We start from the raw sequence: 144,179 nt of genomic DNA, 5'->3' as shown, positions 1-144,179 counted from the left end.
ACAAGCATCTTACACCTTCATGTTGTTGGAGATGTCATGAAAGCAAACAGCCCATGCATCATTTCTTACTGCTTTATTCTGCATACACTTTCAGCTCCTAATAACCTTCATGGGGCTCATTAAAACTATCTATAGCTTAATGAATAGATGTAAAGTTGCAAACTAAAACAAAACAACTCATCACCATAAGCAAGAAATGATAGACATATGACCAGCTCATGCAAAGGGGTGTCTGTGTGTCTGTGCCTGCATAATAAAATCGTCATAAGTTAAAGGATACACTAGCCCTGTCTTGATTCACTTTGTTTTTACTGGAGATTCATCCACGTTCAGATCTGCACTATTAAAATAAGTGGGAGCACTATTTGGTATATTATTCTGTTAAAGTGGGATCAGCTCTTACAGCCTACTACTTTTACAGCAGTCTAAATTTCCTAACTTCATTTCTATCCTTTTCAACTTTACATGATAAAAATCAGTAACTTCAATACAAAATTGTATAGGTACTATCCTATAGTTCCTACAGAAACACCCATATTAATTGAAGCATGACAAAGAATATGCAAAAAAACCTTGCTTCTCCTAATTCTAGACCTATGATAATAATAGGCTGAAAATATTGATTATAATATAATGCACTGAAGTGCCTAAGAATTTTATGTTATTTGCTATGAAACATGGACTGCATGCATGTCATATGAAAAGAATTCTCCCTTTCTAAATAAATGCTCTAGTTGTTAAGCAGGGAAAACACAAAGTCCATATGTGATTTTATTCAACTTAAATTGAAAATGTACTATAGACTTTAATAAAATTTGTAAGCTGCAATTGTGAAGATGAATATGCAAAGTAATGACAAAACAGTCATTCCAGGCTAAGCAGAAGATATTAAACATGTGCTGTCAAATTATAACTGGCAAGATGTTGACTTTTGCAACTTTTGCTGTTTTCCAGTAATTCAGAAGATACCAGAAATCCTTAATTAAAAGGTCCAATATCGTATTTTTTACAATCAGTATCTGAATCTTCTGGAGATTAAATTGCAGAAGACACCCCCAGAAGCACAAGATTTTGTTATACATACATTTTAAAGCTGTAAGATATTATAAAAAGATGTAATGTTAGCCTGTTAGTCTTGTGTTCAACCCTGTGTCTGTCCATGTGCTGAAGACATAAAGTTGAAGGATATGCTTAGAGACTTAAAATATAGCAATAAAAGAATATACTTGAGCAGTGAAAAAGAAATGAAAATGTGAAGACAAATAAAAAAAAAAGAAAAAATGGAAGTATTCTGAATCATAAGAAGTCAAATACTTTTTCTCTCAATTTGGATATCTGCGATGTCTGAGTATACCCTTGCCATACTAGTTGTTTTTTTTTACAGTCAGAGAAGAGAAATAAGCATTTTAAGGTGTGATTCATTTGACCTGTTAGACACCTTCTTTAAGATGAAATGAATTGTGCCTTAAGATTCCATTAATTTGATCTCCAGTGATTTCTGAGACTACTGGAGGAGTCCAGGGCAATCAGCTTAGATACATATGTCTACACTGTAGGCACACTAAAATTAAAACTACTCAAGGGGACTATGAACTAGCCATTCAGCCCTAATCTAACACAACAGTGAGAAAGACAAACAAAATAATAGGATATTTTGGGCAGAAGCTGTACCAGCCAAGTCAAAGAACACAGTGCTAGTATACAAGACACAAGGGAGATCTTGGCTAGAACGGTGTATCCAGCTGAAGCAGCGTTCAAGAAAGCTGAAATCTGTCTGAAACAGGCACAAAAGAAGGTTCCTCACTACGTGTGGGGGGCTGCTATTGGGATAGCAGAAGGGATGCTGTCACTAACAGAGGTTAAGAGAAAGGAGGTCTAAAATCATATGCAAATATTTTTCCTTAGAGAGAGGTAAGAATCAAAGAGAGGTAATGTAGGAAATGTCCTTTATTGCAAGAGTAAGTGGGTAGAATCAATGGGTACAAGCAAATGTTCAGCATTTTTCCCTATATTTAAACATACTTAAATATCAACAAATATACATCAAAGGCAGTAAAGACACAAACTGTGTTCTTATAGCTTATGAGTATTTTAAATGTTCGGCTTGCTGCGCTATAGCAATTTTTTTTCCAATGGTTCTCTACACATTTTAATCACCTTAATTGTAATACTTCACTAAACTATACACAGACTAAATTGGGATATCAAATGGTGTCTTATTTTAATACATGGTACAGCTCTATTTTGCTCTGAGAATTATATTCAATAAAATCTCTCATCTGAATTCTGTGCATTTTTTCCACAACAAAATATTTCTCTACTTGGATGCTAGTATATACCACAAAAGCAGAATTGCCTTTTCATAGTGCTTTGTACAATAATTGTGCTTTTTGGTCAAAACAGCCACAAAACTCTATCAAATTGTTTGTAATTTCAGATGTAACTGCTAGAAACTGGTATATAGATCTAGAAGCATTCCTACATTTTTATATATTATATATAAAAAACAGGTATATACATATATAAACCCATAAGCAAAAGGAACGAGAGACAGTTACTTGCCAAGAACTAGTAAAGGAACTGGGTAACTACCTCCTGTGACTTTCAGGGTAGCTAACCTAATGCAACTTGGGTACCTATTTCTTAAGGTTCTTTCTTTAATTAATGTAGCTGGGGGCTATTTTGAAACGGACAGTACTAAACACTTTGGAAAACATTTTACGGTGGCCTGACAGATGAAAGAGTTAGTGGAAAATTCATAAAGCAATAGGAAATGGCTACCTCCTTCAGGATCTCTTGTGATACCTTGCATACCATCAGGACAGAGCACAGGAATGCAAACAGTTACTTTCAATAGAAATAAGAGACATTGTCAAATATTGTACAGATAAATGTCACTGTAAATCCAGATGGTTTTTAATTGTGCCCATAATCATGCATTGTTCTCATTTGTTCTGTGCAGGCATTGGTATGAATGGGATCCCTATGAAGCAGCGTGGGGGCTGGTTGCCATTCAAACTGCAAACGAGCTGTAAGTACAGGAGCATCTCCATTACCTATGGGCATGTTTCAAACACTGGGGACATGAGGTAGAGGTCAGGGAGCCCAGAAAAGACTGAATGCTTGGCTATTCCTGTTTGGTCTTTACATTAGAATGGAGCTCTTGTGAAAACAGGCAGTCTTTACAACAGACTTGCTTCCAGCTGAAAATAACTGCGCATATATATATATATATACACACAAGATATTTGGAAATGTCAGCTGATTATTTGTAAATTTTTTATAACAATCCTGGTCCTGACTAAAAGGGGAAGAAAAATGAATAAAATTTAAAATTACTGGATCTTTAATTTTTTTGAAAATTAATCTCAGTAAAGATGGGGTTAAATATCAAGCCCTCTTTATCTTGACAAATATACTATCGTTATTAAATTTTGTTTCCAGAGGTTGTCAGATCAACTTACGTTGTGATGATAGCCTTTATTTAAATGCAATTCCAGCATTCTGTGTGCAGAGAACAGCTAAACAAATAATAGGTATTTTTTCTCTGAAATGCCATAATGTTTTGGGCAGAACATCAGGTGCAAAGAACGCCTTAAGAAACCTGTCACCTTAGAAAAATTTAAGTGTTCAGGTCCAAAACTGCTATCCAGAAAACCTGCTGATTTTTGTGATATGTTTATGTTCTTTAGGTATCTCCTTGTTTGGTTTAGAAAGGCTGCTTTCTAGGAACATCCAGAACAGCTTTGGTTTCTAGTCCAGTAGGTAGGCACCTGCCTAAGCCTACATCCCTGGAAATCTAACTCCTACATGAAAGACATGCTCATAGCACATCCAGCAGACACTGACAAGACTGGGGCACTTCCATTATCCTAACACTCTCACTGTAGGATATTTATAGGGAAAAGTGACCTTCTTTCACTCCTAAAACAGAATATAGCAAAGATCACAAGATTTATGAACTCCAAGGTGCTTGGCCTTTCTACCTATTTCACCTACTACTCTAATAGGAAGGAGACTCCTGGGCTGTAATTCCTCCTCCTAGATTACTACCAACCCAGAAGAACACTCTTCTCACTACAGTCATCAGAGGTGCTAATTCAGCACCAAAAAAAAGAATGCAGGTACCCGCCTTTTTTTTTTTTTTTTTTTTTTCACTGAGGACAGAGGTTTTAAAGTACTTTGGTCTTCCATTAGACTTAATGCAACGGCCAAAGAGAAAAGCTATTGCTACTGTAAAACAGACATTTCTTCAAAATATCAGAAAGATGTCAGAGAAGAAAAAAATTACAGAACTGGGCAAAAGTCTTGGCAACAAAGTGAACCCTCTGTCTTCCAGGAGGAAGCAGAACAGTGCCAGATCTTATTAATGGCACTGGCATTTGATTCTACTGAAGTTCCAGACCTTTTCGATTCAAAAGAACAGGAAGTCAGCATTCATGTCTTATACTCGTTCAGGAGCGTTACGAGAGAAGCTGTGTGGGAATTTATCCCTTCCATTACCCAGAAGGTCGAATTAGCCTAACATTGTGCCCCCTTTATTTTCTGAAAATGCATTACAGAGAAAGAGCTCCACCGTGTCAGACAAGTTTAGAAATCCTTTGACGGTCGTCTCAACTAAGCCATCTGTGCCCACAGAAAGATGGGCTTTCAAAAATGTCCTGCCATTTACTCTGGGTCCACCATGTTGTTTTGTCCCAGCTTTTGTTGATCATGGCCAATGGATCAGCTGGTGAGATGATTCAATATGGATCACTTGGAGAGCGGTCAGTAATGATGCTATAAGTACAGTGCGCTGCTGGACAAGGCTTTTATTTTGCTGTTGCTCCAATAATCATGTATAAGCAATTGAAAGTCAATAAATTACTGAAGTAGACACCAAGTTCTGCAAAGTGTTCTCCTAGCCAGTGCCCTTAAAAACAACATGGCAGTTTGTATGCTAGTACTAAAAAAAAAATAAATCAACCACAAAACAAAAACACGTTCACAGCTGTAGCCTTTTTTTCTACATCTATCATACTATGCTGCAATACAAAAATATCTTTCCATTAAACACTTCTCAATGAGAACAAATAACTATCAAGTATTAAAGCAAGATCTTAAAAGGAGTACAGTAGCTTTTAGTGCAAATCTTCACACTGTATCTTTTTTCTCTACCTTATACATTTCCTTGTCCCTCTGAAAAATCCTAAATAATTAAAAATAAATAAATCAGGAGGACACCTAATCTCTCCTTACAGTAAAGGCAGAAACAACTCTAAACTATTCATAATTTACATATTTGTACAAATGTAAATTGTACATTCACTACATTTGTGCAACAACTTCTTTGAACCTGAAATGGTGGAGATTCTTAAAATCTCCAGTCATTATTCAATGGCTGAAAAGTTTACTATCTAACCTCATTTCTTTTTATTAAGTTCCTTAAAAAGTCTATTAATTCTTGCCCTGTTCTTTTTCATTTTTCTAGGAGCTTTTTAAAACCTCCTAACTCTCAAACCTAAAGCTTACTCCTGGTGAACTTTAAATCACCAAAAAACACACAGAGCTTTACAAAAAATTAAAACCAATTACTTGGATTTGAATCCATAGAGCTTGACAGAAATAATAAAAACAATTATTTGCATTTGAACCCGTATCATTTTACTTATATAAAAAGATGTTGTTTTCTTCCAATCCATGCCACTGTGGAAAATATACACACTGACAAAATAAGATAATTATTTGTGTAATTTTATTTCTAACTTTAAACAGAATGCATTTGCAAAACAGTAATGCCACTGATGATAAAATCACCTTTCATTTACTGTAAACCACAAAGACCATAGGCCTTTTTAATCGTCACTATATGAATACGTAAAACCTCTTTCTTCAAGGGTAAGCTACAGAAAAGTACGCCACTTTCTCAGTGTTAAAAATCAGCCAGATCCAGCAGCAGAAACTGAAGCCTATGGTTATAACAGCGAAACAGAACAAGTAGGAAAATTTAAAGCAGAGGATGAAAACAAAATCTACAAACAGGAAGGCAAAAAGACTTCTCTGAAAAACCATGCTGTAAGAAATGGATGTGAAAGAGCTAGTATGAATGTTTAAAGTGTTAAAGCGGGGGTTTTGGATTTGGGGTTTTTGGGGGGGGTGGTTGTTTGTTGTTTTGTGAGGTTTTTTCTTTTTTTTTTTCTTTTTACTGCTTTACCTTAAAAATACATTTGAGTCTTTTTAAATTCCTATGTTCTATCACAAAAGCCACTTCCTCTTCAAAAATTAATGCTTCAAAAAAGCATTTGTGACTTACAGCAGATATAAATTTTAAAATATAAAATGCTAATAAAATTAATAATGCTAATAATTAATAATAAAATTATTGATGCTAATAAAATATTTACTGAAATACAGTCTTCAATCTCTGCTCTTTTTATGATAAAAATGGCCATCCAAGCATTATTAACTATGGTAAATATCCTTGAGTTGAGCTTTTAACCAAAAGAAAGTTATCGAGATGATCATAAAAATGTATTCCAGACCATTTTCTAGTAGAATAATTCATGGTTAGTAACATTAATGAAATGGTATAAGAGAGATTAGAGATCACATCATTCTATTTTATAAAATGACTGATATTATATGAACGATAAAAACCCGAAAATTCCATTACGCTCTTCAGCTATATAATTTTTACTCGCAGTCAACAAAAAGTCCTACATAGATTAATGGAAATAAATTATTTACCATAGAAGCTGAACAACACTCCAACAAAAATGATTCTAAATTGGAATTTCATATGAGGATTCTTTAGATTGCAATTTTTGATTAGCCTTTAAATAAAGCCACACTAAGTGATCTTTTAGTGATCCTCAGCACTTTTCCCAAGAAACATCTGGCCACAGATGCCTCTCCAGCTCTGAGCCACCACCCTTCTGTGCCTTTCACTTACATCCCAAAAGGCTGTTTCCACTTTGCTGACCCCTTTTTTTGAATGACACATTCCTACTACTACTACTTTCATCTTTGTTTACAATTTCCCCTTTGTCCTCTTATCCCCATTTCTCCATCAAGCTCCCCTGTCCTAAATGACATTGATCTTGGTGAGGCCAGAGGCATGCCTGATCTCGCTGAGCACTTGGAGCATGTAGGAATAGTAGCTTTCTTCTGTTTATATCAATCATATTCAGGTGAATTGCTGGTTGAGAAAAATGATAAAGAGTTCCTGAAAAAATAGGCAGGACAAATCCATTTAACTTTGTTGACTAAAGGTCCTTAAACACTTGTAATTAGTAGGAATAAGTGGATTCAAATTCAAAGAAACAAAGCTGCATAGAGACATCAGGACATGGCTCTGTTGTTTTCGGAAGTCTGGCAAATACTTTTGCTTTAGCACTGTTCAGCCACTTTTACTTGCAGGATCGAAGAAGCTGGGTCAATAGGCCCTTTGTATGTCTGAAACAAATCTACAGATATTGCCTCAAACCACCCGCTGTTTTCACTGACTAAATGTTCCACTCTTTAATTGAGTTTTCCTTAAAAAAAAACCCAACAAAACCAAACAAACCAACTATGCTGGAATGAGTGATTACTTATGCAAAAGAGCCTTAAGCTACTAAAAGAAGCATGAAGTTTAACACTGCGATTTTTTATGCCTACATTTTTCATACATTTTTTTGCAAGTAGAGAAAATTGAATACTGGGATTCAAAGCCCAGTGAAACCAGGTAGCTAGAAAGCCAACTGCTAGATGTATATTTTTTATGCCCAGCAAACCAAAACACAAGGACTGGAAAACATATACAGAAAAATCTCACAAATCTACAGTTTTACATGGGCACTTTAAAAAAAACAACCATTGACTCCAGTTCAGGTCCTGATTAAATCACATAATAAATACTGAAATTAACTACATTTTAAAATTCTTATTTATAAATCAATTATAATCTACTTAAACTCAGGCATAATCAAATCACATTTTTCCATGAAAAGTGTAGCAGGTGCTACACTTATAACTCTTATTAAAATGCCTGGTATTATAAAACCGTTTTCCAACACGCTGCAATTACAAGAGACATGCCCCAAAATGAAGGTATTGTTTAATTCATTAATTGTATGCTTTTGCTTAGTTGTCTATACCTAGTTCAAATGCTTTCTGAATTTCAAGTTTGAAGAAATGTTTTCATTGTTTTCTTCTTTATTCCTTATTAACAGTGTGTCATCTAAATTTTAATTATTTCTGCAAGGTAAATCAGTACTTTTGTCTGCATGTTCTCTGTATTCCATCCTTGAGGTAAATAAGCACCAGTAGAGTTGAACCAACTTCATTTCAATTACAAGCTTTCATTTACAAGCTTTCAATTACAAGCTTCATTCTTCCTGACTTAGAGTTTAAGATTGGCAGTTTTCAACGTTTGCAATTTTATCATAAAAAGCACACTGTTTGGTACTACACAAACATTTCACATTCTAGAGCCACATTATCTTTGAAAAAAAAAAATATGTATTTTGTAACAGTTTTCTAAAAGACTAGATGACCCGGCTATAAAAACGAGACTTGAAAATGTGAAACTACTAAAGGCAAAATCAGAAGGTGTCCTCGTTTCAGCTGGGACAGTTAATTTTCTTTCTAGCTGTTGCTGTGTTTTAGGTTTGGTATGAAAGGAATGTCAATAATGCATATTGGTTTAGCTGTTGCCAGGTGATGTTTATATTTTTCAAGTACCTTTTTTCAGCTTCCCATAGAAGCTGAGAATGAGCCTGGACAGAACCATGGAATGGCCAACAGAATGTCCCATACCATAGATGTCACCCTCAGTATATAAATGGGGGTTGGCCGGGGGTGGGAATCCAAGATCACTGCTCGGGACAATGCCAATTCATGAGGCAGTGAGAGTGACTTGTGTCATTATTATTGTTGAATTACTATTATTATTTTCCTTTTCTGCTATTGTTTCTATTAAAATATCTCTATCTCAACCCACAAGATTTTTTTCCCCTTTCCCTTTCCCCTCCTTTTCTCCCGCTGGGGGACAGGGGAGAACTGCACAAGCAGCTGTGTGGTCCTGGCTGCCAGCTGGGGTTAAACCACGACAGAAGGCAAAAAGAATCCATATTTTTGTTACCTTAGCTACACATTGATTGCTTGGGGGTGGGCAGTGGGGAAGATTATGAAGCTTGAAAATCTGAAAATCTGAAACACAAAGTTTCACAGAGCCCAGCATATTTGTAAAGTCACAATAATGGATCAAAAGGGGATTGCCACTTGTTATTATCAGGCCCTTATAAAATTAAGCACAGTTTTTGTTTTGCTACTTGACAAAGAAATTCACCAGGATGCTCTATGGTATGTTTCAAGAACTAGCTCTTCTAGAATCGCAGACTAATACCACCCTCGGTTACAACAGATATATTCTAAATTTAATGAGGTAAACAGTATATCATCTCTTGAAAGATGAAAAGACCTTTTGTAAAAAGACAGCAAAGCACTAGTTTTAGGTGTCCCAACTTAATCTTCAAATCTTGTGTTTTTTATCAGTACAGGTACAGTGCAGCAACAAATATAATCAATGTCTCTTCTCATCAACGTCCTAAGACAACATTTTCTTGTAATTAATATTTTATAAATCGTGAAAATACATTTTTAAAAAAGACCTTTGATTCAGGTCCTCTTCTGGGCATCTGTGAAACAGATTTTCAACAGTGTTTTTCTTTCCTGAAGAAATGTACTTTATCTTAGAAAGAGGTGTCTTTCTCTGTTTTCAGGACTGTACTTTGATATTGTCATATGTCTTGTCATGTCAGCTCAGTCATATTCCACTGACTTGCACTTTATAATGTAAAATGAATCTATACTTCCTTTAGGATTACAAAAGGAAGATAATACAATACAGTTGCAATGCTATTGCCTGCAATGAGAGCATTTGGAACCCCGGAGATAACATTACCTGCTAGGGACATGTAACCTCCCCTCATTTCTGTATTGATAATACAGGACTTCTATTAGCCTTTCTATATGTTTCATACGGAGTTTGCAGTGACAGCTTCCTAAATTCCATGGGAACTAATGGCAAAAGCTCATTTATAACCACTGACAATCTGGACAACTGCCTCAAAACCAAAAAGGGAAAAAGGTTATTCGTAAGATCACAGAAGGGACAAATGTAACACCAGGGTGTTAACCTGCTCAGTAACTTAGATTGTTATACACTATTCCAAGGAGTAAAGGATAACAAACACAGCTAGAATATTAATATAAGAAGGAACTGCATGTTCAGGAAGAACAGGTAAGGGATGTAGTTCAACAAGAACAGATGAAAAATCCTGTATTTTAAAGGAATGATCAAGTGCACAGATATTGTATGAGTGTCTAAATTGGCAGTAGTATAGAAAAGCAATGGAGAAAAAGATCTGGATGTTGGTGTGTATCTCATGATAAATATATTTCAACAGTGTCATGATGGTGAGGAAAAAAGAGTAACACAAAAGGAGGCCCTGAAAAGAGTACTGCCTCTGAGATACATGAAACCATTATTTCGATTTCTACAGCACAGCACTCAGATGTGGTGCAGTACCCAATCTGGCATTTCAAACAAGACGGGTACCAATTAGAAGGATTCCAGACCAAAATGACGAACAGGATCTGAGAGTAGAAAATTCAAAGGAAAGGGGATTATTTAGTTTAGCAGGCAGGAAAGCAAGGACACATATGGCAGCCATCTTCAAACACAGAAGGACAGCTAAAAGGAACTTCCTCACATCCATTAGAAACAGATAAAGGGGAGTAACAGATTAGGTGATACAAAGGCTGATTTCGGTTAGACAAAAAGCAAAAAATAAGACTATTTAAGCTCTGCAATAGAACACTTGGGGAAGCTGTGAAATCACAGGAACTGCACAGGTATCGCTGATTCTGCTATACCTGCTCAAAGATCTTTCTTGCCGTGTTTCTGTGATTTCTATGATTCTGATGCTCTGCCTGTAACTCCCTCAGGTATGGGAATGAAATGTGACATATCTCTGTCCTTACATGTAACAGCAGGCAAAAATGACTAGTAATACATGTATAAGAGTAAAAGATAGAAACCAACACAAAAAAATACAGTAATTGATATAATCAATCTCTCCAAACATTGGAATATACATCCATGTTTTTCCCCCCACCAATACCTCTAGCTTATAATTTAACATCAGTCTCGATCTTTTGATTGAATATCAGTGCAATCCTGTATATTCCTTGAGCAGACACTATATAAAGGAAGACAGATCAGCCTTTTAAATTGAATTTAAACCATGTTTTATGTTAATAAGATTAATGAAGTGTTTCGATTCATTTATTTTTCCTATCCATAACAAAATAAATCTCAAAAAAATAAGATACTCCAAATAGTCTCCTTCAGCCCTTTCAATTTCTAGTAGCCTTAAAGGGCCCACCATGGAAGAAATAAAGGGAATACCTGTGATGCAGTTACAGATTTTAATACTATAATAAAATATTGCAACCACTTCATCTTATCTAACACAAATGAAATTTCCGCCTACTGTAGTACTAGAGGTACCAGAATCCTTTGCACTGTCTCCCACTGATTTACTTTTCCATCAATGAGAAAAACTCCATCTTGGTTTCAGTTAGACTTTTTTAATTTTAGTCATGCCTTTTACGGTGATTATTTCCAGACCACAATTCTGCAACATTAGTAGGTAGGTAGGCAGATTTGGGCACTCAAGAATCAGAGAGGCAAAAGAATTGTAATAATCACCTACAGCCACATCCCTTCCCTTTTTTCCCTAAATGAGACCAATATTTATCACATATATGACACGTATGTAAGACGAATGTATCTAAAGGCATGACACAGATTCTAGTTTATTTTGTCAAACTTCAAATGAGAAATTCACTATGTTATTAAGATTTTAAAATACAAAAATATCCACAGAAAAATCATAACTTTTACTAAGTCACCCTGACATTTGGCCTCAGAAAAAAGGAATCTACAAACTTTATTTTTTAGTTTAAATTAAGGTTGTGTGCTTTAAAGTTTTTTTGTTCCAGGAATTTAAAAAGAATGGTTCTTCCATTCCTTGCTGAAACTTCTTATCCATCTCATTATATATCAAGAATATGCTTCATATTCAAATTATAGCACAAATAAAAGTGATGCCTAGAACATTTGCCATTTATCTTTTTGTCTTAATACATTTTAGAGTTAAGTATACTCATTCTTAATAAAATTTTTGATTGTATTACTTAAAAGAAAATTATTTAGCTTCAAAATGGCATTATTCTTTTTAACATCTTGCAAGCACTATGATCCTCATAACGGTCACAGAAGATAAGAAGGTACTATTATCCTAGTTTTATCCAGAGGTAAAACTTGGGTAAAGTTGTTTAAACACTTGCCCAGTGTCACACCTTGTGTCACTCAGGCCTGAAATTAGACCATGATTCAGTACCTCTGGCATACCATTTGATTTTAAAAGTCTTTGCAGGATTTAGGCATCCGTCTCCAAGTAACTGTCTCACCATTTCTTGAGGAGATTATGTTATATCAGAAAGTGCTAGACCTGTGCTACCTGGAAGCCTACATATGACTACATATTTGCCTTTAAAACATTTCATAACACAGAGAAAGAGAAAAACCAAAAAAAGTCAGTAGATACTTAATAAATCATCACATCCAAAACAAGTACCTAACAAACTGTCAGGTGCAGATTTACAGTGACACAAGAAAAATTGAAGTTGTCTTGAACATTTTTGACAGTGCAGCATCTTTGCTCAACCAGTCCTATGATAGACAGTGTTAAAAGTACCCCAGAGAAATATAAAATTGTGTTGGCACAGCTGATTTTGAAGGGCTTTCTCTGTCTCTTGTCTTTCTACTCCCATTCCCTCACTTCCTGTACATCTGTCATGGTCAAAATAAATGTAAGACATACCTTAATTGTACTAGTGTGTGCACCAGGATATTCTTTTTCCTCCAGTGTTGACCAACGTTGTATAAATTTTGACACCAGAGGATCATCATAGTCAACTATCTGAAATCCTGAGACGTTAGCTCCTCCAAACTGAATTTTTGACAAATCTCCATCAGTAAATCCCTGGGCACAGAAAACATTATGTCTGTTATTCCAACAGTCTTGGCAGATATCTCAATGGTATATAAAAATAGTTACCGTACGATTTCCGCTGCAGAATTGTAAACCAACTCAGACAGGATCCAAGTTTAAACCCTGGGCTGCCAGGATTAAGTCCTCAGCTCCGCCGGCAAGCAACGCCTCTTGTTGCTCACTAGACATACATCTTTAGAGACTGGATCTGTCCTTGCCAGGCCTACTTTCCTGAACATTCCTGTTAATTTCAATGGGACTGCTCAAATGAGAAAGGGAACACTGACATGAATAACAGTTAGGCGAGGAAGTTTTAGCCCGGAATACTTACAGCCACAGTTGTGTCCTCTTTTTGCCAGGAACACAAAAGCATGTGAAAGGACTTACCATCTCCCCTGCCTCGTCCCTTCAGTACAAAGGACTACTTCTCATTCTTACAGATGGTTTGTTTTCCAAGTTCTGTGTTTCAACTTGCCCCAAATAACCATACAAATGAATTTACGTGATACTGATTTCAGACATTACAGTTTAAATGAATGCACTGAGTGAATGTAAAAAGTAGCAGCAACTTCAGACCACACTATCAGAAGTTGCTACAATTGCCAGACTAGGTGCTCTTTAATTACTGCATATTAATGATACTCATCAATGATGATGTGTTTCTGCATGCTAATGCACACTTCTACACGGATCATGAAACTTTAGTCAGTATTATTATGAGCTTGACTTTCGAACAGGAACATTCATTGTATACTCTTCTCCATCTATCAGCATGTTTTAGTCTTAGATCAATTTCTTGACTGACTGATCAGACTGGAGGATAACATTATTACAGTCAAGAAAAGAAGAAAGAAGGCGGATCAAGTGAAGATGATGAGATATGATCAAGTACTAGGTAAGTTTTCTTTCTGACAGGGAAAAACACACTTTTAAAATCATTAGCATATCTATTTTATATGATGTTATACAAAAGAACTATAATATTTGCATTTAAACTGTATAAACATGTAGGAAGAAAATATGATATTAAACAGCTTGAAAATACAAGATTCAGTAAGTTTTAGATCTTATGGGCTTACTGTTACAAACTTAAAGTAATGGCTCAAATAGCAATCAGTTAACATAATGAAATACACTAGGTAATTTTTCTAAAATGTTTACTTCCCTTAAGACTCAAAATACTATTTATACAACATTTGCAATGCAAAATACGAATGCCTAACAGTTAGGGAAATTTTCAAATGTCTTAAGACTTTTATGCTTGCTTTGTGAATACCAGTACCTTACCTTCTTTATCCTAAAAATTAGTTAATAAATATACAAATGAAACCCCACTGTTCTGCTTTTAAAGAGGCCTTTAGAGTATAAGGCTTCTTCACACGTGGCTAGCGATATACATGATTCTTCACAATACTGCCTGCCTGGAGGGGAGAAGTCTTTTGATCAAAGGTTGGGCGGAGACAGGGGTTATGTCTGAAGTGTGACAGACACACTATGGTCATTCTGTTTCCTCGGTCCCCTCAAAGGACTATGGAAGACTCTCTGGGCCTTGCTGAAATTTATATAAAATGCTATCACACTCCAAGAATAAATGATGGAAAAAAAATGATTTAGAGGCACTCACACCATGCAACCCCCAAAACTCTTTTCTGGAACAGAGTAACTGCGATTCAAGCCTGCAGAATTTGCTTAGTCTGTTACAAAAAAACCATTGGATTAGCTTTCCTGGCTGCAGTAAGTAGGCGTTGTTGACTTTAATGTCAGTAAAATGGCACTTCACCTTTACACACAATTTTAAAGAAAAAATACTTTGACAGAACTGAGTTTCCTGAACTTTCCCCTTAGGAACGCTATCAGCTATACTGCCTGATCACCTGTGTTCAAGAACAGATTCATTGAAACTGATTACCAAGCCAATCTGAGGAATGAAGATGGGTAAAGCTGATATTCACTAGTCTAGCAGAATGAAAACTAAGAACAGTAATTTTAAAGTACTTTAAAGGTGAGAGAAGAAACATCAGTTTGCGGAATGAATGTATCAGCCTGTAACGCAGAAAGTTATTTTTTTGATTTCCGTACTCTACTTCTGTAAAGTATGTAGAAAAAGGGATGAAGTGCTACTGAAGGTGGCGAGCAACCTTCATTCCCACTGATGGGAATATCACAGAAGGCATCTAAAAGCTGAAAAGACTCAGCCAATAAAGCAAATACCATCTCAACACATGCATTCATTTAGGAAGGATAAAGTCATTTAGCTTTTTTCTGTTTTTTAAAATGCATTTAAAACAAAATACTAGTTGATGTTCTTCCACAAACAGCAAAATAAGTAATACAGGTATTTTAAATATTAAAAATGCTTACCAGATTTGCAATGATATAATGGTATCCTTTAACATGTTTACCAATTGTGATAACCTGTAAAAAAGAAGAAATACCCCCATAATGGACAATGTTCGCCTGAAACTTAAAAAATACAAAATGCAGTATGATGTTAAAACTAGTTATGAGCTTTATGGTATGCAATACTGAGTTTGTTCAGTGCTTTACTCTTCATTTTACCTAAAGCACCATTGAACATACTCTCTGCTGGTGGAAATTAGTCATTTTGAAGTCCAAGTCCCAAGATCTGTAAACAGAGGAGTTGAATGCTAATTACTATGCTGTGTATTAAAGGAACAACCTGGACAGGAGAGAGCGGGCATCATGCAGTAGAAGCACTGTGTCTCAGAGACTCCTGCTTATATTCTGCTCCCTTTGTAGCAGAATTGTAACGTTCCTTGAACTAGTAAGAGTTTAGAAGCCCACTGACACTAATGGAAGCATCTACATTATGAGGAAGTCTTTTAAAATTAAAATTGTTTTTTAATGCCCTAAGGCTTCCTCCTAATCTTCCTCAAAGACAGCTGGGGGTTTCTCAGTCTCCACTGGCAGGCATGTAGCATGGATTCTTCTCCCAAATAAGCCTAATTAAGGCTATGTCTGCGTGGAGAAGTTTGCGTTTTGAAACAAAACACTTCTGCAGAAAAAGGATGTGGGAGATAAGAGGACTCTAGAGGTTTCTTCCATCTCTTGAACAATGAAAAGAACTTAAATCAAGAGAGGATGATTCATTTATTTCCTCATTTAACAAATGACTAAAATATTCAGAATAGGTATCCTGTAACTTGTATCAGTCTAGTAGTGAACAACATTCCACATACTTGCTTCAGTTACAGAAATATAATGTAACTGAAGGCAGTGTTTAACACTAAGTTTTATGTTACTAGAGTCTGAAACAGAGAGGGATCACGTTACATAGGCCACAGAAGTTATTCAATTATTCCGCTTTCGAGCTCAATATATACATGATATATGAAATTAATTATTCTAAAATAGTTACTTGGTTCAGACTACTTAAAACTCATTACTTATTGCAAGGTTTAAGAACTACGTTCAGATGTATTCCTTCTGCAGCTGCTGCTTCCAAAGAAGTTTCAGTTAGATCAAACATATTAGCTCTCCTGCATAAAATGTTTCTTTGTCATTGGTATCTGAGAAAACGGCCAGTAACTGCAAGTCTTTGCATCAGTGATTAGTAACGCTGCTCTAACTGCTTCTGGGTACTATTTCATTAATCTAGCTTTCTAAATCATTGCACTTTGCCACTCATCGATATGAACACTAAGGATGCTACCAGTTAAAACTCTGAGAAGACTGAGTGGTGGCTCCAAAAGCCATGATGAAAGAGCTTGGACACAAAAGGTATTTACCAGTGTCCCTAGTTTAGACTAGCATCTCAAGCAGGGATAGAGAAGTGGCAGTAATTGCACAGCTGCCCAAAGGGTGTTATCAGGGGGGAATGAGATTCTGCAAAGGAAGCTGGCTGAGAAGACACAGAGGCTACATAATGAAGAGCACGGTAACACCTACCTGCCAAATCAGAAGAAAGGAATATAAACTAGTTTGAGGACAGCTGGGGAAGTGAAATACTTTTCAACTTCAACTTACATAAATCATTGAAATCTGCAAGAGAAACTATAACATGAGACAAAAACCAAGAAGGATGAAGCAACTTTGCAAGCACGTTATGTGTCTATACAAAGATCCAAGGACTACAGACTGTACTTGGTGAACCTGAGGTTGCCACCACAGCTTAATATGTTAGTGGGATAAATCAAAGCACTACAATACAAGGTTTGTTTAAGAATATAAAGGAAGGAAGAAAGTAAAGAGGTTGCTGCTCTTTGTATCAAGAATCCAAATAATACATCAGTATCTGGTCAACAGAAAACCTGTTATATGGCTCTCAGTAAAAAAAACACAGGAAAAGAAAAGGGATACTGATACACAGCGTCCCTCATGAAATGAAGGAAACTGCTGAGTGGTTTTCTTTTTTCTGGGCAGGAATTAAAAGGACTTTTTAAAGAATAGATCTGATAGCAAAGCAAGACTTGAAGTACATATTTTGCTTTTAGAAAAGAAAATCACAACACCACACTCAAAGGATACTCACAGGCCAAGAAATCCATTGCTCAGAACAGACCTTCATTTTAAGAAATGGAGAAAATTAATAGAGAAACAGTTATTTTAGATTTTATTTTAGGCTACTCAAGAAATTTAAAGTGGGTTTACTTTTTTATGTAAGGAAGGGAAGGTACAGAAACAGACTGTAAGGATAACGGACATAGAAACAAGACCAAACTCCAGAAACTGCTAGGGTATCTTGTAAAGAGAATTTCAAGGCTAAATCCATATGAGACAGCTGACACCAGCTAAAGAGACCATGTTCTAGGTCATAGCAGTAAACTATTTTGAGGAGAACAACTAATTGGAATGATATTAACTGACCTACGTGGCTGATCCAGTTATCTAGAATTCTTCAGTGACATACAAATCAAAACAGCAGAAACAAAAGTTTATCCATCTGTATGCTTAATGAGTAGCACAAGTCTGTGGGGATAAGCCGAGAAAATCTAAGACTCAAAAGAAGGCAGAATCTATCAAAGTGCAATTAGGGTAAGAAAAATATCCCAGAGATGCAACCAAAAGAAGAAGCAGCCAAAGAAAAAAATAGGTCTGTTACTAATCAAATAGATAGTAAAAATGAGTGGTAACTAAATGATAAAGAGGGGTTTTGTCTTTAAAAAGTAGTAAAAGGAGAAACTGAAGAAACTTGCAATCAGTCAAACTTTCACATCAGGGAAAAGATTATAATGAATATTACATACTTAATTTTAAGAGAATCTATAGGACAATAACATGATAAACAGTCAATATAGTCTTGTCAAGATCAAAATATGTCAAAACAATTTATTTCCTTTCTCTGACATGATAGCTAGCCTAATAGACAATGAAGAAACAGCAGATGTGACATATCCTGAGCCTAAAAAGGCTTTTGTCCTTTATGACATCATTACAAGCTTTTAAAGGAACACAGACAAGACACTGTGAGGTAAGTGAACAACCGTTTGAAAAGTCACAGAGAACCAGCTGAATAGGACCTATAAGTACTATTTTTCTCAAGCACTGCTCTACTCAGTACGTTTCCTGACATGGATAACACATCAGAAAATATGATTTTAAAAAACTGCAGATGATAGGAGGGCTGCAAATGCTCTGGAGAACAGGATTAAATTCAAATTGAAACAGTTTGTGGATATGAATTCCAAATAAAACAGAAAAATACAATCCATTCCATTTAGGATAATGCTCATTGCCTGAGCCTCTCTAAAATGTAAGGACCTTCATAATAGACACCAAAATAACAAGCCCTTCAATAAAGTTAAAAACCGATATATCTAAACTCTGATGATATATCACTACAGATGCTGCACAGTCTCACATGGTCAAGCTCAAGCCAGCAGGGAGCTATTACAATTTTCCATTGTGCTCTGCATGCATGAAAAGAGGAAGATACAGAGACAGTAAGACCTTCACAGACACTAGGATTGAAGAGGTGGAAATGAAGGTAATGCAATAATTTGAATCACAGCAGTGAGATGCTGTTGTGAAAAAAAAAAAGTAAAAAACATATCATCATTTTGGCAAATAATGTATGTGTGAGTGGAGAGAAGACATTAATTTTCTGTTCTATTTAAAGCTCAGGAGGCCTTAGCTGTGGGAAACCGCATCCAATTTTGGTTAACATACTTTAAGGATGAAACAAATTGAAGAGAGACCCAAGGACAGTAGGAATGACGAAGAGTTTAGAAATATGAACTACGAAGGGAGTTAAATGGAAAAGAGAAGCTGTTGATACAGCCTTCCCAAGATGTAAAAAGTTCTTGGAAAAAGCATTAGAAGTAGAAAATACTTTCCAGGTGTAAGGAAAACTAATCCCTAGACATGATGGGGCTTTGAGCAACCCGCTGTAGTGGGAGGTGTCCCTGCCCATGGCAGGGGGGTTGGAACTCAATGACCTTTAAGGTCCCTTCCAACTCTAACCATTCTATGATTCTATGATTTATAACACACCATATATAGTAGTATCAACTACCTATAATATAGTATACTGCTTAGGTCGTGAAATAGCCTTAATGAGATTTTTTTTTTAATTAAATAATCAGGATATAAAACCATATGGAATCATCCAGATAGAATTATCTTGCTTTTGAGCAAAGGGAGGGATTATAGGATTTGTATGTTCGCTTTCTGCCTGATATATACGTCGTCCTCAATACAAGCCTGCCACTTCCAAATGATGCATAATAATCACAAAAATAGGATCAAGAGAAATGAACTCATTATGTTTACTTATAGAATACAGCTAACTGCTGTCACTGAAGAACGGAGAATAGCAAACCTGATCAACAATGTCGTTGACTTTATCGCGCTCACAGTCCAAAATCACTCGCCTTTCCTTTTTTACCTCTAGATCTTGAAACAGTGATCGGTAGGTTTCATCTTTTCTGTCATTGTTAATATTTCCTACATTGATAGCAGTCACTTGCCATTTCTTTTCAGCAGCAGAATCCAGCACAGCTTGCAATGTTGATAAGCCTAGTGAAGCACAGGAGAAAACAGAAGATATGACTGATAAAGCTTTAGGAATAACAACCTTCTAGAATGTCATTTATGAGATTACTTATTTAAGATTTCCCTGTAAGTTGTTTGACCTGTCACACATTGTTAGGACTCAGAAATGAAGATATGTGCGGCCCAAATCAGTTCTTACTGCATGAAATGTCTAGTTAGAACGCTGCAAGGAATCACAGTACAGCCCTGTAAGGACAACCTTTTGGTTTTGCTTCAACCTTCTTGAGAATGGGATTTTGCCAGTATCACTGATTTACTGCTGGAAATCCACATGCTGGGAAAGAGGTCTTCAAGGAGAAAAGTGATCCAATTATGGCAAGAGGATCAGCTGCTTATTACGAAATGCTATTGAACCAATTTTGTTCTCAGTGCTTAAGCAGTGCTGTATTTAAACCCAGACCTCACTGAGGTCTATGGCAAAATTCCCATGTTCTGCAGTGGTGGTAATGGAGTTATTATTTCTGGTGCTTACAGTCATATCCCTGATTCTGAAAGAAGATGTGGCGAGATGTATTTTTCCATGTAGATAATTAGGCTCAATGTTAACACCTACAAGCTGTCTACAGAGTTTGCTTCCATTTTATCCTTTTGGCGTATTCCTGCCAGGAAGCTGTAATGTCTGTACAGCTGAAGTTGCCTACAATATATTGTAAAATCATAAAGATTTTACTTGACTGGTTTTCCTTTTCAAGGATTAAATAACAGAGTATAGAAACACGAAAATTACTCCTGGAAATGAATTTTTGCTTTACAACAGATACCATTTTAACAATTTCCAGCAGCACAGAAATTAGACTTGTTGTGTTTAAATTCCTTCCAGAAAATTCTACATAATTCTACAGAGCAATTTTGAGGATAGCAGGCAGTATTATAGAAAAAAAGAAAATTAGACTTTCTCACAAGCCAACTGACAGTTTTCCATATTCATCTCCCCTGAAAGCCCAGAACACCAGGAGTGATTTTTTTGAGACAAATTTCTGACCTGGCATGTAAAGGAAGTTTCAGGTATAACTCTCATGAGAAATAGTATTGGTTATGCCCATAAACGTAGAAAGAAAGCACTAAGAATAATTTGTCTTATAGTTTGTAAATACATCATTAAATTAAGATTGGTCAGTCTTTAGCAATTCAGCTTTATCAGTGAAAATGGTAAAGACATACAGCACTATACAAGCCTGGTCATCAGCAAAGGTAGAAAGTGGCAGGCTTCCAAAAGCATAAATTCAGTTATAATCTCAAATAGTTCTGTTTTTCTATGTCATCTTTAAAGAAGACTGATATTAAATTTTGTATGTCATGCAATGAATATTTATTTTAAAATAATAGAAAACTACAGTCCAAGAGTACACATAACATGTTAAAGACAAATGTGGAGAACTCATGCTAAAAGGTAAAGATAATTAACGTAAGCACACTAAAAGATGTAGAAAATATCTTGAAACAATAAAAAGCATTAAAATAAGTCTATACCTCAAAATAATATTTTAAAAGGTAACTTAAAATAATTTTAAAAAAACCCAAACCAAACCACAAAAAACCTCACCCAAGCTTAAACAGATATAATCCAGATCATTGTTTCAGATGTCATTTAGTAGATTTCACGTCCTCCAATCTGTCTATATATTTCCTCTGAGTTAAACTGAATCTCAGTTAGGCTTAAATTAATAAGGGCTATCAATGTTAATACTATCCATTATGAAGGGTTTCCATATTTTACTCCTCTGATCTTCCATTTTTCCTAGGGACTCCCTTTCTTTGGGGTGCTCTCTGCAGAGATGTCAAATGGCTGCCTGGGTTTCTTACTTTTTATAGGTGGCAGGTTTGTCATCCTCATACAGTTTAGTTTATTCTGAGAGCAATAACGCATTGCAAAATAACAGAAAACAAACCAACAAAGACATTCAGAGCAATACTTCTGTGAACATGGAAACACCTGGAGAGTGATATGGAAGTGGAACTCTGCTGAGACGAAAACTCCCACAACTTCAGTTGCTTTTTTTAAACTGCAGGAATACTTCTGTTTGGGAACCTCATGAGCCTGAACATCTTTTGGTTATAATGAGACAAACTCTTAATTCAGTGAGCTCTGAAAAGGATGACTGAACAGAGGCTGAGTAAATTAGCAGTTCTGTTACAGATAGAATCCTCCAATAATGTCACTACTTTTTCCAAAACCCACTGTTTAGTACTGGCAACACCGAGGAGGAAAGGAGGGTAAAGGACACTAATCCACAGTATATGAGAGCAACGCCATATTAAGCCAGTAATAGCCTGAATAGCCTCACTTCTTATAGACAAGAAGGAGATATGAAATTGCCCTGCACTTCAACCAGTCAGCCTCACACCACAGAGGAGCTGTAGAAGTAGAAATAAATGATTCCTTTGGAATAAGTCATCAAATGAATTCCAATTGGCTTTCACAGCTTCCATGAAGGGTAAGTCTCTTTGGTTTTTTTATCTCACTCCTGAAGGTGGAAACATTTTAAATTATATATAACGCCTTAAATATACATCACTGTCATTACATTAACACTTATGCAAAAGCATTTAGAGGAATTGTGGAGCCAGTGTATTCAGGGTTTGATGTCAGTGTTGCTGACTACATACTGCTGGACTCTGCAGGTTAACCTTGTGCAATCAGTGGGAGCACTGAGGAGCAACGATTTACTCAACATAAAGGTAGGAGCTTCATGCCTTGGAGCTTGTTATCACTGGGGTGCCTTGCCACAATTAACACAAACAAATACGAAAAAAAGGTATAACCAAAGGGTAACTACAAAAACAATTTCATGCTGTTATTCCTGGCCAGATTCAGTCAGTGCAGCTCACAAGAAGAACTAGGGGTTTTTTCAGTATTTTCTAAACATAAATCACACACAGACCATATAATGAGAACTGCTAGATGATTGACAGAGTATTGGCTAAGCAAGTAGTTTTACATCTGTCCTTTCTAAAAAGGCAGTGAATGTTTCTGATTCTAATGTGAATTTGAAAAGGACCTGCCAGGGAAATGGACTTAGAGTTCACCATCCACATGACGTTACCATCGGAAGCTACATACCAGTATTAGATTTTGTAACTTTAGTGCTTACAACAGTGATAAAGAACTGTCTTGAGGAGGTCCCTTCAGCTTCCGAACAATATAATGTATAAAATGGCATCAGAATGAAAGAATCTAATGTCACCCCATTATTCAACAAACCTTGGTGTGGTATAATTATCCTTTAAATCTAGTGGCATCTTACCATTTAATGTGCACTTAATATTCAACTCTGACAACAAACATGCAGGTGAGCCACAAAATAGCCTTTTTTAAGTGAACAGGAAAAGCTAAGAGTAGAAAAAAGTTAACCAAGGACTAGGTGAGGAGAACCTGAAAACAGAATGGCAATAATGCAATCCCAAAAAGGGCAGTCAAAAAAACCCCACTTCTATATAATGTTGCTTCTTCTCAGAAAAATAATTGATATCCCAGAATTTGCAAGTTATTTTCCCATTTCATACGCTGCTATATTACCATTACTACAGCCATAAAAGGACATAGGACTTGAGAAGGCTATACCGCGAAGTAAATTGCTCACAAGCAGTGGATTTGTGTTTATCAACAACAAAAAAAATCTTAAGCTCAACAGAGGAGAGGAACTCAAGTATTTAACAAAAGCAGCCTCCAAAGAAGCAGAGACTGCATCCAAGATTGCTTGGTGCCCAGCTATTGATTTTGCATGTGTGGAGTGAATCTGTGGTAGCAGACTGCCCTTCAATCTCAGATGGGGTTTTTTTCTCCTTAGATGATTCTTTAAAAAAAAGAAAAAACCTTTCCACAGGAACTGCTTTACAACATGATATTAATCTCATATTGCTTATCAGCTCGCTTGCAATTCTTTTAATACATACTGTAAGAATTTTATTCTCATTTAAATAATTTTGTTTCCATCCCAAAAGCTCATTTCTAAATTTAAGCTTATACTTACACTTGCTGCAGGTAAATATGCCTTTCCTCATTTACTTTTCTAATACTAATTCAGCATTTCAGTGAGATACGGCCACCAAACAGCAAGCAGATAAAAAGTACCACATCCTACCTCTGTCGCTGTCATACAAGTATGCAAACTTGGTCCACTGGTAGTATTCAATCAAGCTAAGAAGAGCCCCCTTGAGATCAGGTCTCATCTGAATGACGAAGGGATGTGTTCCATCTGTTGGGAAGCTGGGAGTTATGAAGGAGACATGAAGAGTCCCACAGAAAGATGTTATGGTATTTACAGACTTCTTGTCATAGAATCCAAAAATAGCAAAGACTCCTCTTGAAAACTGGGAGCAGACTAGGAGGGAGAAAGAAAAAGCAATTAGGTGGGAGAACTTTTTTAAAAAAATATTGAAAACTCTATCATGCGTATATTTATGAGAAATAATTTAAATGTCTGATCACATAAATGCCAGGAAGAAAACAGTAATACTCTGCTATGGAGATTACGTGTTAGTATTATTATCAGTAATATAAAGCTTCCACTAGAAAAAAAAAACAAAAAAACAAAAAATAAAAAATCAGAGATGTGGTTCACATTCCTAGACAAGTAATTTAGAAATAAAACTCATCACGTTATTCTCAAATTCAATTTATATTGTAAAACATAGTGATGAAAACATCAATGGCAGCTGTAATTTATAAAATGCGTCATTATGACCATAGTATTATGGAAATAGATAATTTTTTGTCATGTTAAAAATAGGTGGGCTCTGAGGTCTAGACTCACTGAGGTTTTTGCAAAAGACCTTAAATAACTTTCAATCTGGGGAAATACAAAGCCAAAACTGGAAACAAATCTATTAACAGCAGAAAAGTAAGAAGCTGATTTGCTTTAAAACCCTTCCATTTCAAGGCGTTATTTTAATTCCTGCTTTGAAGGACTCAGCAAAAGCTAGTCCTTTTGGATGACACTTACGGTCATGCTGCAGAAAGAATAACCTCATAGGTTTAAATAACATGATGATTATTCACTTTTTATCACTGGAGACAATTCAAGCCAATTGATGAATGTTACCGACCATCGCAGCCTGTGTAAAAGAGCTAGCTCTTCTGGGTTATTCTCTTCTTTGACACTGCAGTCTATAGTAGTGCCTAAGTTCTAAAACCAGGGTACAGTAAGGAAATGTTCACCTCTGTTTAATTATCATTTATCACCTATGCATTCTTTGGTTTGCATATAGTCACCTCGAACAAGAGACACCCTTCTAGAGAAAATATCTACTCAGCCTCATTGCAGTCTCTGCTACACCTCATCTGCTTATAGATAGAAGCCACAGTGTAATTGTAGCCAATTTTGCCCATCCATGTAGTGCACTAATCCTTGAATATAATTCACCTAAGGGCAAAAATAAGTTGACTTATTTTTAAAGTGTCTCAGATTTGAATATTTTCTCTTTTAAAGATATTGCATCTTTATTTTTTCTAAATTATCATCCCTTTATGCCTGTTATTATTTATTGCAATTCTATTTTCCTGGCTTTGCCTATCTATCTTTGCTACCTCAGTCATCTCCCATACCCTAATTATTTCTATACTCCAATTAAAAGCACCTAAACAGTATGGGTGAAATTCTGAGTCTGCCAGTTTCAACAGTTATCACCCACTAACTTTAATTAGGTCAGAATTTCACCTCAGGTGAGAGAATACAAGTGATGAAAAAACTTGATGAGTAATACCCCTTTATAGGATGCTGCAGGTTTTCCAGGGCTAGGGTACAAGATAGTCAGACCTCTTAAGGGTATAACACTGCTCATGTTGAACAAAGGTTTCTGAAAAAGGCTGTGAATTTTCTGAATATCTTTTCTGTTTAAGTTAGTGGAACTCCAGTAGTGATTCCAAATCACTATGCTCTCGCTGAGACAAAACCAGCTCGCTACTTCCCCACATGCTCACGAACAATTGTTTCCCATCTGCAGCAAAGGCTAAATACTTTCTGAGCTTGCTACAATAAAGGCATTAATGTTTCATAATCCACCTTCAGAAATGAATATGAAAATAAAGCACCAGTTTTGATTTGGATGCCTGGGTGAGAATTCTGCAGAAGACTGTTACTGGCACACTACTGTGATCTTCTCTATTAAACCATTTTAATGCTGTATATAAGGTGACAGAGACAACAATAGGGTCATCCCAGAATCACCGGGTTCAGCATTGCTGACTCCTAGAATGCTATCACATCTCCTGTCACACTTACTGCTTTTCTTCAATCACCAATCAACGATTTTAGGCACAGATGAAATAACACTGCCTACGTCAGCCAAAAACCAGGGCCAGCTGCCTGCACCACAAAATTGGAGAACTATAGATGGTCCCTTCTCAGAAGCACCACTGCCACCCCTAACAGAGAAAAGCCTGGGTCTTTGCAGCACTGGACTCCAGTCTCTGTCTCTGTTCCTCCCCCATCCTTCCCTCCCCTTCCTGACACTGGAGAGATCGGGACCTGTCAAGCCTACGCTAAACTTCTTTGGGGGACTGAAGTTCAATCTGCCCGTGCTGTTAGTTTTAGTTAAGGCTCTGTCCTGGATCCTGAACTCGTGTAACTAAACAGATCTCAACTTCCATTTAAAAAAAACACCACACTTGGAAAAACAAAAAAAATCCCCCCAAAATCATCACAATTATTTGTGATGGCAAATAAGAAGAGCCCAGATTACTTATTCTAGGCTTCAAACATGAACCGGGATTACTTAAAGGGGGTTGTGTAGTCTTTGCGGCTGGGATGCCGTTCACTTTCCACGTAGCAGCCCATATGGTGCTGTGTTTTGGATTTGTGGCGAAAACAGCATTGCTAACACGCCAGTGTTTTAGCTGTTGCTGAGCAGTGCTTGCACAGCATCAAGGCTTTCTCTTTTTCCCTCTGCTCATCCCAGTGAGTAGGGTGGTGGTGGGCAAGAAGTTAGGAGGGGACACAGGCAGATATTCCGTGCCACGTAACATCATAAGCAGCCATAAAACTGTGGTAGAGGAGGAAGAGGGTGTGGGGCTCTGAGTTACAAGATGGCTGTTTCTTGGAGACTCACCGGGCATTGGTTTGCTTGTGGGAAGGGGTGAGTGATTGCCTTTGCATCACTTGTCTTTTCACTTCTTAGACCCGCAAGTTTTCTCACTTCTGCTCTTCCTATTCTCCCCTTTGTCCACTGGGGGCAGGGGGGAGTGCCCAGTGGCTGTGTGGGAACTTGGCGGCTGGCTGAGGTCAACCCATGACAGGGTAAAAGGTGTTATTCTGCCTTCCATCCACAGGACATACCTGTTAATACCTCTGGCCCGTGCACGGACAGGTGAAGGAGTTCTGTACCCCTTCAGTGACACAAACATGCACCCAGTCCACTCTCTTCAGATGACAGCTGCTGTTCTTTCAAACTGAACATCCTCCCTGGCACAGCACGAACTCGTACCACCGCTCTTCACTAGTTACTTACTGCCTATTGATCAAACACAGTTCTCTTGGATTAACACAGTGAACAACTCTCCATTTAGTAATCTTTACACCTGGCAAGTCATCAGTCCTTACATCTATGTGTGGTCTTCTGAGGAAGGTGGGTAAAACAGGAATTTCGATCTCCTCTCCTGCACAGTGAGAGACAAGTAAGAAGCCCCACCTCCAGCTGGGTACGTCAAGTCACTGCCATTCTAGCTACTTACAGAACCTGCAGCTTAAACACTGAACTCCACACACATCTACACAATCCCGACAAACAATATGATACAAGCAAAAACATTTTATATATTTGAAATTATTATGAAACCTGCCACAGAGATACAAACTTTTATTTAATTCAAACAGGGCCCCTTGGATGTGAGATAAAAACTCTTTCTAACACAAATCTTGAAAGTAAGGACATAACACACATTCAGCAAATATTAAGCTCTGTGGGTCAGCTAGAAAATCAGGATCAATTTTAATCCATGTAAAAATACATTTTCACCAGTAGTGATCAGGGTCACAGTTGTACACTGAAGAACCTTGGTGCTGTGCTTTTGTGTGTGAAATTCCTTTAAAGATAAGTGGGAAGGCACCTATGCTATGTAATAAAAAACAAGCTAAAAATGAGCATTTAGACTGTCTCTAGACAAATGCTTGCAATTGTTCTAGGGCATTTGGTCTCTCAGGAGCAGGAGTGAAAAGAAGAGATGGTATTTCCAAATATATAATGGTGATCCAGTGGATAATGCAGAAAGTCTAATTGTTTTTGGCAGGATTCCCACCTTAGATCAAATCTACAGTTATGTTGTTATTGCTGGGAGACATTGGTTTTACAGTGGTGAATCACAAGCTGTCACAGTTATTAGATTAAAAAAATCATGATGATTAGGACTCAAGCCATTGAAACATGAAAGATATATTTTATTAAAGACATCAGAAGCAACTGCCATGATTCATTTCTTTTAAGCTCTTCTATATGAATTGTTTTTCTTTGGGTTTATGTTGTCCTTTCTAGAAACAGTCAACGGCCTACTTAGCAACAAAAAGGCAAGGACACAGTAAACTCCTTTTGTGATCACTTTTCTAGAGACTCACCTGGAACAGCAAATAACTGGGAATTCCAAGAAAGAAAGTAGATAATTAAAGGTACCTGAGAAACAACAATTCTCAGAAGGTTTTGTAATAGTTAAGAATGAAGTATTTCATATTTGACTTCTCCTTGTTGTTCTACTAACATAGACAGGCAAAATCCTAGTTTGCCATTGTTTTCCAGAACACTGAAAATGTGTCCTAGTCTTTTCTTCCAAAAGCTGGGGCCCAGACTTGTTCAACAACAAAATTAAGCTTAAGCCTGTCATGAGAAATAGATGCCTTGTCAAAGGAGGGCCAAAACTATTTTCTCAGTTATTAACTCCTCCATTATGTAATGAACCTAGTCCTTGTTTACATTCGGGGACAATTAAATTGGAAAAAGAGAATTAGCAAAATGCTCATTTAACTTACTGAAAAAAATGTCTAATAGTACCTGCATATACGCAACTTTCAAAAAGTTTTATTAGGACTGTTAACATTCTTCTAACTTTTTCTAGTATTTCTGTATTTTTATTTATATGAGAGTTTTGACACTTGGTTTCTGTCCAAAGATGAAAATCTAAAATGACTGAAAAAGTATTTGCCATAGATTTGTTAGTGCTATCTAGCATTAATGCCACTTTATATGTTATCATATTAACTTGGTTTACTGTAATGCTAACAAAAGTGCTTCAATATTAACATAGGGAAATAAGTCTTCAGTGCATATTACTTAATCATACCCAATAATCATTCCCTTACTTCTAGGAGAAGGAAAGTACAGCAGAAGTGTAAAGAAAGAGCCAAGCACTGCCTCTGCAGCAGAGGACCAAAACACAAAGGAAACACTCATTGGTCTGAAAAGTTGATAGATGAGTCGGAAGTAGCCAGGAACAAGACACAGAAACCAAACGCCCAGTTGGTAATTTCAGCTTCTGAAAGGCAACATTGAGAACAAGCAGACAGTAGAAAGGAACCAGAAACAATAGACGGAACAAAAGTAGCAAAAAATAAGCAAGAACCACAGCTGCTAAATGAATTCACATATGATTGAAAATGCACCAGAAAATCATTATGAAAATAAAAAACAATATGGATTGCTTCCAAAGCCCAAAGCCATTAAGAAAATTGCAGCATAGCAGAAAGCATATTGTATACACTTTTATAGACTAAAAAATTTTTTCTAGTAGTAATGTTATATACAATCTGCATAGTCTGTTTTAGCCATTCAGATTATACTATTCTAGATGTGAGGGGTAAACTTCTCTTCATGAATAGTGAATAATGCATAGGGAATCACACAAGTCCATCCAAAGTGTTATTTAGAACCACGAAGGAGTATGTTTTTAAACTGTAGAACTTGAGATGGAGTTACTTTTTCTAGGGCCACGGTAGGCTAACTAAAATTGGGAAAAAACAGTTCCTCAAGGCTCAAAGAAGAGCATAACAACCAAAAGATAAGACAATGGACCAAAGCCTCATACCAGGATTCAATAAAGCACGGACACAGAAACCAAATAAAAGCTGGCATTTTAAAATCCCAAGATACCCTTTACCAAAGCCGAGAGGCAAATCAATGCCAATTAAAACATCAATGGCAATCAGAACTAAAAATATGCTGTACTTCTGAACAACAAAACACTGAACTACATGAAAAAGACCTTCCTTTTTGTCTCGTTTTGAATTTTTTAATTCCAATCAAATGTGGATTTTTATCTTATTTTGAGCATTTAAAAGGATCAGCATGCCACAACTTATAGCCATTCAATACTCATCTAAATTGTGTATTTTCCTCTTTGCAGATTGTGCGTATATATCATGGTAAAAAAAAATAATAAAATCCCTCACTGGGAAAGAAAAGCATCGAATATCAAGCTCACATACAAAAACAAAGAATGAAGTGGACCTCAGAAATACTTGAGCAATGAGTTCCTCACCTGCACATTCAGCGTTAAAGCACAAAACACAACTCGGAGCAACAGGCAGGCAGTCAGCAAACAAACCCGCCTGGACACGTTCCTGTGCAACCTGCTCTAGGTGAACCTGCTCTGGCAGGGGGGTTGGACTAGATGATCTCCAGAGGCCCCTTCCAACCCCATATCATTCTGTGATTCTGTGAAACAGTCTGTAACAGAAAGGGGACTGTCGATCTAGTCGTCTCTGTTTGCACAGAGATTACTAGAGAAATTGTCACAGCTGCAGAGAGAGAAGAACGCAAAATTTAAATCCTGAGGCTAGAATGTCTGTAGAGGACAATTATGATGGAGCAGGTACAAAGGATGTTTTTCCACCTTTTCTGGAAGAAATGTGGTCTTCAGTTATTTCTCTGACCTGAATTGTTTGTTCAGAGATTGGAACCAAACGGAACTTTCCACACCATGTTATTGACAAAAGTGGCTTTGATCATTGTGCAAAATTAGAGTCAAAACCTGAGTTGCTGCAGTACGAAGCAAGCTCAAAGACCAGAGGAGAGGCAGATTAATCTGTTTCAACCAGTCAATCATACTTCATGCTGAGGAAAGAAAACTTTGTGCCAATATGGGATATATTAAACAAGTACAAAAAAGCCTTCAAGAAGTTAGTGGCCATCTGTTAGGAAAGTACATGATGATATGGCACAGCTTCTCTATATGCTAATGCTGCAATAATGAAGGTGGTAAATAAACATCATGTTCAGATTGAAACAACAGGTCAGAAAAACAGTCTGTTTCAATGACAGTTGCATTCAATTACATATTGCTTGGTTGTGTACTGTAAGCATTTGAAAATCTTTTTCATTGCTAGGACAATCGCCATGATGCAAAAAATCAATGCAAACACCACTGAAAGAATCATGTTCAAACAACTGTGCTTTTATGAATAAAATATGATTCCTGTAATAAAATTTAAATGCAATGCAAGTCTTCTCATAAAAAAAATTGCCCATATTCCACACAATTTGTACACAGCTCTTCCCAGAACACATAGGATCCTAGTGTATTTGTCTAAATCCCCATTAGTGTCAGCTGAAGGAGATACAATGCTTCCTGAACCCTGAATCTAGTGACCTGACAACTGTTAAATAATAGAAACCTAACTTTATCTTGTATCCAAAAAACTGTTGTCTCATGACATTCTTCAGGAAGCTTCTCTCCCCTGCCTCCTTTCTTTCCCTCCTCCCAACCCCCCAAATAAAAACCATGCCATTTCCATTTAATTACATATAATTTTTTACTTAAAATTTATTTCCTTCAAATCTAAGAATTCACCTTGCAAATCTGCTGTCTGGCTTTCTAACTGTGTTTGTATCTTTCCCAACAATTACAACCTTGCAGTAACACAAAATTTTGAGTGTCCGACAAATTATTACCTCCTAAGTGTAGAAATAGATAATCGAATCTAAGAAGGGACTACTGGCTTTTCAGAGCCATGCTGCAAGTCACAGAGGAGTCAGCTCTTTCAGGGCCAGGCTCTTAGTTTCTACAATCAGCATAATTCTAGTGAATTTAACAGAGCAAATATAAGTCATCCCAATTAAAAACGTGGTTCTCAATTTTTAGCATGACCCTTATCACAAACTTTTCAAACCAGAAATGTTATATACAACAGAATGCTCATCATCTCCTGCTCCCCTTAATCAGCATAAATGAAACATAAAAGAAGGGATGTTTCCAGCAAACTAATCATCTCCCAGTTCCCAAGAAAAAGTCATTGTGTAAAACTGTGTATTTGAAAACTTGTAAAAGGATTTGGAAAGAGATAAAATTAACTTGGCAGGTACAACTACTTTTGTTAAAATGTTGGCAGATTGGGATTCAATTTATGAAACTTGTTTCTATTTTCTTGAGCTAGAAGGGCCAACAATCACTCCCAAACAGCATTGCCTGACAACACCTTACACGGTCTAAAAGGAAACATGGTTTCAGGACCGAGTTTCTAATAGAAGGTTAAAGACAGCTATGAGAAAATGCTGACTCGTAAAAATACTAAAAAAAAATGGAATAAATCTTAAGGAAACTGCTTAAGAAATAAAGAGGATTTCCTGAGGCAGAGAAGGTATAGCACAAAATATGTAAGTGATCTGTTACTCTCAAAAGACTTCATACTACATTTTTAAAGGCACAAACTGTTATTTTCCAACTAGTCGTTTGTGACCTGCCATACACATTATTCTGAGAAAGTCAGATATTCAGTCCTAGACATTTATTGCTTACATATCTCTCTCTGAAATGATGCAACTGGGAGTCTACTTCATCCACCCAACACAGTCACATCCACCCTACACCTTGTCACTCCAGCCCAGCTAGCACTGTAGCACACAGCAGGACTGCCACGACCTGCCATGCCTACCCCAAGGTCTCCGTCACGGCAGATGCCTGAAACTGATTTTAAAATAAATCATCTAACTAAAAATTCTGGCATAATCATACCTCTGCAGAGAGGAATCTCTCACACAAATTAATGATTAAATGTAAAAATAAGCAAGACAAGAGACCTCAATTGCCTACTACTGTCTTGGGTCTGACAGCTTCTACCCCTCATAGGAAAAATGATGGGCCTCTTCCACCTGTAACAACTTCCACCCAGCATTGTTCCAAACTAAAACACTGACCCACAGCAAAGGGTGGCTTATACTTACATGTGAATTTTTTGGTGGCTTTTTAGGCTGCACTTCCAGACATAGTCTAATTTCCTGTAACGTCCTAGAAATTTATGACATTCATTGGGATAATCAGCTGTTAACCTAATTGTTAGGCTTTATTTGTATTTACAAATGGTCTAATAGTCACATCACACACCTTCCTATCTGCATACCCCACTTTTTCTGTAGAAATAACAGGAACATTATTTATTTGTGAAGTATTCAAATACCATTCAATAAACACTATTAGTAATACAAACCAGAAACGCAGTAAAATCCTCTTAATTAGGACACCCTAGTGAACAGCTTACCATCCTGATGATATGGCTTTTTTAATTAAAAGAAGTTGTTATTCAAAAATAAAACAGCATGGTGAGCTTTAAAATGATAAAGTAAAACGAGCACTCACTGCAAGCACAGGAAGAAAACTGGTATTCCTTGCCTCTCCTTTGTTAGCTCCTTTAATCTTTAACAACTTGATGCATTTCAAAATGCATTAAAAGTTTTTCACTTTTTAGCTCCTGTTTAGGAAAATTCAGTTTAGCACTGGTGGAATAAATTCTCGTTAACCAAAACTTACAAAGATGTGCTAAAGCACATAATTACCAGTTACTTTAACAAAGCAATGATTCATCCTTCAAAGTGGAAAATATTACAATATGTCATTCACCATGACTGAAATCACCGTTCCAGATTTTTTCCTCCTGTGTTCAGATCTCACAGGAGCCAGGCTAATTAGCTTAGGTGAAGTTTTACACAGTTTAACCTCCAAGTTTTGCCTGTATTACCTGACCTAATCTGAGCACCTACATTGTACTGTATGCTATGTATAGACATGTACATAGAATCATAAATCATAGAATGGTCAGAGTTGGAAGGGACCTTAAAGATCATTAAGTTCCAACCCCCCTGCCATGGGCAGGGACACCTCCACTAGAGCAGGTTGCTCAAAGCCCCATCCAGCCCGGCCTTAAACACTTGCAGGGATGGGGCATCCACAACTTCCCCAGGCAACCTGTTCCAGTGTCTCACCACCCTCACAGTAAAGAATTTCTTCCTAATATCTAATCTAAATCTCCCCTCTTCCAATTTAAAACCTTTACCCCTTGTCCTGTCACTACATCTCCTGACAAAGAGTCCCTCTCTGGCTCTCCTGTAGGCTCCCTTCAGATATTGGAAGGCTGCTATGAGGTCTCCCTGGAGCCTTCTCTTCTCCAGGCTGAACAACCCCAGCTCTCAGCCTGTCTTCCTAGGAGAGGTACTCCATCCCTCTGATCATCTTCATGGCCCTCCACTGGACCCGTTCCAACAGGTCCATGTCCTTTCTATGTTGAGGACTCCAGAGCTGACACAGTACTCCAGGTGGGGTCTCATGAACGCAGAGTAGAGGGGTAGAATCACCTCCCGCGACCTGCTGACCACAGTTCTTTTGATGTGGCCCAGGATGCAGTTGGCTTTCTGGGCTGCCAGTGTGCAGTGTCGGCTCATGTTGAGCTTCTCATTCGCCAACACCCCCAAGTCCTTCTTCTTAGGGCTGCTCTCCAGCCATTCTCTGCCCAACCTGTATTTGTGCCTGGGATTGCCACGTCCCAGGTGCAGGACCCTGCACTTGGCCTGGTTGAACTTCATGCGATTTGCACGAGCCCACCTCTCAAGCCTGTGCAGGTCCCTCTGGATGGCATGCCTTCCCTCCAGCCTGTCGACCGCGCCACTGACCTTGGTGTCATTGGCAAACTTGCTGAGGGTGCACTCTATCCCACTGTCCATGTCTCCAACAAAGATGTTGAACAGCACTGGTCCCAGTACTGACCCCTGAGGAACACCACTCGTCACTGGCCACCAATTGGACATTGAACCATTGACCACAACCCTTTGAGTACGGCCAGACAGCCAGTTCCTTATCCACCAAGTGGTCCATCCATTGAATCCATGAGTTTCCAATTTTGAGACCAGGATGTCATGTGGGACAGTGTCAAATGCTTTGCATAAGTCCAGGTAGATGACGTCTGTTGCTCTGCCCTTGTCCACCAAGTCTGCGGCAGTATCGTAAAAGGCCACCAAATTTGTCAGGCACGATTTGCCCTTGGTGAAGCCATGTTGGCTCTCTCCAATCACCTCCTTATTTTCCATGTGACTTAGCAGAGATTCCAGGAGGATCTGCTCCATGATCTTGCCAGGCACAGAGGTGAGACTGGCCTATAGTTCCCTCGGTCTTCTTTTTTTTCCTTTTTTGAATATTGGGGTTATGTTCCCCTTTTTCCAGTCAGCAGGACCTTCACCAGATTGCCACGATTTCTCAAATATGATGGAAAGCGGCTTAGCACATACATACACTACATCAAACCAAAAATAAAATCATTTATAGAGGAAACCTGTCCAATGTCTAAAACACTGTGAAAACATGTTCTCACTCAGCATTGCGATAGTGTTTGAGGGTCACAGTTTCTAGGTCTTTAAGTTCTCTACAGCAAACCTCTTGTTATATTATGTATGCTGTCACACTGTATAAAAGTTTTGCAGAGGCTCACCAGATTACTCCACTGGGCTTTATAAAAATATGCCATTCACCCACCCTAACTGCTGTTTCTGTGGTGAGCCCAAGTCATCACAGGAGAAAAAAAAAAAAAAAAAAAAAAAAGGAAAGACACTGTATGGCCTTACAGTTTCAAACCTCACCTCTTTAGCTGAACAAAGTAGATCTCAGTGTCAGGCAACTGTCTGCTGTGCATATAAGATCAGCAACTCATTTTTTGAAAATGACCTTTTTCACCATAAGGATTTGGTTTTATGCTTTAAAACTTTAACATAATTTAACTGAGATAAACGAGCATTAAAATATTTACCAACACTATTTAGTAAATACTATTTAGTAAATGTGCTTTGGTAAAGCAAATAAAGCTTTGCAATTTCTCTTGCAAACAGTCACCTGAAATTGACCCTGTTTATTAAGAGCTTCTAGGCACAGATTTAGTGAAAACAATGGTCTTTTCCAGGCACATTTACATCACCGAAATGAAAAATCACTTCTCTGCAACAAGTATCAGAAAAAAGTGTTTAGTATAGTGTCCTTTGAGAAAACTGCAGGTTCAGGGAGACGCATCAACTTAAAGTAGTTGATGATAAGCCCCCTAGAAATAAATTACTGCCATTAGAAAAAAACTTACCACCTGCACTGCACATCAAAAGGCCAGGCTAAGGACCTAGTCTGAGTGTCTCAGCCACTTGGAGACCTATTCATAGCATATACTGTGCTCTGGTCATTCATACTGTGCCATTAACTCTGTGCATGTAAGCAAGCAGTCCACTGCCCTAGGAGCCCATCTGTAGAATGGAAAGTTGGTATTAAAGATCGAATATGTGGGTTTCAGGGGTTTTACTTTGAGCTAACTTTAGGTCATCCCCATGGACTAAATGGCCGATAGCCGTTTTGTATGTGCATTGGTGGAACTCCAGAAACACATTCTCCAGTTGAGTTGAATTAAAAAAAAAAAAAAAAGGCATTTCTTGTGCTCCTAAGCCACTCCATGAGAAGCAAGCAGCAGAGTCAGGATCGATTAGGAAGTTTTCTTCAAAAAACCCCCATTCTTAATCCCAACTAAATCACTCGGAGGGCGGGGGGGGGAGGCACCCATGTATTTTCAGCAGGTTTGAAAGACATATTTCCATTTTGAGAGAAGTAAAATTTTATATGATGGCATTCCACTAGAACTGATTATCTTGGGCTGCATAAATTTAGTGTCAATTGAGTGGTTTTGGCTCTTTCACTAACAATGTTCTAAAAAGGAGTTTTACTCCAAAACAGAAGTATTAAGTTTCAAGTCTTTTTTATCTCCCTGTTCTTAACACGCAATTGATTTTTCACACCAATACATGAACAGGTTACACCAGCTCCTACCAAAAAAAACCCAACAAAACCAACAGAGAAGATATTCTGTTTACCCATGTTGACATCTTCCACAGTCCTACCATTAGTGTCTGGTTTGGTGCTTTGCCTGAAGTCCTAATTGATGGAAATAATCCTAAATGGTCACCTTCCAAGGAAACATTACCTCTCTTCTCTCCTGTTGTTTTTAAAAACTCATGACTTTCAAAGAAGCGTCATGATTTGGGTGTCTGTTTCATGAAGTGAACACCAGACACTGGCAAAATACAGTAAAACATTGTGGACTGATCTGTTGTACTTACAAGTGGCTATTTAAAATTTCTAGCACAAGCCAGCTAGAGTGGTTGCTGTGCATTGCAGAGAGAGTTAGTCCGGTCTTGAATAATTAGACTTCAGAGCTATAAAACACAACTGAGCTTCTACAGTTAAAAAAATAAAAATCACTGTGCTTCAGCTCTACTAACATCCTCTGTTACTTCTACTTATTTGTAGATTGAAAATATTTCTTGCTGCCTCATAGAAATATCAGAATGATATAGTTTTGAATGACAGAGGCATTATTCTTTTACTGGTGAAAACCACAAACTTCATAGCTAAGAAACAACAGCTTGATCAACTGCTGAAGTTCAAGTTAAACAGCTAAGACCTTTTGCTCTATCCTAATATTGAAGGGAAGGGAAGAATATGCTTTCTAGCGTTTCCCCTGCTTGAAATTCAGTAGCTATTTCAAATTTTGGATAATGGGGGGTGGGGGATTCTGTATGCTTGCTTGTTTTGGTATTTTTCCATCATTAAATCAGGAAACACCATTTAGATTATTCTAAAATATGATTATTAAAAATATTATTTATCTCTGCAAGCCACACTTACTGTATTTAACTGGAATGCTACCTATATTATGATAACTTTGTTCAGGGTAATCTAGTGTCTCACACTGTTTGCCTGGAGTAATCAGTTTTTGCACATACAGCATTCTAACGCATACAGCATCAGGCTTTTAAATTAGCTTCTATAAATACACCGTATCAGCATGCAATGCAACAAAATACAGCATTTTGTAGCATATGGCATGCAAAGCAGTGAAGTGAAGGGCATGCCTACATCTCAGCTGTGGCATGCCACCAAGTTTGTTCCATAACATTTATTTAACCATATGGCTCACCCTGGGTGGCAAGCCACCACTAAAGCACAGGTGTGTATTCTCTCACTTGAATTCATGACCCATGTGACAAAGCTGAAATCAGCTCTTTTAAGCACATTTTCAATGTCAGTTCCGTTGTATAAATTTACTTAGGGTTTACTACAAGAAACAAACAGAAATTCTGCATAACACCTGCATACGACAAAATACTTAATTACACTGTGTACTGTTTAAAAACATTTCTCTTTGGAGAAGGAGGCCTGATCTAAAGCTCATTGACAGTGATAGAAACCACAGAACAACAATGATGCATTTATAACGACAAATTTGCAATGTCTGACCAACAGCAAACAGATTCTCTAGCTTCCTCTGAAACAAAGTCATCATTATGGAATCAAAATCTCATTTATTTTGGATCACTTGTCAGTGAGGCAAACCGGAAAATTTCAGCTCACTGGTTTTCCCCAGTCTTGGTTTTTCCAAGGTTCTTATTTCAGAACTGTTCTGCCTGTGAACTAGATCCTCACCATTAATGCAGTCTTTCTCCCTTGTTTCCACCTTGCTAGAAGCAATCTGCTTCAAGAAGTTCCCTGATCTTACTGGGCTTCGTCCTGTAGAGGACCACAAATCGACAGAAAGGCTTCTGTATTCCAGACAACCACTGCCAATTTGCTACAGTATCACAGGTACCCTCTAATGCTTTATAAATCAGAAAAGGCTCAAACACATAAACTTTTTTGTTGCTCTCTACATTAAGGCATGCTAAAAATGTTGTAGAACACCTAGTTGAATCTATTACATAAACCAGTATTGGGACGTTTTTTCCCCCCAGCACTTTCATGTTTTCATCAAGCATCCTTTTTTGGAGATCCTGTGAAATGCCTTGCCCTGAAAACTCTAAGTGCACCACTTCATCCTCTATGAAACAAAGAAAACAGATAAAGCCAATTTCAGAGTTGTCCTGAGCAGAGCTGGCATTTCAGAACCTGAAATTACCTTTGGAAATATTTGCAAGAACCACCATTTTATTATGGAAACATATGAAATACAGTAACAGCTTAATCTTATTCTCATTGGAGTCATTGGAAGTTTTGCTATTTACTGAAACAGGAAGCAGATCAAACACAAGAAGCTTAATAATCCAAGCTCACTCACCGTTGTGCAAATAGCACTCGACTGATTCAAGGTACCATTGTAACATACAGAATGGCTCTGTGCAGGAAAAAGTGAAGCCTCACTCTTCACAGGGATAGAAAACTTTTCTAGCACAGAAACCCTGGGAGCAATCCATCACGCCTCGGTGTGCCAGTGCTGGGCAAAGAGCTACAGGATAAGGCTCTGTGCCCAACACACACCCTCAGCTGTTGGAGATCCTTGCAGACACCCAAGTTAAATCCCACTGAAAATGTCATCCTCCAGTCAGCTCACTGAAAAGCAATGATTCTATGCAGCTACGAGTTTACAGCATCAGGCAGAGCAATTCCGTGCATAGATATATTTGTTTTTAATGAATCCAGAACAAAGTTGCATTTTTATAGTCTTTGGCTTTACTACGATATTTTATGTAACAGTAAGAATAAATTTGTGTAGACTACGATAAATAACAGAGGAGATAATATACATTTTGCTGCTATCTTCTGTCAAATAAATGCTAGTCAAATACCTCATCAACTCTCACTATGGAAACAGACTGCCAGAATGGTACAGAAGTTTTGAACCTTTTTAAGACACTTAAACCATATGTCTTGATCAATTTATATGCAGATCCTTTCCCCCAGCAGAACTTTTCTGCACCAACTGTTAGCCCATATTGTTGAACTAAATCCAGTGCAACAGGAGAGAATATAGGAACTGTTCCCTTTCAATCTGAATGGTGATAAAAAAGCAAATAAAATAAAAGTATTTTTATAGAAGCATATATTTATATGCTTCTATATGCAGGTTTTATATGTCGCTCACAAATCATAAAAAGAGGCATATTTACAGGGTTTTTTAAAAAATTGGGAAGAGTTACAGACAAAAAAATATAGTTAAAGAAACTGATTGTAAATGTAAATATAAATCATATAGTATCTTGAAAGCTGACATGAAAAAGCACAAGGAGAAGGAAGAAAAAAGAAAGAAAAGCAAAGGCTGCTGGAAGTCAGAAATAAGGCACAACCACTCCTCCTTTTCTGCTTAATATAGTATCCTGAGGCTTGAAGTCACTACCTTAGGTATCTTAAAAGTCATGTAAGTAGAAAACTGTGCCAAGAACAATTGTGGAAAATTATGCTATCCTAACACAAAAATCAGGTTTGTTTTCATGACTATGAAATCTGTATGCAACGCATAAGATATATGCATGCTTGTTATATTCAAAAGACAATTTTAAAATATTTTCAAAGTAAAGGGACTACTTTTATTTGTTTTGAATTACTTAGGTAAATAGGGTGTGCATTAAAATACTGCAGATACATCATTCATTGTATAGTCACTAATTTCAAAGGAGGCATGCATTTTTTTGTGCTTAAAAATACAAAATATTTTATATTGCTTTTGTTACTGGTTTAAAAACGTAGAATGTGCTGCACAATATGCTAGTTAGGGACTTAACCTAAAATTAATGAATTATTTGCTGTAAGTAGGCCCGATTACACGAGCCTTCAGAGAAAACCAGTATTGCATTCCACACAACAATGCCAAAATAGATTAATAACCCTCAGTGAAAAATAGACGTTCAGAACAATATGGAGCAGGGACACAACATAACAGGTTAAGCAGCACTGTTGAATGCAAAAAGTTTAACCTGCTTCACACAAATATGGGAGATAAATTACTTTGTTTATGCAAATGTAACTAGTCACAGCTTTCCTTGACAAATTCAAATGACAACCATGGAAGTCAAATTTTGAGCAAGCTAAGTACCTTAGGCAAAGGATATCTCAAATACAATTTATCTTTTATGTTAAAATGCTACTTGGCCTGTGTTTATCACACGTACTCCATTAAAAAGCTTACCCTGTCTTGGATTCCTTTCGGGGGATACCAACTCAGGCTGTGAAACTGCATTAAAATGACAATTTAAAGAATGATTTATTCAAAGAATGGTGTAATGGTTAATTTCTTTTACTGTCAACTTCTTTGTCTGCCCTTTTAAATTTTTTCAGTCCTTTCCTATTATTACTGTGGTAGCGCTGCAGTAAGTGTTGATTTCTAAGCTGTTCATATGGCCAACTTTTTTATTGGATTCAAAAAACTTCCTATCAGTTTTATACAAAATCAGAGGAGATGACTAAGACTGCAAAAAAATCTCATCTAAGTCACTCTCCTTCCAGGGCAGGACCGTGTCTTTGACCCACTGGCGTTTCCTACTAGACACTTCCACCAATCACGAAGGAGTCTCACATCCACTACAGGAGCTAAGCACTGAAAGCTGTAACATCAAATTACATATAGTACATGAAAATTCTCTTTAGGCACTAGCATACAGAACTGAAGGGGGTTTAGTTCACCCAGACCATGCCCTTGTTGGGAGGTTTTAAAATGCACTTTATGACTTTAGCTAAGCCATCTTAATTTTTTGGGTATATGGCTGCATAGACAATCTCAGAGTTTGAATCACTGCAAAAGGAAAGTCTTTTAACCTACATGTTATTATTAATGGCTGCTAAGCTGCAGTTACTGCACAGTGTCAGCAACACCTTTTACAAGGTGGGGTTTTATGTTTAAGCCCTTGGTAACATTTTTTAGAGAAGTAATTGGAAAAAAAAAAAAATCCTCTTTCCAGTACCTTAAGTTTCAGGTATCTTTTAAAAAAAAAAAATCAAAGAACTTTGAGTTATTACCAACACAAAATGTACCAGAATTACTGACACTTTTCTCATTGACAGTATAACTCTCCTGTGGACTCTCTTATTCTGGAATATTCCTTAAGAAATAAAGCCTTCAAGATAAGTAAAAAAAAAATTTACCTGAAATATTAGACTTGCTTGCAAAGGCTGTAATAAAGGCTAGACATAATGTTAATTAGTGGACTAAAAGCTCACTCAATACAGCATAGTGTAGAACAAAGATGACTTGCGCCCTAATGCTCTCACAGAAGGCTGTACAAACTTCTATGTTTTTAATTTTTTCAGTACCATTAGATGTACCTTATATTTACTTATACTTACCTCATTGCACAATGTGAGAATGTTTATGACAAGAGTGACTGAGCTAATACAATTTTCTATAAGTAAAGATGGAGAAGTCAGAAAAGAAAGGCAAAACTGTTAATTACAAATGGAAAGAGGGAGGCAGATGGAACAAAAAAAAAAAAAAAAAGATAAAAAAAAGAATAATTTCTGTGAAAGGTAAAGGCAAAGCCAAGAAAAAACTACTGCAAAATAACCATTGGAAATGTGTAATTTGTCCAGTTATAGGATTCCATTGAAGATTCCTTGCTGTTTTCTCATGCCAAAGAGCTTAACCATTGAAGGTGTCCCTTTTCTCTTTCTGTACTATAGCTAGAAAGAATGCTGTATCATTGCTGACAAGCTGCTGTTCTCAGAGGTTTTCTTCAACTGAAAGTCCTACAAACACTGCTTTTCTGTCTCCCTTTAACGTGGCATGACCTCAACCACTTCCAGTTTCAGCATCAAAAGTTGCCCAGCCCTACAGTTCTTTGCCCCTTGAATGGTTAAAGTATTTGTAATTATCTGAAACTGTGCAGAACTTGAACTGTTTGATAATGATACCGAGCACAAGGAAAGTAGCATCTTTGCTTTACAACACAGGAAAAGACTAGTCTGTGCCATGATGCCAGCATCATCTCAATGAGTCACACTAGCAGATTAAGTAGGGCACCCACATCAGAGAGTGGGGCTATGACAGTACCAGATGAGCAGAATGTTTTTCTAGATTTTTAAGCAGCAATAAAACCAACAGTGGGACTAAGCCCTTAGAGACCATTCAAATTAGCAGAAGTCCTTCTAGGAGTTACTCTTGCAACAGAAGAAATTAAGGAAAGACTTCCCTTTGCGTTCAAAGGCCTGGACTATCTGTCATTGGAAAATCAGTTCTATTTACAAAAGTAACGACAGCAGCGAGCCGCCACCACTATAATTAACCATACAATCTTTAGTGGAGAACCATGTTCTACGTATGGGACATTTCAGTGTCCTTTTAATAAAAATGGAGGTATTGTTGAGTGGTTTAGCTGAGTGGTTTCAGTGAAATTAAAATCTACTGTGAATAGAATTAAGATCCAAAAGACCAAGTATTTCAGGAAAGCCTATCTACCTATGATTGGATCCCTTGCAGCAAGTTCACATAAGGTACTAAATGCTCAATCCAAATACTGGCAGGTCAGTCAGAGGAGAAAAGCAATCATTTTTTAATGGTCCTTTGGGAAGACAGGGCTTGCAGTGAATTTGTCACTTTCTGGTATGTGGCCTACACTCAAAAAAACCCCCAACTATTAAATACCTAAAGGACCTACAGAAGATGAAGTCATTGTGAATGACAGTCTCAGAAAGGAACCCATCAAAGCTCTTTAAATCCCAACTTGCAAATTGTGAGTTAGCAGTGTATGCCAGCTTTTACCAAATCACAGCAAATTACAGATCACTTTGGAGCCAGCTAATGAAAATAGAGTCCATTAGGTCAGATGCAAGCAGTGTGAAAGAAGAAAGCAGTGAGGAGCATCAACCCTATTAAGTAGCATAAGAAATGCTAAACTCCCTGTCAATATTTTTATTGACATTAGCAGAAATTCGCAATGAGACTATGAAAACTAGCAAGTAGGGAAAAGGGAAAGAGTAGCAATGACTAGTGTTCAACAGCGTTCTCAATGGGGTTTTCCAAAATGTAAACCCTGTATCTCCCTTTAATCCAAAGTAAAATATTAGAATGACAGGAAGAAAAGAGTATCAAATGCTACCTCACAAGAAGGACCAGCATACTTATAGATAGAAACTCTGGTGATACATACACTGAGAAAACTAACACCAATGCAGCAGCATTATACTCAGATCAAACAACAGAAATATCCATTGCTTCGTTGTCCTACATTCCATTAGCATGCACATGGCAGCACTGCAACATTTCTACTGATCATCTTCTTGGCAAACCACTAGATTTTTGAGAGCCAAGACTTTAGTACATGATCTTAGAGATACAAATGTATGACCTTAAAGTGAAATATATTCTGGAGAGAAATTTCCTGTCTGAGATGTTCAGTCACTCCATTTTCTAGACAGACCAAATAAAAAGAGAAGCAAGCTATGGAGATGTGTACTTGCTAGTACAAAATACCTGCTGGCATCTGAAAATAAACTAGCAGAAAAACAGAATAAATGAGACTTGAGGCAAGCAACCCTTTGAAGAGAATAATGAAGTGATAAATAAAAACAACACATTTCTGGGCTAACGAGGCACTTCAGATGTAAGAAAAGGACTGAGCTAAGGCTGAACTAATGGGGAAAAGATGAAGAGAACCTCAAGGAAAATCTGTCCAAATATTGTGGAAGATATGGGCAACTGATCTGTTTAAACCTAGAGGAAATCAGTGTCCATTGATTTAGATAGCTGATTAAAGTAACTTAACAGGTGCACCTTCTGCTCCTCTTTTACATGTCACCATCCCAGGGTAAATTCTAACCATTGGGTCAAGATTATTTGGAATATATTCTTAGCTTTAGGAGAGAAGTTTAGCAATTAAAGCAGCTATTACTCGTGTGATAGCCAGGAACACAGATTTGATACGTTTAATTCAAGCTCAATTACAAATAGTAATACTAAGAGGATAGAATTGATCTTTTTCATATCTCTCTTCTGTTTTACTGCCTGCTCTATCTTTAGTGATCCTTGTGAAACTTTTTAATTAGCTTCCATTTAGAAAGAGGACGTAAAAATTCATTTCCCCAAGACAGAATTATTATTGGTGGAGGTTTAACATTGGGTTTAAGTCTAAAAATGGAACTTGAATTAACAGGAAAAGACAGTTTGAATATGTATTCTCCCATCTTACCCCATCATTTCTTTAGAGATTGCAAAGTATTTATTTTCCTTTGTCTTTCTATACACAGGAAGCTACTATCCTTTGCATCACCATCACATCTGAATAAATTCAATTTCATTTTGATCTAATCATTAGATACATATCACATCAGGATCATCCTAGAAACATGAATCTCACATGAACCTTGACTCATTATACTCCTCTTTACGCAACCAGTCATTCTCTTGAAGTAATATCTCAAAGTACTGCTGATCAAATGAGTCCCATTTTTGTGTAATAAATGTCATGTGATCATTACAGCATCAAACTAGTTTTCAAGATGTTATTCATATGCAGAAGATGCAAAACTTTGTTTTAATAAGTATGCTGTAATCTTAACTATACATGTTCTAGTGCATATCGAAAGCAAATATTTAAGACAAAATATTGCTTTCCCCCCCCCTTGGAATCAGAGAGACTACAGTAGAACTTCTGACATTTAGTCTTAAACTGATTATACCACCAGAGATTTGGTCTGAACTAACATTACAGAAAAATGACAACAGATGCTTGCAAAAATCAGTGCCTTTGAACAATTACATGTCTACAATGGCAACAGAAACAGAATTTTTGGTTCCTGAAAATTATGTTCAGATACTGGAAGCAGGGCAACTGGTACAACTGGATATGATTAAGACATCCCTCTAAACAATGTCTTTATCTTGTTTAATCAATGCTCTCCATTTACAAATAAACTTAAAGTATAATTACATTTGAAATTCAATGTCATAAATTCATACATTACATTATTTAATGATTTTTATTTTTAGGATTTCTTCTATTTTTCATTAAGTAACCATTAATTTTATTAATAGAATTGGAATTCATGGCTTACTACAGAATTTCCTCTGCCAGATGTCTCAGATAAGTTAGTTGATTTCTGATCTTCAGGGAGATAGAAACAATAAGGAAGTAATAGGTTGGTCAATCAGTCAAGGACAAAAGGGAATAGTAGTTCCCATCCACAAATGGCAATGAAAAAGAGAGGCAAAGCAGCTTGGGTAGAAAGCCTGGCTCTCTAACACTCACCATTTTCAATATGCACATCATTGCATAACACTGGATTCACACCAGTTCCTCATTGATCAAGATGTATTTTAGCTTTCCTTCTGCTTACCTTCTAACAGTTACTGTATTTTTAAGTTTCTGGTCATTTAAGGTCACCTCAGTTTGATAAAAGCCTACACGCTACTGACCAAAGAATATTCTGTGTCTCCCAAGACTAGGTGCATGTAATTTAATCAAACTTTCTTCAATAAACACCAGTAATAAAAAATAGTAACAAATAGCAGGACAAATCAGTGTGCCATGAAGTAAAAAACTTGAGAACCTAAATTTTCTTTTACTACTGAGAAGTTGCTGATGCAGGAACCAGATAAACTAACTTTCTCCTTCACATTCATTAGTAAGGTTAGTACACTGTCAGTTACACTGTCTAGCTTTCTTCTGGGTCAATCAAAGACTACTGCTAACCTAATAAGAGGTTTATGGAAGAAGACTATGAAAATACCAAAAATAATCTGAGTTCTTCCTAGACAACGAGAAATGGAACCAGAACTACCAATCTGGTTACTTGCAACATCCCCCCCCGACTGATTCCCTCATATTCATAACTTATTTACAGCCACCAGTACAACCACAAAAATATGAAAGCTATTTGTCAACAAGGATGATAGAGTACTATTCCCATTCATCATAAAATAGGCAGTAAGTCTATCATTAAAATGTGAGTCATTATTAAAATGACTCACAATCCAGTTACACATAAACACCTGTGATTGAAACAGAACTTATTCAAAACAAAAACCATATTGGTTAGCAGAAGAAAACAGTTTTGAGCTCCTAGAACTAGAAGGTTGTCTTTCATTTCATTCATGGGGGTTGGACTAGACGATCTTTGAATAGATCTTATACTGTAGCTCCCACCTTGGAAGACCTGTATTCCATGGCCAGGAAAGGTCTATATTTAAGAACTATTTCTGCAATATTCTTGATTTTACTTTTGTCTTAATTACTACTATGAGTTCATGGTGGTTACCAGTAATTAACTCAAAGCCCTTTTTATGTCATCACCTGGAAACTTGGTATCACATGGAATTCAGAAATATTCTTCTTAAAAGAAAATATTGAAATTTACGCCCACCCTAAAACATAAATGCTAGAAAAAATAGGTTGTTCAATTTTTTCTGTGTCTTAGTGTGACTATTCTTCAAAAGAAAGGACATATAAGAGATAATCTGTTATTCTGCACCTATGTACCTTCTGGAACACAATGATTCTTGATCAAAAGCAGTGTAATACAGAATGTAATACAGTGTAATTAAGAGAAATAAGACAACCTAAGATTCTGGAGAGGGATTTAAAAATAGGGTTGGTCAGAAACATTTTGGTAAGACATTCATTTTCTGTCAACTGGAACTTTTTGTTAAAATCGATCTTTTCTCCACTTCCTTCTTCCCTCTCATCTCAAAAGAGAATTTCTCATGTCAAGAATAGAGTTTTTGGTCACAAACATAAAGAAAAAGGACAGGGGCAAGGGCAAGTGTTGTCTAATTGGCACTTATTTAAAACAAAGCAGTTCAAGTACCTGAATCATGAAGAGGAGAAAGTGACTTTGATTTTTCCCTTTTCATACAAATGCTCTGACATACTTTCTCTCCCTTCCACCTCTCTCCCTCCCTTCTGCCTACTATTTTCTTTTCCTATGTCTTTCACCCTCTCTTTAACTCCCTCTGTCTTTTTTCCTTACCCATAAGAAATTTCTGATGGATTGTTTTCCCTCACTTATTAGAAAGGATGTTAATGTCAAAACAATGAATTTTTCCTTTTCTGTCAAACAGAATTCTTGCTTTCTCACCAGCCCTTAGGAAATCTAGACTCATTTACAGCTCTCATTCACAGCTCAGAATGTAGACATTCGTTATGACCTTGAGTAAATAATTTAATCTCCCTCCACCCCTCTTTCACGCTGCATGTGAAAAGAGGGAAGAAAGTTCTTCTGTCTCCTTTGTGTACTTCAGTTCTGAGGTTTTTGGGCCAAGGACTGGCGCTTACTATATAGCTGTGCAATGTCCAATTTAATAAACCTGCAATAGCTCCAGGGACATCCAGACATGAATGTAATGCAAACAAATGCAGACGCTGCTCTGCAGTACAAACTAGTTCTTATTTACAGTTTTTGAAGGGTTCTACCATGAAACTGTTTGCACAGTTACTAAATGTACAGCAATCACTCTTAATACTTGCTTATAAATACAGTAGTATTTACAGGCTTTTGGAACACTAAACCAAGTCATCTCAAATTAGGAATCCCATATATTACAGCAGTCTGATGCAAAAAGTAATTGCTAAAAAGGCTATGTAGTTCAAATCCCTCAAAACTGCTGCCAGATGCAGACCAGCCTAAATGTAGCATCCCAAGTGCTCTTAGCGGCTTCTCATCATCTTCAACACTCCCCTTGCCACTAGTGTATGATCCCCTTGAGAAAATGGAAATAATCTGAAATGAATACCAGGACTTCAGAAAAAGCACTGATTCACAATCAGATTGCAAGTCTTATTATGTACGCTGACTTATAATGGTGTGAGTTGTAACGATGTGATTTATGAGATGATTATACATACGATTTATATTTGGCTGGTAACAGTGTACATTCAAAATCAGGATCTTCACCTTTGTAATCTATTTCATGCTATGCTGCAAATTGACTGGCAGAAGCATTACCCTTTCCATTGCTTTTCCCTAAAGATTAGTACTTAGACCATACGCTTTATTCCAGAGCATATATACTTTGTTCAACTTGAGATAAGGTGAACTGAGTCTTTCAGGTAATAATTTTACAGGAAAAAAATCCACGAAAACGTACCTCAAAAACCACCCACATACAAAAAAACCTAACCCAAAAAAATCTCCACACACACGCCCTAGAATCACTGAGGATTGAAGACAAGTCCACCTCAAAAATCAGTTCATTTTTAAAGGCTTATGGAACACTAGCCTATAGATTGAAAAAAGGGTCTGTCTTCAGAGAATTGCAAGGCCTTGAAACCTACCAAACATTACTGTAAATAAAGGACTGGCCAATACTGGCAAGCCCTCCAACTGCAGCTTGTGGCTCAAAAAGCCACTCTTCAATCTAATTTACGTTTCTTCTAAACAGAGAAGAAATATCAAATCTCAGACTAGAATTACACACCACTGACAGTTAAAACAGAACTCCAGAATAAAGCAAACACTGCTGTTCATATTCAGGACTAAATTAGACCCAGTAAAACAATCAATTTCTTATATCAAACATTTCACTTCTGTTAATGCTACATGAGATAAAACACAACAAAGCGAACAACAGAGGAGTGCTCTTAAAATAGCAATGTATTTTTCTCCCAGAAAAAGGTATCATGTCTATAACTTACACATGGATTGAACGTGGCAGCATGAGCATCTGAAACAGGCTCTGGGGTTTGTAATGCCACTGTAATGCATTGCCAGAAGTTAATAAGAATTCCAGAAAAGCACAGGAAAAACTGCACCCAGTTTCTCTGAAGGATACATCACAGTACATTCAGAATCTTTTGAAAGGAAAGTGTATGGAGTTTTCTTGATAGCACAACAACTTTTTCTTTTTCCTTAATTTTAACAAATTTATTTAGAAATTAACAAAACTAGGAATTAATGCAACGTGAAACCACAGAATATTGCAATCAGAAAAAAGATTAATAAGTTACTAGGAAATTAACGTTATGCTTTTCTTTGGAGATTTCTTTCTATTAAGCTAAATGTAAAGGTAAGAAAAATTTGCTTTCTCTTTTGTAAGTATCTTCTTTTGCACAAGAAGAGTCATCGTTTTCATTAATGAAAAACATGCATGTAAGAGCATATTGGTTCCTATTATCAAATATTCCAGAGCAAAGTCCAAGTAATACAAGGAGAATGGTAAAGGAGACATTTCTGACATCTCTCTGTGTTCATAATTCCTGGAGTGGATGGCAGGAAATCTGTAATATTGGTGTGAACTCAAGTTTGTCCTTAATTGTGTTATGCTGACGAGGCTTGCCCCTCTCACTCTGCTATGCAAAGAGTTCCGAAGTGATGCACTCCTGATATACACCCCGGTTCAGTCCTGTCTACAATGTACTTCTGACAGAACATCTATTCTAGAAGAGGGATATGCAAAATCACAGGAGGAAGAGATAAAGCAGGAAGGATGATTTGAAGTCATCTACAATATGCCAAGCAAATCCCTGATGTCCCAAAATAGTGAATACAATGGTGATACAGCAAACAAGATGAGCCCCTGCACATCCTCCATCCCCACTGCCGCTGCCTGGGCAACTCACATGCGAACAGCTAATCAATCTTCACTTAAAAAAGATGAGCAACTCCAGATTGCCTGCTGCCAACAGGTCCTGCCCTGTACTTTCCCTAAACCACACCTGGACGCTGGCTGCAGCTAACTGGCACAGATCAAACCTGCAGTGCTGGTACAGCTAGAGTAACTAAGGCAATAAGCCCAGTAGATGATAGCACATTACAAAGCATTGCCAGCAGTCAGAGAAGCCTACCTTCAAGTTGCAAAATATGTAGTTAGAAAGTTTATTTAAAGGTTAAATCACTCATCCTTATCAGACAATCCTAAATGATTACTCATGAAAACTTTATACCACATCCAGTCACTATGAATTGCTTAATCACCATCACGTATTGTTTTATAACACACTCTTTTATATGCCATTGAAAAAATGACTTCACAAATATTTCTAAGTTTAATTGTTTGTCTTATTCTTACACTTTTAAAAACAACTGCTATTTTGGAGGACTCCAAACACACAAGAATTATACTAAATCTCCTCAATCCCTCCACACTGTACATGCATGGTTTTTAATTTTTTTTTAAACTGACAAGTGTCCTTAATTCTAACACCCAACCACTCACAACCTTTGCCTACTAGAAGCACATCTAAGGGTACGCTAAGGAGGGAAAAAGCTCTCTTCTTTAATGTTCCCATTTAGTTTTTATTCTTTCAGTTACAAAACAACAAATGGGAGGTTAAGCTTGTGCTAAATGAGCATAATCTTCCAAGTTTCCAAGTTTTAGAACATGAAATTAGAAACCAAAGAAAAGACAATCCACTACATCATGAGCTTCGATTGTCATTGAAAGAAAAATATAAAATCCTTCCTGTACACATTTTCTAGACTATGCACAAAGGGTGAACAAATAACCATTCTGTGTACTGTATGTCGCCTGAATCTTAAAAGTGGTAGATTATCACCACAAGATGGTACACATGAATATTTTCTAAAGAGAGACGCTTTGGTTTGTTTCATTTGTTGTCAAAGAGTTTGTGAAAAGAAGTTAAAATATTGAAAGAAATACCATCAAGGTGTTACATTTTTAGAGGAACCAATAACTGCTGCCTGCCATATTACCAGAAAACTCAACCACAATGCTGATGATTTCATTGAAACTATCCTTTTTTTAAAAAAAATATAACTACAGCTTATAATGAATTACAACTAGATGTGATTAAAAGTAACCACTTCTCAAAAAAGAAAACTTCCATGACATTCACTATGAGAGGAGATGTATGGCTAAAGATCCAAACATAATGAATCTGAGAAAGAATAATTTCAAAGACAGAAAGAAGTGCATAGGCAGATCGTCACTGCAGCCTGTTCCATTCAACAAGATTTCTCTTGATTAAGTCATGTTCTCAAACAATCTCCAGAAGAATATTTGCGTTGAAGAACAAGCAATGGTTCAAAGGAATTTCCATCTTGACCATTGCCAGAGTTCCTAGACTTTTTTTTTTTTTTAACTAATTATAGTTTATTTAGGCCAGTCAATTACTGTATTCCAAGTTAATCACTAAGAGCTAGCACTATTGCTACCTAAGCAAATGGCTTTATTTTAATAAGGACTGTGTGTTCTGCTCAACTGTGACTACCTGTCGACAGCAGACGCAGGAGTCCTATGAAGCACCTCTGCTCTGGATGAGAGTTCTTGCTGACATTTGCGGAGGTGACAGAGCACTGACTGTTTTTGACTGTTCAAAACCACCCTTCTGTGTGGGAAGGAAATACAGTCACACAAAACCAGAAAGAATGGTAGCGTGCACTGGTACCCAGCCAGTATCACAACAGGATTAGAATTACAGCCTCTACCTGTCATCAGTCATAGTAATTTAGTAATGCAAAACACACCATGTAATTCAGCCATGTGTGAACTCTCTGTAATGTTTATTCTTAATTTAAAACTCCAAACATTTTCTGTATTTTTTTTTTTTCATAATCATGTGGGTGAGCTAAAATGGGATGAACTGTAGTCAAATCATGGGGAAAGCTGTCACAAATCCTGTGAATCGTATCCCTCCTCACCTTTGGTAATTCCTGATAACTTGCTGGCATGCTAAGCACCCCGAACCTTTCAGGATTTGGTCCCACAGTAGCTGTCGCAGTGAGTTACATCAACTGAACAGAGATTTTGAAGGAAAATCTAGTAAACCTATTCCTGAGGGCTGTATAAGATTTTGTGATCGCTATTATTTCATTGCCTATAAAAAAGGTACAGACACACCAGCACAAGGCTGTTCTGTTCATTTTTCTCTTGATGCACACATTTGCTATTCAACAACACATCACTGCAGTTATTCCTGCTATCATTCCGACTTCCAGGTTTAAATTGTTCACTTTTTGTGCTGTGTATGAATAATCCAGATCTTGACAAGACTGTTTATTTGTTTCTAAGCTTGCTTTTCCTTGAAAAGGAAATTGAAAAGGAAATTTCCTTGAAATTTTGCTTCCTGTTTCTACACAGGAAATATGCATATAGCATATGTTATATGCCTCTAAAGGGTGATAGGAACATATTTCCCTTACGCACTTTACCCTAAATGGAACTTCCATTCTTTGTGCCCAGTAATTCAAAAAAAAGGGTGGAAAAACAAAACCTGAGTGCTTTATTGCCATCTCCTACTTTTCCCTTCATAGAAATGGAGCTTGATATGAATTAATCATTCCCTAAATGAAGATTATACAGAAATAAACAAGCTAATCTTATTTTTTCTGATGACCAAAAGGGAAACATCATTCCTAAAAATAATTCCTCTTCTCATTTTCCAATCAGGTCCTTCAGCAAATACTTTGGATGAAACAGATTGTTTGACAGATCATGAAAAACACTCTAAGAAAGTTGAGCATCCTCCAAGAGAACATCCTGTCAATAGCATCCTAATCTTTAAACCTAGTGCCTATTAGCTTAAGTGCCCATGAACGTAGCTGCCATTACAGCTAAACAAGAAGAAATCTCTATCCACAGAACTCTACAGATTAAAATCCCTACCCTGAACTTTATCTAGAAACAATGAAGCAACTATACCCATGGGAAGAGCAAGTACCATGTTGCTCATGACCAGCGCAGCTTAAATACAAACAGCACTAACTTTTACCACCTAAAATATATGGTATAGAATATGAACTGAAACTTCAGGATAGTAATGAACTCATCCAAAAAACACACTGCAATGCCTCCTAAGGAGGCCAGAGGACGTATTTTCTGTTACAATACCAGGTTCAAAAATACAGGTCTACCAGTACAAGATAAGATGAAGAATTTCAATCTAATGAGAAACCTTGAAGTTAGTACAGCCCAGAGAAAAAGAGACCTGATTGTATAACTGCTTCTCTTTTCATGTGTAAAAAAATATCCTTCTCACCCTGGTCCCAACTGTTGCATAAAGAAGGAAAAAAGTCAGCTCCTCTTTTCTACCGTCCTCTGAGCTCTGAGACTCTCTCACTTCTTTCTACACCATTGGGCTATTCCACCCAAAATGTGGAAGATCTGCACAGTGTCCAGAGCACCATACAACTAGAGCGTTTAAACCCATTATTAGCTGAGAAAGTAGCTTCTGGCCATTAATCTTAATTCCTTTGCCTCAGAGCTGTGGTCAGTCACCCAAGAAGGGAGAGGAACAGTTTTAGTTTGACAGTTTCAGTTACAAGCTTCTAAAGAGCAGCTTTCTGTTCCTTAGGCTGACTTGATATCTTTTCCATTAGGTGCGTGCTAACTGTTGCCAATTTCATTGTCAAGCATTTAATTCTCACTCCTAAATTTGGGTAATACAGATGCCTCCAGCCTTGTTCCCTTCCTGGACTCAGTTCCAAGTTCCCAGTTTGTACAAATGACAGTGTTACGCACCATAGTTTCCAAATCACTTTGGGGACTGGCTTGAATGGGCCTGCTTCATGGAACAGAATTGGAGATGTCACCACAGCTAGGAAGGACTCACAGCAAGTATACAAAGCCTTCACGGATTACAGAACAAGGAATTTCCAGAAATATCAAAAGCAACGTAAACTGCAATATGCACATCTAGGCTGTGGGTTAAAAGTGTGGAGGATGCGTAGGACAGATCTGCACTGCATGAGACCTTTTTTTTCCCCTCTCCTACAGCACAGTCACAGTGAGGTACACCTCTTGCTGGCTTGTCAAGTTACACAGTCTCTCCTTTGGTCTGTCATGAGCATTTAGGAAGCTGCTTTGGAACGAGATGAGATCTCTTGAGTTCTAATACAGAAAGCATTCAGAAAAACAAACAAGCAAGCAAATAGAAAAACCCCACTTTACATTCATCACTGTAGTCACTATTGCCAAACGGATCTTTACCCTGAACAGAATCAGTCAGTGAGTAAGGTCTTCTGAACAAACTTGAACCTGGAAAGCAGAAGAAAATTCTAATGAGGCGGACTAGGGTTCCTGAAATGGATACTTTTGGTATACTTAAGTGGTTGGCAGAGATTAAAGGAGGAAAAGGAAGCCTACAGAAGAAAAGAAGGGGTTTTCTTCAAGAGGAAAAAAATCAGACCAAAAGCAAAGACAATTAAATTGCAGTGCACAAAACTAAGCTCACAGTTGGTAAGCAATCTGCAGTGGTATGACTACGTTTAACCATGTTCCTGAAAACACTGCTAGCTTCCTCAGGAAGTTTCAAATGACATTTAGTAAATAAGAAACCTAATTTTAAATTCATAAATTTATTTCTACAGAAACATCAATGTGTCAAAATTAAATAATTAGCACAATTACTTTCACAGTCTTTTTAAAAACCCTGTACTAGCAACACTTGTTTTGGAGAACTGTTTTAAGTGCTATGAGAACAGAACAAGGAAAGAAAAAAAAAAAAGAAACTTCAAAATTAGATCTACATTGTTGAAACCTACATGGAGAGAGGAAGCACAGCAAGTGAACTTTTTTTCTAATACATCTGGTTTTTAAGGCAGTTGATAATTAGTTTGGAAAATGGCTTCTAAAAGCTGCAACATGTACATCTCAAGATTTCATGTAACAATGAAATACTGCGAAAATTGAACACTGCAATTTCCTGGAGAGCAAGATAAAGCCAGAAACACAGGCACAGGAAATCACGATTCTGCGTACCAAAAAATGGAAAGTAATGCTAGAAGCCGCAACACTGACTGAACCACTGTATTGACGGATCCAAAAAGAAGCCAGAAACATTTCCATACAGAAAGGAAAACAAAAATACTAAAATGAAGTGAACCACTCTTTGCATTTCCAAAATGACAAAACTAACAGGAAAAGCAGATACGTATCTGGTGGGTTGACCCCAGCTGGATGCCAGATGCCCACCAAGGCCACTCTATCACTCCCCTCCTCAGCTGGACAAAAGAAAATATAACAAAAAGCTCGTGGGTCAAGAAGGGCAGGGAGATCACTCAACAATAACTGTCATGGGCAAAACAGACTCAACCTGGGGAAATTAATTTACTGCCAATTGGAAGTCAGAGAAGGTCAACTCACACTCTTCTTCTGCTCCAGTGTGGGGTCCCTCGCACAGGAGACAGTCCTCCATGAACTTCTCCAAAGTGGGTCCTTCCCATGGACTGCAGTTCTTCACAAACTGCTCCAGCATGGGTCCCTTCCACAGGGTGCAGTCCTTCTGGAACAGACTGCTCCAGCATGGGTCCCCAATGGGGTTACAAGTCCTTCCAGCAAACCTCTCTCCATGGGGCCACAGGTCCTGGCAGGAGCCCGCTCCAGAGCAGGCTCTCCATGGGGTCACAGCCTCCTTCGTGCATCCACCTGGTCCGACGTGGGTTCCTCCTTGGGATGCAGGGGAATCTCTGCTCCTGCACCTGAAGCACCCCCTCCCCCTCATTCTTCACTGATCTTGGTGTCTGCAGAGTTGTTTCTCTCACTCCTCTTTCCTGGTTGGTCTCTGGCAGTTCCCCCCGCACCTTTTTAAATATATTCCCACTGAGGCACCACCATCATCACTGATGGGCACAGCCTTGACCAGTGGTGGGCCCATCTTGAAGCCAGCTGACATTGGCTCTATCAGACATGGGGGAAGCTTCTAGCAGCTTCTCACAGAAGCCACTCCTGTAGCCCCAAAAACCTTGCCACGCAAACCCGATACTCTTCAACATGTTGGAACAGGCTTACAGTATCCTTGAAAATACATATTTATTTGGAATGACTAATTCATGACTTAATATGATCCATGCCTTCTACTACAAACACGAACTAATTGCAACCGTATTTAACAGCCTACAAAAATGTCAGAGTTCCTAAAAGTTGTTTGGGTCTTTACAGACATACTCTTTTCTCACGAAACTCAGGAAATTATTCAGGTTACTAAGTACATGTACCAAGTGCTATTTTAGACGCTGGATATCTGAGGCATCCCCACAGGCTGCCAGATGTGCAGGACTTACAGGACACACAGATTTTCTGGAGCTGCACCTCGAAGTCACACAGGGTAGTGCGAGTATCACAAGCTAGGTCTTCAGTTGTATTAACTGCAAGTGAATTTAAGGTACCTCCAGAAATGGAGATATTGAAGAATATATTCTCTTTTTATCATATTGAAATAGAAGTGAATAGATAAGCTCAAAGAAACATTAAGTGCTCCACTTGCTAAAAATTCAATATTCACAGCTCACAGATGCTTACTTGTATAGCAGAAGTTCACTTCTGAGTTCTATAAAGTCAAGTCAAAATGCATTTTCCTACAAGTGAAAAAGGAGTTAAGAAAAAATGAAAACTTCAAATTTATGCAAAGATTTTTCCAAAGAATAACATCCACGATCAAACGCAAAGGAGGGGAGCAAGCATTGTTTTTCCTTTTCACCTACAGAAGCATGGACCAAACCTTTCCTTTTTTAGCTAAGCTAACAGATCTATTCACGTATTTATACTGAAGTGAAATGGTCTAATAATTTCTCTAAAGTTTCCATACTGAATCCTGACAAAGTACTTAAGAAATGTGTGCTTAAAAAAAGCACAACAGGGTCATATACGAGCATGTACTATAAAGTTTGATAAAAATATTCTGTAGGTCAAATAGATGCTCAAACATTTTAGCACTTTTTAGGAATTGTTTAATCCCTACCTCTTTCCATATACAAAATAATCAGTCTTCCACACCCACACCAAAGAAGAAATAATATGAATTTTTGATCTGGTTTTGTTCCTACTACCATTAGTAGAAGCTTGACCATTTATTTGAGTGAGCAAAAATAGTCTGGCCTTATTACTCTGGAATCCCAGACTATGGAATCAGGTTGCTGAATACATGAACTAATCCGATTAGTCAGTAAAAGGACTGAATGACTTTCCAGTCATGACTTTTCAGAATTTCAGCATGATCCACTCTCACCAAGTGAAAGCACCTTATAATGGGGCAGACGTAAGGCTGTGAGTGAAATCAAAACTACACATACTGCAATTTCTAATGTATAGTGACTCATATTTTCATCTATTTTCTGATCCCCCGAATCCATCTAGTCTTTAAATATAATAAAATGATATGTTTATGTTTCCAGGTGTTCATTTAAAATTACTTCAAAAGTTTAAAGCTATGCATAAATCTGGTCAATTAATATTTGTTGATTGAGCAATTATTTAAATTAATATAAATGAATTTTCCTAACATTGTATTTTTATTTTCCTCTATGATTTATCATAATAACAAAAAGGGCAAAAAATTGTCTTCATGCTTCCAAAACCTAAAAGTTACTTTTCCCCCTTCCAGCATCAGGACAAAAGTAAGATTACTGAGATTTTTTTCACCAAAAATTAATCAAGGCAGGAAAAATGAAGAAGAGTGACAGACAGAGAGGGAGACTGATGTCAAAACAAAAATGGCCCAGCACTAAGGGCATTCCACTGGGAAGTGAAAGACAAAGGGTTAAATTCAGGTCCTCTGCCTGACATGGACAAGATATCAAATAACTGGGTTAAATCCTGGATGACTCTCCTAACCACTCACTGTAATCCCAGTGTGGATCAATCCTGCTTCTCCTATAAGTAACAATGCTGTATCTTATGTAAGTATGAGCTTGGCATGCACTAGCCATGCAAATTATTACCCTGCTTTCCAAATATCACACCTGGAATAAGCTCCCTGATATCAGTACATCTCCACAGGGCACAATCATGTAGGAAAGATGTGCAGGATCCCACATTTGTACCAAGAACTCCCCCTGAGACTGTGCTATTAAAGTGTCCCCCAGATTCATATGAAGGAAAAAGAAAAAAAAAAAATTAGCATTTTGGCTTGGAAGACATTTTGTCAAAAACAACTCATAACTACTATCAGGGAGGAACATTTTGAGCCAGCTAATCCTCGACATCCTCAGTTTCAAAGATTTGTGAGATTATTCAACAAATTACTCGGACTTGCTCAGAGCTGCACAGTCTATTTCATTAGCATACATTTGCAGACATTCTGAGATAGCTTACACATACCAGGGGACGCAACACATTGAAATATTTTAGATCCATGTTACGTGGGATGGTAAACCACATTAGCCTTTCCATTTTATGGATATAGACTGGGGTCCTACAACTATCAAATACATTCATAAAAAGCAGAAAACCAAAGAAAATAAAACAAATCCTTTCTCCAGGCTGCAAACCAGTTGCAGAACCATTCTGCTGAGTTCTCCAGCCCTGTTGTTGACATGACTTCTGAAAGCAGTCTTCTCCATATAGATGATGAGAAAATCTCCACATTACCTAACAGATTGCTGTTTAAATTATCTATCATATTGCATATTTAGAAAGAATCTGTTTCTTGTAATTTTCAAAGCATGTGAAAGAAAATCAGTTCACGCCATCTGCATGCAATAAGCGGAGGCATCTTTTCCACCCCAAGTCATGTTTTTAAACTTTTAAACACATTTATACTGGCCATAAATGACAGTGGTATGACAATTTTAACCACAGTAGCCTGAAAAATTGCAGCATCAAAACCATGTAATATTAACTACTTGAAATTGAGATTAAACTGAATAGGTGGAATAGCATGGCAAGCATGTGTTCATATATCTATTTTGAACATTTCATATAATTAGCTACTGGCCGTTATTGAGCTCTGAAATTCTCTTACCAGGTGTGTGAGTGTGCATTTATGAGTCAGAGCCAATATGAACATTTTACAGAATTTTGTCCTACTCTTGTCCATTGGAAAAATCATTTGAAAAAAATATGTCTATTTTAAAAAACAAATAGCAGAGTACTCTTTCTTTTCAGCAGTGAAATGCAAGCACATTTACCTTCTGTAGTTAAGTAACAAAGATACCATTTTCATGTGCAATAAAGCTCGGTAAGTCATTCACGGACTAGCTGAAGTGATTGGTAATTCAGTTACAGACCCAGCACCCCAAGCATACAAAGCAATCACAGGCTGGTTTAAGTGAATGAATACAGACCTGAATATCCTTCCTCTGATATCAAATAAAATAGTTGATTAGAGCTGAAATAAGACATTTCTTGTGCTTGATTCCATCACCTTTAGTTGAACTGCATCTAACATTTCAGCCCTCAAAAAAATCCTATTAATTTCTCCGAGTCGGGTTTGGGAGCAGGTGGTGGGAGACAGCAGTAGCTGCAGCTGAACCACACCTCGTTGCAGAATCATAATAATTATCTTTTTCTTGTAAACGTTTTTTACACTCTCATAAACTGACTAGCCATAGGTAAATGCATTAAGTATCTGTATATTAAATCAGACTCAAGACAGAAATGTTAACTCTCTATAGTAATTTCCCAAATGGCAATTTTAAGGGGAAAAAAGTAATCTCCCCATAAACTGCCTGATTTGAGAACCTTTCTTAAAACAATAAAAAATAAAAAAAAATTAAAAAAAATAATCAAAGATTAAACAAGGGGGCACAGCAGTGTTGCATTTAAAAATAAAAAATGTTCTATGGCAGGCCTATATACAGATAGATAAAGTAAAGAGTATTTCAAAAGACAACTATACCACTCTGTAACTGCATGCAAATAAATACAATAGCAGTATTTTAAGCACAGTTATTGATTTTAGAAGGTAGAATATGAATTTGTTCAACGTGATTATTTAAAAACTGCTTCTACTCCTTACTGTTGATCTGTTTTACAATGTGCATTCACTGATTGATGCTTTTATTCACTCCTTATTGTTTATCCATAAATAATTCATTATTGGAAGGACTTATCCATTTAAATCAAAGCCCTTTCTCAGTTTTAACAAGGTTACATGTAATATGTACTTGTAGTCAATGCAGACTTTTTTAATGAACTTATTAAAGGAACACATTACACTTTCAAGTCAAAATAATAATGATGCTCCACAAACCTACATATTTTGTATAAAAACATGCAGGCTTTCTCCCTATACCTTTTCAGAAATCTAGATGGCAAAAGGAACTTAACCCTGTACACAGTTTTCTAAATGTAGATATTACCACATTCATGTTCTGATAAATGCAATGATCAGTTACAACATCATGGAAAAATCTTGTTCATTTCAGAAATGAAAGTTCCAGCTAATTGTCATATAAGAAGCCCACTCACATATACATATGGAGAGAGTTTGATATATACAACTAAATTTTTTACCTATTCAGATATCTTTTCAGTGTCATTTTCAGTCTGACCTGACATTCCTTGTCTTCAGTTGCAGTGACGTTGGTTCCAGAATATGGGCATGAACCTTCGATATAAAAAAATCAGTAATTCATGCACTCAATTCACAGGGGTGAGAACACTGACTTAAAAGTGATAAATTATCTTACTACTAACAGCTCTGAGATAATCCTCTTCAGAAAATGAATTGTAGGGTTTAACCAATGTCCTGGTTTTTATTTATGTGACATTTAAAATAAACTGTTGTGCACCAAGTATGTATGTATGTAGATTTAAATCACATACATACATATATATACACCTTTACATTTACTGCAGGTTATTTCTTCCTCTTACTTTCCTGAGAATTAGTCCTACCAGAACATATTAGAGAATCATTAATTTAAATTTTTATTTTCCTTGAGCAAGTATTTTTTTTACAATTTAATCATGTTTTCACAGAAGATGTCTGATAAATTTATTATGCTGATTATCTTAATTTTCTACATAATGGTAATAGAATAGTCTTTACCTGTTTAATGCATTTTCAAACTAATAACATATTCTCAGTTATTATATACTTCCCTGGTAATTATCAACTGCTCAAAAAATAATTATTTAGCTGTTAAACATCCCTTAATTCTCAAAAATATTTTAATCATGAGAAGCTTGATAAAAGAACTAAAGAAATCGGCAGTAATGGTATCACTTAATGCAGTGGTCCTTGGTTTAGGGTCTGTAACACACACTGGATAGTACAGTAAGTCTTATGTATGCAAGGAGTTAAGTACATCCCCAGCTACGTGCAGTCAATAATCCTATCAAAGTCGGTGTAAACGAAAGCTTTCGTTACCATAAAAAGAAAAAAGGTACTACATTTTCATATCTTAAATATAAATAAAAGCATATATAAACATATGAATATATTGAAGAGACTGACTGATAATATTGCTTGATTTAAGAGCTCGATCGGTACGTTTAAGCCTTGATTGATATGCTACTCATAAACTGCTATTAAATATAACTCACTTTAAGCTTTATCAGAGTAAAATATATATTCATACTATATTTAAAACTGCATGGTAAATTTTTATTTCAGATATATGGACAAAATTAATGCAATGATCAGATAATAAAATCTGAAACGTAGCCAAGCCAAAACTGTCGTATTTGTATCTGCCCACACTCTGGATCACAGCTCTGTGAAAAAGCTCTGTGAGCCAGGAGCAAAGATGCACAGCAGGGACAGCACTTTCACACAATAAATACCCCAGGTTTCTTTACAAATAACTCTCAGAACAGATGAACATTTAAAGTTTGCTACAGAGCTTGATTTTGAGGGGAGAAATGTTTCGAGAGCAGGAAAAGCACCAGAGTTCCTATTGTAGGCTACATCTTGGTTTTATTATATCTTTTTTCTACAGAAACCCATCTGATCTTGTCCATTTAATTACAAAGGGGTACAGAACCTATTTCACATCTGCTCACCAAGCCTGAGAAATGTTTTATACTGAAAAGGAAAAGAGAAGGTCCAGGAATACGAATGAACCAAAACATAAACATTTCACAAATTTCTCCTTCCCTTCAAAATCAGTTCTAATAATTTATTGTGAAATATATTTGGGTTTGGTCCACAGTAATTTTAATTCAAATAAACGCATCTAAATTTCTTCTGTCTTTACCAGTACAGGACATCTTTTTTTTTGTTTATTCTTTAATCATTTTGCCAGCAGTATGCTGAATGCTATTTCTTTAAGAATGCAATCTATAGCATTATATTCCCAAATGGCTGGGAAAACCTTTGCCATGACTCCCAAGTTGCAACATGCTAGATATTCATAGGTTTACAAAGCTGCTGGTTGAAGATCTAATGAAAGGATCTAAGGTTTATGCATGAATCAGCATCCCCTTGCCCTAATGTCATGGTGCAGTGATCCCTGCAGAGCTGTAAGACTTGATTTAAAACAGAAAAGCTCAACACTGGCTCTTGAGCCAGCAGGACTAAGCATCCAAGATTGTGCATATATTACCTCTGTGCTGAAACTACTATATGAAAAACTTGTTACCGTTATGGAGGTTTTATAGTACTCCATAGGAAACCTCTCTTTAGATGACTCCAACATCCTTCCAGTGAAAAAAGACGTGAGTACATAATACAACTATACCTGTTTGGGTTGGTGGATTTAAGGGGAAAGGACTTTGTCTTCACCAGTTTCCTCTTTTCTTGTTTTGAAGGAAAAATCTGATGTTGCTGATGGCCAGCACTTCTCCAATTAGATGAGACTCAATTACACTGTGCTGAAGGACAATAAAGTCCAGCGGTTTGGATACCTTCCAATTCCGCCCTATGAATTACCTGCAGTGCTGTACCTCTGCCCCAGCTGTTAAAAGCCAAAAAGGTTCTGTTAGAGTGAACCAATTTGTAACTAGCCTTTACCAGCTAGGCTGGAATCTTCTGAATCACAAAGAATTCTCAAAGAGGGCTAAGTCTAGCCCACTTCTCTTGAGGGATGTAACAGTAGTCACGGCATCAAACATTTCTCTTAATCGTGCCATCAGTCTGAAGAAAGACTCCACATCTCTCAATCAAAACCATTAAGCCTCCTAGTGACACCAACTTTCGAGGTGTCAAACTGCAATTAGATTCCAACAGCTACTCCTGATGACCTGTCAACACAGCTTTGCACAAGACCTGAAACAGACCAACAACCTACAATAACTATTTGTTGTGGATATATTACATGAGTTAAGGCTCTCTACTCACTGAGACTCCATTCCTCCTCCGCTACATACATCTTCAGGTCACCTTTAAATGACTGAGTATTCTTATGCTGTTTCAAACACCTCTCAGTGGTATATGACCACTGTCTCCTCTTTTCTGGAAGTTCAGGAACCTAATTTAAAAGTAGTACCAGCAACGAGTACAGCTCGTTCATCTAAAACCTGTTTGCTCCATCAAGGAACTCGGAGCAAATGCTGATGCTAAGTTCGAAGATTCCTTTAGATAGTTTAACAGTGGGGTTTTTATTTGTCTGTTTTTAAAGCGGATGGAATTGTATGCCCCGGTTTCCCTCTGGTGCCTGCGTAGTGTAAGGGAGGCAGGCACAACCCAGCTGGGCTGCTGGGGTGCATGGCCGCACAACACACCTCCTGCACCATTACCCAGAGCTCCTGCAGCCTTCTTTGGGGGATTTTAAATTGGGTTTGGGGATTTTAAATTGAAAGCTGTAATATTCCAGTTGCTGATTTTAGAAAATTTATTATTTTTAGGGCAGAAAAAGGTCATTACTTCTATTACGGTATAAGCCTGCCACTACATTTCCGTGAAGTCAAATCACCTTGCTGGAGTAAAGTATCTGGGTGAATACTGAACCATTTTCCGTTTCATATTATCCTACTTTTCTGTGACCTTCTTTTATACCTGCATTGTTAACTGTTGATAATGCTGGCTTCGGACATGGGTTCTTTGTACTTTACTCTGGGAAAAAAAAAAAAAAAAAAAACAAAAAACCACCCCAACCTGCAGATTTTTCAGTATTTCGAACAAGAACAAGCATAAAGAAGGAAAAAAAAAAAATGGATCCTCTTTAACCATTTGTGTTTGCAGTGCTCTGCAATCAACTACTAAATTCTACTTCTTATATGGCAAATACCTGTCTTCAGAACTCCTTGTTCCCCAATCAAACCCTCTTCGAAAGGTAATCAAGGAAATACTATATACGTATTTTTAGCATATGCTTCACTAGTCAATTAAACCCAATTGACAAGATAACTTGACTAAATCATCAGTGGTGATTGAGGTGATGAAAAAGCAAGTACATGTTGACATCTTAATTTGGTGCTCTTCAAACTGCTTGAAAATGGAAGCCTTGGACAAGGTTCAGACAAAAGGAAACCCGAAACGTGGATAGTATCTCCCCTCTGCTGGAAGTCTCAAAGTGTATCATTGCAGTCTACAGCCAACAGATGTCATCTGAGTATTCTAAGAGTTCTCCAAGGAAGACAGCTAAGCTCAAGAACAAGACAGATGCATGACAGAAATACTGATAAAAAACTTGATGGGGATGGAGAAAAATCTGTACCAATTACTTTCTCAAAGAACAGGTGGCTATACTTGTCTCTAGTACTAGTAGGAAAACAAATATTCTGGCGTTTTACGCAAATTATTTTCAGGATTTTGTTCATTTTGCAGAACTGAGAAACACAGAAAGACCAATCACACTTTTGCAGAATGCCATCCAGACCACTACACAATCCCTTACTTCACCGACAGTCCCAGTAACAGTACTGCAGCTACTGTACAGTATTCTCAGTACCGCAAATACCAACTACATGCAGTTCCGGTTGCTGGAAACCCTCATTACCTAAGAAAGGAAGAACTCCCCAAGCAGCTTGCAAAGGTTGGCAAAGTAGCCTTACTGTGGCTGGTTATGTGCTCTGACCTTTTCTGACTTCAGCTACGTGCGCTGTACCCTCCTATCCTCACACATGCCACTGAGAGCACCGCGGGCTGCGCTCCTGCACCACCCATCCCAGCCTCTGTGCCGAGACGCCCCTCTTCAGCATCACCGCACCTACCACAGCGCAGCTAAAAAAGAGGTCCCCAATGGAGGGAAACTGCTCTCGCTGACAGCTGATCTCCAGATGCAGTGTCCCTCACGCCTTGCCCCGGGGAGGGAGGGACGGGGAAACGCCTCGGGGGAGCGGGGCACCGGGCGGCCGATGAGCCGCAGCTCGCCGGGAGCGGGCACCAGAGCGGGCTGGGCTATCGCCCGCAACGGGGCACCTCAGGCGGGGCAGCGGGGCGGCCGAACCGTCCCTCCTCGCTGCGGGAACGGCAGCCTCCCGCTCACCGCTCCCACCACAGCATAACCCTGGTGGCAGCCGCCCCTTCATCACACCCCCGGGCCGCCCAACCGCCGGCTCCGCGGGGTCAACCTGCACCGGGGGCGCAGCGGCGGAGCGGCTGGCAGAGGCGGACATCACCGCCGGACACACCCCACCCCCCCGCCGCCTCTGCCCGCCCAAGGGCTCCCGGCTTCGACTTCCCCATCGCCTCCCCGAGCGACGCCATGTGCTCCGCGGCCCGCGTGGGGCCGGGCCCGGCCTCGCCGGAGGAGGAGCCAGGGCAGACACCCGCCGGCCGCCCACGCATCCCGCCGACGGGCGACGGCTGGGCGCCAAAGGCGCGGGGGCGGCAGGAACCTGCCGCCCCCGCGCCTTTGGCGCCCAGCCGTCGCCCGTCGGCGGGCGGCCGGTCGGCTCCCGGCGAGGCCGAGAGGGGGAGGCGAGGGGACAGGCCCCGGGGACCCCCAGGAGCCGACCGGGGAGATGGGAGCCCGCAACGCCGCGCGGCGTAAAATGGCTGATGGCCCCCCGCAGCCGCCCGCTCCGCGGCCCCCTCGACTGCCCCCGCTTAACGGCGAAGGCTCCGCAGCCGCCTCATGCGAAGCGCGGGGCAGGAACCTCGGCGGGGGAGGGAAAGGGAGACCCCGCGCCCCGTTTCCCCAGGGCCGGGGCCGGGCGTTCCCACGGCTTAGCGCCCCCCCGCCCCGCACCGCGCACACACCGCCTCCCACCGCCGCGGCGTGCGCAGGCGCCCGTTACTCACAGGCGTTGGTGACGGCGAAGCTGTTGGCCACCTCCAGGTTGTCGATGTGGGGCGTCAGCCTGAACTCCGAGGTGGAGAACTGAACCATCCCTACCCGAAACGCGCTGTACTCCTGATCGGCGCCCCTCGGGAACAGCCCCCCTGCAGGGAAACACACACACACACACACACACACACACACACGTATCAGGCGGGCAGGGTAGCGCCCGGACCGTCTCCCTTCCCGCCGCCGGGGCTAAGCTGGGCGGGGGTGCCGGTGGGGCTGCCGGTGCGAGTCCCGTCCCGTACCCGTGCCCGTCCGGTGCGGCTGGGGGTGAGGTGGGGGGGCGGCAAGGGGACGAGGGAGGCGCTGGCCGCGGTTGCCGGAGGGGAGCGCCGGGCGGGTACCGCGGCGGGCTGGCCTCCCCGGCGACATGAGGGGAAATGCCGGAGGGGACGAGGGGCGGCAGAGCCGTCGGGAAGAGCGCGATGCCCCCCGGCAGGCGGACACCTACCGATCTGTATGCTGTTAGAAGCGACCCCCCAGATCAGTCCCCACAACGCGGGAGCCAGGAAGACAGAAATATGCATAATCTTTTGCATTTCCAGGAAAAGTAGAGCATCCACAAAGCCACGGAAACAGCCCTTTCCTCCTCCTTCCTTCTCCTCCTCCTCCGCCGCGGCCGAGCGCGCTCGTCAGCAAATTAGATCCTTGACTGGCCGGCGGGGGCAACCCAACCACGGCAGGGAAGAAACGAAAACGGCCCCTCAGCGGGCGGCAGGCGCGGGAGGAGCCGCTGCTGCTGCGAGCTGCCGCCGCTCCGCTCCGCGTCCCGGCTCCGGAAATGAAGGGGAGGTGGGGGGGGGGGAAGACAGGGGACGACGAACGACGACGGGGACGACGACGACGGCGCCGCTGTGCTCCCGCCGCCTGAGCGCGCCCGCCGCCCGGCCCTGCCCTCACACGCGCTCGCCCGCGCTCCCTCGCGCTCAACGGGCGGGCGGCGCAGCCGGCGAGGCGGCGGCGGCGGCGCGCCTGCGCGAGCGGCGCGGCCGGCGGGAGCGCGCCCCTCCCGCCCCCTTCGCCGCCGCGCCCCGCCCCTTCGCGGACCTGCAGCCTTCAGCACCGCGGACAGCGGGCGCGGGAGACGGCGGGAGGGGAGGGGGAGCCGCCGTGTCCGGTCCCGACCCCGCTGCCCCCCGGTGGGGGGTTATTCCCCCCTCTCGCCCCTCTCCGTCCCGCTCGGCCCCCCCATAAGAGCGTCCGTGAAGCGGGGTACCCCGGCCCGAAGGTCGCTTCCCTCCCGGAGGGACGCGCCGGTCCGCGCACACCGGCGTCGGCGTGCGAAAAACGTCCAGTTTGGGCTGCTCGAAACGGATTAAAAAATCAGAGAAACGAATCAGTCACACGCCGGTTTCTTCTCTGTGACAGCGGGAGATGATAGTTTGCATGGAAAGCAGAAATGAAAAAAAGAACCCAAACCACCACCACACCACCCCCCCCAAAAAAGCATATTTTTTTAAGATTTTTTTTTAATTTTATTTTTTTTTTATTTCGTTAGTCTTCATTAGGTCGACATTTGGATGTAGCCACCTTCCAGGTATACCTGAAAAGCATATTTTTAACTGCCGTAACAAAGACAGAAGAGCTAATATGCAGGAAGGCTTAAACCTACCCAGATATTTCATTTTTATGTATAATGGCGAATTTTTTTTTTTTTTTTCAAGATGGATTCCAGCTATATTATTTACCGCAAGCTAAATTTAACATTTTTCAGTTTGGCACAAAGTCTGTTGCTATGCACCACACACACGCGCACACTTGGGAGCACACACACACACACATGCACACATATCTTATAGAAGAAGAAGCAATGTAGCAATGTTTTGGTTGTGACAGTGAATTTGCTACTAAATTATCATTTGCAGGTACATATTCTTGTTGTTGTTGTTAATAAGGATGAGGAATACCCATGTAGGAAAGGATACTTATCTTGCATTTCCTTTTTTTTTTTTTTTTCAGTATTAAATTGTCTTAATTCTCCTTTCCAGAGACAAAGAAAGGTCTTGAAGCTGCAGATACTCAGATGTCAATACAAATAGATACCCTGAACAGTAGGCAGTTTGAGGCCCTTTACCCATCACTGATTCCTGACAAGTTTCATTTCATTTGAGTCATTTCACCAGGAAATTCTGTGCTGGCTTCTGTCTGTACTTGTGTCACCGTCTCTCTCTCACCACAAGATGAGACGAGCCTGAAAAAGAAAAAGAGAGCGAGCTTTAACGTTCTGAGCTTATGGACCCTATGGCGTTGTTTGGGTGGAATGGCAGCGCGACTGCAGCCCTTCCTCGCTCTCTACCCCAGCCTGGTCCCTCCCAGCAGTCAGGTTTTGCGCTCCACGGTAAAACCCACTGCTGAATTCTGTGAAAGGAGCAAACAGCGTCACTGTCACAGTCAATAGATTAAGACATCAGAGGAAAGCTTGCATTCAGGTAGTCCTCACTGCGCCCTGGGCAAAGAGATGTACCGGCACTCACTTTTAATAAATACTTTAGTACAATATTGCCAATCTTTAACAGGAGCACAGGTAAGTCATAAAAATACATTTTTTCCACCCAGGTCTGAAAAATCCCCTTATGTATATCAAATGAGGTTAAAATGCGGCAAAGATCTCAGTTTGAAGAGCGTATGTCAATACTTCATAATAAAATAAAAAATCCTGTTTGCCCTGTTTACTGCTGTACAATGAACTAAAATATAAAAAAGATCAAGAAGATGCAAAATACAAAAATGAAATCTAGAAAAATCCCACTTTTTGAACTAATTGTCTTTACTGTTATGGAAAAGACTTAAATCTCTAAGCTGTTTTAATTGTTTGGTTTGTTTGGATGGGTTTTTTTTGTGTGTCATACAGAACAGTGCTATTCCACATGTACATCAAGACCTTTGTCAGATACAGTAAGAATAATTCATTGTGACGCCTGCTTCATCTGGTTAGATAGTAAAATGCTATTTTATTGTTTATACTAAACCATGGATAAATGCTAAACTAAGTTTGGATCCCACCGTAGTGGGCAGTACACAACGAGCGACTTTACCTGAGTCAAACAGTTTATAGATGAAGGTCCTGAACCCATTTTCTGTCATGAGAGTGTCATGCTTGCCACTTCTTCCAAGTCAAAGACCTACAGAACACAGCACAGCAGGTAGGTAAAATAAAAGTGACCCAAGTAAGAAGTTAATGACCAATTACAACTGGGGTGTTTGTACAGACTATTTGTGGTGAGTTAATAACAACTGCCATGGCAATTACAACTGATACCACCCTGGCTGTTGATTTTCTAATGCATATTTTATGCATTAGAAATGCATATTCTGCATTACAGAATTGTGAGTATGTCTATGTACACATCATGTACAATGTGTGTTTGTGTGTATGTATGTGCACGTAACATTCCAGATTTGCGTCATCATGTCAGAACACGTAGAAAAAATGTCAAATTATGTGGGCATATTCTACTGTTGGTGTGCCAGAGAAAAATAAAAGATTTCAACTGAGATGAGTAAGTACAAAAGGACAGTATGGGCTAGTGAATCAGCAAGAAAACAGTTTAATCAGAATTTAATAACAGGGGGAAAAGGCTGATAATAATATAAGGCCCTCTTCAGCTCTCTATTTTTCATAACAGTCCTATGCTAATCGAAAAGATGCAAGCAGGCAAAGGAGAAAAAAGAAATTTATAGGTGAAAGTAATTTATGACCATGTACTAAGAATAGACATACTCATTAACACTGTGCGTAAAAAAATCAGACTACATTACTGGGAATCACATTCAATACTTTTTGCCCAAGAAAAGGAAAAGAATCTAGCAAGAGGTAATCTTAAAACCAGAAGATTATATCCTTATATGCATTCTTCTAAATCCATGATAAAAGCTCATATAAAAATGCATTAGTTCAGAATCTGAACAAAGCATCAACAGCGGGACTGTTAATAATAAGCATCAATCACTTGTTGAAAGGAACATAGCAGTGCAGTAATAATGAAAACAATGACAGATGACAGAAGGCCAGATATCAAATAATAAGATGTCAAACCCCTAAAAAGGCCTCGTGCTTACTCCTGATTCCATAGAAGTCCAGGGGAGATTTGCTACTTATTGAAAAGAATGCAGATTCAATCATGGCTACATTTGATTTAATAGATTCTAATGGATGATATTCTGAACATAAGGTAGAAGTTGGTGAAGGAGCTAAAAAGGGCTAATATATGTGCTAATCAGAAATAAATAGGAGTTTATCAGGAATACATTTCCTCAGCGATTCATCCTGGCACAACCCTGATTGAGACAATGGCTGCAACTCAACCAAATGTTCATATGTTTCAGCAGGTGCACGGGAGACGTGGAAAGGAACTTGAAAGTGACTGAAGAACTGGGAATTTTTGCTATGCGCTCAGAAACATTCAGCAATCGCTCCATATACTTATCAAAAAGATAATTCAAGAATGACTTGATGACATGGAGTACATGCTTCAGGAAAGTGACGTTGATAACATAAAGCATCTGAGGAGATGGATGCAGTAAACCCCCCAGTATTTGAATGCTGATATTAAACATATTCAGAATAGAAATAAAGTTTATCTTTTGTTTTGCTGTTTTAGTAATGTGTCATTGACCATGGTAATCACATGCTGAGCGTTGTAGTGAATTCCCCAGCCCTGGAAAATGCTCTGTTAAAATCCGGTTCTTTTCTAAAATCCTTGTTGAAAAAGTTAAATTCTGAGATGGCCCTTGGCAAGAGCTCAGACTCAATGGTTGTAGTGATCCCTTCTTGCCTTATATGCCATGGATATTTGTTTTTTATATTCAGAATTACTGTCATTATTACTTTTTTTCATTAGAAAAAACTTTTTAAGTATGCAGGTTCTGTAGGATGTAAAAATGCTGTACTAATGTATGAATCCTTCGATTATATGGACGGTCAAGAAAATCTTCCCTTCAAAAAAGACTGTTGTCTTTGGATTTTTGAAATCTGCAGAATTTTTGCAAACACCAGTCAATGTAAATAAAGAGGAAATACAAATGAAAGTTTCCAGTTCCAAATCTTTCTCAAATTGTTTAGTCCCATATGTTCATTCTGGATCTCAAGAGTCTTTTTAAAAATAAAAAGTACATCCTGATCTCCCATGCTCGTTCTGCCTCCGCCTCTGATTAGCAAACACATACTGTTCCCATTAACGGTACATATACCCGGGGATGACACGCACTGAGAAATAGTTTATGCTTCTGTGATTCTGATGGTGAATAAAGCAACGTCACTACCCTGTGGTATAATTAATGTAAAACAATTAGTGATAATTGTACAACTTTAAGTTCCCTTTGCTATATGGTAGCTGTGACAGTGCAGTTTGTTACTATCTTAGCTAGCCATTGTGAGGAATTTATAGTGAATTGGGATTTACTATATTTATCTGAGCTGCTTGTGTTCTTGCTATTTGCAAGAAACATTATATGTATTTTGCCAATAAAATCACTTAGGTAAATGCTGAACTATCCACGTGCATGGAAAATCTGCTATAGATTATTTCAGTTTATTCTACTGAGATTATAGAAAATTACATTATTAATGCTACGGAAAAAGACAAAAGGAACCCTTTCAGATTAGACTATGCATGCTAATTCCATGATTCTTATCTGGCAACATCTTCTCTTTTCTTCAAACAGTATAAACAACTTGCGATGCTTTGTCTCAGTCCCAAGGAATACATTTCTTATTCCTGTCCTAGTTCTTCCCTGCCTACCTGCTACCTCTCTTCTTCCTTGCTGGCTCCTTCGCCTGATTTCCGTCTTGTCCTGGGTTGAGAGACACAGGACTAACTTTTCTTCTAATGCTGGGGAAAATTACACTTTTAGAAGACTCTAGTGTCTGAATTTGTGAAAATATTTATTTTATAGCCAGCCAGGCTCTGTGGGATTCAAGGTTAGTGTTTTCGAGCCTTGCCAGGTGCAGGGACAAGGAGGAGCAAGGCCTGGGCATTTGACCCAGGCTGGCCAACAGGAGTATTTCATACCATGAACGTCACATCCAATATAAATTAGAAAAGTTTGCTGCGCAGCTCGCTCTCTCCCTGATGGCGGTGGTCCAGACAACTCCTTGCCCCGGTGCCGGAGCCCTGAGGCCTTCCCTTCCTCCTGAAGCCATTGCGCTTGCAGTGTCTGATACTTGCTATCCACTGCTGGGAGTGCACAGCTTCCTGCTGATATAGATGGCTGAGTATAATTTCTGTATATCTTATATCAGTATCGGGATTAATACTGGTTCTTTAGTATTATTGTTAATTATTTAGTCTTAGTCTATTAAATCTATTTATACTTCAACCCTTGTGTTTCTTTGTGTTCCCCGATTCCCCTTTCCAGGTGGGGAGGGGTCATCGGGTGATAGAATAATTGTCTAACGACAATAGATTGTTATGGGCTCTCTCAAACCATAACACGTTTGGTTTTCCAAAGCATCGCCATCACAATCTTTCTTTTCTCTCCTGTTATTTTGATTTTACCATCACCATTTCCTCTGTGGAGCACAGCTAATTCAAGTGTGTTGGTTTTTTGCTTTAGACTGTAACAGCCAGCCTTGATCTTCTCTCTTTTCATCTGCCACCTCGCCCATCTGTTCCACAACCAATGCCAGCCTTGACTCCAGTGTTGTTTTTCATTCTCATCATGTTCTTATTCCTTTTTCCATGCTGATGTCCATGTTTGAAATATGAACCCTACACCCATTTTTCAGGTCAGTTCTTAATCATTGAAATTCCTCTTTAGCTTTGCATCTTTTCTGTCACCTGTGAGAAATGTATTACTCGTTATTCATAACAAAAAGCCCTTTGGGGATGATGAAGACATTGGATTTCATATACTGGTGGACTGTACTCTGCTGAGGTACGGTACTTGTCAAATCGCCTCTCCACCTCAGCTCCCTGCGTTCATAAACAACACGCTAAAAAGTTAAAGGCAAATACAAGCTGACAAGAATGTTATAGTCCGCTCTCTATTGACATATCTGCAGTACACTTTTGTTGTTACTCATTCTCTGCTTTCTACTCACTTGTGAATTGGGCCTTTTTTCTGTACAACAGAAGCAATTTCCCGAAAATTGGGTGTTTTCTCCTCAGCGATCACAACACCATGCATTGATCTCACATCTTCAGAATCCCAAGTGAGCATAGTGAGGAGCAGCTCCAGGTCCATTAATCACAGACAGATTGAAAAACAAGGATAATAGGTACCATTCATAATAACACCTTTGCTCAAACATTCCTTATGGCTGCCCTTGGTATTATGAATATTGTAGGAAGTTGTTTCTGTCATTGTAGTGAGTGTGTTGAAGCGGTATTTTGAACAATGATACTGGACAAATATCAGCCCGTGCAAAATGAACCGTGTAATGATCATTCTTGAGACGGAGAAGGTATGGTCTTGGTTTAATGTTTCACTCATAAAAACTACCTATAAAACATATGCCTACTCCAGCCACCTTAGAAACTTGGGGAAATCAACCGATCTTTTCCGAATTTGAACCTGTTGCAAATCTGATATCTTGACAAGGTCAAAGCACGTCAGCAACTTGACTGCTTTTTGTATCCTGACAAGGTAAAATTAGTATATGAACACTGAACTCTTACAGAGAATGGAAGTTCTGACAGCGATATTGCACTGCTAGTCAATACTCTAATTTATTTTATAACCTCACACAGCATTCGGGATAGCATTCAAATACGCTTTGCAGAGATGCTTTCAACCACAGCAGAACTAATGAATCCCTAACTTTTACACTGAACTCCTTAATCCAAGTAAGAAAGCTTCTCATAGGATTTTGCAGTGCAGGAGTGAATCTCTCCTACTTCTTGTCTGGAACACCACCTGTGCCACCTCATTCACATCCTTTACACAAGGCTTTGAGGCCAAGAGCTCTTTGAACAAGCAAGAAAGCTGCAATGACAACACTAGTGTTAACCCTGCTTTCAGGATGGAGACCAAACTGGTCAGGAGCCAGCCCAGGGGAGGGGGAAGGGGCGGTGTGTCGCCTCTGTCCCCTGTGGCTGGGACGCCCAGTTCCAGGCTGCTCCACGGAGCACAGGCAATTTGGCTAGCTGTCAACATGGTAAGATATATGGTGGCAGCGGACTGCTTTTCTGCTCCCTCCATAGTAAAGTAGAGCAAAATTCACTGCGGTTGCCAAGGGAGTGAATGAAACCTCCATTTTTCTTCTTTTGTAGGGGTGTTTCCCTTTCAAGCCTTGTGGAAGTATCAGAAGGTGCACAGGCATCTATTCCCATTTGTACCAACACCACTGCTCAGTCTTAACCACTTTACACTGAACTAGCAACATAATATGGTCTTATGCATACGCAGGTAACTGAGAATTAGGTCATAGATTCATTTATAAGCAAATTGTGTGAAGCTGGATTTTTTTTTTTATTTTAAAAAGTAAAAACTCCCTTATTTTAAAAAGAGATGTTCATGTTATGCATTTAGTATAAACAATAGCTATGTTATTATCCTACATTTTATTGAGATCACTTTTATACTTTTATAGCTTTGTCAGGGCTTCTGTCACTAGAAAAATAAAGCGAAATTTGAGTTATTCACTAAGAGTCACCAGTCAAACATTCCCTGTTAAGTTTTTCATTAAAAAAAATAAAATAGAAAAATTATTTGAATCATGGAAAAACACTTGAGCCAAGGTTAAAATAATGTATTTTATGACACAAATAAGTAAAAGACAAATTGTATTGTTGCAGAAATTATACTATGGAGCTCAAGCACTTAGCAACGCTAAAAATAAATGAAGTTGGATGAACAGATAGAATTGCATCAAACAAGATAATAATTCCTTTGTTCAGGAAATATCCAAAAGACACAAAGATTTTGTTTTGTTCAATTACCCACTACAGGCATTTTACACTATTTTTTGAGAAATCCCATAAAAAATAGGAAATAAGATTAAAAGGACTGTTGTGGTTTGAGATATCAGCTCTCTTAACCTTATCATTATGATCTTCCAGTAAGTAAAAGAATTATTTTTTGGGTTCACTGTTTACTTGTTTGGCATCAATAACTTTTGAGAAAATCATCTTGTCAAGAAACAGCTCACTCGAGTTATCACGGAAATGTACAGAGTTGTGCTCAACAAAAGTTTATTTTTAGTTCTGAAAACCACTTCAGTGGTTCAGTCCCAGAACTAGTTCACAGCACAGATAGGAGATATTTTTACTTTCACCTCTGCATAGGCATATCTTCCCAGAGATTAACTGTGATAAAGCGTGGTGTTAATGACAAACTTTTACAGAAGGAAAAACAGCAGTCCAGAAATCTAAGAAAAAAGAAACAGTTCTTATGAGGCACTTAATTACATACTTTGGACTACTAATCCATCTACATCATAGCAAATGCGCAGAAAATGACATTCTTCTAATTGCATAATTGCTGTAAATATAGGATTTAATTGCAGAGCTTATAGAAGAAAAAATTCTGCTTATAATATTCATGGTATTAAAGACAACCTAAATGACGCTGCTTGTCTTTACTGAAACTTTGTTTGTGTTACAATGGAAAGTTGTCTTACATAGATTAGCTGCTAGCCATTATTAGAGTCTATGTAGTTTCCATTTAACCTGAGACTTATCTTATTCCCTGTTAATTGCATTGTTGTAATAAGATGTACACATAGAGATGATGTGCGCATGCAGCTGCATTCAGAACAATTTTAAATTTATGGTTTCATTTCATTACAGGTCAACATACGCAGCACGAGGCATCGAGGGCTTAAAAAGAAGGAGGCAAGCTGATGGGGTTTCAAGAGTCGCTCAAAGATGGTAGTTATGAGCACACAACAAATACCTAACCTTGAACTTAGAAACATCACTGTCCTGAGTCTAAACCAGCCACAAAGAAAAACAGCCTACGGACAGAGAAAGGATTTATGCCACAGCTAGGAATGTGTGGCCAACGACAGGCGCAATCCTATAGGGATCCATGATCCTCTGTCCTATGTTTTGGTTGTCCTCAACTTGTCAGTACCAGCTGTAGCTACTGTGACTATAGCATTTATGCCTTTCTGTTTCTCAATTTCTATAACTAAAATTACAAAAAGTGTTTCCTGATGGTATCTGAAGTAAATATGAGTACTGAAAGGCATTTTCTGGAGGAGAACCCTCACCAATGTCTGCCTGTATTCTGCTGGGCTCCCTACGGTTTTAGCAGTAATAAGAAAATAGGACCTTAATTTTAGAGGTTGGTCAGCTGTAGCAAATAAATGTCAAAGGCAATGAAATGAGCCTACCCAAAATACACAAGCTCTCCTTTAGGAAAAACAAGGGAAATATAAAGAGATCAGAAACTGCTAGCCTCAAACATATATCCAGAATAATCCAGTTCTTACTGATGTTTTCATACCAGAATAGTAGCAAGAGTTCAGATTTTTTTTCTTTGAAGTGAGAAGAGTTGGATTATTTGAGGCAGTTAGAGAAAATCACAAGTCTCGCAAGCACTCTGACTGCTACTGCTGAACGAGACAGCAGAATGCAATATTGCTTCACAGCTATTGCAGTGCTGCACTAAAAAAATGTCTGTAATGTAAATATGCTTTGGAGTGGAATTTTCTCTATTAATGATCCGATTAGTTTATAATTTTATTAATTATAGCTCATCTCAATACAGTGTCTCATTAGAACAACAGACAATTTGGTGTTATTGACAAATGATTGTGTGATACGTATGGATAATCAATTACAGTAATATCCCATGAAATGACAGTGAAATTAAATGGATTGAAAATGCCACCCTTCATAGGCTCCTGCAATCTTTTGCTTTTGAATGTCACCAATGAAGGAAACCCCTGCTTTCTGACAAAAGCAGTGTTGGGCTTCCACTCCATCCTGGGGGAGGCAGTAAGCAATCCGTGAGTCAGGCAGATGTGTGGCATTCACTTTTAGCTTTCTGTATATAAAACAGCCCCCAGGTGACTATAGCCACACTGCTGTTGGATCATGCCCTACAAATGAGAGGCTCTACTGCCTAATGTGAGCTTCCCACCTCAAGGATTTAGCTAACAAGCCCCAGGAAATATACCCATACTTTTCAGTATCCCTTTTATTAATTTATTTACTAGTAATTAACTCAATATACAATTCATAACTATATAGCATTACTAATATTAACAATCTAGAAAAAATGAGATGCCAATTAATCACTGTTTTTCTTTAAGAAATGATACTTATTGATTACATTATATGTGACAAAACTTGTTCTGTGCTTGCAATTGAAGGATCTACTCCAGCATGTGATTTAATATTCTGTGGTCCACATAGCTCGCTCTGTGCCATGGTGGGGAATGATTTATTTTACAGGGAACTGAAAAAAGACATGGTATGATATTGATGTACTTTGAAAATACTTGCAAAACAAAATGATAATAATGGAAGGGGAAAATACTAGCAAGTTATTAAATCCTGAAAAGATGTTTTCATGAAGCTTAGTCTTAAGAATGCCATTATATTAAATAAGAATATTTATATAAATGAATAATTGTACTGCTTTAAGAGATACAACTCCTTCCTTGGTTATTCTGCAGATTCTTCTGCAGCATTTGGATCTGAGGAAGGAACTGTGAGGTTATTTTAAGAATCCTTTTTAGAGATCAGAAAAGAGGAATATCGAAGGGAAGAATGTATATATACAGTGGTTTTGATCCTCCTCTGAGAGTAAATCAGAAAGAATTACAGTGTAAAGCCATTGTAAATGAGGGTAATATCAGGCATATGATATCAGAGCCAAACTACTTCCAGAAATGTTAAGACCAGGGGAAGACAAATACAGATAACACTACTGTATACCACTGAATCTATTATTAATAATGACTGAAATAATTTTTACTATTATTTGTGTGAATTACAGTAGTGCCTTAAGGCAGTGTACAACATATAGCAATGGATTATTTTTCATCCCAGCCATGTCCAATCTAAACTAAAGGCCTTAGCGCAACAGAAAGCAGCGTTGTTATCATTTATCATTTGATGCAGAGGAATGTAAAGAAACAGAGGAAATGGTCTGCCGAACTTGCACAGATCTGGGGAAGGGACACCTGGTTCTCTTTAATTACTGGATACTGTGCTGAGCTACAGACCCTCACTTACGTGTCATGTTCAAACCTAGGCTACACATGGAGCCATGCCTTCAGTCATGCACTGTACGCCACTCGGTCACCAGCAGTCATTTTACTGCTTGGTCAGAGAAGAAATAATTTCATCGATTGAATTCTTGCAGCACGAGCTGGCAGAAAGGCTGTGTTATGGGAGAGCATGCTGGTCAGGCACAGATATGAGGCTGGTATGGACAAGACTACCTAGTCTTTTCTATATAGCCATATTTTTCTTTCCAGCCGAGACATGAAAACTGTTGAAAGATTCAATGCTGTCCTGTCTTTTAAGGCTGGAATCTCCTTTCAGCCAAAATAATTTATTCCAATTGTCAAAGCTCATCAGACTCTCAGCTTGAGTCTTGCATAAATGGATTTATTCCTGGCTGTTTCATTTGCACACTCCATGAAATTTTTTTCCACCTATTTAATTTCATCAAGACTTTCTTCACAGAGACTAGTAAACTTGCTGCAAGAGCACTGTAATGTAAAAGACACTATCTCTTTTTTATATTCCTGTGGAAAAAAGTAGGATAAACCACAATATGCTTTAATAATTCATATACTTAGAAAACTTCCCATTTTAAGATGCTGTTCCTGAAATGGAAACAATATGGAAGCATATGATAAATAAAGCAATAAAGCCATACTTATGGGTAGCAGATAATAAAGTGCTGCCAACTTGGATACGCATTTTCTGTTTAAAATCTCCCATGGTGAAATTCATAATATTCTGTATTCTACAGTAGTGGTGTAAAATACTCCCATGAAACTGCAGTGTCTGGGAATACTACTATGGCATCATTGTTGTTCTTTTTCTAAATAAAGTGCCTCTCTGTTACAAGAAAACTCATGAAGTGGAAAATGTGATGAACACGTAATTGCAAAGGCACAGGGTTTGGGAAACCTAGCTGTGTTTTCCTTTGCCTGTTTTGCATTGAGCTCAGCTGTGTAGGGCAGATGCTGTGCAGGGGCTCTCATCTTTGTCCACATTTCTGTAGGTCAGCCACAACGACTTAAGCAGCAGTAGATCATCTGAAGCCTTCTTGGCTTTAAGACCACAGCAAGGGAAGAGCTTTAAGTGCAGAGAAAACAAGCAGGGCCAATATGCTCCTCTCCTGCCATTATGCACATTTGTTTATTCATTTAAGAAATTTATTTATTTAGGAAGTTTTCACCTCAGGGAAACAACCAACCAGAAAATCTGAAGAATTAATAAATTAAAACTAAAGTTTAATTCCACAAAGTAGACTATAGCTTACGGTGGATGCTGCATATCATTTGTATTTGCTTGCAAACAGAAGATTGTTTCTGTAATAGCCTGATCCTGAAGCACATCCAGGAGGGCAATGGAAGCAGAGCTGCCTCAGAAGCTGACACAATCAGACAGATGTTTTAAAAAGCCTATGAAGATTTTACACCCTACGGTAGGCTGAGGTTAAACAGGATTTGTCAGAAGCAGGAGCAGGTAGCAAGATAAGCTTTGTCAAAAGCAGAAACTGATGCTGGAGTGGTATTGGTCAAAAATATTAGTCTTTACAGTCAGTTCCTGTCAGAATTATGCCTTTGAAATAGCCAGTCTTCAAATTAATGTTTTCCAATGAGCTGGCCTTTGGGAGTCAAAGAAACAAACAAATTAATCTGAAAGAATAAGCCTGCCTGAGATGCTGAAAAATCTGTTATGACAATGTAAGGCTTATTAAACAGTGAGAAATGTATTCCCTTAGCCTCTGGGTCAAATGCAAGTTTTAAGGTTAATAGAGAAAATCAACATTTAAAAAAATGTCACATGAACTACTCCTTTTCATATTCTGCTTTTGACAAGAAACTCATGATTCACTTAACTCAAAAATATAATGCATGTAGTGAGGTGCTATCTAAATAACAATATTCTGGGTTATAGGGACATAACTGAAAGGGGATTACATAGATGATGTTAAAATTTGAGAAACAAGGGAGTCTCAGGTCTTTTCATGCATTACTGTTCATCTGCTCTTGAACATCAGCACTGGTTTGTCTTCATGAACTCTGTCAGAGTCAAACGCACGATCTTTGCTCTGACTGTACGGAGATGAAAGGTATGATAGCTGAAGTGTATTGCCGAGGAAATAACTCAGTTTTGATAAAAGGAGTGCTTTGCAGAACAGAAAAGCTAAACAGCGCTATTGATTATCATGATGTATGCTACAGCGAAAGAAGGTGGAAACACAGGGGCTGCCTACACACAGCTTTTCCTCTCAGCAGCAGCCGTGGTTTCAGCAGGGATTTTTCTTGCAATTTATGGCGTTAGAGAAGGATTCCTCTGAGTTGAAAGGTTTTTGCCAGGGGCAGTGGTACAGCAACTTGACCTGCTATACTCAGGAGGGTTTATTGGGCCCCAAACCCTCTTGAGTTTTCTTCCTCAAGTTAAAAATTACTCCCACTGTGGATGTTCATAGAAAGAAACAGACATACAAGGATACATATGGAAAAAACCCACACTATCCACTGCCAAAGCCTGAAGAACTCACCAGGAGGAAAACAGTTACACAAAACCTTATCCTTTCTACTCCACAGTCCCCATACTTCTCCATTTTAAAGCATGTCATGTGGCTTAAGCAATTGCCTGGTGGCACAGAAATTCTTAGTAACCCATGTTGTCTTACTGTTTGGTTTCTGTCACTGTGAACCATACTTTCAGGCAGTAAGGGGAAAGACTGTTAATTTTCCTGTTCTGAAAGACCTGTGTTTTATATACCTGCTGTCTCTGTGTGATAGTTACCAGAGCCAGGCAGACTTCCAATTTACCTCAGTACTCAAAGAAGATTTGACTAATGAGCTTGAAGGTCCTTCAGATACCTTCCCTGATTGGACGGAGTCAGTCAATGCTGTTCTCCAGAACCCTGATAGCCATTGATGTGCTGAGAAACACCATGCTGAAAAGCAATTGATGCCCCCCAAAACCAGAGTTCACCTCTATGGACAACCTGGAAGCCAAAAAAGACTTTTATAGCCTTAGTCTCAACAGTCTCACTAGTCTTTTTAGTCTCATTTTTCTTTTAAAGAAAGAGTTACAATCCAATATCGGCTATTAGAGCTAGGGACTTTAAACAGAATGGCTCTTTTAACACGTAAAAGGGATAGACTTATAAGCTAGACTCAGTAGGCAACCTTATTCATGCTCAGGTGGGTGAATCCAGCTCATTCTTTTACACGTGCATTGGTTTGGGAAAATGAGTTTCATTTTTGGTGCTAACGGTGAGCACTTTTGTCAGTACACAGAATTAAATCTGGCAGAAATTCTGTATTTCATCAAGAGCCATAGAGGGAACATTTTACAGTGGTATCTTTCACATCACCAGTGGGAAAATATAATTCCATTCTAGCACCAGTGCGTCATACAGCGTACATCTACATTTCACAGACAAGGGCTGATAAACACCCACATGAGCTAACTTTAAACCAACTGCTTGAGCGCAATAGCCGAGGCAGCATAAAGCTTTGTGGGGGTTAACACCAAAGTATATTTTTTAATTTCCTACGCCAGCAGGTAGGCTTCCCAGCCGAGCTCACTGTTACCATGGTTACGTTGCCAACCATCCCCAAGTCAGCTAGTTTAAAGCTAATTTGGATAAGCCTGCATTAGCTGCAGACATTTTAGTGACTGCAGTGTAGACATAGTCACAGCAGTGAGGGTTTCCAGAAGATTTCAAAATAGCCATGTAATTTTTTAAAAATGTCTGCTGACACTATTACCACTGATGGAATGAGGACAGGTGCTGGGAGGTAGAGGGGCGGACGACTTTCCTAAGTAAGTCAAAATGCAAGGGAGTGCTGCAAGCAGCCCGGATTGTGATTTGATACAATGGCATAGAAAAAAAACCACAATGCAAATTTTATGTCTTTAAAACTGCATTTTATCTTTTGTATTCTGTTTCATTGTTTATTCAAGTGTAGAGCTTCCTATGACACGAACTAGTTCCTGTATCTTTCTGCCACCACAGATGAGCCTAATTTTTCATTATTTTTCTTTCTTTTTCTTCAGTAATTCTTTATAGTTATATAAAAATAGGGTAACTTTTATAGCATATTATAACTATACAGAGCAATTAAACTGTTAGACACAATTTAACTGAGTTGTAAACACAAGCAAGACTATTATTTGATCTCTCTGTATCTGAATTTCCTTTACTTTTCACATTACCTTCCCTAATCCCAGAATCAGTATCCCAAAGCATGGAGTACAGTGTCCTATCATTCCTTCATCTGTTATACACTGCATTTGTACTCATTTCAGCCCTAAGCTATCTCTATAGTCTGAGAAATCACTTGACATTGCATATATTCAGGTTTCACTGCCTTGGAAATAAATAATTTATTGTTATCTATTCTATAAGTATCCTCAGCACAAGTCATCCAATAACCATAACAGTAAGCTTCTTTAATTGAAGAAGAAACCAACGGTCTCAGCTGTATTATAACGTCTCTTGATAGATTACCTTAACAGTGGTGACAGCTATGACAGATTACTTAAGCAAGTTATTGCCTCTCTACAGAGTGAAATATATTCAAATAAAGATTACTTGGAAGGGCATTTCCTTCAAAATGATTATACGGCCAGATCAATCTCTGTGGCTCACGTTCAGTGAAACTACCCCAAAAGGCAGCGTTATTGCTTTCTCTTTAATGGTTAATAGGGCACTGAAGATGCTCTCTCTTTACCCACACATTTCCTATTACCAAGTGCAAATTAATTTGAAGACTTTGAAGAATAAAAGCTGCTTGGCAATGTTTCCAAGTGGTCAATCTTCTGTATGCTGCACTTACAGGAATAAACTTCCTTCCTCGCTCAAAAGGCAGACTAATCATATACACCATCTCAGCTAGAATTAACGTGAGACTTAAAAAAAAGAGAAGGTGCCAAAACCCACAACAGAGCTGCCCCTAAAACCAGGTGTCAAACATGAGTACAAACAGCATGAGAAAGTAAGGTGTGGATTACTCCACAGAGCACATTTCACACATCATAACAGGGAATTAACGCGTAGCAGCACATTTACTTTTCAAGTCACATCCTTACTTATTGTATAGCTTAAATTTTTGGATGCAGTTAAGCAATGAATTAATACACCTCCATGGAAATTCCTGAGGCAGTGTTTGAATGTGTTCTAAAATCCTGAAATAGAAAGCTATCTAAAGGGCTGTATCACTTTGAAAGAAAGGAATGAACTATTTGGATACTACCCCTTGATGCTTAAGAGCCAAGAAAATACTGAGGTTTATGTTGAGGGTAGAACAAAAATTTCTTACTCTCTTACCAGTAAGCAGGAGAACTTAAAGTAAATGTCAGCTGAAACACAGATGGTCTCTCCCTCAGAAACAGATTTTGCTGTCATGCAGTTTGTTCAGACATCACGACTAGTTAATCTAGTTACTAATGAATTTTAACTAGTAAATTCATGAGCCTCATCTTTGCTACTACTTGAATGTCTTAATTTCTCATATTTTAAATTTATACTGAAAGGAATGTTTTCATAGTTGTCCATTTTTTTATGTCCATCTATCTTTAATTTATTTTTTTACTTTCATATATCACTATCAAGCAATATCCTATACTCCCTATATAGTTTTATATTTGCACCTCACTCTGGAAATAAGTTAACAGGCAGAATTTTACAACTAGAGGGTGCTGGAGGACTATAATGTGATATGGTATGCAAAACTCTCAATGACCTTTAGTGGAAAGAAGAAAAATAAAATAAATCAATTATTACTGCTCAGTAGGACAAGTTAATACATTCCAAGGTAAAACAAATACTGCAATATTATCTAGTGTAAGTAAAAAGAAAATTAATACTTGATAGCTGATACTTTTTTATTTTAAATTTTGTTTCAAATTTCCTGTCAAACTTTGCTTCTGTCCTTAGTTTTTGTGCTGTAATAAACTAAAAGCCTTTATCTTAACAATACACATTCCTTTTGCTTCCTTTTGTGTGAGTTGGAAAGCAATTACAGTGTATTATTGATTAAATGTTTTATGATACAACACAAAAGCCATCAAGTAAGCAGGAAAGCAAGAAAGAACAAAGATTAATTTAACAATAAAATCTATAATTGAGATTATACAGATAGAATGTGGACATTAATTACAGATAAATCATTTAATAAGAGTTCTAACAAGAAAATTATCTTCCAAAATTCATATAATTTCCAACACAGGGTAATTATTTTCTTGCCTTCCAGTACTGTAAGAAAAAATACAAGTATGAGAATAGATAATGTCTATAAATATAGCACTCTGATTGTATGTAGAAAAATTACCCCTCCCTTCCTTCCTTTCTTTGAAATATCCTTATTGCTTCTCAGAGTCTCTGACAATTCTGTAAATACCTTCAACAGACAGAAATACTGAAACTTTGAACTGGATCTTCAAGATTTTTTTTTTTTCCTCTGGTTCAACACGGTTCAGTAACATTTGGGATTTCCCTTCCATTTCCTCTGATCAGAGAGAAATCCAAGGGAAAAACTGTGGCCACCGGCTAAAGTGGTTCCCTGAAATCTCCATGAGAAAGTGGCCAGGAAGCTGGTGGAAAGCGCATGACCATATTCTGAAGAGCAGATCTCTTCAACCCAAATGCGAATCATTGAAACCAGGCTCCTGATCACAAAGTGGCAGTGGTTAGAAAAAACCCTGGGCATGTGCAGATCTGCCAGATGCCCAATGAAGCCAGCACAGCACGCTTTGCTCTTTTTATACTCCCACTTTTGACCTTCTGGTTGTGCAAGCTCGCTGTATGTGGACAATGTTAACACGATGGGCAATATCCAAGAGATCCAGCAGTCCACTTGTGGTCTCCATTCGCTCAGCACATCCTGAGTGAGCTAGAAATGTAGTACTGCAAGTGTCATTGTGACTGTTTTCTCCCTACGGAAGGCTTCAGTTCTTTAATTCAGTTCCTTCCTCGCCTATGAGGAGCCAATAATCCGTCCTTCCTTTTATGAACTGCCAGGTTAGTGGGAACTGTCTTATTTTGATATTTTAACTGACTGTGGTGCCCCAGCTTTACAAGAGGAGACATGTTTGCCTATGGCACACTGGCAAGGGCTGAGGCACAGTCCCTGGGGAACACACACTACTCAGATGCCTCTGTACAAGCAGCTTGCTTTTGGCTGTGTTTCACCTCATGGCTCGCCCTCAAGGAGTGTACCCTGGCACCCATGGGAGACCACAGGTCCTGCCCTACGCACCCCGGGGGAAATCATGCTTCTGTAGTCTCCACGTCATGGGGTTTCCTCTGGAAAATGGAGACCAATCTCCTGTCACAGCAGATTCACACATAGGGCCTTATTCTCCAAAAAGTAGCAGCCAAATCAATGAGTTGGTGAGGGCAGCCATTAATTAACACATAGGCACAAAGCCTCATGATATATGTAAGAGTCTCAGCCCCTTAGACCTTTAGACACTTCTTCACTTCTACTGGTGGCTAGGTGTTAGCTTTGGTCACCTGTGCTACAACAGGCAAAGAAAAAGGTATAACTAGTGGTAAACATGGGATTTCATCTTGACAACAACTGGTTTGTTTAAACTGAAAGCTTTCAAGGGGATAAACAAAACTAATCAAGTAAAATGTATTCAATGCAACAACAACAAAAAAGCATCTGCAGGCTTGCCAGATGCTACAGAAGATACTATAACCTGATACTGAACTGCATCTTGTGATGTTTCCCCCAAACTCCTTTAGTCTAGGAAGTGGCCTGTTTGATTATGATATATTGTATCCAGTTTGTGCCTAAGGAAATAGCAGTCAAAATTTGGCCCAATGGTTTATGGTCAGCATATTCTTACACAATTTTGTGTGCCTGTTTGATGGATACAATTGTTGGGTTTCTTTCTAAATGAGCTGTTTTTACAAAATTAGTAATTCTCTGATCTTTATTTTTCCACATAGACAAGATCAGCTTATTCAGTGCTGCCTTCGCTTACAAAGTCTAAATAATATGAATTACAACTTAGCTTCTTCTTCAACAGTGCCATCTAAAATTATACAAGAACAAGATGTTTGGGTGTTTTTTTTTTTCCTCTGGAGGTCAGCAGAAAAGCTGTTAAACACTACATATACTAGAATACTGATTTTAATAATACTCAACGTGCACATCAGTTTCATTGTCAGAAACACTTTAAATCTCTGCATGTTACTAATAACTGAAGTTATTCAGCTTTATAATGTAGTATGCATTGTCCTTCATATATATTCCTAAAGCAGGATGTATGCTGTACATTTATATACAACGTTGGTTGGAGCACAGACATTGCGGTGTCATGCTTTCATTCAAATTTCAGATGCCATATGTTCAGTACAATCGCATGGCATCAAAATGCAACATATTGCTTTGCAAATGCAAATAATTTCACACAGTGGCCTTCATGACTGGGAAGGGGTAATGAAATGGCATATATTTTACACATATGAAAAAAAATATGAAAGATTTATCATAAATATATGGACCAGTATATGACGTTAAAGAACAAGAAGCAAAAAGGGAACAGTGCTCTTGCATAAAGATCGATTCTCTTTGCGGCTGATGGAATGACAGGCTTGGGAGGAGGAGGCTTCTTGTTGTTCTTGGCTTGAGATTTCCCGAGCCCATTGTTGACTTCAATGGGTTTCCCATAACAGTCATAATTCGATAACTCAAAATCCCTTGGCAAGCTTCCAACGATGCTGAAATCATTGGATCTCAGATCAGATTTCGAAGTGCAAACTTTTTTGCATCTGGTCTCACCAACCTATGAAATAAAGAGTGAGGGGAACCGTGATCTACTCACCATATTTCATTAACAAACTTAATGCAGCTGCTAGAGAACACTGCAAACAAACATATAGGAAATTACTTGTTGATAAGGATACATTACAGCAGTCTAATTTGCTGAATGGTTGTGCTATAAAGTACTTAAGGATGATCAGTCAATCATATAAACCAATCTAAACATTCATAATTGTGTAATTTTTCATGCACAAGGTGTCTCATGCTGTGCAACCTGCTATAGTTAGACTCCATTTTAAGATGATAGAAGGGGAGAGAATATTTCTGTAGAGAGTATTTTTGGAAACCAGTTCTGTGCTGATGAAGCCGCAGGTCAGATACTATTCAATACTTACATTTTTCCGAGGCCTGGAAGCTACAGTCAGAATTGATCCTAAAATTCAGTGTTTGATGCATCAATTAAAGTCTATTCTGGTTCTACATAGTAGCCAGCTCAAGATCCTATATCTCATCCCAGGGTGACCACTTTGATTGGGTAGAAGGCACCTTATTTGTACCTGCAGTCCTTGGTGCCTCGCTAAAGACAGGTAACAAAATGTGACACCGTTCTCAGCACTTCCCATCGGTACACTGGAGAACTGTGTAACTGGGACATCTAAATCCAGCAACTGAATACGTGTCCTTCCTACAGTTCCATCAGTGCTCTTGGGGATCAAGCGCTACTGTGCTATGGGGTAACCCCAGGTGAACTTTTCTCTGTTACAGACCAGACGATCGTACTGGCACATACAATGAACATTTAAAAGAAAAAAAAGTATTTGGAGCTGAAGTTTTTTGGTGGAAAAAAAAAAAAAAAAGCATTCCTACATTTGCTTCCTTGGAATTTATAAAGTTTATATTTTAGGCAAAACAAATCTCTAGGAGGACCCCCACACACACTCTTCAGGGAGCTTGAGGAGACTACTTGCAAGGTACTCTGCTTTGTGGCTTGAGTAAATCTCTCCCAAAGTTTCATTTCAATTGGTCTATACAGTAAAGCAAGGGAAAGCAAAAGATAAAAAAAGAAAGCAGGTTATGAAACAACTGCATTATTAATAATGCCATTTGTTCACATATATAAACTGAGAGTTAGTTGGAAAAAATACTGCTTCACAAATGAGGTTATATACATGGGCAACTGACATGAACATAAGTTTCACTAGGGCTTCCTGGAGTCACAGGTACACTAAAACTTGGTTCTTCCAAAAGCTGCCTATCCCTCCTTCCCAGTAGCCTGTCTCTCCTCCACAAAGTCTTCTGATATTTTACTCTCAGCACTCTCCACCTCTGAGTTTTCTGCAGTCTTAGGCTGATGATTCAGGATATTTGCATCAGCACATTTTGTAGTTAAAATAATAATAGTGAAATGCAGTACCAGAGTTACTTATAGATTAATAAAAAACATTCTGGAGAACATTATTAGCTTCTCTATGACAACTGTCAAGGTATCCTGGATGAAAAGAGCTGTGGCAGTTGGGGAGACCTAAACTTTGACTTGGGCTTTTACTCCCCACTACTGACAAGGTTGATTCTGGTGTGAGGTGGAAGAGAAGAACAGCGCTATTCCCTCAGCAAAGAGAGGATACACTTCCCCAGATTTTCAGACTTATACTTGTCAGGAAAACAGTATATTTTGAAACAAATGCACTAAAACTGAGGTGCAGGTTACACAACAAAATCAAGATAACAGGTTATAAAAAAGAAAAACAAGATATGTGTTCCATGATGGTAAGGCAAAAATATACATACAAATTTCCTGCAACTGTTTCGCAGTCATCAAAGAGCTGACAGCCTGGGACGGTGTTCAATATTGGAGTAGCAGGGGCAAACTGTCTAGTAAGGTGGTGACCGAGACATGTATGAACACGATTATGTGACCCTGGGTGACATGGGGGCTGTCAATGATCCAAGAGGTTCCTTCCAGTTGGATCATACCCAATGATATGGGTAATAAAGATAGAAAGCAGACCCTTGTGCAATGAAAGGGTAACTTGCAGGACCAGGGTGCATGTTAACTGAAGAGTCACAGGAATATTATATTTTTTTCCATGGTCAAAACTGTTAAGATTTAGTAAGACCATTACAAGAAATAGAATCATGTATTAAATTATAAGCTTCCATTTGGATTTGCAAATTTGTAGTCCTTTCCTCATACTACTAGCGATATATTGCAAAACTCAGTGACACTAATTGTAGCCTAAGCACTCTCATTTACAATACAGAATATTCCTGTTTGAACTGTGGTATCTAGAGAGTGCTTCTCTAAAGGCTGTTACAAGTCAGTTCTCGTTCACTCATGGGACAGAGAACTGGGGAAATGGCTTCTAGGTCACCTCTGCCTTATGAGCAGAGGGCTGTTCACAGCATGTTCACACACAGCTCTGCTTAGTTTAGTGACAGCTGGAGTGCTGCTTTATCAGGGTGACACAATTTCCCTTGTAAGAGCAACCTGGCCCAAATTTTTCTTTAGTAAGTATATGTTACTTTTAAAAGTAATTTCTTTCATTTCCCTAGCTTTACAAATCTAATGTGCTTCTACATTCAGTTGCTGGTTAGACATATTTTTAAATTTCTTCTCATATATCTCTTCAACTCTTGAATATTTCTGTTGTTTTAATCTAAATTCGCTTCAGTTGACCTACAGCTTTCCCTAAACATATATTAAAAGTAGTTTATCTGTTTTATCCTGTCTTGGTTTGTGCCAGAAGCATAATGATATTCCTGACACTTACCAGAGGCTACAGGAACCATTTCTGTGGAAAATGATACCGCGGGACTTTGATTTTAGAGTACTACAATGAAGACTTGTAAAAAAAGTAAAACACTGTTAAATGTTATACCCTTTTGACTTCATCCTGACACAGAACTTGTCCCTGGAAAATATTTGATATCTTTTGCCTTATTCTTCCCGGGCATCATGACCTGTGGACCAGACCCCATCCTACAGGATGCTTCTGCTAGATCTATGGCTTTGCCCTTGCAGGAGATGGGGAGCAGCTGGTGGGGAAGGGAAGGCTGCTGGAATAGCACAGGGCCTCCCCACATCCCCAGTGGAGCCAGGCAGCTGCTCCCTGTCCATGGAGGCAGAGGCAGTGAGTAGGGCATGAGAAGGTGACATGGCTCTGGGGGCTTGGCCCAAAACACAGACCTAGTTCCTGTTTCTCCCAGGACTGGGCCACCTTGTCTAGGTTTGGTACATTGGATAGGATGCCTGCCTTTTGATGAACAGCTCAGAAATACCTAAAAATATCTCCTAGAAGCCAGAAGGCCCCTCGCGATCTCACCTTTTACAAAACTGAGGCTGACTGGTTCTCCCTGCCAAGTTCAGCACCTGCTGCTGCCACTGCTCCAGAGCTGCAGCATGTGTGCTACTGCAGCGGGGCCATACCTGGCACAGAAAGTCTTTGTTTGCAGAGTTAGGGCAATAATGTGATAAGAAAATGGGGAAAGAGAAGAAGAAAGAAGTGCTACCTGTGCATACAGACTGACAGGGAGGGGGAACTAACTCCCCATAGCTGCGTCTGCCACTTCTGGTGTTCTTCATCACTCTCCAGATTTATTGCCCAAACTAGTTACACCAGATTTTCCTTTAAAAACATCCAGGATGGAGAGTTTTTTCCATGACCTTCTTCCCCACAAACATATGTACCTTATTTCTAACTTGAGTTTATTTGGCTTCAATTTTCAGTCATGAGGCATGACTATAGTTAGTCTGATTAACTGCAGGTACTTACAGATGGTAACAAATCTAACCTTGATTTTGCATAATTCATATGACGTAACCAGGCCGACATCTGAAGCCAAGTCAAATGTTCTTCAGAGTTTCTAACCTCCACATCATTACCTCTGTCAACCTAATTGATAACCTTTTAAAAAATTATATTCAGTTTGATTAAATCAATAAACACACAGATCAGCTTTAATTTCACTGACCCATTTAAATTTATTAGCTAACATGGGGCTGAATTATGAATAATATTAGTGATAATTAATACTTATGAATAATAATTATTAGTCAGCCCCCTGATAGCTATGCAATATTTTCCACTGATTGATGTCAGGCTTATAATTATTCATGTTATGCCACTTAGCCTTTAAAAGTACTGGCACAAAGTTAGCTTCTTGCTGTCTTTTGGAACTCCCCCCAGTTTTAAAGGATTTATTAAAAAATCAACATTAATGTTCCACAGCACTCATGGACCAGCTCTTTAAAAAATCCTAGATGCAACTTAAGCTGAAATCTCAATTGAAAAATGTCTAACAGCTACTGTTCAACATCCTCATTAGCTACTGTCAACGAAAGCTATTTCATCCTCTGAATACTAGCTTTTCCTCAAACACAGAGCAGATTATTTGTTTGATACTTGTCTTTTCTGCTAATTCTTGATACTTACAGCATCTCTATATGGTATTGGACCAATACTCTTGTCACTGGTTTTTGTATTCTTGCTATACATGCAAAGTAACTTCCTACTGCCCTCAGTTATGCTAACCATATATCCCTTTTGTTACCTACACCCATTATCTACATTTATTTTCTGGATTTCAACTTACATTAATTGCTATCAACTTTTCCATTTGCCAGTGAGAAGAAAAGAGAAATGCTTGAAGTTGAGTTAGTTTTCAGTCTTTGGGAAGTTTGTTTTCAATTGTGCTGTTTGTTGGGGTTTTTTAAATTAGTATAGCTTCCCTTCTGGTCTGTAGCTGTTTTGAACATTGTTAGGTAGCTCACCAGCATCATTCATATTTTTTGTTTAAATTCTTCCACCCAGATGAGAAAAAAGAGTTTTCACATTTGTGAAATCTGTCTTTTCACAGCACCAAAAATACCAGGACTCGACTAAATTTGTTTTGTGCAAATAGAATAAAGATCCTTTTCAATTGACTGTTCATCCTGTGATCAAATCCTCTTTATCCATCAGGATGAAGTGTAATATAAAATACCATCATTTTGGATTCAAGATTTTTTGAGAGCAGAAAGGTATTGTTCATGATTTCTAGCAAAGCTTCGAACGTCCTATAGCACTGGCAGTCTCTCCAGCTCAGCATGCTTCCCTCGGGCTGAAGTGCCTCCCAACTGTAGTGCAGCATTCTCTGCCCTATACAGCCCCTCTTCTCTGCTATAAAATCACCTCTTCTGTTGCACCCAACCTCCTTTTGGCACGCAGACCTGTCACAAGTGCTGTCAGTTGTGTAAAAGTCTTCCATACAAGATGAAGGAGGTCTTTTCTAACAAACTCTCATTAATCTCTCTTGTACTTGTTTTGTGCTCTTCTCTTGCTCTTGCCATAATGATAGATGTAGATCATCAATAAAGTAATGAATGTTTAGCATTAGTGTGTATTCAGACTGAGTATATTTTCTGGTGCATCTCAGCAGGAATTTGCTGTCACACTCCAAATATTCCTTCCTTACAGCACAAAAAATATTTATTCATAAAATATCACAGAATCACAGCATAGCTGAGGTTGGCAGGGACCTCTGGAGATCATCTAGTCCAACCCACTGCTCAAAGCAGATTGCTCGGGGCCTTTTTACAGTCATGTTCTGAATTATCTCCAAGGATGGATACATAAGTCACTAGAGCAGAAAGTACCTACTCTGTACCTGAAATGCTGTCAGGAACTATTAAAATATGCTGCAGCCTGTGGTTTTGTGAACAAGGTAAAACGTAAATTGGGTTTCTGGTGGTTCTGCAAGAAAAATCTGAGTCTGGAGTGCCACTTGAGGGGAAAAGACAATATGGGAAGATCAGGTCACCACAGGTCACCAGCAGTAGTCAGGTATATTATAAATCAGTAGAGATGAACATAACTTGTATCAGGTTTCAGAGCCCAGATGTAGCTCTGACAAGATAAGGCAAGCAATAGCACTACCATTTTTTTAAAATAACTGGGTTTAGAGCTATTAACACCACTTGCATAGCACTATTCATCATCCGCCAGAGCCATTCATTTAGCAAATGTTCTCTCTAGTCATCAGCACATTATCTGTGGGGGACAGCTTCTATAAATGGGCTTGGTGAAAATGTGACTTTTCAAATCGAGGGGTGTTGTTATAGTTAATAATGCAATCTCTCTCTGTAATCACACCACCAATGAAAGCAAAAAGAAACTGATTCATCTTCAAAACGTTTCTCTTTTTGCTTGTTTTTCTCACTGTATGATGTTGCATTGCTAGGAAACACACGCAAACTCCTACTGAGGATTCCCAATAAAAAGCCACTGCCAGCAGTTACCACCAGGTTGCATAATTTTCTCCTCTGCTTAGAACAGCATCTACTTGCAGTTGCTATGAGCTAAGGGAGCCAAACTGTATTTTCCCATGGCTTCTTGCCTGTAAATGCATAGCCATTGCCACTCCTACAACAGATCATAAGTGCTTATGTTAAATTTTCTTTTTTTTCTACTGATTCCGGGTGATCTTGCCAGATGAACCACTTGACTTTAATCAGACAGTCATATTGATAAACCTCTGGGCTTAAAACGGCATTGACATTTCAAGGGTTTTTGTTGGAGGGGGCATGAGTCATAAAACATGTACTCAGGGGTCTGGTGTATGCTGGCAACATACAGCTTTTACGTCAGGCAGTACCCAGGATTTGGTGGAGAGGAGAAGTAGCTATGCATCCACGGAAGCCTTTCTCCATCTTTGGGTGACTGCCACATTGTTTTCATCCTGCCATCTTTGCTGTTGCTGTTCACAGAATCAGAGAATCATAGAATCACCGAATCACCGAATCACTAAATGATATGGGTTTGGAAGGGACCTCTGGAGATCATCTAGTCCAAAAATGTCTTCTGCTGAAAACCTCATGAAGTTCAACCAGGTTAAGTGCAAGGTCCTGCACATGGATTGCGGCAATCCCAAGCACAAATATAGGTTGGGAGGAGAATGGATTGAGAGCAGCCCTGAGGAGAAGGACTTGGGGTTGATGGTGGATGAGAAGCTCAACATGAGCCAGAAATGTATGCTTGCAGCCAGAAGGCCAACCACATCCTGGGCTGCATCAAAAGAAACATGGCCAGAAAGTTGAGGGAGGTGATTCTACCCCTCTACTCCACTCTTCTGAGACTCCACCTGGAGTACTGCATCCAGCTTTGGAGTCCTCAGACCTGTTGGAGCGGGTCCAGAAGAGGGACACAAAGATGATCAGAGGTCTGGAGCACCTCTCTTAGGAGGACAGGCTGAGAGAGTTGGGGTTATTCAGCCTGAAGAAGAGAAGGCTCCAGGGAGACCTTATAGTGGCCTTCCAGTACCTAAAGGGGCCTACAGGAAAGATAGGGAGGGAATCTTTATCAGGAAGTGTAGTGATGGGATGAGAGGTAACAGTTTTAAACTGAAGGAGGGTAGATTTAGATTAGTTATCAGGAAGAAATTTTTCACTATGAGGGTGGTGAGACACTGGAACAGGTTGCCCAGAGAAGCTGTGGATGTCCCATCCCTGGAAGTGTTCAAGACCAGGCTGGATGGGGCTTTGAGCAACCTGGGCTGGTGGGAGGTGTCCCTGCCCATGGCAGGGGGGTTGGAACTAGATGATACTTAAGGTCTTTTCCAACCCAAACCATTCCATTATTCTATGATTCTATGATTCTAGGTGGACCCTTACAGGTTCTGTTACAGGGGATCTCTTCTCCTCACCTTTAATTACGAATGGCATCAAGCTTTTAATATTTAGGATATACTGAAAATTTTACCCTTTTACCCAATTTCTTGTCATAAAAAAGGAACAATAGCTGCTTGTATTTTTAAGTATGATCGCTTGTTTTTGTTATGGCTTTTTTACTAATATAAACATGCCATATCTCCAGACCAGATGCCATTTTTCTCTTTCAGAAATGGAGCAAGCAGATGAAAACAAATTGTTCCATGAGGGCTGGAACCAGGGATGTCTGACCACCCCATTTTCTGCCCTGTGGTCCGTCTGATCCTTCCCACATGTGGGACCTTCCCTTCACAGGAACCCTCCTTTACCTTACATACCAGCCTCTTCCCCGAATCTCCTGGAGCCATCACTGCTGTGACACTGCATGGCTGAAAGAGGCAGCAAGAATGCAACTTGCTGCTCAGGGAATGCTGCTAAACTGGCCTGGCATCAGGATTGGGGGTATTTTAAACTGAAATAAAGTAATTTCTCTTTTTAAACTTAATTCACCTCTAATAACTTCCAGATATTTATCAGCACCATTCATAATAAATATGCTTCATTTAAGCTGAAGAAACACTTATGAATGCAATTATCCATGCTCTCTGTTTTTTCCCACTTGGATTTTTCTGCTTCCAGGTCTTTCCTGTTGGCTTTACCTTTGAGTCCCATCTGGTCTATCCACTGTTTCAAGACTATGGTGAGATTTCCAGCCACACCCTCACTCAGTTTTGCCTTAGCATCACCTCCTATGTGGAAAGATAACACCCTCAAGCATTCCTATGGGATGCACACTCGTTTCAGGGATGCAGTTCTAAGTTGTCCTATTCTCCTAAAGCTATGTCTTTCCAAACATTTAGCACAGTATTTGCTTTCTCCTCACACACAATCCTACACAACCCTGATGAGAAACAGCTCCTGAAGTTCTGGGACAACACTCTGGCCTCTTTTTGTTTCATATTCTTTATGCCTTTCAACATACATTTTTTTTCCATTACCTGTTTCTTTAATGTTTCCCTCCCTCATATATTTGCCATATGACAAATGCATTCCCTACTTGATCATTACTAGGTCTGTATGGGAACAATCCAAATTTTGTGAAGCAGGTCTAGTTTTGGATTAGGAGTCAGAGCTACTGAAAGATTTAGATCTGTTCTGATTCAGGAGTTTAGTACAGGCTTCTCCAGGGCTGAGAACTTTCAAAGTACTCCTATGTGGTAGCTGGTTCTGAGAGGGAGTTTTCAGCTAGACAGATTTATAGCATTCAAATATATAAAATCTAGCATCACTGTCCTGCCACATCCTCATGTCAAATGATTCATCGGTCTGGGACCTTTTTCTATCTCAGCCTGGTGATCTTCACAGAAATTACCAGCCCAGAACACCCTTCGTCAGGTAGGCTATATTTCAAAGCAGGTGGCTGAATACAAGCAGGATCACTAGCCATGAGGCGAGGAGACCACTCAGCCACATAACTGGCTTTTACAGCAATGAATACGTATTTCCAATACGTCTTGGTAAACAAAGGTTTTGTAACTCACTGTATAAAGATCATTAGAAGCTACGCATGCCCAGGACTCCATATAAATCCAACAGATGATTGTTGCAGAGATTATAGATACTGGAATGTTAAAGGTCTCTGATAACAAATTGGGAAGACCCTGAAAAGTGCAGGTCAAACATGAGATGCTGGAGCTGACTTTGCAAGATCTTGGAGGGAAGAGGGAGGTCTGAATCCTAAAAAATTTCAGACTACTGTTAGACACCATTCATGGGGAACGTTGCCTAATTTTTTTGGACAATGACTCCCCTTCCTCTGAGTCTTAAAATGCACTGTACACCCAAACTTGTCTTCTTGAAGAAAAAATATATTAAAAGATGCAAAGATAGTACAGGTGATGAAAGTTATCATTGTATTCTCCTTATGGCTATGATGGCAAGCACGTTAAAGGGTGTCCACACTAAGGAGAGTCAGTAATTTAGCAATTTGGTCTTGTTCACGCTACTGAAAAACTGCAGGCTTTTTGTTAATCTTGTCATTGCTCAAGCTAAACACTTAAACTTGTTAAGTACTTGAAATAGGGACAAGTAGATTTTATGCTGCTCCTCTGGACTGTTGCAACTATTTTGTCACAACAAACAGCTGAATTTCAGGCCTGAAAATTGCTGAATACAAAAATACTACATTCAGTTCAGGGGAAGTAAAACTGTAGCGGCGCTATCTTTCCTTCTACTCAATTCCCACGTTGCCTGGACTTGGGGAATTATTTGAGACACAAGTCAAAGCAGACATGGGGTTGCTCTAAGCTGAGCCTGCTTGCCTGCCAAAACAGGTCCCAGGAGACTCTTCTACCAGGTGAGAACTATGGTAGTCAAGTGCACCCCTCTGCTATATCTGCAGCTCCTATGGACTGGGGGTAGTTAGTTATGGGGCAATGATAGCTTGATATTTGGACAGGGTTTCCACCTTTCTGGCATAAACTACTCCCTCCTTAAAAAAAATGTTACAGTCACATTGTACGCTACCAATATTATCATTTGGATTTGGCCTAGTAGCTTTATTTTATACATCAAAATTTCCTAGTCATTGAAAACTGTAAGACAAATTCATATTCCACATACTGTAGCATAACGTGTTTTCTTCTGTAGAATAAATGTCAATTAAATATCACTCAGGACTGAGGGCAGTAGGCCTGGGATGTCTGATAACTCTTGGAGCACAAACCGGGAGTTTTACAACACCAGGAGTTTAGCGATATGATGGAAAATGTGGACCTGAGCAAAGATGTACATCTCATCTCTATCCATATAACGAGATCTGACCGATTTACTCATAAATTTTATTCAGCCACACAAGAAATGCAGGAACTGTTTGACAGACAAACAGACCTGTCTTTTGTTTACAAATGCCAAGACTTCTGGATGCCTGGCTTCAGAAATGCTTGACATACAATGCGGTGCAGCTGTGGCCATCCCAGGGAAAGCAATGAGACGGGTGTTATTTGAGTATGCTCTCAGCAAATACTGACTGAGAGTCCTGTCCTCTGAATAGTTACAGTCTGACAGCTGCTGTTTATTATGAGAAAAATAGCAACTGTAAAGCTGCTTGCTACTTTATTTACCTGAAGGTCAGCATCAACCATGGTGCTAGGATATTAAAAGAAAAATTTTTCATTCAGTACATTTGACCCAAAATCACTAGGGACCAATTGGTCAAATGGCTAGCCATTAATTACCAGCATGTTTTTAATGTCTTGGCTACTTCTAAGATTAAGCACTATCCAAAACCATTATGACAGTATATTCCTGGAATTGTGTTAACAGAGGATAACACTGATTTTGCGTACACAGCTTCACAGCTCCTACCTGTAAAGTGCTGATGTGGACGGGAGTCCCTGTGCCATTCACAGTGTTCTTCTTGGCAGCATTTCCGCCCTTCCCTTCCGCTTGCTCTGCCTTGGCAATCTTTGCTTTTTCGGCTTCAATTCTCTTTGGATTGTTTAGCATTACCTGAACCACCGCATACTCCACCAGGGACGCAAAGCCAAAGAGAAGGCAAACAATCAGCCAGACATCTAAGGCCTTCACATAAGACACTTTGGGAAGTTCAGCGGCAAGAGTGGTACATTCAGACGCCAAGCTGAGCACTGAGAAGATACCTACGAGAAGGAAAACAATATATTGATTAAAGAAAACTTACCCTTATTGACACTAGCTGTGCTTTTCCTCTGAAACAGACAGTACTGAATGATGTCTTGTGACAGTGAATGGGACTTCACAATGTGGCCGGTGCAGCAGGTATACAGGTGTGCATGCCTTCAGTTAACGAACAAGTTAAACTGAATACTTAGGTGGGATATTGCAGTTAATGATGAATTATTAATAATGAATAGCTTCATTTTATAAACAGAGAAACAAAACAAGTGAGGCTAAACTGGTTGCTGTGGTATTCCTGCCCCATTACACATCACACAGTCGGGAAATGGGCTTTCCAAAGACTTATCTTACAATGTGCATCTAAATCTGGGAAGATGGAAGAGAAATACATGATATTTAAACCAAAAGACTCCAAGTCCTTTAAATTAGACTACTGTTGTCCTAGAAATCTGAACTGTGCCACAGCAGGAGCAATTCTCTGAATGACCTGTCCACAAGTGTGATACGCAAACCTTAGGTGAAAGGGAATTTTTGCTGAAGAGCAAAGCTCTACCAGCATGTTAGAAAGTCTGTGTTCCTGACTCACTGTGAAGATGAAAACACTGAGGTGACTGAAGGTCTATGATCATTCCCTATTCGAGCTTCCAGAATCTAAAGAAAGCTTGCTAGATAAAGGCCATTTCAGGAAGCTCTTGTTCTGAAAAAAAGCCCCCATATCTGCAAAGGCTGTTGAAAGGTCACACTCATCATCAAACTGGGTTTCAACAAGCATTTCTCCTAACAAGGCTTCCAAATGTCATCATCAACACAGGGCTCACATCACAAGACACAAAATACAAGCCTGATCTCAAAGATTTCTCACAGGCTCCTACGAAACAGAATTTGTAGCATGAACAGCTACATTTGCAAAAAGCTAACTTTAGAAATGGCTGTCGTGGGGAAAACTTACTTCAACCTCCCAGTTCATAATGTTCCAACTTGGTTTTGTGAAAGCTAATGATAGAAATCTTTAGTTATGAGTGTGCAGCTTCATGAAATGTAATCGATGTCTATAGAAAGTGTTTGCCAAAAAGGAGATACTCAGTTAGTCTTAACTACGTTTCTTAGCTTGGTCACACGTGGTATCCAAAGCATGAAAAATTTTGTAATTCATAGAGTGCTCATTTTCTTCAGATCCATTTTAAGTAACTGCCAATGTGAAAATATTAATAAAACTGAAAGTATCTGTATTGGCCTATGAAAGTATTCAATTCTAGTTGATCATAAATAACACATCATTTCTGCTACTGTTCCCATTTGGATTTTAATAAGATTGATATGATGCTTTATTTGGTATTAATCTCAAATAGGCTATTTACTAGCTGCTAAAACACTGAAGAGAAAGTATAAAGAAATTATTACAGTCATATTATTTTAAAATACAAATTTTTCTGATGTTTTATTTAGAAATGTGTAATACCAACGTATCATTGCAAAGCTGTTTTTTTTTTTGTCCATTGGGACAATACAGATTGTGCTATTTCAGATCAGAATGACATGGCAAACACTGAACAGACAATCCTCAGTGTTCACTCCGGCTTATTTTCCACCTACTGTATCTGAAGCACTCAAGTACAAACATTCCCATAAGGACAGAAAGCGAGCATAGAATAGTGCCCTTTTAAAAGAAATTACTTTCACTGACCAGCAGCAGCTGTCTGGGGGTGAACACTAATTATGGATCATAAGGAACTGCACTAAAAAGTACAAATAAGGCTGTACTGCCTTAACGTATACAGAAGACATCTGCCTGTGCCCAGCTTGCTTTTTGTTCTCTGACAGTGTACTGTATCAAGTACCATTCATGTCTATGCTAGACTTCTGAATGGCAGCCTCTACACTTACCCTGAATAACCAAATTAGCCAATGATATGGACTGGCTCAACATCTTGGATATTCTATTTTTTTCCTACCAGCCTTAAAAGTGTTTACTATATTAATATGTAAACATTATTATCATGCCTGGTGCTGGCAACATTTGTGCAACCACTTTATAGAGCTTAAAATACTGGATCTTACAATCTCGGGTTTAATTCTACAAAACCAACTTACTTACAAATTCTACTAGCTGAAAAGATTTTAGTGGAGCTTTCATCAATTTGTTCAGTAGAGCAATTGAGGTCATGGTGACCTGCAGCTAATTTCCATTCTTCTAGTTTCCTAGGATTAAAAGTTCATTCTCAGAGTCTGGGAAACTTCTAGGTTTTCAAGGTAAAAATCAAGTGAGATAGAAGCTTCCAGGTCAGAGCTGGCAGGGCCTTGGAGACCCTAATACCAAAAGTGTAGGTTGCACCTTTGGCAGCAGCGGCACTAGATACCTAACTAACACAGTCCAAAGCTCAAGGCTCAAAGGTGAGCAAGGAAAATGAAGAAATAAAGTGCAAGATTACTTATTAAAAAAAAAGGAAACAAAAAGATCCCTCTTTTCCTCTCAGGGAGCACTAAAGAGAAGGGACAGAGCTCCTTCCTCCACACTTGCAAAGTAAAGGGCAAGTTGGCTTTTCTAGGAAATAACTCTGCATTTTTACCCCTAGTGTGGCACCCTTCTTGATGGCAAAGTTTAGCTTACCAGTTAGGTTAGTAAGCTCCCAGCCTAAACCATGATTGTATAGAGCTATTATTTTAAAAATAATACCTAAGGTTACACGTGGATAATATCTGAAAGTGCCAGTCCAGCAAAGCACTTTAGCACATGCTGCCAGATAAGTAAATCTCCCTTTTTTGAATCCATCAGACTTACCGGTCTCAGCACTATCTCCTGGCAGTGAATTCCACAGGTTAATTATGTGCTGCATAAAATAGTATTTTCTGGTTTACATTACTGCTTTAAAAATGTCTGCTGCCTTCTCACTAATGTTATTGAAAAAGGTAATATTCTGTCTTGCTTTCCCTATAATTTGATATCTCTAATACATTCTCTTCCCTCATTAAACTTTCTAAACTAAAGGACATAATCATGCCACTCCTTCATACTAAAGTTTTATCATATATCTTTATGCCTTTCCTTTGAGACCCTACACTTCTTACCATTTTATAAAATGAAATGACTAGAACTACGGCAGCTCTGAGGACAGGAGTGAGGGGGGGCATGCCTGGTTGCAGACCTAGCTGTCCTTTGTGTGTGGGGAATATATCAGTGATCACTATTCCAAGCTTTTAGTTACCCTGTTGTACCCCTGCCTGCCCTCTGGACTGATGCTCCACGCTGTCAGGCTGCTGTGGGTGGATGGAAGTCCAATGTCGCTTGGATCCCTACAGCTCCAGGGAAGATCTTACTCCCTGTGGGGATCACACGGCAGTGGAGGAAAGAAAGGATTTTTTTAAACAGATGCTGGCACACTTTCCACTTGTAAAGAACTAGAGTGTCCTCTATCGGGCTCATTTAAAGGCAAAACGCCAGCATCTAATTAGACAGAAGCATTCATTGACACCAGCCTTCAGGTCACTTAGCCACAGCTGTCGAGATGCCAGTACTTTTTGGACTTCCCTACCACCAGATGATCTAGCTGGGTGAAATGATAAGGATATAAATAGGGTTTGCAATTTATTTAAATCCTACATGGACACAGGATTTTTCTTCAAACAAGCATACAACCTTTTCCCGGAACATCAATCAGTCTACAAAAACATATTCTGCTTACTGGCTTGCAAAGTGTCTTGTATTCCTAAATCACCTGGAAACTTCTGAGATGCCTTTCCAGGGGGAACAGTAGCCCACTATACTTAATGCTAGGGATAACTGCATTAAGATATTCATAAGTAAATCCGAAGTAGCTTCTCATTCGATGAGATCTGTATCTAGCCATTGAGAGTGTAGCAGCCATTGGTAGCACCTCCTTGGGATTAGGTACCATTCACTCCACACACAGTTGTTAATGTTGCTAAATTTCAAGGTCAACTATCTTCAAGCTAGATGGGTTAGTTTGTTGCCCTCGTGCAAACTGGAGAAACATAATTTTTACCCCAGTAAAAGTGTTAACAACCTGCATTACTAAATACTGACTCATGACTAAAGGACGGTCAGATTTACAGTATTTTTCCTTCTCTGGGGATTCAGGAAAAGTCACATAACCACGCCAATGGTTAGTTATCTTTGAAAATGCATTATTTCAGAAATGTTAATACGTAAAAGGAGCCAATAAACATTTACAATAAATGAAACAAATAAACAATAAATAAGCATGCATGTTTAGTCACAAAGACATCCATGTTACATAAATGAGCACTATGCCTCTTATAAATATAATACATAATTAATAAGCTTCTCTGGTTGGCTATTTGAAGTGCAGGATTATAAAAGTGGAAATACAGCTCAGGTTTTGATCATATTGGAGCTCAATATGTGAAAAATATTTCCAGTTCTTTTTCCTATCTTTTTAATTTAATGCATGCTACATTTTCCCCACGCTTTTTTTCTTAAAATATCTTCTGTTTCACATTATGGAATGCATCCTTGCTACTTTTCAAGGTAACAGGTTATATTTGTTACTTGCTATCAAACTAATGCAGATTGTGACTCCTCCAGAAGTAACTATTAATATTTTTAAAGGTCAAAAGAAAAAAAAAATGATTTGTATTCTGAAATAGACCTCTAAAAAAAAGGTATAATAAATATAATGATATAGTGGCTTTGTTACACTTAGTTAGAGCAAGGTAGCCAGCTGTGGCTCACATGCCAAAAGTAGCACTCCAGTCATGGTTCTCCAGATTTTAGAGTAGAATAGACTATTTTTAGTTGGAAGTGACCTACAATGATCGTTTAGTCCAACTGCCTGACCAATTCAGGGCTGACCATGTCCTACACTGCCCTATCACTGAATTCTAGGGAGAAAAGATCAGCATGTCCCTCCCCCCTTCGCTGTAGAGAGCAATCACGTCACCCCTCAGCCTTCTTTTCTCCGAGCTAGACAAGCCCAAAGTCCTTAGCTGCTCCTCACAGGGCATTCCTTCCAGCCCTTTCACCAGCTTTGTTGCCCTTCTCTGAAGGATTCAAGGACCTGAGCACCCTTCTTAAATTGTGGGGGGTTTGTGGCTCTTAGGTTTTTTTGGCCTGTTGCATCACTGGAGGCAGAAGAGGCATGGTTGGTGACCTGACATGGAAGCAACGGGGCTCAGCCCAGGGGATAAGTGGATGCTTTTCCACCTAGTAAAACTTGGGACCATTCCTGCTCCAGCTGGCTCAACACAGGGATTTCAGGTACACACTGCTGCAAGACTGCAGATCATTGACACAGATTGGTAAGGTGATGTGGCAGCTCCTGACTCCAAGTGTCTCCAGTGCTTCTCAACACATGTTCATGCATGTGTGGCTGCACAGGAGTCATGCCCTGTGGGTGTGTGGAGGTTCAAGGGTGGCTGAGAGGTTTCTGAGGAAGGCAGGTGGCTGGAGGGGTTCTGCAACTGCACCCCTGGGGTCTTGAAAACTGTTGCACCGAATCTCCTGGGACATGGGAAAAATTTGGAAAGTATGGACTTGGGGAGGTGGGAGAGCCAGGGAAAAGGGGAGTACAGGGAGGCCAGAGCATTGGGAAGGAGAGGTCATGACATAGGGAAGGGAATCCAAATAGGAGAAGTGTCAGGATGCAAGAGCCTGGCTCTGCATTTTATTGAGCTCTTGGGGTCAGCAGGTTTGGCCACCCCAGAGCTGAAGTCCCATGTACAATCCAATTAGTCAAGATAATATTGTTTTGATTAACTCTGTGTCCTACTATTTCATAATAAATGAAGGGCCTGCCTACTGCGTTGTGCTGAGCAGCATGAACGCATGAGCCTGAAGTACTCTCATGAACTGCGTCTCTAATGAAATAAAACCAATCAGGTAACAAGGATCCTAATTGTCTTCCTCCAGACCTCATTCTGTTTCTATTAATCTTCAGAAAAACTGCTCCAAGAGGTAGCTTTTTAAAGCCTTACTCATCATCCTGCTTTATTACTGAGTATTCAAAATTTCAAATTCCTATAAACTGCATATTGCCACGGAGTCTGCAGCATCACCCATACAGATTTTTCTGGGTTGAGAAGAGCAGAGACAGTGTGCTTATCACACAAACACTGGAACCATTATCAAGCAAAGTCTTAATGTGGAGGTGGATTTTACAGGGCTAGGAATGACGAGGTTTCAGTGAAAATGATGAGTGGATAATGGAAGTGAAGTTGCTTTCAGTGGCCAGTGTCATGTTGTCAAAGCAACTGAGAATGGCTCAATGGCATTAGTGTGGATTGTGACGGCATGTGTAAATGCAGGTTACCCAGTGGGACTCTTGCAGCACTTGCATCAGGATTGATCCAAAATGACAGCCAGGATAGAACAACAATTAGCAGTGTAGGAGCATAAACACCCATCATGTAAAATCCAACTTGTCTTCTTAAAGTGAAGATTACTTCTACACAAGTGTAATAACCTTTAAAGAAATAAATGCATTAATGTTTAAATGTGTTTTGCAGGTCAACCTCTTCAGATCTGTGTCTTCCAGGCCTTTTTCTGTTTAAGAGCAAAAGTTCAATGACCTAATTTTCTTTATAAAGGCAAAGAGTTCAATTTGAAAAAAAAAATATGTCCAAAACAGTTCTATATAACCACCAAGTGTGGTCAGGCATGTGGTACTCTCTGTGCTCTACAAGGCACAGCACATCAGTAACAGGCAGTTAAAGTGACTCTCATCTTGATGTTGGCTGCAAGATGCAGTCCAGACAAAACCAATGGGGTCTAGCAGTCATACTAGCTTAAGTTCATCTGAAAATCCTGCTCAGCATTAATTTGTGCAAAAGATGGAATTAAGAAATATTAGTGTAGAAAGTTTAGAATGGAAACAGGCAACCTGAATGTGACTCTAAGCAGAGATTCCCCCAGTACTGCGAGCTGGCACAGTTGACTTCTAAAATCACTACAGACTTTTAAAAAAAAGGTTCTAAAAACATTGTAAATTTTGAAAAGAAGGAATACTGCCTCAAATCTTTTAAAATGAGAATCTAAAGTACACAAAGATTTCAGAAAATATCCATTAAGATTAATTCAATAAAAAACAAAGCTACAGATACTAGAGGTTTTGCTGGAGATAACACATGGATCAGGAAGTCTGATAATCAGAAAAAAGAATCTGTTAATATTTTCACTCTATTAGCAGAACTGGCATTTTATGTTAATATTAGCACAATAGCATTGTAACAACAACTTCATATCACAAGATCCCTATGTTATATTAATACAATTTCAAAATTCAGATCAGTCTATATCTATAAATAAAATTGGCATAACGCTGATTTAGAAGATAGAATCTGTCAAAAATATATCTATTTATCTTCTATATTTTATCAAATAAGTGCTGTAGAATGGTAAGTCATCTTAAAGGTGCTGTTTGGGCATACAATAACCAAAACAACAAAACAATAAAATATTAAGGAAAAATTTCCTTGTGTAGAAGACAGTATACGGTATTTTATAGTTCATTCTATCCTCTTCAAGGATCTGTTGTCTGACAAATTTCCCCTCTATAATTTATGAATAGTTTCCAGATACTTTTAGGTTTTATTTTCAAATGAGATGACCTTCAAAATCATTATTTGTTTGCTTTATGCCAGAAATGCATTCTTTATGGCTTTGTATCGTCTTTCATCAGGTAGAGAACAGTATGTATTGCTCTCACCATCCAGCTCAAAAGGACCTATTTGGATCTATCATACCTTTTGATAAACAAAGAATAGGCAATTTGAAAATTTAAATAGTCAATTTATTGCCAGAAAAAAGTCACCCCAAATTTGTTGACCGTCTTTCTACTTAGGTAGGTATGCTAAAATGTCAGTTGATTAAATAGGCAGTAAAGATTAAATTCTTTGCAACTGGTAAGATTCTCCTACACAAGCCATAATTTTGAAAATTTGCTTGTACACGCAACACTGCCTCTTGATTACCTGACAAAATCCTTAACGGAATTAATTTTACTTGTGTGTGCAAAATCTGCTTTTATAAATACCTTCAATATAAGAATTTAATGTAAATCAAACAACTACTGATTACACCCTTTAAAATATTTCAGAGTACTAAGATATTCCATTCACATTAGTGAGTATTAATTCCAGTCGATTATGAGATTAGCATGGATGTTCTTACTTTCTAAACAAAAAGGATTGGCAAAAAAAGGATTATGAAAACTTTTTAAAATTTCATGTTGTCACGCCACCCACTCTGACAGTTCTCTAATGTTCTTTCTTCACTGTTCGAATCTCACACATACACAAAAGTTCTTCAAGGAGTTAGTCAATAGGACCCCCTGGGAAACTGCCCTCAGGGACAAGGGAGCACAACAGAGCTGGCAGATCTTTAAGCACGCTTTCCATAGAGCACAAGAGCTCTCGATCCCCAAGTGTAAGAAATCAGGAAAGGAAGGCAATAGACAGCATGGCTGAGTCGAGACCTGCTGGTCAAACTGAAGGGCAAGAAGGAAATGCACAAGCAGTGGAAGCATGGACAGGTATCCTGGGAAGAGTATAGGGATGCTGGCTGGTTGTGTAGGGATGAGGTCAGGAAGGCAAAGCATGGCTGGAGCTGAACTTGGCAAGGGATGCGAAGAATAATAAGAAGGGCTTCTACAGATATGTCAGCCAGAAAAGAAAGCGGACCCCACCTCAATGAACAAAGATAGCAAACTGGTAACAATGAACAAGGAGAAGGCTGAGGTACTCAGTAAATTTTTTGCCTCAGCCTTCACTGGCAACCTCTCTCCCTACACCTATCAAGCAAGACGGACTGAACTCCCTCCCATTGTAAGAAAAGATCAGGTTCGTGACCACCAGAGGAACCTGAACATACAGAAGTCTATGGGACCTGATGAGATGCATTCCAGAATCCTGAGGGAACTGGCTGATGCAGTTGTCAAGCCTCTCTTGATGATTTTTGAAAATTCATCGCAGTCAGGTGAGGTCCCAGGTGACTGGAAAAAAGGAAACATTGCACCCATTTTTAAAAAGGGTAGAAAGGAGGACCCTGGGAACTACTGACCTGGGAAGATCATGGAACAGATCATCCTAGAAGCTATGCTAAGGCACATGGAGAACAGGAAGGTGATCTGAGACAGCCAGCATGGCTTCACCATGGGCAAGTCCTGCCTGATCAAACTAGTGGCCTTCTGTGATGGAATGACTACATCAGTGGACAAGAGAAGAGCTATGAATGTCATCTATCTGGACTTCTGTACAGCCTTTGACATGGTCCCCCACAACATCCTGCTCTCTAAATTGAAGAGAGATGGATTTGATGGGTGGATTTTTCAGTGGATGAGGAATTGGTTGGATGGTCTCATCCAGAGGGTAATGGTAAACGGCTCTATGTCCAGATGGAGACTGGTGACAAGTGGTGTCCCTCAGGGGTCCATATGGGGATCAGATTGTTTAATATCTTCATCAGTGACACAGACAGTGGGATCAAGTGCACCCTAAGCAAGTTTGCTAACACCAAGCTGAGTGGTGTGGTTGACAGGCCTGAGGGAGAGGATGACATCCAGGGGGACCTGAACAAGCTCGAGAAGTGGGCCCATGTGAACTTCATGAGGTTCAACAAGGCCAAGTGCAAGGTCCTGCATCTGGGTCGGGGCAACCTCTGGTATCAATACAGGCTGAGGAATGAAGGGATTGAGAGCAGCCCTACAGAGAAGGACTTGGGGATACTGGTGGATGAAAAGCTGGACGTGAGCCGACAATGTGTGCTTACAGTCCAGAAGGCCAACCATATCCTGGGCTGTATCACGAGTGGCTAGCAGGTTGAGGGAGGTAATTCTCCCCTCTACTCTCTTCTGGTAGACCCCACCTGGAGTACTGTGTCCAGCTCTGGAGTCCTCAGCACAGGAAAGACATGGAGCTGTTGGAGACTGTCCAGAGGAGGACCATGAAGATGATCAGAGGGCTGGAGCACCTCTTGTATGAAGACAGGCTGAGAGAGTTGGGGTTCTTTAGCCTGGAGAAGAGAAGGCTCCAGGAAGACCTTATTGTGGCCTTTCAGTACTTAAAAGGGGCTTATAAGAGAGATGGGAACAAACATTTTAGCAGAGCCTGTTGTGATAGGACAAGAGGTAATGATTTTAAACTAGAGTTTAAACTAGAGTTTAAAAAAAAATCTACTTTCTAGAGTCTAGACAGTAGATTTAAACTAGATATAAAGAAGAAATTTTTTACACTGAGGGAGGTGAAACACTGGACCAGGTTGCCCAGAGAGATGGTATATGCCCCATCCCTGGAAACATTCCAGGTCAGGTTGGATGGGGCTCTTAGCAACCTGATCTAGTTGAAGATGTCCATAATCATTGCAGGGGGGTTGGACTAGGTGACCTTTAAAGGTCCTTTCCAATCCAAACTATTCTATGGTTCTATGAAAATGTGACCATCTTACTGAGCACTTCGCACAGTGTCATTTTAAGTTGTGGTCACAAGGTGCTGAAACATGACAGAACTCTACTAATTTTCTTTCCTGTTTAATGGTAAAGTGTACAAAATTTAGATCTTTCTTCAAGGTTCCTAAAAATGTCTGAAATATCTAAAGTTTTTTTAGATGTTTAATTTTAGATTTAGGGCAAAACCCAATATGATCGTGATAACTTCAATTAAAAGATAGCAATTTTTAGTAATCATTTCCTTTTCCCCTCAAACTGAATGTAAGTTTTCCAATACTCCCATTTGTATGAACTTTATTTCGGAATTGCAAGATCCATCCCTTTAATTTTTCACTACTTTATAGCCTATTTTTTCAGTAAATTCATTGTTTAATTAAGAATAAAATATTTTTCTCACTAAGTAAGCTTCTATCATATCCCAACTTAGATTTGAATGTAGTCACTGCCAGCTGTTGGTTGTGCTTTCCCAAATGCAGAATTTTCCTGAGGAGAGCTATTTTCATATTATTTACAAATAGTAAATCACATGAGATGCTGAATTACATAGTTAGGCTAAGAACTCACTCATTTTGCAGTTAAAAACCAAACTCCGTTTCAATTTTCATAGTCTTTTTCAAGTTAAATTCCTTAACTCTGAGATCTACTAAGGTTACTTGAGATCTCATCAGATTTGAGACTGAGCTCAGGAGCAGCTGCAAGTAACAGACCCTCAACTTCAGCTGAACAGTCAATAAGAAACTTGCAGAGGATCCTCAGAAGCCACAACCATCCTTGTGGAGTTTTAATGAAAGATTTATTCATATGATGCAAGAGCGCTCACTAAAATACACCCTGCTGACTTCTGTTGTTGTAGAAAGTCTTGCAGTTGCCACAGTAGTTTGGATATAATTATAGGCAAGAATCAACCAAGGTAGAAAAGATAAATCATTAGAAGCTAGAGTACAGAAAGCATTGGATAAATTTGTGCCCACACTCAGAAAACAATCATAGGATTGATTAAATACAGGACTGAAGATTGTAAGCAGCTTTCTATAATGATAGACTTTCTAGAACACTTAGAGAAAGGCAGAACCTACAGGGAGAAGCATTTGAAGTTACACTTTAATACTATCCACAAAAGTCAAACCAGAAAACCAAAATTATCCTACTTTGCTGCAACTGGCATAATTCTACGTGAACAACCTATCAGAAAAGTTAGGCATTTACAAGTATAAAATGGTATTGTGACTATAGAAACAAAACGGTGACAGTAAGATCGGAAGACATGTAAGAAAAACCAAGAAAAACATTTAATCTTATCTTCAACATGGATGTTTCTATATCTGAATTAGTTGGTAGTAATTGTATGTGGTAGTTACTACTATATGAAGTACTGGTTTGTTAAAAGTAATACATTTTTCCCATAGAATGTAAGATGTGAAATGGAGTATTGACCATTAACTTTAAACAGTAATTGAAGGAAGCTTAAAGTTTTTACCAAGAAAATCACTTATATTACCTACCTGTGCCTTTATAATACTTGGTACAGTTACCATATTCAATATCCTCTTTTTTAATATCAAACTGAGGCAGAGCAATTTTCTCTAGCTGTACAGGATCTCCAGACTGCCAGATAAACCGTAAGTCATCGGTTGTGTAACCAACTACAAGAACAAAATAATAATAATAATCACTTTAAAGAACCATCTCAATCAGAGCAAACTCTGCAAGAAAATCTAGTATATATGTATTGTATTTCTTTCATTCTTTTTCTTTCTATTTCCTGTTCAAATAATTAAATTAAAAAATGAAATAATCCACAACTGAATTTTTATGTAGGCGTAAATTAGGACTTGGTGGGTGGAACGTTACACTGTTAGCATTATTACACTGATTAAGAGGTGTTTATTACAGTGCTTACTGTTTAAACAAAGAAAGTAAAGCTCTGTTCGCCACAGCTTTGAAGCCTCCATATTCATTTGTACCCTACTTCAGCAAAGCATGAAAAATATACTGAACTTGAAAAATGTTGAAAAAACTTGCAAAAAAACCCCATGAAAAGTATAACAGCACTCACGAGTCCTAGTAACTTCAAAAGAATTTAACAACCCAATTATTATGATGAATCTTGGCTTTTGTGTAAAACAACCCTTATGCTTAGTTGTTCATATTAAAGGCCCTGATTCATGAAAGCATTAGTATTCAGGAAATACTTGTTGAAGAATTGAAGTGGATGCGTAGTCCTACTGAAACTGATTTAGTGCCTCCATGATCTCCTGAGTACGGACAGGCTTCAGCACACATCTGAGTGTCTAAATTATGAGATATACACCGCCACCAAATGAGAGGCAGTGAAAGTTAGGCTCACAATATTCAAGTATAAAGCAGTATTGATTAAATATGCATAATCATAATCATGATTTTACATGCCATTTTTCTGCTACCTTCTGTTTATTAAGGATTAACTTAATTCAAACAGAGATAATGTGTTAAATGGGAACAGATTGGGGAAACATAAAAAAGATGGAGTTGGAATGCAGTGTTTTGCAATTCAATGCCTCTGAAAAATGTTTAAAGAAATATTCTTTTTCTGGAGGCGTTAGACGGATTTTTTTTTATCTTTGAAAAATAGTTGTGACTAAAAAAGGGAAACTGTTCATAAGCTAACTTCTGTAAGATTCGCAACAACTTAATAAAAATCACATCTCAGAGCTCCATGGTGGAAGACAATACAAAAAAAAACTTAGTTGTTTTAATGCTTCATTCATAAAATCAGTCTCACCTCCTTAAAACACACAGCAAATCACAAAACTGCAAAGATCCCCTATGGTAACAATTACTGGACAGTGAAAATTTTGTCTATAGGGAATGTGTAGAACTGGGTATCATAACTGTAGATACGAAAACAACTCAGTAAAAACTGGTAGCCTTTTTTGTTTCAGAAATCTAGAAACAAAATATTGATTTGAAAATAACTGAAGTAGAATAAAACTGCCAAAGGCTAACAGGGAAAGTAAGCCCGCTGTTGGAACTGGAGGGACAAAACGGTCATGGGTATCACCTTACTTTTGACAACTGAATTATAAGGTAGAAGAAAGTTTAGTGCACAATGTCTTTCCAAAGGAGCAAATTCCTCGTGAATTTGAATATATCAACTTAGCATGGATAGAGACAATACTGTTGTTTAAATAAAGTTATTAAGAATTTTTTTATGAGTAGTTTTCCTTGCATAACTATACCTTGCAATGCTCATAAAGCAACACAGACAGAGATAGCTTGAGCAAACTTCCATTAATATTACTGTCTAATTCCAGTCTAACCCCAGACTGATTTGGATTTACCATAAGAGTTTACTTCAGCTAATGTATATACATATTAGTGATGGGCAAAACTACTATGGACATACTACAATTCTAAAGGCAAATGCTAGCAATCAAAAACTAAATTGTAAAGCTCTGATATTATTACCCTTGTCCTCACTGGGATGCCCTGCTCAGCTTTGATTGACCTTTCTCTTTCTTCGCTTTTGTCTTCCCTTCCCTAACCTCACCTTCCCCACCAGACCTGGTGGAGTAACAACCAAACAAAGCTCTTGTGTAATAGCAGGAATTAGCAGGGCTGGAGCAAGCCACCTTCCTTCTTTCTGCTTACTTGTTCTTTCCAGGAAAAGAGAGTGACCATGAAAGTGGGATCACCAAGGATCAGAGTCTAGGGAAAAGGCTGTACTTGAGTAGGCACCCTTGTACTTGGGGAGCAGGGAAGAAGATGGGTTTCAGAAACATTTTGGCTACAACTTCCAGCATGGCATGAAGCCCTTCGGAGATGAGACCTGGCTGCCCCTTCATAAGATCAAATCACCTAGAAACCAGGGAAGGATTGGTAAGGGAGACCAGGGAAGGATTGGTAAGGGAGACCAGGGAAGGATTGGTAAGGGAGAGATGCCTGACTACATCCACAACACATCTTGAAACCACTTTCAAAAAGTTTCATATTAAATTCTCTCAATGTATTGGCATCAAATACTTTTCCTTCAGTACCATATCAAAAGAGTTTCAAACAATACCATGCATCTTCAATGCAAGGGGATAAACCAGACCCCAACAACCTACAAAGCAGCATAAGCTGTCAAAACTACCTGGGGGAATCATGAACTCTTTTTTCAGTTTCAGTTATCATTATGTTTGGATAGCAAAAGCTAAAAACAGTGTGCATGGTGCCACAACCGTAAGAAACACTTTTGATAGGGAAATGCACATTGGTAGGAACCAGTGAATATTAATTTCAAGAATCATTAAAAATGTTGATATGAACAATACAGAATTGGTTTGACTCTCAAGCATGCCTAGAAGGCAACTGTTTTTATGCACAGACTGCTTTACATACAGCTTTCCAATTGCATCTTGCAGCGCTGCGTATCCATAGGAAACAAGGTCAAGTCCAAAGGGCATGACAGAGTAATAGACAACCTGAAAATACAGAAATGGAATTTAAAAACAATGTGAGCTGCCATGTAAACAATAGACAGTTGTAAGAAAAAAAATCACAGATATTTGATTTTCAGCTTCTAAAAAAAACAGAAAAATTTAAAGTTATAATATGTAGCAGTTTGAAATTGAGCTATCTCTAGTAGTCTGAGAATAAAATTTTATAGAGATTTTTGAACATATAGTTCCCTAATAACAAATTAAAGTACTACTAATACATGAAAAAATACATCTAAGTCATAAGAATAACCAAAACAAAGGTCCATACAGAACAGCGTTCTGTCTCCAGCAGTGGTCAATGGCAGATTCCTCAAGAAGAATATGAGGCTACAGCAATCAGGAAACGATATTTCACCAGATATCCAGCAGCCTCCCAAAAGTTGCACCTCAAGGACTTCCTAAACCAGAAGTGATGCTTCAGGATTTAAGGGATCTTGACAGATATTTTTACCTCCAAGAATCACAGAATTGTAGGGATTGGAAGGGACCTTCAGAGATCATCTAGTCCAACCCCCCTTGCCAAAGCAGGGTCACCTAGAGCAGGATGGACCGGAACACATCCAGATGGGTTTTGAATTGAAAATCAACGTCCATCCATTCTTTCTGTGCCATTCATGATTTAGATACCTCTATGCCACCACCTCAATTATCTTGTTTTTTCCAGTGTGAAAAGTTCTGCCTTCCTTAGCTGTTCTTTATAGCGGATGCTGTTCCATGCATTTTGACCATCCTGCCTCCCTTCTTGCAGTGAGACCAGAACTGCACCTTGTATTCAAGATGCAAGTATACAAATTTATACAGTGGCATGATGTTCTTTTTAATCTCTAATACTTCCTAGAACTCAATTTACTTTCTCAAACAGTACTGAGCTGCTAGCTGGCATTTTCAGAGAACTAGCCATTACTACTCAAGGGTCGTTTTCCCAGCTGGTAATAACAACCTCAAAACCATCAGCTTTTACGTAAAGTTAAAATAATTTTTTCCCATGTGTGTAATTTTCAGCTATTTACATTAAATTTCATCTCATACTTTGCTGCCTAGTCATTAAATTGATTTGTAATTCTCACTGCTGTCTCTTATTTTACTATTCTGAATATTTTGGCATCACCAAAAGTGGCTGCCAAGTCAGTTTTCCGTTTTCCAGACAATTTATGTTGAACGGCACAGGACTCTGAAGAGACTTTTCTGTGGGACTCTACTGCTTACTTCCCCTCATGTCAGCACTAGCTGTTTATTCCTACATTCAGATTCCTAATTCTTAACTATTTATGCAAGCAAGAGCTTTCTCTCACATGCATTTTGTCATTCACATATTTTGATAACTGGATATTCTTTCATTTATATGTGATAATATCTCTGTAAACTAAAAATACAAGGTATAGCAATTATATGTTTTAAAAAATTAAAATCTTAGTAGCATGTCACCAAACCATAGTGCCTCAAAAAATTAATCTTACTGCATACGTATTATTTATGAACATAGTGTATTATTAAAATCAACAGGATATTTTTAGAGGACAACTTTAATTTAAAACTTTATTGAATTTGGTTTTGCTATTTGGAGATTTTAGAGAAACTTTTTTCCATCAGAAACACTTCTATGAGAGTTCACTCAATATTCATTATTCGCTAACCTAACCTATTGACTGATATAAGCTCCTTTATGAATAGCTACAACCAGGACAAGAGGTAACAGGCACAAACTTGAACACAGAAAGTTCCACCTAAACATGAGGAAGAACTTCTTTACTTTGAGGGTCGCAGAGCACTGGAACAGGCTGCCCAGAGAGGGGGTGGAGTCTCCTTCTCTGGAGATACTCAAAACCCTCCTGGACAGGTTCCAGTGCAACCTGCTCTAGATGGACCTGCTCTGGTAGGGGGGTTGGATTAGATGATCTCCAGAGGTCCCTTCCAACCCCATATCATTCTGTGAGTCTGTGATTCAACACTTGCTATTTGAAATAGGAAGTTTCTTTTATAGCTGAAATTGATTTTCTATTTCAAAATAATAATTTCTACAGACTTCAAAACCTGTTACAGAAAAAATGAAAATCAGAACCAGGACCTTCAGAGTGAGCCAAATGCAATGCTTGGATTGCCCAATATATTTTCTTTTCTGATCACTGTTGGCAAGTCTTGAGATTGAGTTTTCTCATCCTGATTTGGAATGGGCGAAAAAGAACCCAGACTCTCCCATTTTCTTTCTTCCAGACAATTCTACTCCAGGAAGAAATAGCTCATGAGACCATAATTTCAGAAATGGTTCCCTTTTAACGGTAAAGTTGCAGTATATTAGGGTAATCATTTTTCCCTCTATCAGGGCAATATGTTCCAGTTCACAACAGAAGAAAATTCACTCACTGTTAGGAAATTGAGCCTAATCTCTACAAAACATTGTGTCTATAAACTCTCCAGATATATAATTCAGTTTGAGATCCTTTTAATCATCCCATTTTCTATTTTCAGTGGATGATTATTTTTATGGCACAGGGTATACCTTCGATAAACCAAGTCAAACCACAAAAAAAGTATGTGTTAATTGCAATGAAATTTAACAATATTTTTGTGTCTTCTGAAAAAAGCCATATCCAATAAGGCATAGAACTTAAGCAGGATTATGTCCCAGTATTTTTACAAAACATTTATATTCACAAACTTTGTAATTTCCCTATAACATTAGTAAGTAATCATCATTTTCTTTAGTTGATGTAGAAATTCAAGTGGTGTGCAAATTATATTGTTTTGTTGAAAGCTTTATTTCAGATATCTCATCCATTTTGTTATGCTTCCAGGAATCTAAGCAATTACAGAATCACAGAATCACATGGGGTTGGAAGGGACCTCTGGAGATCATCTCGTCCAACCCCCCTGCCAAACCAGGTCCACCTAGAGCAGGTTGCACAGGAACTTGTCCAGGCGGGTTTTGAATTATCAAAAGGTTTTAAATTTCATTTCTAATCATACTAGTTTACTTAATGTGTTAGCTTAACATACCATACAAACATACATACACTTCAAATTTCTAGTACCTGCTGTTCTATCAACTGACATGCTTTAAAACATCTACATCTGATTTCTTTACAATTTAGTTTATTGTAGTGTTGTTTACAAACTGTCATGTAAATTTAAATATTAGTCATAAACTGTATTATGTTACTATATGGTGAAGCACTGGAACAGGTTGCCCAAGGAAGTTGTGGATGCCCCATCCCTGGAAATGTTTAAGGCCAGGCTGGATGGGGCTTTGAGCAACCTGGTCTAGTGGAGGTGTCCCTGCCTATGGCAGGGGGGTTGGAACTCGATGATCTTTAAGGTCCCTTCCAACTCTAACCATTCTATGGTTCTATGATTCTATAAGTGTAACACAGCATATATATTTCATATCAAGTAATTTGAAAAGAGAGTAGAAATATATCAATAAAATACCTCATGCTGACTAGGACATCTCCATCCCGAAATATAAAAAGAAGGATATTTTCTTGTGTGACATCATGAAAGTTAGCATTTTTTTCATTTGCAAAGAATAAGTCCGGCTTCCAAAGACATTTAAACATAGTTGGGTCCACTGTCAGCGTATCTGAACCTCTCCAATCATTGGGCAATTTGAGTCTGGGGTCGTTCCACTTCTGTCTTAGAAAGATGTTGACTCTATAATCCTGATGGGAAGAATACATAAATATTAGACTAGCCAAAAGTCAAGCCAAAAACCCATGGAGAAATAAAACCATTCTATCAGACTCCGAAGAGAAAAACAATTTATGCCCTGATTTTTCAGTCACAAAGAGAGTAATCACTATTCAAATGACATTAATAAGTCTTAAGTTTAGTAGACTTTACTGCAAATAGATAGATTGTGTCTCAGTCATGTTTTGAATACAGTAACTTCCTTTAAAAAAAGGACCAAATTGTCCCCCCAGAATCATTTTTGCATGCCCTTGATAGTAGCCCCCAGTTACCTAGGCACAGAGAAAAGCATGCAGCAGGACAGAGGGAGGCCATAGCTTGACTACACTAAATTGCTGCAGGCAACAGGCACAGTATCACTTCTATCAGGATATCCCGTGAGTGTAAATTTTGGCTTATTCTCCCTTTGCTTAAGTGGCACACTGATGGCAAAATATCACACTATAATAGCAGAAAACAGATGAGGTAGATAACAGATTTTACACTACACACCCAGAATACAGCCTCAGACCTTGTAAGAGATTTGGGACTACTTCGGTAACTGAGGAAAACTGATTCCAGCTTGCAACACAAATACCGAGGTAGCATGTATAAAAGCAGAGACAGAATAGGTCTCAAAGAGACAAAATCAAGGCTTTACACAGACGAAACTTCCTTCTGGATTCAGCAGGACTCTTGCTCAGGGATGGACAGTAGTAGAGCCATGCTCATTGAGAACCTAATTTTGCCTTTGGGAACTGGAGTAGCATGTGTCTCAGGGCAAAACGATACCCGCGCGTTCTGTCCTTAGTGAAAGCTGTGTGCATCCAAAGGAAAAATCTGACCCAGTATGTCAGTTATGATTTTTCAGTCTTACATCTAAGTCTTTTTGCTTTTAACATTTACATTTAAGCCAGTGACTCTGTTTTATGTATATGTAAACTACGCAGATCGTAAAAAAAATAATACAAAGATATTGTTGAAATAACGAAAATAAAACCCAAACACAAGAATTCTATAGGTAAGATAAATTTTATCTCCAGTCTTCCTAGTTGTCTTCTATTGTGTGTTTTGTTTTTTTCATAATTGTCTATTAGGTACAAAGCATCCTGAGATAAAGGTTGTGTCTTTTAGAGCAGTGAAAACAATGCTACTGCTTTACAATTATAGCAAAATGTTAGAAATCTGTGAGTGAAGGTTCTCAACATATTTTTGTTTTCTCAATGTATTCTGCATAAAAAACTAATTTTATAAAATTGTGTATTTTACATGTTAATGCCCTCTTACACATTTTTCTGGTGATACAATGTGAGTTCTTCTCTGTTGTACTTAATGTAACATATACATTTACAGTCCAAAGCAAGTGCCACATTGAGACAGTCATGCTAACTCCAACTGGAAGCAGTTTGCTTGGCTAAGACCTCATGCAGAATAATTTACTCCATTGATTTACCCTGTTAATTGGAATACGGTGCCCACTTTCCCATGTCCAGTCCACCAGTCAGATCAGCCCAGGTATTTCTTTATTACACTATACTATGCAATATTTTTCCTTACTGAATTGTAAGGAAAAGCAAAACATCAAAACTAAGCAGAAAGAACTGAGGCAATATTTATTAAAATGCATACTTCTGAGAGATATGTTAGTTGTTGGCAGTCTGTTTTTGAAAAAATATATGTAGTCTGACTTATTTATACAAAGACCTATGTTATCTTGTCACAGTAAAGAAGAAGTATAAAATAATAGTTAATATGAAGTGACTGTACTGGAAGGCTCTCATAGAGAAGCTTCAGAATAGGAGGGAATTCAGGTTGTTATCTCAGAAAGCATCTTTTCAATTATATGTATATAATTGAAAATTTACTTTACTTGCTTCTTGCTGAAGTTCCCATTCCATATGCACTTCTTGTCTCAGTGAAAACAATTACCTTAAACCATATGAGATAAATACTGCATACCATTCATGCTCACAAGCATTACACTATTCATTACACCAAAATTAATTTCCCCATAAACAAGTGCATTACCCTAGTTTTAACAAGACAAGATGCCTTCCCAAAGCCATAGGCAAATGATAAGCAATGTCCAACATTTGCCTTCAGCTTACCCATTCAGAAGAAGGAGATGTTTACATCACTGAAAAGCAGAATGCACTGGCAAAATAAGAATTGGAAGTAAGATCAGGTGGAAGTATTTTATTTCCTTCCTTGCTCTATTACAAATGAACTTAAACATACCAAACAACCAGATATTGGGACATTTTAAGACTTCATTCTCTTAGGTCAATGTTAAGTTCAGAGCTACCTAAATGACTAGAAACTTGTGACAGGGTGTAGTTGGAGAAGGCGGCCACCAACACGCTTGAGGCAATATCGAAAATGTAGAAGGAAGCAAAGAGATGTCCGAATACAAAACTGTGGCTAGCCAGACAATGATGTGGAGAAGGGCTTCTTTTTAGAAAAATATGAACTATTACAGCATCTGGCATCAGTCTACACTATGATCTGGTATAAATCTATTTTGAAAGAAGTCTGCAACTAGTCCTCTCAAATCTGAGCAATGAATTTTAAGATTCAGTATGTGTACTACAATTAGGCTCAATAGGGGTTGAAGAAGTGTTCTGCATGAAGCACATGGTCTTCGTCCTATACTTTTTATAAACATTCTTTGAATATTGCAGAATGATCAGCATTTTATAATAAAGGAGAGTCAAATAGCAATTAAAAAACCTGAAACTAGAGGGAATGGAGGCGGGTGGAAGAGATATTCATCAGCATTAGAGCTAAGAGGACCTGGTAGGTAAAAAGAATTGCAGAAGTGTTCTACAGGGCTCTGTTTTCCCATGAAACTCCAACAGAAGGCAAGTTGTTTTCAGGGAGGTTGAAAGGGGAGGCATTCTAGGAAATATTTCAAATGCAACGTACTAAACAGTGGGCATGTGGCCAGAAAACCTCCTCAGGCCAGAAACCAGGCATAACCAATACATCTCTCTGCAAACTGGAGCACACAGAAGATCATGAAAGGCTTTTTCTACATTAACTGCACCCATACAAAGAAAGGAAGCATAATAGCACTGTCTTTTAAAAAAGTAGAAAATGGCATTTTTATGATTAAAATAAGGAAACCGAATTTTCCTTCATACACATAAATATTAAAAAGACCTTTCTGCAAGGCTTTAAAGTAAAGGAGAAGGAGGAAGTGGTGTTTTGCCATCTGAGTCAGTGAAAAAAGGTTACACTGCAAGTAAAAACCTTGAATATAGATTCTATAGACAGAGGGTCAGATCATCAGCACAGCAAAAATATTATAGCCTATGGGTATTTATGGCAGAGAGGATCTATCCCTAGGAATCCTTGACTAGTCACCCAGTCTATAACAGTTTTGTAAATGTGACATAATCACATATTATCCCACAAATCTGCAGCCTACAAACACATCTGCAAAATCAGAAGCAGAGTTAGCATGGGGGTCCTAGTCAGGTAGTCTAAAGAGCTAAAAGGAAACACGTTACAGGATTCAAGACAAAGGGAGCTTACTGGAAGGTAGCCAGTAAGGTTCTGGTATAAGCTCTTCCCCATTTTAGCTGTACAAATTCTTATTCACTCTGTAGTTAACTAATTTTTTGTTTAGTTTTTCCAGGTGACTTTTTTGATACTTGTGCGAAAACATCGCAATTCTCTCAAATATTCAACAACACAACATGAATATTACCCTCCCTAGACACAGAGCAAACATTCGTCCTTCAGTTTCTTCACAAGTGTTTGATTAAAGCAACACAGGCTTCTGGGCATAGAATCCACACTATGGGTCTTATCTTGCTTCAAACCAGTATACTTCAAACCTGCCGATGCTTTTCTATAAAAGAAATTCTCTCTTAAAACTAGGTAAACTATACCTCAGTGAGAGGTAAGCTCTACTCTTTTTTGCTGAGGATGGACCGACTGTATAGCTAAGAATTCAATCCTCATGGGACCAGAAGGATAGCAAGCAAAAATTGATTGAAAATAATTTTGTGGGATTCCTGAAATATGTAAGGAACCATTAGAACCCGCCACCATTATGTCAAGGTGAGGGACACTGTGGGAGCCTGTCAACTAGTTACAAGTCCCAGACATTATGCCCAGAGCTGGCTATTTCAGAGAAGGGCTTAAGAGTGGGATACAGCACATCTTGTTGAAGATATTTCCTTCTGTGTTTCTTTAACATCCTTCTGAGGGAAAGCAGATCAGCATACCAAATGACCTTTTCTCATTGGCACTCTACTCATTTGTTTGTCAAGCCTTCTACCACCACCTCACTTCCAATCACCTGGCACCCATGGTTATTTTTCTCCAGCTTTCCATCACCAAAAAGAAGGAATCACCCCTTTAGCATGGCTAAAACAGGATGCTTTACCCCCACACAGACTTTGTGAAAACCTATGAATTCAGCTATTACAGCCAGAAGTGGCTACAGAGCCAAGAATCATCATGATACTTCATGGACTGAAATACTTAGAAATATATTATCTCACAGATTTTGGTATCAGTAATGGTATCACTCCGACCAATTTAGTAGCTTCTGGTAACATTAGAGACAGTCAAGAAACCAATACTCCTCACAATTCACACCAACGCGTGAGACAGCAGAGCTGCAGACAGCCACTCTCTTCTCCAACAATGAGGAATCTTTTTCAGCAGTTTTGTTACTGCCTGCAAATGCAAGAATGCCCCTCTGGTCCTTCACAGAGTTGGTGCCTCAGCTGCAGGAAACACTTTTCCTGTGATTCTGGAGTTTTTTTCCTAGTCTAAGGGACTTGCTTCTACTGTCTAGTGCATTACTTGGACCATCTGAAGACAAGTACCAGGCTATCCCCATGAAAGCAGTGGTTTCTGAATATCCACAGGACCCTATACCCACTGCAGCAGGAAGAGATTCCCAAGTGATATATGGAAGAACAGATTGACTGTTTCTTTTGTCAGTGCTTCCTGTGACACATTAAGGCAATGGAGAAGTAACACAAACTTCACATAAACATGCTTAGCTATCGTGGTGATCGGCTGGATGTAGAAATCTAAATAAAAGCATAAATTAAAGTAAGGATGGTGTTTGAAGTCCTTAAATAAGGAGGAGAGCATGACTTATCTTACAGAACATCTTAGTAAATTTGTGAGAGTCCATATCAGGAATTCACAGACAGTCACACATGCATTGATGTACAGAGCATACTTAATTTTTTGGGGGCGTGGGGGAAGCACACCTCTTTCTTACATTCATGTTTTGTTACCATTTGGATCTGGGTAAATTGTAAAAAAGCCTCTGTAAAAGTCACTTTTTAAAGCATGCAATAAATTTCAGGAACTTGAAAGGGCCATCTGGCCTAATATACCTGCCATCTTAGACACTTATCTTACTCCTACTTTCCTGCTCTTCCTCCCTGCCGCCCTTTAAACTTCAGTCCCCTTTAAGTTTTCAGGAAATAAATCTCGAGGTATCTTCAGCATACTTACATTCTTTGTTTTAATATCACTTCCCACTAAGGTTATTAGTTGACTTACTATAATTTGCAATCAAATCTAAATCTTTATTCACTCCCAGTTAAAGAAACATAAATTTCTGGCCAAGCTGTTCAAAAGCTGCTTCAGCCATCACATATGTTTAACTTTGAGTGGCTCTGCAGTCCTACTGAAATGTCATTAGGGTATCGTGTAAGCAGGTTCTGAATTTTAAGTGGGTACTTACTTCCACTGACAACAAAAGGTGTTTTATTACTTATTAGCTGTATTATGGTTTATTGCTTCTGTGCTATTATGAGTAGGAATGCTGCCTTAGCCACAGCATTAAAAAAAGCAGCCTGGTTTGGGGAACTGCCTCAATGCCTTGGATGCAGCAGATCACCAATGTTATTTCTAAATGGGAGGCTCAGGTAGCGCCTCAGAACTCCCACGCTAGTGCATGCCCTGGCTGTGGCTTCCCACGTACTGGCAAGACATGGTGTGCTCCCTTCTTTTTTACATAAAAGAAAACCCCGATCAGGTCAGAACATCTTCAACAATTAAACGTCCTTTTTTTGCAATATTCTTGGCAGAATTTATTTGAAATACCATCACAAAAAAGATCTTCAAGTCCCCAAATATTTGGAACAGCTTTGCTGAAATTACTTTTTATTTCTGAATTTATATCATTTCCTATAGAAACAAAAAAGTAAAATTTGTAATGATTATTTGGTGCTGTTATTGACGTTGAAATTTTCTGAATGATGTGGAAACACATTTTTAGAAACTTAACTCCTCAGTTTATCTCTCTCACACAGGAAATAAACAGGAGTAAGAGTACGGTCAATGATGATCTACTCCTTCGCTCCTTCACCTTCTCCACTTTCTCCACAATTTACTCCTGTCTTCAGAACTACATAAAAGAGAGAACCTGTATGCTTCAGCCTTATGCATGTACGTTCTTTTTCTCTCATACAGTACTAGTATTTTCTTCAGTAATACACGAACCAACCTACATATTAAGTCTCAGGAAGATTATTTAATTCCTCTGAGCTTAATAACTTATGGAAATAAGTGTATTTTTTGCATCTTAGAAGCCATGGATTTCCTTTTATGTACATCAAATTCTAAAATCTATGACAATGTATGGACAAATATAGAGTGAAACTGATACTAGGTTTATGACATAAAGCACAGTCAGTCTATCACCAACCCCATTAACTCAATTCTCAGTGTCTACAATCATAACAATTATTTCTACTATATAGTTCATAACCTTCACCCTGAAATTTAATTTAGTAAGAAAATCTCCACGTGTGCTATATTAATTTCACTCCAGTCTTACCATAGTTGTCTCTTGAATGGACCCAAAACTGTTAATGAAGATGTTGACTGCAACATCGACTGGAATTCCTTTAAAAAAAAGAAAAAAGATTTCTAGTGAACTGCACAATCCAGTGAAGGTATGTTATCTTTCATTGAAGGTCCCTTTATACTGTTATCACAATGTGAAATGTTTTTTTATAGGGTCATACAACTTTATCTTTTCAAGTTCGGATATACACAGTTTTCAAAAGCTGTGGTTTAACCTATTTCCATTGAAAGCCAACAGAAATCACAAATCCTCTTCTCAATTTAGTGATAAGAAAACAGAAAAAAAATAATCCTTAGTCTAGAGTGCTGATCTTAAAGGATTTCACAGATCGTAAATTTGAGTAATTTTCAAATTCCATGATTTTCTGTTACTACAAAATACACAATCCAGTATTACTTTTGCACACATTGTAATGGATAGAGGCAATTCACATTTCTAGCAGCAGACACTTTTAACTGTCAAGGTCACAACGATGATCTACCACCCCAAATTACATGTTTATGATTTATGATGACACATTTACTTATATTGCAAGAGGATACTTCTTTGTGCAAGTCAAGTACATAACTGTAAAGTATGAATACGGGCAGATAAAAACTGTTGCATGCAGCTTTCACAGCTACCTAGCCTTGGTGCAAGGGAAGGCTGCTCCATTTGGACATTGGACAGTGGTTACCAATTTGCCAAGAGAAATTTCTAGAAGCCAGCAGCTGTGAAGATATTAAGATGGACTGGATTTTTTCCTCTTTTCCACAGCCAGGATTCCTGTAGTTGAAGAGGGATGGTGTGACAGCTGCTACATCTGCCCTCTGTCACCCTGCAGGAACTGATTGGCAGTCATTTAATCGGGTGTTAACAGAGAGTTATCACAAAGAAGGGAGAAGTGGCCTGATGGTTGGGAGAATTAACTGTGGTCCACTGGTTTTATTTAGCACCTCTATGTTGAGAATGTCAGTATGTAATGTAATGTTAATGTCATTAACGTGTCAAACGGTCATTGCCACGGAGACCAGCTTCAGGGCAGGTAAGACTGCGCTGGGGGAGGGATCTGCAGCAAAAAGGCCGACGAGAAGCTCTTTTTGGGGCTTTTTGAAGCCGGGACAAGCTCCCTGCTTGTGCTGGGGCTGACAGCTGGTGGGAGGTGCTGCTGAGGGAGCCTGGGCGGCACCACCACCCCCGGTTCACCAAGCCTCCAGGTTATAAGAAGCCTCGGGGAGGGCAGGGACTAGTCCCTGGCCACAGGGCACAGAGCGAGCACCCGGTGCTTGTCTGTGTGACCCGGCGGGTGCCTCAGCCGGCTGCAGTCTGTACGGCAGGGCGCTGAGCCTCTACCGGTGTACGAGGTAAGTTCAATCCCTCTAAGCGGCCAGAGGACTAGGGGGCTCATCCCAACTGACCTTCGAGTCGCAAGGTGTCAGTTGCTTGCAGAGATCCAGCCATGGTTGCTACCCGGTCAAAGACTGTTGTTAGAAAAGCTGTGGGCGCCCAGACAGAGGCCTCACACAAACGTGTGGGAGTTCAGGCCTCTGGCTGCAGAGAGTGCCAGGGCCTGGCTCTTGCCATGGAGGGTGGGGGAGACCACACCTGTGTCAGATGTGAACAGGTGAATGATCTGCTCAGCCTGGTGGCCAAGCTGAAGGATGAAGTGGAGAGGCTGAGGAGTATCAGGGAGTGTGAGAGAGAGATTGACTGGTGGGCCTGCTCCCTGAGAGTAAGGGAACAGGTTGAGGCCCCACATAAACCAGAGAACCCCCTCCCCTCTTGTCACCAAGCAATAGGAGGAGATCTCAGAGAAGAGGGGGAATGGAAACAGGTCCCTGCTCAGGGAAGCAGGCGAGCCCCCTCCCGGCCCCTCCCACCTCCCCAGTTACCCTTGCGGAACAGGTATGGAGTCCTGCAGGAGGAACTGGCTGTTGGAGAGGAGGACGGTACACCCAGGCTGGAGAAGTCAGATAGAACAAGTCACCATAGACCCGGCATCACTAGCTCCAAAAGGAAAAGCAGACGGGTCATTGTTGTGGGTGACTCTCTACTGAGGGGGGCAGAGGGACCAATATGATGCCCTGACTCACTTCACAGGGAAGTCTGCTGCCTCCCTGGGGCATGGGTTAGGGACATGCTGGAAAAACTTCCTGCCCTGGTAAACCACTCTGATTATTACCCCCTGTTAGTATTTCAGGTGGGTAGTGAGGAAGTGGGTAGAAAGAGGCCAAAATCAATTAAAAGAGATTTTAAAGCCTTGGGACGGTTGCTTAAGGGATCAGGAACGCAAATTGTGTTCTCCTCTAGCCCTTCAGTGGCAACTATGAATTAGGAGATTAATAGGGAGAGGCAACAGGTCAACTCGTGGCTCCAGGACTGGTGTTATTGGCAGGGTTTTGGGTTTTTTGAGCATAGGCAGCTATACGAGACACCTGGCCTGCTGGGGGTAGGTGGGATGCACCTGTCCCAGAGTGGGAAAAGAATTTTGGGGCAGGAGTTAGCAGGGCTTATTGCTAGGGCTTTAAACTAGATATGAGGGGGGATGGGGAACTAACTGGGCCTGTCAGGATTAAACCCAAGGGAAACATGCCAAGGCTTGAAGGATGCTGGGTTAGTGAGGACTCTCGCTCTGTCATTTCATTTGAGAAAAGGGATAGACATTTAGAAATTTCTGATTACGAACAATGGGAAAACCCTATCCCAAAGGGGGAAAAGGTACTAGGCCAGGAGTTAAAAAAGCTCATGGACAGAGCTTTAAACTAGAGGTGGAGGGGGAAGGGGATAAAACCAGGCCCACTGGTAATGAGCCTGGGGATAAAGGGCCAAGGATGGGGGTGAAATTGGGAGCCCAGCTCAAGTGCATCTATGCTAATGCACGTAGCATGGGCAACAAACAGGATGAGCTGGAAGCCATGGTGCAGCAGGACAGCTATGACATAGTCGCCATCATGGAAACATGGTGGGATGACAGTCACGACTGGAATTCTGCGATGAGTGGCTATAAGCTCTTCAGAAGGAATAGGCAAGGAAGGAGAGGCGGGGGTGTGGCTCTGTACATTCGGGAGTGTTTTGACTGTATAGAGCTAGATTCCAGTGACGATGAAGTTGAGTGTTTGTGGGTAAGGATGAAGGGGAAGGCTAACAAGGGGGATTTTGTGCTGGGAGTCTGCTATAGACCACCCAACCAGGATGAGCAGGTTGATGGAGTATTCTGTAAGAGGCTGGCTGAAGTCTTGCAATTGCCAGCCCTTCTTCTGGTTGGGGACTTCAACCTACCGGATATCTGCTGGAAATATAACACAGCAGAGAGCAGGCAGTCTAGAAGATTCCTTGAGTGTATGGAAGATAACTTCCTGACGCAACTGGTAGGTGAGCCTACCAGGGGAGGCGCCTCGCTAGACCTACTTTTCACAAACAAGAAGGGCTAGTGGGAGATGTGGAGGTCGGAGGCCGTCTTGGTCTTAGCGATCATGAAATGGTCAAGTTTTCAATTCTTAGTGAGGTAAGGAAGGGGGTTAGCAAAACCTCCACCTTGGACTTCTGGAGGGTGGACTTTAGCCTGTTTAGAACCCTGGTTGGGAGGGTCCCTTGGGAGTTAATCCTGCAGGGCAAAGGGGTCCAGGAAGGCTGGACGCTCTTCAAGAAGGAAATCCTAAAGGCCCAGGAGCAGGCTGTTCCCATGAGGCGCAAAATTAAAGGGAGGGGAAAATGGCCGGCCTGGATGAACAAAGAGCTTTTGATGGGACTTAGGGGAAAAAAGGAAGGTTTATCACCTTTGGAAGAAGGGACAAGCAACTCGGGAAGAGCACAGAGATCTTGTTAGGTTATACAGAGAAAAAAGTTAGGAAGGCAAAAGCCCAGCTGGAACTCAACCTGGCCATTAATATAAAGGACAACAAAAAAAGTTTTATAAGTTTTTATAAATACGTCAACAAAAAGAGAGTCAGGGAGAATCTCCATCCCTTACTGGATGCGGGGGGAAACATTGCGACCAAGGACGAGGAGAAGGCTGAGATACTTAATGCCTTCTTTGCCTCTGTCTTCAATAGTTGGACCAGCTACCCCCAGGGTGCTCAGCCTCCTGGGCTGGAAGATAAGGATGGAGAGCAGAACAACCCCCCAGTAATCCAGGAGGAAGTAGTTAATGATTTGCTTATGCACCTGGACATGCATAAGTCCATGGGGCCGGGTGGGATTCACCCAAGGGTACTCAGCTGTCGGGAGAGCTCACCAAGCCTCTCTCCATTATCTATCAACAATCCTGGTCAACAGGAGAGGTACCAGATGACTGGAGGGTGGCCAATGTGATGCCCATCTACAAGAAGGACTGGAAGGAGGATCTGGGGAACTATAGGCCTGTCAGCCTGACCTCGGTACCGGGAAAGATCATGGAGAGGATCATCTTGAGTGAGCTCCCATGGCAAGTGCAGGGCAGCCGAGGGATCAGGGCCAGCCAGCATGGGTTTATGAAAGGGAGGTCCTGCTTAACCAACTTGATCTCTTTCTATGACCATGTGACCCACCTTCTCGATGCGGGGAAGGCTGTGGATGTTGTCTACCTGGACGTTGGTAAGGCCTTTGACACCGTCCCCCACAGCATTCTCCTGGAGAAGTTGGCGAATCATGGGATAGACAAGTGTACTCTTCACTGGGTAAAAAACTGGCTGGATGGCCATGCCCAGAGAGTTGTAATTAATGGGGTGAACTCCAGTTGGTGGCCAGTCACCAGTGGTGTCCCTCAGGGCTCAGTTTTGGGGCTGGTCTTGTTTAATGTCTTTATTGATGATCTGGATACGGGGATTGAGTGCACCCTCAGTAAGTTTGCAGATGACACCAAACTAGGTGGGAGTGTTGATCTGCTTGAGGGTTGGCAGGCTCCACAGAGGGACCTGGACAGTTTAGATCATTGGGCCAAGGCCAATGAGATGAGGTTTAATAAGGCCAAGTGCCGGGTCCTGCATTTTGGTCACAACAACCCCAGGCAACGCTACAGGCTTGGGGAAGAGTGGCTGGAAAGCTGCCCAGCAGAAAAGGACCTGGCAGTATTGGTGGACAGCCGGCTTAACACAAGCCAGCAGTATGCCCAGGTGGCCAAGATAGCCAACGGCATCCTGGCCTGTATCAGGAATAGCGTGTCCAGCAGGAGTAGGGAAGTGATGGTGCCTCTGTACTCGGCCCTGGTGAGGCCTCACCTAGAGTACTGTGTTCAGTTCTGGGCCCATCACTACAGGAAGGACTTTGAGCTGCTGGAGCGTGTCCAGAGGAGAGCCACCAAGCCGGTGAGGGGTCTAGAGAACAAGTCATATGAGGAGAGGCTGAGGGAACTGGGCATGTTTAGTTTGGAGAAGAGGAGGCTGAGGGGAGACCTCATTGCCCTCTACAACCACCTGAAAGGAGGTCGTAGAGAGGTGGGTGTTGGCCTCTTCTCCCAAGTGAATAATGACAGGACCAGAGGAAATGGTCTGAAGGTGCGGCAGGGGAGGTTTAGATTAGATATCAGGAAGAATTACTTTACTGAGAGAGTGGTGAGGCACTGGAACAGCCTGCCCAGGCAGGTGGTGGAGTCGCCATCCCTGGAGGTATTTAAGAAACGTGTAGAGATGGCACTTCAGGGCATGCTCTAGTGCCTGAGATTGTTGGTTTGTGTCTGTTTGTGGGTGGGGTGTGGTTGTGGGCATTTGTTTTGTTTTGTTTTTTTGTTGGTTGGACTCGATCTCAAAGGTCCCATCCAACCAAAAATATTCTGTGATTCTATGTACACAAGATGCTTGTATCTGGTCTCCCTTACTCTGTTACAAGTACTTAATTGAGTGGAATTCTTCTTACTTTCAGCAATAAGAGATATAACAACATCCAAAGACTATTCTGACAAAGTAAACAAATAGAAAGTAATATATGTCTCGTCTAATAGTTTGATTGTCTGGACACAATATTTCAGTGTACATTTAATACATAAATTCAAATTCATTCTCTTGGTTCACCAGAAAATCCTCAAGATAAAATCTCACCTTTTTCAGTTAAACCAGTTTGTTGTTTGGTTGTTGGTTTTGGGTTTTGGTTTTTTGTTTTTGTTTTTAAGTCAGGCCAGTTAAACGTGGTGCTTTTGGTTATGCAATAACCCTAATATTTTGTTTAGCACCTGACGTGTGTGACAGAGCACCCACCACACCACTAATAGCCGAGAGTGTACTATCTCTTCCAGATTTGAATAGGAAGTGCCATCCAAGAAAATCACTCATGTGTGAGGAACATTTTAACATGGGCAAACCACTTGTCAGAAATCGTTCTTTTTCTTCCACCTCCCTGTGAGTTAACATTGCATGTCCTCCCTTCTTCTTCTGTCTTGATTCTTACCACACTGGCAGCAGGGTTATCAAAACATAAAGAAATCTGCAATATGTTTTGTGATTTATCATGCTGAAGAACAAGCAGAAGAGAGGCTGAAGATTTACTCTTTGTGAAAAGGCTCAGTGATGAAAACATGTAAATAAGATTCTACAGAGAATAAGAAAAAAGAGGGGCACTTGCTGCGAACTGAGTTTAATACATTTATAGAACTTAGTTAAACCTGAATTACATCTGAAAATGGTCTCTTCAAAAGCATTGTCATGCTATGGATATGCATGTTAAAATATCTCTTAATGTATGTATAATTACATAAAAGTTTTAAAAAGAAAGAACTGGCTTATGTAAACTGTGGTGTCTGTAATGAAATGGTCTATGTCTTTTTCCAGCAGGGAAACAATCTAATTCCTAGAAAGTGTAACATACAGCTGTATGAGTTATTAGAGGTTTTGCAGAGAAGATGTATTCCAATCTTTTCTGCATATGTAAGGAAATCACATTTGCCTGTGTGGAAAATTCCTACAACATTTGACTATCAGGGAGATGTCTTAAAGTCAGAGCAGAGAATGCATTTACATGCATTACCTACTTGAAATCCCAAAGAGAGTAAGCTGTATTACTAACACATCTTTAAAGGGTTTTTAATAACTGTATGGTTTCCAAATAGTGATACTGCTGATCTCAAGTTTTATAAAGTCATCTAAACGGATCTCTACAGTGAATTTTGGTGTTTTAGAATACTGTAAAGCGAAGATACTATTAAAGTCTAACTGAAATGTAGGGATAAAAAGACATTTTAAAAACTTGTTCTATAAAATCTAATTCTAATTCTGCTTTTAAAAAGACTTTTATAAAATAATAATATTAACAATAATGACAAATGCAGTCCTGAGTAACATGCTCTGACATGCTCTGGGCAATCCTGTTTTGGCAGAGGAGTTGGACTAGATGATCTTTATGGTCCCTTCCAACTCTAAAAAAAATTCAGTGAAATTCAATTCAGTGAAATAATAATGTTAAAGCATCACATACTATTATGATCATGAAATCCTAACATATTGCCTTTCAGCTCAAAAGGAAAAATATCTTCTGCAGTTTCACACTATGTAGGGAAATTTCCATTTAAACAAAACAAGCCAAACAAACAGAAATTTAGGTTGAGAATATTACCTCTCTATATTTTTTACATATGAAAAGAGCAAAAGCTAAATTCCAAAGATTAAAAAAAGGCTGAAATATCTAGCAAACCTTTGAAATTAGGTCTTATCCTGGGATCATAACTGAGCAACAGCCTATTCAAGATATTGCTGGTAGAATTAGCGGGTACTCTTGCAAGGTCTTCAGCTGATTGCTGGCTGTAAAAAAAAAAAAAGTGTACTTGTTACTATTAAGACAGAAACAACTGTGTGCTTAAGCTTAAGTCATTTTAAATGCATGCAGTAAATGCCATTTCACGAGAAAAATATGTTCCATATTTTCAGGTTCCACACTGTGTAGCCTTCCTTTCCTTATGATGTTTCCATATTTTTCAAGAAACTGTAACAAACACGAAAGCTCTTCGATATACTCTTAACTGTAAACTTGGCAGTAAATAAACTGCAATTCACTAATTGTTCCCTTCCCTCCTAATACAAATATCCAGAGGGACATGATTTCTTCCTTAGTAGAAAGCAGCCACCTGAACTATTTTTAGTGACTGTCAGATTAGGAACAAAAGTAAACTGACAGGCACTTCGTAGGTGCCAAACCACGCGGAGGCTTTTGGCAGTCTCCTGCTCTGCATGCCAGTGCCAGCTATTCCAGGGAGAGCTGGAGCCATTGCATAATCTCATTGTCAAGTGCTAATAAAAGCTTTGTTATGGAAAACGAGCCCTGGGACTCTCCTCTGATTTTGCAGAGGGAATTTAAACATCTCCATTTACCTTGCTGTTATTGTGCTGGGTGTTAAATTAAAACCATCACTAAAATTAAAAAGAACCTGTGACAGGTAAATGCAGCTACAAGAGTAACAAGAAATTGAGTGTAATAAAAAGCAATAAGACTGCATCACTCCCCACCCCATGTACTTTAAGCACTTAGCAAGCTGGTAATGTCATGTAAATTAATATATATGTTGTCTGTAGAACCTGTCCAGTGATGTTTTCCAATTTTGAATCCTGTCTTGTAATCACTTTTCCATCCCTTTTATGATGACTACCCTGATGACTTTCTGTCATTATAATTTATTAACCAAGATGCCATGTAAAAGACAAACACCCTACAGAGGCATGTCATATGCATCAACACTACTAACTCTAGTAAACAAATGTATGAACATGTTTTAAGAAATGATGCTATTTATTTCCTACAAGTTATCAATAATCAGTATCACCTGCTGTTACCTCCTTTACCCTGCTTAATTTCTTTTTTTCATTATCCCACATCAAAATCAGCTTGACAGACCTATTCTTTGTAACATCTCTGTTCGCTGCTACTTTTCTCCTCATCCTTCAGTTTCCTTCATGTCCTCTGGGACTTCTGCATTATTCAAACATTTATTGAAGAAAACATTAACTCTCCAAAAGGCTTCTGGCCAGTTTAAAAAAAAAAAAAAAAAAAAAAGTTGTATGAATGTATCAAATCTCCTGATTTTAAGATGTTCAATTATAGTAGCTCCTGTTCAGCATCTTCCTTATTGACTACAGGGAAATTAATTAATTAATAACTGTCTCAATTGCATGATATCACGATTTGATTGAAAACTGGAGATGAGACCAGATCCTAGCCCTTGCAAAGCTTTTATGAATGCCCCATCTTTAAAATCAACTGTTTTAACTCGAGCCCTAAGGGAAACAAAAGGAGCAACTGAACAAGATCTGCTGACATGGTAGCACTTACTAGGCCTTCACAATAAGATTTAATCTCTTCAGTTAACATTTAACAGCTAAAATGTTTATAAATAAAGCTACGAAGGACTTCCCTATTATTAAAAACATGTCAACCATTTATGATAACATAACTGCATTTTATTTTATCATAGTCTCGTTGATACCCTTTGAGCATTTTATCCTTCAGAACCGAAATAATCAGATTTCTGTTTTCCCTGTTGTATTCAGGATATTTCTGAAACCTAAAGCTGCATATTTGCTTACCTGTATAGCAATAGGTGTTCTAACCCCTTCAAATAATTGGTAAATTCACCTTCAAACAATTCTCCCAGGGTTGTGTTTACAGCTTTTATATTTGACTTAGATTTGGATCATTGTGCAAATGAACTAATTAATTTCTGTAATTTTGAGATTTGTGTGCAGTTTTCAGTGATGACGTTTACCAATGAACAGATTGCTACAGAAATATCATAAACCAGCTTTGTATGCTTTTTCTGCAGTTGCCACTAATTGGACAAAAAGAAAACATAAAGTTAAATGTTAAGATTATTTTCCATTTTGTAGCAGGAACAAGACAAGAAAGAATGTTCACTTAACTACCAATAAGACAGGAAAATACTCTGTACACTGATACATGTAGAGAGTGATATGTGACACAAAAAGGTTCACAGCATTGTTTCCTTACAAGTCGCACATCTTAACATATAAAACATCCAGATCAGATGCCTACAGAAATTATATTTATAACAGGACTGTTGCCTTGACACAACCGATAGGATTTCTTTCTAAGTCATATATGCCCAGTATTGATGAAACACCAAAACAAAACCAAGCAACTAATGAACAAACTTAACTCCTATTTAAAAAAAAACCAAACAAATCTGCTATGGATTATACAAAAAAGTTCATTAAATAGTGATGATGGTAATCTGAACCACATGGGATAGCATGGACACATCCATTAAATACATATGCTTGTAAAACACAATGCGGAACAAAGGAAAAAGGTCTGAGAAATTAAATGAGTGAGCGTCAAATAGCAAAAGAAAGCCAAATACAGCTGCCAGGTTCATTTCTCTCTTCAAGTAAGAGGAATAAGGCTGTTTTTTTGTGAGATCTGAGCTGCACTGCAGAAGTATCTTAATACAAATATCTGTTCAGGCTGTTAAGAAGTCATCCATGAATTAAGCAAAGGAGATTCACTGCACTGGGAAGATGGTGATGGGATGAAGAAGGGGCAACAGCATTGCTTTCTGGTAAAGAACATTGTGATCACATCTTGTGTAAATTGTTGGATAATGCTTTGGACTTATACAAGTGTCACGCGTACACACTTATCCTCATTTATATAAAATGCAAGCGAAATACAACAGTATTGGCTGTTTTGAGTTGGGAGAACAAGCACAGAGAGTCAGTAATTGCTATTTTTTAAAGGTGACTGAATGAAGTGGTTGGAATGGCTACTGGAAAAAAAGCTCTGCTGAGTATCAGTTATATTTCCACTGTGGTCTTTTACAGCATGCTGTCATCGAACTGCCATCATTGAATAGCACTATGGGACTAAACATTGTCACAAGGACTGGATTTCCTTCAGAGAGCCTTGCTGATCAAAATGCCTACACTTCACCTGCTCGGTAAATCTTATGTGTATCTTTTGGTGAGTTAAGAGATCATGCCACTTTCAGAGTGACAGGTAAGAATGACTTAATGAAACAGTAAATGGTATGGGTTAGGTGCTTGGAGAAACAGGCTGGGACTATTCATGCCACTAAGATATTCACCTAAAGCCACTACCACACCTGCCTAATTGGCCATTCTGGAATTAGTTAATAATAGGCGAATGTGTAGACTACATAAGAGAAAAAGAATTTGATCTGAGATCTCCCTTCCTAAAAGAAGCAGTACTTCAATTTGCTAATCATTGTCTGATTCCTGTATAACAACACTCACACCAATTGAGAAGTTACCACTTTTTCTTATTCAACCTACAATTTTCACATTTGTGAAAAGCTGGTAACTAGCCTAAGATTTCCCTTAGATTTCCAGCAGTTGCAGCGTGCATTGTAATTTTGATACATTCATTTCAACTTGCGTTGAATGTATCGGAGCTGCTGGAAGCATTAAGAAATGGAAACACAGTAGCATTCTTCACAGTAATTGCTGAGTTCTAGGCAAGATATGGTAAATACCAAAAGTAAAGCAACAAGAAGTCTCACAGAAAGAAAACAAAGTACAGTTAGTCTTTCAGCATGAGATTTCTGTGGGGTATGACTGGCCTCTCTGGTCTTTGGGAGGTTAGTTCTCGTATCATTGATGAATAAAAGCATGACTTTTAATACTGTATTTCACAGGATATGCAGTAAGGTGTTCATCTCCTCTTCCACGGCAGCTGTACAGGTTTTATCACTGCCTTTGACAAATGTGGTTAGCATTTTAAATTGATGGCAAAATATAATTATTTTCATAATTCATTAATCAAAATCCAGAAGTGTAGATAAGCAGATATGCGTGGCAAAAGGAAGCATATATTATAGTTGGTTTAAAACTTATATAGCTTCCTTACATTTGTGTTCAGCAAATGTGTCAGAAGACGTTATATCACTTTCTGGGTTATCATGACATTTAGTCTCTCAGTGTTCATTGAAGTTACAAGGAGTCCTTATCACAGGCAGTGCTACATGAGGATGACTGGGGAAAGGAATATAAACAATATTCTCTGCAAGTGCAAAGGGGAAACTTTTCTGTTTTAATTCACCTACTGCCCTGATCCCTATTCTTCAGATCCCTTTATGCTGAAGTATCTCTCATTTTAGAAGAGAACGTGAATATGCTTTTTACGCATAGCATGAAAATGGGGGGGGGAAGAAAAAGGCATGTCACAGGGAAGTTAATTCACACGCCTTCTTACAGTACACTGCAGTCCAGATAATCATGCAACATGCTTATTCTATCGTTGGTGTTTGCTTAGAGCTCATAGCTTGGATAATCTAGCATCAAGTTTTGCTTTTGTATAGTTCTAGATTACTGTCTGACAGATAAAAATATATATTCTAACTCATGCTGTTCAGTTATCTCCAACAAAAATTCCTATATAATGCTGAAACAACAGATTTTGGTACAGTTTATCTAATCTATGTGATGGGAACTGAGATTTTTGTCATATAACATGGCAATATATATCTGAGAATGATAAAAGTAAGTTTTGGGAAACACAATTATCTGTCATCTCACCATATATTGTAAGTACTACTTCCCTGATGTAAACAATCAGTGTTCTGATTTGCAGGCATTTGGTTTTCTGAGTGCAATAACTCAAAGCACACAAACAGGTTAATACAAATCAAAGAGATACTACACAATTCTTCTGAGTTATCTCTATGATCTCTAGTATCCTTAATAGGTACATTTTCAAATTGTACCAGGTAACATCTTTATTGCCAGGTCGAATAATTATGATGCCTCCAATGCAAAGTGATACCACTCAGATTGCATTAAAACTATGGAACTCTGAAAAACTGTTTATGTGCCTTCACAAATGCAGTTGACAGCTAAAAATCTAAAATTGGATGTGTAACTTTGGTACCTAAATTTGGAAGTAATCCAGCATGGTGAACAGAGGGAAAGGTTCCTTCGTAGTGCAATTTGAAACAGAAACCCTGACTGGGCACCTCGAATTGTGAACCCGGGATTGTGGGGGTGAAATAACCCATCTTTCATCTCCTATTGTAGCTAGATCAAAGAACACGGTCTCCTAATGTGGGTATATCAGCAACCTTCCTGAAGCTGGGTGATGTGAATAGCTCGGTTAGTGTCTCTACTTCAGTTCCTGTCTCTCAGAAACCTTCAAGTCCAGCTTTGGTTTCACATTCAACATTGCCAGGGTTGGACACCTTAAGGAGTGTTTATATGGTATGATGAAGTGCCTTGTTATTCTCTAAGCTTGAGAAAAGCAAGCTGATTCATCTGCCTGCTATAGAGACAACAGCCCCCAAACCAGTAGAACCAGGTTAGTATGGTACTTCCTCCAGCCTGACTAGTACTGCTCACAGCAATGCTTCCATTTCTTAAAATTAGCTTGTTTGCTCCTGGCTTTGGCATCTCTGCATCCTACTGAAGTCACCACCTAAGCGACCCTTGTGCATACGGTGTTCTGCTGTGTCCTGATATTGCATGCAGACATGAAACGTGATCAGGATCCAGGTGTTTAAGCAGAACTACAGATGCTTTAAAAATAATTTATCCACATCAGTTCCTTCTCCCAGTCTTTTTTCCAAATGCTGTAAGTACTAAGACAATACATGGATCTTGGTAAAATCTAACCACCTTTTATGGTGGTATAAGTGGAGACATAAGTGGAAAGTGTAAGTGGAGTTACATTCTATAACATTTGTCTTTCAAAGATCCATTTGGTGGATTTGAGAACAGAATTTAGTCCTATGGTTTTCCTTGCGCTTAGGTTTAGGGGTTGTAATTTAACCAGCAGATCCAAGTATTTTCTCAGTCTGGAAGCTGTATATTAAATACAAAGTCTGTCACTTTACCCCATGATTGTAGTGTCTCATCACTACAATGTTCAGAATGGAGTAAATGCTGCTCACTAAGAGGGAGAATTACTGAACAACAACCAGCCTACCATACTTAATTACCTTTTTACAAGAGAACTTAAGTTTTGCTTTTACAGCTTTATCTTTTACTCCCCAGCACGTTTATCCACTCTGAAAACAAATTCACAAACCTCCTGGAATGTGGCCCTATCTGTCCAGGATCACAGCTTTCCATGAGAGTTGCATGCTACAGAATCATTAAACTGACCAACTGCTGTTACTATGGGGCAATAGAATTTTTATAGGAACCAGACCTGGGCTCTGCAATGTACTTATCTTCAGAATGACTGAGAGATGTAACTGCCTCCACAACCAAACTCAGGCTTTTCTTTCAACTTTATTCCATCTTCTCCCATAAACTGTACCAACCCTCCCATCGTACCTACAAATGAAAATGTTCACCAACTATCAACAGAGTCTTCTACAAGATGGGAATGAAGACAGAGACGATTCCACTTTCCCACCATTTACATTACGGGGATGATCACATACTACAGATAGAGAGGCCATGTATACCCAAACACTTGATATAATTAAAAAAAGTCCTTGTCCATGGGAAGTTGGCGAGGATACAAGATAAAAGATCCACCTTGAACTTCTACTTTAGTCTTTATGGGAAGAGCATGTCAGAAGCTGACAGCTAACCAAGAGAAATTTTAGGACAGGCTTTCATACCATTCTATGTTTTAAACGCATCAAAGGCTTTTTTCCCTAGTTCCACTGTCTTTTGTTGTTATTTTTCAAAAGAAGCTGTTTATTGAACCTTGGCATCTGTGACCTTTCTAAGCTTCTGCCCCGGCAGATGGCACAAGCCATGTTTTCTGGAGGGCTTAGAGGGCCATTTCACAGTTTCTGAAGTAGCTGATATGCTTTATTGAATACAGGCCAAAATATGATTTGTATTCCTCCTTTGTGGGTAAAAAAGTCTCTATAGATATCATACAGTATTTAGTTAATCATCTACATGGATATAAATCTCCATGTGGAAAAATGCCTCAAGGTGAAGAGGGACGCTATTTTAAAAGCATAGCCTTGATATCCAGACAAAAGAATGAGATTTAGTGATATGAGGTTACACTCAGCATTGCTGTAGCATTAGAGATGTTGTGAGATCTTCAGAAATGTACATTGTGCAATTGAACAGCTGAGTCATATTAAAACTATAATTAACAGGGATAGTTGTGATTATAAGCACAGTTGTTACTGATTTTGTTAGCTGCTATTTGACACACTTACGTTTCTATGCCTTCTATAACACTGTCATAACCAAACTTCCCTTTCCTTATAGTTTCATTTATCTAGAGATCTTGCAAGTAGTTGTGAGGAGAGACCTTCTGGGCTACTAAGGATTGTGGGGATAACAGCAGTGGCTCACACATCATAAAAAACCTGAAGTATTTATTATGCCGTAACAAAAGGAAAAACATTTTTCAGCAGTGCTCTTAAAAAAAGCCACAGCTAAGTGTCCAACGTTTATCAGAAACAGGTATTATGAGGAATTATGAAGTTAATAAGAAGTAAGTAACAGAGGTAACACAGCTGATGGGTAGTCTACGATCAAAAAAGAGATCAACTGACTAAATCCATCTGTAGCTATATTGAAATCATCTGTATTCAGTATAGTGAATTTCAGAATAAGCTTTATAAACAGAAGACTGTAATCCACAAAATTATTATTTTTTTTTTTCTTGAAGAAGTGGACCTGTTTTGTTTTGTTTTGTTTTTTTTTTAATATTTTCCATGGAGACAAACAGCAAATGTTTTATTACACTAAAGCTTTGTATTTTATTGCATTTGTGGAAGCCAGCTTCTTAGATTTATGCTGCAGTACTCCCTCTTATAGAATTTTAGGCCTAATATATCAATTTCTTTGTTAATCAACAAACATTCAGGAATTAGACAAAAGTATAATTAGTCTATGTTTCATTTGGACAGCCTGAGGTAAGAAGGAAAATGATCTAAATGTAAGATGTGAAATCTTACATCTGTTCTGAGCAAGCATTAAATAAGAACAAAGTGATCAAGCACCAGATTCATGAAACCCCTCGATAAAAAAGCTGGGAAAAACAGTTTCAGAAATAAATGAAAATAAGATGGCCAATCAAGCCACTATCACACAATGTACTGAGAAGTACAGCTTTATGAATAATCACAAGTAAGAGATTTTGCTCGAAGATACAAAATAGAATTTTCCTAATTGAAGGAGGCAAATATCTGTTCATGAGACAATAATGAACTTTTTATGGGGTTTCTAATCAGCTTGTTTTCAGTTTATTCTAATAGTAGTTAATTTAATGCCAGAGGGGCACATTTGGCGAAAGGCTTGTATTCTGGAGAGCCATACAAGGAAAAGTTCAAGTATGCTCAGTTTTCATACAAACAAATTCATGCTAAAATCCCAAACTAGTCTTATAACCATCTATTTCTTAACATCAAACTAAGGAACTCAAGCAGTAACACCAGATTCAGCATACATCTCTCCTGGAAAATTATTTGCATGCATTTGTATTTAATTATAAGTTTGTAGAGAAGGCTGTTCCTTATATAATTACTAGTGTGATATTTTTCTCTTGAGGAGGTAAAACTTAACTTTTCACATGTTGTAAAGAAACAAAAGGCAGTAATTTGTTACAATTAAGCTTTACACTTTATTGCACCAGTAACCAATGCAAATTAAAGGTAGACTAAGATTTTAACTTATAAATGTATGTTTTCATTGGGAATTTGTACCACTCAATTTTATAAATGATGCAAAATCCTATTTATTTTCTTTAAAAAAGATACAATGTGTTCTTCTAAAAGATTTCTCTTGTGCTTACTAGTAAATTTTTCATTCAACCACTTCCTTTGAGACTATTTTTGGTCAACCCTTATGGTGTCACTTAATTCCCACTCCACTCTTTGTGGTTTGTATTTTTTTCCTGAGGAAAGATTCCTGAGTTGTTGTTTTTTTTTCACAGAAAAAAAATTATTAAGAGTAGGCAGCCTTTTTTATACCACAGAGTGTCATCAAGTAAAGAAGTTTTGTGAAAGATTATAAAAAACATGCTGGTGGTCGAAAGTTTGCCATCAGTAGCCTGAACTAAGAGCGCAATATTAGATAATTTCTCTGTAAGACAGAACTGACTTTTCATTGCTAATTCACATGAGAGGTCTTCCAGGTGGCAGCCACAAAACCAGGAGTCCTGCCACCCAACTATTACAAGCGGTTGTCTCTCAAGCTGTGAACTTCAGCCAAGTAAGAAACAGACAACTTGTTCATTATTCAGAAAATCCAATAGGGCTTAGTGCTACGGTAATTAATTCTAGCTAGCAACACTGCACGCGTGATACATCAGGCAAATACTGGATTCCACTCGTATTTTCACAGAAAGGTTCAACTGGATGGAATGTAAAAGTATCACTTCAAAAATTATAGCATTTTTTCAATGCTTTTCAAGTATATTGGTGACAAATGGCATTGTATTTAATGGTTGTAAAATCAACCGGTATCAAGAACAGGGTACCAGGAAATACTGTACTTAAGAGAAAAATAAAAGAAACAAACAAAAACCTCACTTATCAAGAAAAAAATACACCAATGTTTTGAATTCTAATTAAGATCAAGTCAATAACTGGGAGGAAATGCTGACTGCTTTGCTGAGACTGTGGAAGATCTGGACTCAGTTGCCAGCTGTGTAACTCACTTTCTGACGACTTCAGTGCTTACGCCTGTCCTGGGAACTATGAAATTTCACTTCTTGCTACAAATCCTCACGGCAGCTCAGACCAAAAGCTCCATACAGAGCTCAGCTTAACTATTCAAAGTTAAGTGGGGGAGATATAATGGGCAGGGGTCATTTCAGATCAGTGATGAACACATTTGAGACTTGTATCTTAATGCATTCAAATCCAAAGATACATCTGATTTTGTAGGTTTGACTTAAAAAAAGAATGAAAACACCCACCATATGTAGAAACTTTCTAAAAATTTTGGGTTACAAATAACAATCACTGTCAATATTTAAAAAGGGCAAGAACTTTAAAAAGCATTATTCAAAATTGCTTCTCTCTGGTTATTCTCCTTATTTTTTTCTTTTTTTTGGAAAAAGTCTATTAATGTTAAATAGCCAGTCTCATCTTCCAGTTTTATTCTTTTATGGTCAAAGAAAAAATGTGTTTTAAATTTGTCCAAGCAATTTTATCATTTCAGGCATAGTGCTTTTGTACGCTTATTGGCAACTTACTACATTCCATCAATCTTTTGCTCAGATAGTTACACCATGACACTAAAGCAAGTCTGGCCAAGAAAACGACAAAAAAGGCCCTCACAAATAAAATTTCTGCATTTCTATGGACCACAACCTAAAACGTGGTAGGCTTTAGAAAGAGGGAGTTAGCATCATGTTATCTATTCAGCGGGGCAATCACAGATTTTAATTTCCTTATTTTTACAGAGAGATTGTTCCATAAGGGCATGCTTTATAGCAACAATCAATCCACCTCCCTACAAGTCATAGTACTGTAAATCACGGATGGAAGATGCTGAAGACCTTAGTTGTATTCAACATGCCGTAAGAATTCATGTAGGACAAGCCTTCTTCCAGCACTAAGCTAAGCAGAAACTGAATTTCAGTAGGGCAGTTTTGCATCCTCCCTGCTTTTCTCATTACACCTGCAACACATCGTACTAGACAGCATCGCACTTTGGGACTACGTTACTGTGTCCCCATAAATAGCAAGGTCGTAATCCCCCATAAAGAAAGAAATTATTTGCTAGGGCTTAGATTTTTCCTTTCGTTAAAACAGAGGATCTGCTGCAGAAGAAACACAAGCATTGACAGAACTTAGCTATGATGCTGGGCAAACCCTCTTCCTCCCATTCTGACCCCAAACCCCATTCTTTCAGCAGAAAGCATCAACTTCTGTTTCAATTGCCATGTAATTTCCACTGTTAAAATATGGCATTATTACCATCATACAAAAGCATAAAGGAAAAAGGAACATACGATGGGCATAGATATTGCTTCTTTTTCCCCTTCCCTTTCTTTGAAGACTTCTCTTTGGAGTAGACTTCTTCAACACATAAGGAGAACAAGATGAAAAAGAAAACTGCTAGTAAGAACTTCATCTTGAGAATTACGCTTCAGAGAAACCTTCAGTCTGCAGCAAAAGAAAAGAATGAGGTTTATGTTAGTAGACTTAGATATGGCAAATGGGAACACATGCCTACAAAAAGTAAACAAATGTTTTTGGGTTTTTTTTACAAAAAGTTTGATCTTAGTTGCCCTGGGAGAGGGTCTGCTGAGGGTGGTACCTCTGATATGGAACCAACTCAGGCAATTTTCCAAAAGTCAAGTAGCCTCCCACAGTTAAGAGTATGACAGTGAGGAACAGATTTAAGTGCAAGTTTGCTCCTCAGAAACTTGGAAACAGAATTCCTCACCAAAATATCACGTATCAATTGCATTAAATAGGGTTAAATGTGACCAACCAGTCATCTAGCAAGGCAGAAAACTGCAAGCCCTTTGTGACCTTGCACAGATAAAACAGCAATCATTTCAAGGCTAGTTTAAAAGAAAGGCTTGCAAATTTAACTTTATCTACAGAATTTAACGATAAGTTACTATTTTGCACAAAGTCTTCTCTCTGTGGAGCCAGCACTGAAAGGGCCTTGCAAAGATGACTAAACACAATCCATAACACTGTGCTTTTTTACATTGTGTCCAGTTTAATATTTTCTCACGGGCAAAAGTGCATACCCCACAGCCCAGGAGCCCAGCCTGTGTTCGGCCAGAAACAGCCCCTCCTGCCCCTGCACGACACCCTGGGCATTTTCCATTTGCTTCCCATCCCACAGATACTTCCCAGGTGCTTTCCCGAGGCCAGCGGGAGCCTCAGCACCAGCTGATTTTTCCATTTTTATCTTATTTA

The 144,179-nt window shown here is 38.8% G+C and overlaps 2 protein-coding genes across 4 annotated transcripts in view; both read right to left on the bottom strand.

Annotated features, from left to right (window-relative positions):
* Nucleotides 1–67,412, bottom strand: part of GRIA2 (glutamate ionotropic receptor AMPA type subunit 2) — a 91,828-nt gene extending 24,416 nt beyond the window's left edge. For 2 of the 3 annotated variants that reach the window (XM_074147094.1, XM_074147095.1), the window contains exons 1-6: nt 67,307–67,394; nt 66,813–66,953; nt 24,182–24,421; nt 19,867–20,063; nt 15,447–15,500; nt 12,915–13,076 (exon numbers count right to left, since the gene is read on the bottom strand). In XM_074147094.1, coding sequence (XP_074003195.1) covers nt 12,915–13,076; nt 15,447–15,500; nt 19,867–20,063; nt 24,182–24,421; nt 66,813–66,953; nt 67,307–67,394 — 882 coding nt within the window. Of the gene's footprint in view, nt 1–12,914; nt 13,077–15,446; nt 15,501–19,866; nt 20,064–24,181; nt 24,422–66,812; nt 66,954–67,306 lie in introns of all 3 variants that reach the window. The other variant, XM_074147096.1, reaches the window with a different exon arrangement.
* A 17,699-nt stretch (nt 67,413–85,111) lies between these two features.
* Nucleotides 85,112–143,376, bottom strand: GLRB (glycine receptor beta). The gene is made up of 9 exons (XM_074147408.1): nt 143,255–143,376; nt 132,044–132,150; nt 124,439–124,506; nt 117,382–117,611; nt 113,855–113,937; nt 110,995–111,135; nt 105,362–105,514; nt 98,784–99,076; nt 85,112–87,755 (listed from the first exon to the last, which is right to left on the bottom strand). Exons 1-9 carry the CDS (start codon nt 143,374–143,376, stop codon nt 87,459–87,461), a joined length of 1,494 nt encoding a protein of 497 aa, XP_074003509.1. The 3' UTR covers nt 85,112–87,458.
* Between the last annotated feature and the right edge of the window lie 803 nt (nt 143,377–144,179).

Source organism: Numenius arquata, chromosome 5, assembly GCF_964106895.1.
Source record: "Numenius arquata chromosome 5, bNumArq3.hap1.1, whole genome shotgun sequence".
NCBI lineage: Eukaryota > Metazoa > Chordata > Aves > Charadriiformes > Scolopacidae > Numenius > Numenius arquata.
This window is presented reverse-complemented; position numbering and strand designations above follow the sequence as displayed.

Bases quoted from the DNA above. Each gene is read 5' to 3' on its own strand.
- GLRB (XM_074147408.1), bottom strand. From the start codon at position 143,376: ATGAAGTTCTTACTAGCAGTTTTCTTTTTCATCTTGTTCTCCTTATGT. The intron at 132,151-143,254 runs GTATGTTCCTTT...TTTTTTTTACAG, and splicing joins AAGCAATATCTATGCCCATC to CCAGCAATCAGCTGAAGACC. The intron at 113,938-117,381 runs GTATTTTATTGA...CTGTATTTTCAG, and splicing joins GATGTCCTAGTCAGCATGAG to GTTGTCTATTACTCTGTCAT.